This window comes from Pholcus phalangioides, unplaced genomic scaffold, assembly GCF_987345545.1.
Source record: "Pholcus phalangioides strain wild (caught in Gottingen) unplaced genomic scaffold, Ppha-v1.0 ptg000021l_1, whole genome shotgun sequence".
Lineage (NCBI taxonomy): Eukaryota > Metazoa > Arthropoda > Arachnida > Araneae > Pholcidae > Pholcus > Pholcus phalangioides.
The window spans coordinates 4,548,193-4,692,371 of record NW_028301614.1 but is presented as its reverse complement, the minus strand read 5'-3'; the positions used below and the strand labels follow the sequence as shown (position 1 = coordinate 4,692,371).

The window sequence follows — 144,179 nt, the reverse complement described above, 5'->3', positions numbered from 1 at the left end:
CTTATTGTAGATGAGGAGAGCTATACACAGGCTGTTCCAAATTGTTTGCACAGCAGCTATTTCCGCAACAGTTGACTTGAAAAACACACTTTTTCCATCACATGTCATTTGTCACGTACAGAAGTAGCGTGGTTGGTCATTCCAGGTCGTCAGGATAAGAGTGAGATATCTTAACCACTAGACTACACAGAACGTGTGTGAACTGGGTTTGCACACTGGGTATACGGATGACATTCAAAAATTAAAACCTTAAAATTCGTTCAAGCGACGTACTTAAAAAAAATAAACTAACTTTGATCTTTGAAACTAACTTGCTTCGGAAAGACATTTGCAAAAAAAAAAAAATTCATATTTTTAAATGCAATTTAAGGAGGTATTAAATACAAAAAATTACTATATGTTATGGCAACTTATATTACAGTGTTGGCAAATTTTTATTAGAAAGTTGTCATTTTTTAGGGACTGTACAAGAATAGAATGAACTCAACCATTTTATTTTTTTTATCAATAAATGGCTATTACTTTTTTTTTAGAATAATTTTGACAATTAAGAGTGTTTTCGCAATTTTGAATCGAATTTACGTTTATTCCACACTAATAGGTTACATATATGTGCTTGACGGAACGAAAGGGACAATAAAGAAAATTGGATCTGAATGATGATTCGTGCACCCAAGAAGCGACACATGTCGGGGAAAACTTGCGTCATTTCGTAAAGACTCTACATTTCTCAAACCATCATTTATGAAAACATTTCAAAGATGTACAGAGTATGGCATATAGTATTAAATTTAAAAATAATATATTGTCTTTAATCATCATTTCCTCTAAAAGTCATCTTTGCACTGACCATAATTCTTCCAGGAAAATATGAAGAATTTGGATTTTCCATAATACGAGATAGTGCCAAATGTGAAAAGGAAAGAAAAATTGGGCTGTGTGTCATAGACACGGCCGCAAGTTTTGACGTGAATACGTTCTTTGTGTTTTCAATAGCGTGGTAGGTACTGACATAATGAAATTGGTATCATCGAATTTGATTTTTGCAATAGTTACGAATGTCGTTTATTTGCGTTGAGGAACTATCAAATATAGCATAAAACAGTTTCGTTACGAATATGGGCTGCGGGTCTGGTGCCAATAACATAAAAGGTATGAAAACTAAAATATCATTGGGTTTGTTTCAAAAATCCCTATCAGACGACACCACTGTTATTTATTTGCATCATGATCCTCTCGACGTATGAAACGCAAAACCAATCCATTACTAAAGCGCGCTACGAGCCTGGTGCCCAGACATGAAGAGGTATTTATTTATATATTTAAAACAGAGTGGTATCATCAGATTTGTCATAATGAAATCTACCCGCAACGATAAAAAATTCTCTGATACACTGTTAGTCCTGATACTTACTGAGATATGAGCGTTTAAAGCATTTCGTTAGGCAACTTTTTGGGAATGCATCCAGTATCGTCAGATGATTTATAAAAGTCGTATTTACGGCAAAAGTTCCTTATCGTCAGCAAAATTCCCAATTATCGCCGAAACCAAGTAAAAATAACCTGCGAAGAAAAAACATTTTTACAAATTTTTTTTATAGAATTTGTTCAGAGCAACTGAAAACCTGGAGTGGATAAGCATCAGGTTGACCATATTTCATCGACAGAAATACGGGAAATAGAAGTCCCAAGTCCCAAATACAAGGTAATTCCAACTCTCGTAAAAACAAACGTGGCTCAAGACTTGAATTGCGTAATCGTCTCCCAGGCTTCTTTGATCAAAGCAATAGCATCATGGGATTTTTTTGGGTTTGTTTTTGGTTCTGCGTACCATTTTCTAACCGTTTCGTGAGCCAAAGTGCCACAAAGTGCTGTATAAGACTAAGAAATGTACTTCTCAATCATCGCTCGAGGGTTTCCACTGAATTGGTTTCCAACTAATACCTATTATACTTTAAAACATGCACAAACAGCATTATAATGTTGAAACAATAACTGTCTAAAAGTTATGACAGGTGCCACAGAAAATATAAATTCTGCCAAAAACTGTTTTATTACATGACAGTTCTTGTAAAAACTGTTTTTATATGCCTATATTCCCAAGATATGGCTCTGCCATTCATAGAACAGTAATATTTAAAACCATCGAGTCCATATAAATTGCATCAATGAAAACGCCCCTCATTCCACTAGGAACCTTGATATGCATGCTGTTTGGCCAATTTACGTCGCTTTTACCTGCACTGTGTTATAAAGGGGAGTTTTCATTTAGGTTTTGCATACTAGACATTTGATTTTTTTGATATCACACTAGCCACAGTTCGACGTGTACAAAGCAAGTTTTATTCTTTCTGGATTATACCAGAAAATTTTTTTCCCGCAAAAACTGAATATATTCGTCTTTTTCTGATGGAGGAAAAAGATTTTTCGCGCAACCTTTTTAGTCTATAATTCACGGGCCCATTTATGAAACTTTTACTAGCAGTCACAATCATGACCAGGCATCGAAGTTTCTTTGAGGAAAAAGTATTTCGCCTTTTCAATGTGTGTGTGTGTGCGTGCAATAAATGGTTTTTTTTTTGCCATCTTCGCACTTTCAGAAAAATAAAATTGATCTTACAGTGCACGACTGATCGAAACAATTTTGGATGTTACGCAAACATCAGAAAAATACGAAATTTGTATTTTCAATTAATTAAGAAATTTAATTTCTTTCTTCAACGTCAGAAAAAAAAAACCACGCATGTTTTTATACTTTTTTCAGGTTTTGACCTTTACTATAACTTCAAAAACTTTTTTCTAAAAGAATGTGCAGCACTCATCGAAATTAATTTTAGTGGAAAATGTTTAGTTCCATTTGTAGTTGTCACTCTAAAATATTCATTCACCTACAAGCACAAATTCTCAACATATAGCGGTTTTTTGATTGTGTCCTTAAATCATTTTACACCATCTTAAAGTCAACGGCACAGAGGCAACGGCTGTTTGCGACACCTTGTATAACTTAATGACACAAAAAAACGTTATGGTTTCCTTGAATAAAATACATTTATTTTTACACAAATATGGACAAATAATAGCAATAAATTACAAGCTTCAGCATCTTGGTTTCACTTAACATCGTAAATATTCGGTACCTCACTCTCGAGATAAAATTTTCATAAACTTGATGCAAAATACGCGTAACGTTTTTTTTTTTTTTGCGTACAATCCTTTCCAAAACTTATATGTGCAGCATTATGTATCATTTTCTGAGCAGTAGATATTATGGAAAAAAAACATTCCTTTCTTTTCTTGGTTTCCAATCCACAATAGCACTTGATGAATCCAAAATAAAATTTAGTTGAATTTTCAGAATCTTGAGTGAAATGTGTTCGCTAGTAATTCAGCGACAACTTGCTGCTGTCGTCGTAGTTCAATAGCAACGGAATATTGCAATAAGCCTGGAGACAATCTGGGTTCTTAACGTTGTTTACTTCTGGGACGGTATTTGAGCTGATGATCTGTTTGACGAGTCGTTCCATTTTCTTGCCGTTCAGATTGTACTGGAAAATATAATTTAAATTAAAATGTCATTTTTTTATTTCTGATATTTAATCCTTTAAGCGGCAATGGCGAGATATCTCGTCTCCATAAAAGCATCTTATTTTATCATTGACAAGTAGATATTATGTAGAGTCAATTTCTCAATGGAAAATTTTTCCCCTATACCCCTTAGTTTGCACCTGCAGAAAATCGGAAGAAAACCTGCTTCATTAAAAAAGATATGACACTTTGAGTGGGATTTCTAATTGCCGCTTAAAGGTTTAAAAAATATTAGTTTACACAGTTTTTTGTTAACTTGATGAGGAAAATAACTTTAGAAATACAGTAGTTGAGTACATTAATTCCAAATTGTGACCATCCTTACAACTAATGTCTAAAATTCCAAAAAAATGTGATTGCTAGGTAGGAGCCATGTGTCTCGGCTTCTTATCAATAATTTATTATGCTTATATTGATCTGTATTTTCTGTATTTATGAATAAAATTAGAATATGAAAAAATTTGAATTTGAGAGCCATTGTTCCAACAATCTCATTATTATTTAGCCTCGAACAATATACAGAACAATAACAGCCTGTTAATTTACAGTTAGAACCGCTCCCGTGTGAGCTTTTAAACATAATTTTTCTTCATTTATTTCATTAGAACTCACGGGTTAAAAACAACTTGGTTTCGTAAAATCACAACAACTTTCGTAAAATCACAACGTTAATGCAGTACTTCGTGTTGGTGCAGGGTGAATTTTGACTGATCTGACAAAAGAAAATATATGCTAGACGAGCCCAAGTGGAGCTTAAACACTGTAGCAACTCTGTACTATCCTGAACCATTTTCTAGTTATGGTGGATAGAACGAAAACGTATAAAATCTGAAAGATTTAAATTTGTGAAGTTCCTGAAAGACATATGCAAACTGAATATATTTAAAAAGATCAGAAAAAAATCTTATAATGTGACACTATTTCTGTCAGAATAACTGGATTTAATGGTGAGCTACTAGTGCTAAAACATTGGCGAAGTGTAAAATCGAATAGTCGACGAAATCTATAACCGCCAATTCAGCCCAAATACTCTTCTTTCTAGCTACAATGGCCAAATTTACCAAAAACTTTTCCACTGCACCGTTTTCGGAAGAGGCTACAATAAACCATATCAGTGATCTTGTTCAGGAGAAATTTAGCCTTTTCTTTGCAATACATCGCTGAATTCGGCGTTCATCGAAGTGACATTCGGAATTTGGCGATTACAGATTTTGGCAACCGTTTGATTTTGCAGAAAAAATCCCATGAGGTGACACCACCTCTATTAAGATACCTGGACTCACTATCGAGCCACTAGCGTTAATAGATTGCCGAAGTGCAAAAATGCTCCAACTTAAGTTATTAAAATTGATTTTATTCCGCAAGAGGCTTTTGTTGACGGCCCGCCAAGCCGTCGATGTTTGGCACGATTTGATCTCGCTTGGCGAGAAAAACACACTTCCGCTGGCAGTCACCGCGGAATGAAATGTTATTAAAATTGATTTTATTCAACAGAAGAGGCTTTCCTATAACTTATAAGAACCCTCTGTTTTCATGGTCACGCCTGTTTTACGAAATATTTTTATGTCCCGCTTGTGGTCGCAAAGAGGGGTTTTGCTGTATTTACTAATTTTTGAGAGCTTACCGGAATATCAGTGATAGGCAGGATAACTTCGGGAACATGTAAAACAGTCAATTCCTGGTTGATATGCTCGTGTATTTTGTTCACGAGCTGTTGGTTGAAATTTCCATCCCTGGCTTTGACGAACAGCACGGCTCTCATGTCTCCCTTGTTGTTGACCTGCTGGACGCATATGCTGTCCGATATCTCTTCAATTGTGTGGACTGAAAAGAAAACGATTGCGTATATTTAATTTCCATCGAAGTATATTTTACGCGATGTTTTTGAGAATCCCTCGTATCAAAATTCTCATAAACACAAAAAATTTGGTGAGAAGTACGAATACAGCGGTGAGCGTGAAATAATACAAGAGTAATAACATCCAGCTTCAAAATTCCCATCAACCGGATCTTAATTGTTACAATTTCATGTAAAGAGCAGAACATTTTACTGGCTAATAACAAAATATTTCTTCAATGATTACGAGAATATTATTTCAAGGACATCACTGGCTCAGCCTGGAAAGAAATCAAAATTTTAACAAAAAATAGAATCTACACATCGATGCAATTCAATTGACCCCGGATACAGTACACGTCGCTGGTATAATTACCGGTTAATAAAATCAAATCAACCGCTATGAAATTGAATGTGTTGAAACGGGTAAAAGTGCATTAATTGCTTTCATCATTAGATTAGGGTGCTCCTCCAAGCCAAAAAGCAGCCACCGACGCCTCACTCTTAGTGAACGTACCTACTTACCTTTGAGTGTGGAATCGGCGCAAAGATCAATAAATTCACTTCGTTTACAAGCAGTGTGTGTGTGTGAAATCTATTTCTTCCGCACTTTCTGCGAAATCTCAAATTGTGAGACAACCCAGTGAAATTCTCAGTGGAAAAATATGGAAAGTACATGTCTGTTGCAATCTTGATAGGTGTTGACAAATGAGTTTTTATCAGGTTATTCGAAGGTGTGTGTGTGTGGTGTCACTCTCTGTTATTACTTCGTAGATTCCGGCAGCTGGCTGATGCGAAGATAAAACTAAGAAAGAAAATTGGCCTTGCGGGGATTGGATTGGATTTTGGGTTTAATGGTGCAAGGGCCAATAAGGCCAAAATGCGCCAAAACAAGATAAACTTATTCTTGTTTAGTTCAGAAAATAAAACTATGCATGATACGTAGAAAATGCATAAATTGTAAACTATAATTTGTCAAATAAGCCAATGGCTTTGATGAATTTAAAAATGTAAGATGCATCGCAATGGTCAGATAAAATGTCACGAAGTGAGAGATGACTCTGACCAAAAGCGGTCGTAAAATGATGACGATGATGTGAACAAATAAAAGCATGAGCAATGGTAAATGGACTTTGACAATGAGGGCACTGCGGTTGACTCTCTCGTAGTAAAAGATATGATTGTGTGATGCGACTGTGTCCTATGCTTAACCGGGCAAGCAGAACTTCCTCCTTTCGGTTAGTTCTACTACTACTTCACCAAACGCCAGGACCAGTTGGGCAAGAGTGTGGGTGAACATAACGATAGATCTATTGCAGTAAAACTATTGTTTGGGGCATGGAAATGAGTGAAACTGCCATCATTCATGATGGCGAGGTCCATGTCGTCTAACAACCGTTCAACCATTTCCCCACGAGGTGTGTTGCTGTTAGAACCCCATATCATGTTATGAGCATTGAAGTCTCCAAGAAGAAAAAATGGTGGTGGTAATTGATCGATCAGATCTTCTAGATCTCTCTGTAAGATGGTGTCATTTGGCTGCAAATAAATGGAACAGATGGTAACTCTTAGGCCTGTAGAGATTTCCACCGCGATGGCTTGCAGGTTCGTGCGCAACGTTAGAACGCGCGACGACACGTGATGTGGAACCAGCAGAGCAACACCGGGGCAAGCTCTACTCCCGTCATCGTAATCAATACGGGAATGTCGCCTGATGTTCCATGTCTCCGAGGACTTCGTAAAAGTTTCCTGGAGTGCCACGCAAACAGGATGATATCGATTGATCAAATCCTTGAGATCTTCGTAATTGGATCTAAGACCACGAATGTTCCATTGAATTATGTTGGCCATAAATTAAGTAGTAGTAGACGGTTCAAGGTCTTTAAATTTATTCCGGTCTAGTTTCCGGCGAGTGCCACCGGATTCTGATGGATTATCAAGATCCATGTCACCAATTGACTTGTACCGTCATGAACCGGTATCACTAATAATTGTCATCAATTAGTGATACATTTTTGAGGGTGGGATGTTTTATTGCTCTCTGTATCGCTTTTCTTGAATATCCTATCTTTAATTGTTTCTTTTTAGTTTTATTTCCAGAATTGATCTTGGGTTTACTACCAGTAGATATTTTGAATGTGTTTGCTGTTGCCTTTCCTGCCTCTTCTTCGGAGGTAGTGGACTCCCTCCGAAATCCAGCGGAGCAACAGCAGCCACAACTATTGCACTGTTGGTTAGATGATGTTTGAGTTGATGTGTCAGCTATTGGTTCAGTCTGAGTTGTAACGGTTACTTTGGTGACATTGTTAGTCTTATTAGCTGACGATGGATTTGTTACCATATTAGAGTATGATCTATTACCTGTTGGAGCTTGGTTACAGGTTATACGACGGCGTGCTTCGATATATGAGATATTATTAAGGACCTTGATCTTCTGGACCACTTTTTCCTCATTCCATTCGGACACTTTCTGTCAAATGCAGGGTGGTCGCCACAGCAATTGACGCACTTGAGTGGTGAATTAGTGCAGCTGTCTCAAATGTGGTCCTTTTCACCACACTTTGCGCAGGTGGGTTGACTATGGCACGCCGTTCGTGAGTAACCGTATTTTTGGCAGTTGAAGCATCGAACAGGGTTAGGAATGTTATGGATTTTGAGGTTATAATAACCAATTTTGATATCTTTCGGTAACGTTGGTGATGAGAATGTGGGGATTATATTACGTGTTAGAGCTGGATTGCCATCTTTGCGGCTCATAATATGTTTGGCAGATGTTACGCCTTGAGACGCCAGCTCTTGTGTTAGTTCTTCTTCATTCATGTTAATCAAGTTAGTATCCGAAATGACACCACGTGAATAATTCAGCGTGGGATGAATTTTCACTGTTATTCCAATGTCTCCGAGAGATGTGAGCTTTTGAATGAGTTCGGCTTGTTTAGGTGTGTTAGTTTCAATCAGCAGGTCTCCTGAACGAAGAGCCTTCACTGATTTTAAGGTACCTACTGTGCCATAGAGAGCTTTGTCCATTAGAAATGGTGATACTTTGGCCAGTTGTTTCTCGGTATCCGAAGAGTGCAGAAAGAAAAATGAAACAGTTGATGAATTTGTAGCAGCAGTGACAGTGACATGTGTTTGGTTTGAAGCAGTTCTTTGACGTTTTGGTGCATTTTGATTTTTTCCCATTTTAAATGGGTACTGTTCCACTCTCACCCACCATGCCCACTATGGAGCCCTACGAGAGGACGCGCACACATAACCAATGAAGGTTAGTAGCAACGCCAGATTAGTTGAGAGCTATACACCACCAAAGCAGGCGAGCAGACGCGTTCAAGATCCAAGATCGTCGTGAAGCAGCACCAACAAACCTCAACGACGTCCGTCAGGCCCGGCCCCTCTACTTGCCCAGTAGTGTAACCCCTTCAGCCACCGAGGCGACCAGAGCCGATTGACCTGGACGGGGCTAATCCAAACCTCCCGTTTCGGCTGAATCCGAGGCCAAAGCTAGCGCATCAGGCTAACCAGGATCCCCATCTCCAGCCTTACAGGTTTCCACGCACGGCAAACACGCAGGTAGACAGCATCCCAGATAGGGCGCTAGAAGCAATGCCCCATCTGGGAGGACCCCTCTCCGCCTGAGCGGGGCCCACAATGAGGGGTTGGACACAAAAGACAAAAACATGTACAGGACAAAATGAGACACAAGACATGTACTGCAAGATGTGTAGAAATAAACATGTAATTTGGGCTATTGAAGGTGAAGTATATGAGCACAAATAAGCGAAGACTATGACGTGTGATAGATTTGGCGTTACCCAGAGTGCACCACGAGGAGGCCTATCACGTTACACCCCCCCTTGCGGGGAATCGAACCCACGTCCACTCACTTACCGGGTGAGTACCCTAGACCATTAAACTTGGTAGAAAGCCAACGAATCCCCTCTTCCCTTAAAGATCGTGTGCGCTGAGCAGTGCCGTACATGGACAGCCAGACCTAACTCAGGCCAAAGCTTACGTTGCTGACACTGCCACCATATGGCGACTTATCCGATAAGTCTGTCACGCATGAGAGTAATTCGACTTAATTTATTTTCGACTTAATTTAGTAATTCGACTTAATTTATTTTAGAAATTTAAGTGGATAACCATATTATCTCACGGCACCCCTTAGCTAATATCACTGCACCCTATGGTGTCGGGCACACCGGTTGGGAAACACTGGTATAGAGTACATTGCACATTACAATTCATTTGTATAGAGTATATTGCACTTTACAATTCATTTGCACTAGCTATAATACCCGGCGTTACCCGGGTTTTCTTCAATAAGGCTTTTTTGGATCACGTGATATCTCCCCCTTTCTTTGAGGGACATGCAAACCGTGTCCAAGTTCACCAATATGGCGACTTCCTGCGCGACTCATCCTCACCCTCCCCCCGAACTTAACTTCAAGTTACCTATCTCTGCCTGTTTCTGCTTCAAAAAATGCTTAATTAAAGCTGTGGAATTTTTTCGATGTACTTTTTACGGGCCCATAATTAATTTTAAAATATCCTAACCCACATGAATTTACGCAGTTGAATATTAAAAGAAAATACATGCATGGATATCCAACTCAAAAGTAGGTCCGGCTAATCACTTCATATTTGATCTCCTGAGCTTCGTATATCTCTAAGCGAACTCAATGTTTCAAAAATCGACAATTCAATACAATTTTTAAAATTATTGATGTAGTGGAAACCCCCCTACTAAATTTTCGCATTTCCACAGTAAAATCGGCAATTTTAACACGGATTTTAATGGAGATCATCCTTTTCCTGACCCTCAAAGTGATGCTGATGATGATTATGGCATGTATTAAAAAAGTCTCATTACTGGGAGGATTGAAAAAGTGACAAACCATTACAAAGGCAAACTATTATACATACAGTAACAGGATTAGAGAAGTGACATACCATTGTGAAGGCATATACACGTCTGAAACGCATTCATAGGGAATCACGGTAACCAAAGTAAACGTTCGGAAAGTGATTGTTGAGGCCCAAAAACCATTGTTGGCCGACAGTTTTTTTGCCCATTTGGGGCATTTGCCCAGTTCTGGCGAAATTTTAAAGTAGCCTATCGTTCAAGTCGGGTCCCATTTGGTATATATGCGCAATTTGGTGACGATCGATCTAAAATTGTCGATTTATATAGAGAGCATACACACACACACACAGAAAATCAATTTTATATAGATAGATATTGTTCTTTACAATTCATTTGTATAGAGAGTATATTACTTTATATCGAAGTTTTGGAATATATATTTTTAATTTTATGTTTTTTGATTCACCGGTTATAAAACTCAGCAGCTTAACTAAATCAAAATCTTCAGGATAAAAGTAATTTTAGAAAGCGGCGGGGGGGGGGGGGGCAGAGGCACTCTTTCCCTTACCAAGTTCGAAGCACAGATATACTTTCTCACACTAACTAATTTCTATTATTAATGTGATTCAATTATAGCATCTTAAGCGTTTCACTTATGTGTTTCCGTTATTGTATGTTTCAAACAACTAAAGACAGTATAATAATGCCCCCTTTTTTTGTTAGATGTTTGGTACTTACTCGCCCAGTAGATAACTTCAGAGTTGAATCTTTTACAGAACTGTTTAATGACTTCATCACTAAAAATTAGAAATGGTAAAATTCAAACATCGTTCTTGTTAAAATGAATGAAAGCATATTTTCAAACACTAACAAAAAAACTAATCCGTACATGCACTATCGTGAACATCCCTCAGAAAAATTCCTAAAAAATTTTGATTACATAGAGCAGAGGTTCTCAACCTTTTTTGACTCGCGGAGCCCTTTTTAGTAAAAAGATTATACGGCGGAGCCACACACGCACACACGTGTGTGTGTTAGGCCCATTTCTGAATTATTCATCAAAGTTACTGATTTATTTTTACCATTTAAAAATATTTATAATTATTATTATTTTTAATTTACTATTTTTTTATTTTCGTCAATCGGCCGCGGAGCCCCTGGAGAGTGCAAAAGGACCCCCAAGGGCTCTGTGGAGCACCAGTTTAGAACCGCTGACTTAGAGGAACGTCGTGTGTGTGTGTATATACGTGGCTGGAACGCATTTATATGTTGTCAACACTATGCTTCCTTCGAGTAATACTGGTGCTGCCAGCAAAAGTCGGATTTGCTGGATCTGATGACAAGGAGGGGAGGGGGGGGGTGTTTAAGGTTGCTTATAAGTCATCAACCACCCCTTTTTGAAGATATGAAATATCCTAAGCTGCTGACAGGGGAAGAGGGGGGGTCAGTGTTTTGCTGAATTTTGCTGACAAGGGGGGGGGGGGGGTCAGAAATGGCTGAAAATCTGCTTACGTAATATTTGAATGGCCCTAAACATGCGTCGCTGTCTATAGACGTCGTTTGTGTTTTACTTCCATGTGTGTAATTTTCAGTTTTTTCTATTTTGATTCTACATTTTCTTTATTTTGCTAATTATTCGCCCACATTTTTTTTGCACGGATCGGCCGCGGAGACCCCCCGCGGAGCACCGGTTGAGAACCACTGACATAGAGGAACGTCGTGTGTGTGGGTATATACGTGGCTGGAACGCATTTATACATATGTTGTCAACGTTATGCTTCCTTCGTGTAATACTGGTGCTGCCAGCTTTCTTCCGTACTTTGTGAAAATATTTAAGTGAAAATAACGAATGCCCGTATTTTCATGTTATGCAAGCATCGCGTTGAAGATCCGCGTTCTCTCTGCGGGAAGAATTTTTCAAATAGAAGAACAGTTCACATTTACTCCTGGAAAGAAGTTGGAAAACAGCAAAAAAACCAACTTCAACCGACCACCACTTTGCTGCCAATGGACAGAAAACTGCGGATTTGTTTCAAATAAAGAATTTTCCAACTTTTAACCTGCTAAATACATACATTTTATCATTACAGTATCGACATGCCAGCTGTATATATATTATTTTTCTTAGTAGATATTCAGGGCTTGCATTCTTATAATAAAATAAATATTTTTATGCACTCTAATTCGCTCAATTTCAAAAACCCTCATTAACGTAAAGTGTTTCTCTCACATACCATTGTAAAATAATTATGGAAGTAAATACCTTCTGCCAATGATAATGATTCCTTTGGAACAGCTGTCGTATGGTCCGCCACTTGGCGATTATTTGGCGCCACACATGTCTGATGGCCCGACGAAGAGTCGCCAAGGCCGTCAGACACTACGGACGCCGAAAAAAAAGCGTGCAAAACATAATAGAAACCACCAAGCATAAAAATATAAAAAAATATCAGTTAAAAAAAAATTACACCTGGCCCATTTTTTTAATAATAAAAAGATCGGGGCATAAGGAATTCCGGGCATAAATATTCCATGCATTAAAACTAAAACCCGGACCCTTTTTTTTAAATAAACGGATCCGGGCATGTTGAATAAATAAATAAATATTCTATGCATTAAAACTAAAACCCGGACCCTTTTTTTTAAATAAACGGATCCGGGCATGAAAAATTCTGTAGGTTCATTTTAAATAATAAACCGATAAAACAGAAGGCATGGCAATGGATGAATAACTAATAAATACAACGAAATAATAAAATGGTATGATACAACCTGAGCAGTAGATAATCCAAATAACTAGAGCTACAGAAGGGAGGAATAATAATGAGAGAGAGACGCGCTGGAAATGGAACAACGGCTGCTTAGAATTTTTGAAAAAACGCGGTGAACAAAAGAAAAAAATCCTGTTTGTTGAAGCTAGCGCCATCTAGTATCACCCAACGAAACCGGAAAAGTGTTAAAAAATACAGCAACCCAGAGAAGCATTATGACGGTCTTGGCGACTTATCGCGAGAGAAAAGTCGCCAAAGTCGTGGCGGACCATACTGCATCTGTTCCATATTGTTACGAACTTTCGATGATAGATGGCGCGATTTGTTCGATAGAAATATCTATTCAGCAATATCGATGATACCGGTTTCGGTTATGAGCGAGAACGTCCGATTGGCGGAGACTGGCAGGACGTGTAGAGAAAAATCTAGAAAGTCCCGCCCCTCCATACGGTAGCGCCGCCGACTAGGAAATGTGAAATAGAATTGTGTGGAATGTTCTTTTTCTCGAAGTTTCTATCCGGGTTATAAATACCGTGGCGCTCACAAGATGGCAGACTCAGAGAGACTGAGAGAGGTTCAGAGAGGTACAAGGAGATTCAGTCAGTTGTGTTTAAACTTTGCGAGAAAGTTGTTAGCTCTCTGATTAGCCTGTAAATACGTGCAAATTGCTGTTCTGTAAATAAATCTGTGTTTGTCCATCGAACCGCTTCTTGTTTTGCAACCTCGAAGTCTTGTGGAAAATTATCCGGAACAATATTGATATATGGCATGCAGTGTCAATGTCAGGGTATCCCATATCGGGGGGTTTAAAAATTTAAGGAATTGGCAAATTTGAAAACCCGCAAATTTTACCACCAATTTATAATAGTCAGCATGAACTATTATATGAAGACCAAGCAAAAGCAAACGAATTTGCAAGAACTTTCGAAAATCAATTTTCCCCAATAACAATACACCACAGGGGCTCGTAAATGACGTGAATGAGGAAGTGCAAAGATATTTCAACGATATTCCAGTACATAATTCCAGTATCTTATATCACACAAACGTCAAGGAGCTAGAGGAAATAATCAAAAAAATTAAACCCAAGAAGGCAGCAGGATTTGATGGCTTAACTTCAGAGGCAATAAAAATGCTTACCCCAAACATGATCATCTCAATTGTTAACTTTTTCAATGGACTTCTTGATAAAGTTTACTTTCCAGATTACTGGAAGACTGCAATTATAAAGGTTATACCGAAGCAAGGTAAACCAAAAGAGTACTGCAATTCATACAGACCCATCGCTCTTCTTCCACATCTGTCTAAATTATTCGAAAGGGTATTTGCAGCAAGATTGATTAAATTTATAGAAGATCACAATCTAGCCAGAGCCGAGCAGTTTGGTTTTAAAAGAGGTCACGGCACAACAAATCAACTCGTGAGGGTTGTGGAGTGTCTTCAAGAAGCTAAAAACTACAAAGACTATGCAGTAGGAGCTTTTTTAGATTATAACAAGGCATTCGATTGCATTTGGCACGAGAAGCTCTTACTGAAGATGATCAACAGAGGTTATCCCTCGATAATCATCAAATTTTTGCGATCATACTTACTTTCATTGACATTTCAGGTCAAAATAGGAGAAGCATGTTCTTCCAAAAAGTGCATTAAGGCGGGAATCAATCAAGGATCAAACTTAGAACCTATATTACACAATATTTTTATGAATGATTATCCGCAGGTGCCTAAAGGAATTTTATCTTTATATGCTAACGATGTCCTCATGATATGCACAGACAGGATAGCTTCTAAGGCTCTTAGCAACCTCCAGGAGCTGATGGAAGAAGTGGAATACTAGAATTTAGTAAATAGGGCCAAATTAAATGTTTCAAAGTGTGTTTTTATGTGGCTGACAAACAAAGAGATTCCACAAAATTCTTACTTGTTTATTGAACATCAATGCTATTGACCCAAGCATAGTGACTAAGTACTTAGGAGTATACATAGACACTCGCCTAAATTTCAAATATCATGTCGAGCATGCAATGGAAAATCTCCTCCGTTTTTGCTACCCAAAGTCACATGTATCACTAAAGAACAAGAAAATTATGTATGAACAAATTATCAGACCTGTTCTTACATATGGTGCACCGGCTTGGGCTTTCGCTCAGAAAAGCAATATTTACAACCTCCAGAAACATCAAAATTATATTCTCAGGAGATTCACAGGTGCTCCAAAATACTTCAGACTAACCGACCTGCACGCTGATCTTCAAATTCCATCCATCTACAAATATATAAAGAAACTGGCCAAAAAGTACTTTGAGAAGCAAGAGGCTTCAGAAGTGGATATTATCAGCTCAGCATCCAACTACCCAGCTGAACAGAAATTATCACAGCTAAGACCAAAGAATATCTTGGTTACAAATTTTAGAAAGGAATTTTAATTGTCGTAGAACAAGCAATAATGGTTAATCATACTGAAGTTATGATTAAAAAGACCTTGTATTTTATTAATAATGTACCACCGCATACTATAGATAAATATTACTATAAATAAATTTCATCAAATTTTTGTAAAATGATGGAAATGTTAATCACTACCGGTCAATTCCATTTTTAACATTGGTGTAGTGAGATTAGTTCATGTAAATACAGTCATGTAATATATCAGTTCATGTAAACGAAATTAAATTTTAATTGAAAGGTATATGATAAGAACGTAATGTGAATTATATAACCATTTGTATGTGACCTAATCAGCATAGATTTTTTAATCTAATATAATTGTCAAATGTTCAAGAGTTACATAATATGATTCTGAGGAGTGTATTGAGGTTCTATAAATTATGATGACCATTTGTAACCTTATACTCTATTTTTCTATTTTATAATTATATATTTTTTAAATATATTTGTCAAATGTTTAGAAATCATATTGAATGGTTTTGGTGACATTGTTGGAGTTTTTCATTTATAAACACATATCATTTTTTTGTCTAAATGGAAATATATTGCAAAATATGCTGTAAACTTATGTTGTGTTAATCACTTTGTGAAACTGATTTGTTTAATATTGTAGATATTGGGAATGTTTGCAATCGATGAGATTTATTTTTGAAAGTAAGTGTAATCTGATGGGGTAGAAGATGTTTTTACCCCTGAAAACTGTTAACAGTATATTGATATTGTTTTGTATTAGTGAGATATTTTATATATAAAGGATTATATAATTAAAAAAAAAATGTACTAGTGGTTGTTTTTAAGCAACCATTTTGCCATTGACTGATCAATATCTCTACCTAAGTAGAGAAACCAAGACGAAGAAGACGAGAGCTTAGTGCTCGGTACTTCACATCAACTAGCAACGGCAACGGTACAGCTCATTTCTAAACTTTCCTGTGACTGGTGATCACATAACACGTGTTCAAGTATTTTGCAATAGAAAAGTATTGCACTATTGTTCCATATATTTCCCACTTCGACAAATTTTGGCCAGTTTTTCCCTCGACTATGGGAAATTTCCCACGAGTTACCATCACTGAACTGACTAAACGTCCAATAGCCGTAATACAATACAATGACATGGTACCGCAATCTGTCCGACAATAAGGGAACGTCATACATGACAATCGCAATGGGCAATTTACTAAGGAGTGAGTTGTGTCAGAAGTGTGAATGTGCATATGCGTGCGCAGAATTTTGTCGTGGGGGGGAAGGGGTTAGCTTTTTTTCCCTTCTGGGGGGGTTTTACGTGTTCCCCCGCAAAATAACACTATAATCTTGGCTTGGGCCCCCCCCCCACCTACGTACGCCAGTGTGAATGTGTATACCTAACAGTCTGACCCCCTATATAATGTTGTGTATGATTTTTTAGTGCTACCGTCTATATTTCAGAAATGAAGTGTAATGATTGAATATTTGTACCATTGTGGGCCATTTGCCCTTTCGAGAAATTTTAACGGGAAGATCAGCTCGCATTCGCACCTCGGAGTTGGGAATCACAAAAAACCAACTTTAGCTTAACTGTGACGGCACGAAAGCTTTACGAACGTTTCAGACGCAGAAGAGATTGAAGAAAGGTTCGAGTTTAATCATTTCCGCCGCACTGATTTCCCAGGCCCTTTATCGACAAAAATTGGAACTTATCTCTTTTCTTCACCCAAAAAAAATTGCCCCTTCGTGAGAATAACTTTTTGGCAAACCTTAGTCAAATATAGCGAATCCTTCAATTTTTGTGAATTTTTTCCAAAATTTCATGAAAAACAGTCATTAACGTATATATTAATGTATCTCTCTCTCTCTCTCTCTCTACTGTATTTATTATCTGCATACCCCATCAAACGCTCCATTTACCTGGATATTTGGAGAGATAGAGGTCATGTAAATTGCGGTTTTTGCTGTCGTTCCATACACCGACGGGAAATGACGGCGTTGGGGTGGTTATAACCATTTCATCTCGTTGTCCAACAACAGATTTACCTAAAATTTGTCAGAAGACTATCTTGGTATTTTTGTAAATAACACTCATCAACGCATGAAATTTATCAAATACAATTTTAAACAGTGATTATTACATTGATATTTCTCTACTCAGCAATAGTCAGAATTATTTGATTCTTAAAGTTATTCCTTACCATTTTCGTCAAAGCATTTCATGTCGACTCCAAGTGCTGGAATTTGGATCTCGGCGCTGTATACGGGAGTGTTGTAGTCGAATCCGGAAAACACGCCAATGACCTCCGTGGCTCCTAAAGATTATATGAAGCGATAAAAAAATTTCATTAGAAACAAAACAATCTTATTCGAATACACAACCGATACTTCAATGGGAGCACAATCTATCTATCTATATATATAAAATTGATTTTCTGTGTGTCTGTGTGTGTGTGTGTGTGTGTGTGTGTATGTTCTCTATACAAATCTACAATTTTAGATCGATCGTCGCCAAATTTTGCATATATACCAAATGGGACCCGACTTGAACGATAGGCTACTTTAAAATTTCGTCAGACCAGGGCAAATGCCCCAAATGGGCAAAAAACTGTCCGGCAACAATGGTTTTTGGGCCTCAACAATCACTTTCCGAACGTTTACTTTGGTTACCGTGGTTCCCTAGCGATGAGTTTCAGACGTGTTTATGTCTTTACAATGGTTTGTCACCTCTTTAATGCTGCCAGTTATGTATAATAGTTTATGCCTTTGTAATGGTTTGCCACATTTTCAATACTCTCAGTAATGAGGCTTTTTGAATACACGTCATAATCATCACCATCATCGCTTTGAGGGTCAGGAAAAGGGTGATCCTCATAGAAATCACTATTAAAATTGCCGATTTAACTGCATAAATACGGAAATTTAGTGTGGGGGGGGGGGGTTCCCTGCCACATCAATAATTTTGAAAATTAAATTGAATTCTCGATTTTTGAAATATGGAATTCACTTGGAGATACGAAGCCCAGAAAATTAAAAATATGAAGTAATTAGCCGGATCTACTTTTGAGTTGGATATCCATGTAATAACATTGATTTCAACTTTTTATTTATATCTTCTCAAGCATGAAAATTAAGTTCTCCGTATTGTCTTTTGATATTTATTTGCATAAATTCATATAGTTTAGGATGTTTTTAAAATTAGTTATGGGCCCCGTAAAGTGCATCGAAAAAATTCCACAGCTTTAATTAAGCATTTTTGGAAGCTGAAACAGGCAGAGATGGATAACTTGAAGTTCAGGGGGAGGGAATCGAAATACCTAGCGCCCCTTAAAAAAAGGGGGGGGGAACTATTCATTTCTACGTTTCTTTAAATTTAGATTTATTTCTTTCATGAGTCGCGCAGGACGTCGCCATATTGGTTAACTTAGACACGGTTTGCATGTCCCTCAAAGAAAGAGGGAGATATCGCATGATCCAAAAAGCCTCATTGAAGAAAACCCGAGCAGCGCCGGGTATTGTAGCTAGTCTATATATATAAAATTGATTTTCTGTGTGTGTGTATGTTCTCTATACAAATCTACAATTTTAGATCAATCGTCGCCAAATTGTTCATATATACCAAGTGGGACCCGACTTGAACGATAGGCTACTTTAAAATTTTGTCAGAGCAGGGCAAATGCCCCAAACGGGCAAAAAACTGTCGGGCAACAATGGTTTTTTGCGCCTCAACAATCACTTTCCGAACGTTTACTTTGGTTACCGTGGTTCCCTAGCAATGCGTTTCAGACGTGTGTAACTGTGTATGCCTTTACAACGGTTTGTCACGTCTTTAATTCTATTAGTATATGCATATGTATAATAGTTTATGCCTTTATAATGGTTTTATACATTTTCAATCCTGCCAGTAACGAGGCTTTTTCAATAGACGTCATAATCATCATCAGCATCGCTTTGAGGGTGAAGAAAAGGGTGATCCTCATAGAAATCAGTGTTAAAATTGCGGATTTTACTGTAGAAATGCTGAAATATTGTGGAGTTTTCTGTCACATCAATAATTTTAAAAATTGTATTGAATTCTAGATTTCTGAAATACTGAGTTCGATTAGAGATATACCCGGGAGATTAAATATTAAGTAATTAGCTGGACCTACTTTTGAGTTGGACATTTATGCAATAACATTGATTTCAACTTTTTATTTATATCTTCTCAAGCATGAATATTAATGTCTCCGTATTGTCTTTTGATATTCAACTGCATAAATTCATAGTTTATGTTGTTTTAAAATCAATTATGGGTCCGTAAAGTACATCGAAGAAATTCCACAGCTTTAAGCATTTTTGGAAGCAGAAACAGGCAGAAATAGATAACGAAGTTTGGGAGGGGGATCGAAATACCTAGTGCCCCTTAAAAAAAAAAAAATTCATTTCTACGTTTCTTTAAATCTAGATTTGTTTATTTCATGAAGTCGCGCAGTAAGTCGCCATATTGGTTAACTTAGACACGGTTTGCATGCCCCTCAAAGAAAAAGGGAGATATCACGTGATCCAAAAAGCCTCTTTGAAGAAAACCCGGGCAGCGCCGGGTATTATAGCTAGTCTATCTATCTATCTATATATATATATAAAATTGATTTTCTGTATGTCTGTGTGTGTGTGTGTGTGTGTGTATGTTCTCTATACAAATCTACAATTTTAGATCGATCGTCGCCAAATTTTGCATATATACCAAATGGGACCCGACTTGAACGATAGGCTACTTTAAAATTTCGTCAGACCAATGCAAATGCCCCAAATGGGCAAAAAACTGTCCGGCAACAATGGTTTTTTTGGCCTCAACAATCACTTTCCGAACATTTACTTTGGTTACCGTGGTTCCGTAGCAATGCGTTTCAGACGTGTATATGCCTTTACAACGGTTTGTCACTTCTTTAATCCTGTTAGTATATGTATAATAGTTTATGCCTTTATAATGGTTTGCCACATTTTCAATATACTCTCAGTAATGAGGCTTTTTGAATAGACGTCATAATCATCACCAGCATCGCTTTGAGAGTCAGGAAAAGGGTGATCCTCATAGAAATCAGTGTTAAAATTGTCGATTTTACTGTAGAAATGCGGAAATTAGTGGGATTTTCCACCCCATCAATAATTTTAAAAATTGTATTGAATTCTCGATTTTTGAAATATTCAGTTCGCTTTGAGATATACGAAGCCCAGGAGATTAAATATGAAGTAATTAGCCAAACCTGTACTTTTGAGTTGGATATTCGAGCAATATCATTGATTTCATTTATATCTTCTCAAGTATGAAAATTAATGTGTCCATATTGTCTCTTTTGATATTTATTTGCATAAATTCATGTGGGTTAGGATATTTTAAAATTAGTTATGAGCCCGTGAAAAGTGCATCGAAAAAATTCCACAGCTTTAACTAAGGATTTTTGGAAGCTGGAACAGACAGATGGATAACTTGAACTTCAGGGGGGGGGGATCGAAATACCTAGCGCCCCTTAAAAAAAGAAAAATATACATTCATTTCTACGTTTCTGTGTAAATCTATATTTGTTTATTTCATGAATCGCGCAGGTCGCCATATTGGTTAACTTGGACACGGTTTGTATGTCCCTCAAGAAAAAGAGAGGGAGATATCACGTGATCCAAAAAAGCCTCATTGAAGAAAACCCGGGCAGCGCCGGGTATTATAGCTAGTCTATATACACTGCTGGCCACCTAAATTGCAACACCAAGAAAGACAAAAGATATCGCAACAATATTTATTTTGTAGATAACATGTTGACCAAGCATCAAATGATTAAATTTATAGACTTCTGTGAAGTGTGGTTCCTGCCAAAATCAGTAGCCAGAGTAGCCGCCATTGTTAGAGATCACCGCTGCCACACGCCTCGGCATTGATTCAAAGAGACTTTGCATGTGTTCTTGGGGTACAGCAGACCAAGCAGCTTCCACGCGTTGCCAAAGTTGATCTGGTGTGGCAGCTGGGGATGTAATCTGGGTCAATCGTTGAGCAACCATGTACCACATGTTTTCTATCGGCGAAAGATCCGGAGAGCGAGCTGGCCAGGGAAGCAATTCAATCTGGCGATTGACGAAGAACCTTTGGACAATGCGTGTCACGTGTGGCGCATTATCCTGTTGAAATATGGCTGTGGGCAAGCCCTGAAGGTAAGGAAGGACAACTGGCTCCAACACCTCGGAGATGTAGCGCTGGCTTTTTAAAGTACCGGCAATGCGTACTAGAGGAGTGCGAGAGTGATATCCAATACCGCCCCATACCATAATACCCGGTGCAGGACCAGTGTGGCGGTGCATAACGCAGCTGTTCAGCATCCTCTCTCCACGGTGTCTCCAGACTCGAATCCGACCATCGTGGTGTTGCAGACAGAAGCGTGACTCGTCAGTAAAGACAATTTCATTCCATTGTGCCGTCCACATCCTTCTTTCATCGCACCATTGGCGGCGGAGACGTCTGTGGTTCTGCGTCAAGGGTAGACGAAGCAATGGACGTCTTGCGGACAGACCACTCTGCTGTAAACGGCGTCGAATGGTACGCGCAGACACTGGATTATGCGGTACAGACTGAATGTGCTGTGCTATGGTTCGTGATGTGGCTGAGCGATCCGTCACTGCCATACGCACAATACGCCTGTCATCACGTGAAGTGGTGCACTGAGGTGGATGCGATCGAACACGTCGGTTCGTCGTACCCTCCTGCATCCAACGATCACATATCCGCATTACAGTAGTTTGCTTTCGTCCAACACGACTACCGATTTCCCTGAAAGATAATCCACAATCTCGGTAGGCCACTATCCTTCCTCTGTCGAACTCGGATACTTGATCAAAAGATGATCGCTGTTTTCTACGAGGCATAATTGATCGTTTTTTTTTTGAAAAAACCACAAGAAAAACACAATTGCCGTACTTCAAATCGTCGAAATCTCCAAGCCTTAAATAGCGTTTTGAAGTGGCGCCACAGGCGCGCGTGATGTGCGTCTGCGCTGAAATTCTAATCATTTGCATATCTCATCTCCGCTAATGCATGTTGTAAATTTCATATGATTTGCATGCTTCCTTCAGGGTGTTGCATTTACGGTGGCCAGCAGTGTATATAAAATTGATTTTCTGTCTGTCTCTGTGTGTGTGTTCTCTATACAAATCTACAATTTTAGATCGATCGTCACCGAATTTTGCATATATACCAAGTGGGACCCAACTTGAACGATAGGCTACTTTAAAATTTCGTCAGACCAGGGCAAATGCCCCAAATGGGCAAAAAACTGTCCAGCAACAATGGTTTTTTGGGCCTCAACGATCACTTTCCGAACGTTTACATTGGTTATCGTGGTTCCCTAGCAATGCGTTTCAGACGTGTTCATGCCTTTACAATGGCTTGCCACTTCTTCAACGTTGTCAATATATGTATAATATTTATGCCTTTATAGCGGTTTGCCACATTTTCAATTCTCCCAGTAATGAGGTTTTTGAATGACGTCATAATCATTATCAGCATCGCTTTGAGGGTCAGGAAAAGGGTGATCCTCATAGAAATCAGTGTTAAAATTGCTGATTTTACTGTGGAAATGCGGAAATTTAGTGGGGTTATCCGCCACATCAATAATTAAAAAAAATACATTGATTCTCAATTTTTGAAATATTGAGTTCGCTTAGAGATACGAAGCCCAGAAAATTAAATACGAAGTGATTAGACGGACCTACTTTTGAGTTGGATATTCATGCAATAACATTGATTTTAACTTTTCATTTATATCTTCTCAAGCATGAAAATTAATGTTTCAATATTCAACTGCATAAATTCATATAGTTTATAGGTTGTTTTAAAATTAATTATGGGCATAAAGTGCATCGAAGAAATTCCACAGCTTTAACTAAGCATTTTTGGAAGCTGAAACAGGCAGATGGATAACTTGAAGTTCAAAAAGGGAGGGGGGAATCGAAGTAACTACCTAGCGCCCTTTAAAAAAGAAAAAAAATTTTCACTTCTACGTTTCTTTAAATCTAGATTTGTTTATTTCATGAGTTGCCATATTGGTTAACTTGGACACAGTTTGTATGTCTCTCAAAGAAAGAGGGAAATATCACGAGATCCAAAAAGCCTCATTGAAGAAAACCCGGGCAACGCCGGGTAATATAGCTAGTAACATATAGAAGTATTTTCTTCCGAAATTTCAAATTTACAAAAAAATATGAAATTTTTGCATTAAAAAAATTAAATTTTTGATTGTGGGAAGGAGCACGAGCCCCCCCCCCCCATGCTCCCCACCCCGTGTACGTCTCTGATCCCACCAATATGCGTTAGAATTCAGAGGTACAGAGCTGATGACGAAATTTTGCTGACAAGGGGGGGGGGGGGGTCAAAGATGGATAAAAATTTTCTTACGTAATACTTGAACGACCCCTTACTACTTCACTAAACACCAACTCTGGCCATATCGCTATATTGCAATTTACTGCCATTAGTGAGATGGGCTGGGAGCGAAGGCGCTGTCTATCGGTGGTCGCCTCGAGTTTGTTAGAGAGACGACCCCTTACTGTCACCGCTTGAGTCTTCCATTTAAAGTTTTTATTTAAAAAAAACGATTCCTAGATAGTTTATTTCATCGGATTCCTTAATTTCAGTACAGCGACAATTATTACGTGAGCAATGACCTACATGATATTGTATTGTTATTGGTTCTATATTTCTGTTATTATATAATTGAAAATGCTTAAATTTAGTTTTATTTAAATTAAGGGGCAATTTATTATATTTTAGCCATTGTGAAATTATTGTCATATCATTTTCAGCTTTATATTTAAGGTTTAGGTTATCATTATCGGAAATGAAGAGCACTGTGTCATCTGCATAACTAATAATATTTCCATGCATTTGTAGGTGTTGTATATCATTTACGTAAATCAAAAGAGTACCGATCCCTGTGGGACACCGCTTACTATTTGCTTAAAAGATCCTATTTCATTTTTAATTTTAATTGCTTGTTTTCTGTTCGTTAAGTAGCTTTTAAACCAGTCGTGTATTTTTCCTCTTATACCAGCCTTATAAATTTTGTCCAGAAGTATTTTATGGTCAACGCTGTCAAATGCTTTATGTAAATCCAAAAAACACAGCAAGGGTTTTTTTATTGTTATTGACATTCTTGTAAATGTGTGCAGTGAGTTTTAGAACTGCCATTTCTGTGTTTTTATTTTCAAGAAATCCAAATTGGTTTTTTGCAAAGTAAGAGTTAGAGTTGAGGAAATTCATAATTTTCATTTTCATAACCCGTTCTATGACTTCAGACATAATTGGAAGTATCGATATTGGGCGATAATTATTATAATTATTAATATTTCCAGTTTTGTGAAGAGGTCTAACAATGGCATATTTAAGTTTTTCAATAAAAGTACCTTCAGTAATTGAAGTATTGATTATATGTGTTATGAACCGCAGGTGATGTTTACAAACTATATTTAACATTCTAGCATTAATGCCATCGTATCAAATTGCTTTGTTATTATTTAATTTCATAATTATAAATTTAACATATTTTTCTTCTACTGGAGTAAAAACCATAGAATTAATTTGGTTACGAGACATTTGTATTGGGCAATGATCGCTATCAATCAGTATTTGTCTCATGTGATTCATTTCTGACTACATTAATAAAATAGTCATTCATTTTTTCTACCACAATACCAAGATCTTCATCAGTGGGTATTTTTATTATTTTCTCATTTTTATTTATTAGGTTGTTAATGATTTTCCATTGCTTTTTTGTATCATTTCCACAAGCATTAAATTTATTGTAAAAATATTCCTCTTTGGTACACCTAATCGTTTTTTCAGGAATTTTTTTCAAAATTTTTGTATTCTAACCTGGCTTCTTGATTATGTGCGTTTGTTTCGCTTGAATTTTTTATATAATTTCTCTTTAATATCAATCATTTCTTTTAGTTCAACCGTTATCCATTCATTTTTCTTTCCATTTTTTTTATTTTTAATACTTTTCATGAAGAAACAACGGTGTTTGTAGATGATATCAATAAATATTTCGTACAATATATTCACATTTTTCTCCGAGAAAACATTTTCAATCACTTTATAATTTTTTATGCAGGTCGCAAAGTTTAAATAATCGACCCTATCAATGTTGTCCTGCTCAAGAGTTTCAGATTTTGTAATTTTTTGTTTTTTCGGCATTATAACCCTTTAAAAGTAATGGCCAGTGATCAGTTATATGATTTTGGCTATTGCAGTTTCATACTGCCAGTTTAATTTTGCATTTCTTATATATATATGATGGATGCACGATGTTGATCGGGTAGGCGTATCAGTACAAGACAAAAATTCATTTTTCGCCCTCGTGATTGTTAATTCCTCCGTTTCATAGTTTATTTTTAAGATATCAATATTGAATCTCCCATACAAATTATATTTTGATATTTTATATTGCTTTTAATGGATTCAAATTCGATTACGAATTGCATTGGTTGGAAATCATGTGCTCTATAAATCATTATTATACATCACTCGAGATTAGAATCATATGAACAAGTTATTTCTGCTGTAGTCATATGCAAATCCGTTTTTTGTACAGCATGATCATTTCTTATGTATGCTATTATTCCTCCGGATTTATTCCTGGTTCTTGTCTCACAAATAATATAATATCCGGGTATTTGTTTTCAGAGGAAGGTTAGCGAAAGTTTTCAAAGACCGGTTGGAATCAGTAGGGGAGGTAAGTCAATGGGTAGAATTTAGTACGAAGTTGTCTCTGTTTTGCACGACGTCATATCCTTTGTTCGAAAAAAGCGTGTTTGTACATCGCACCCTCTATGGTTCACGGATAGCGTGCGGAACCTTTATCTTGAACAGAAAAGAGCATTCAGAGAGTATAAAAGTGGACGAGGTTGCCTATCATTGTTTACTCAGGAAAGAAGACTCTTGAAGAAAGCTATAAGGGATAGTAAAAAGGAAGTTTAATCTAGGTTAGCAGATAACGTTGGCTCTGACCCAAAATCATTTTTTCGATATGTCAATAATAGATGTAAGGGGACAGTTGGCCCACTCTCGATAGGAGGCTCTAGGTTAGAGAACAATGTTGGCATGTGTAATGCTTTCAATGACTTTTTCGCGTCGGTTTTTAATGGAGATAATGATATTCGATATACGGATGTTGCATGGGGTAATAAAACCCTCAACGATATTCAAGTAGAAGACGTGGAGGTCCTAAATCTTCTAAGAAATGTATGTGCAAGCAAAGCACCAGGACCAGATGATATCTATCCCAGGGTTCTCAGGGAATGTGCTAATGAATTGTTGGGTCCAGTCGCACAGATATACAGGAGTAGTGTTGCTAAGGGTATCGTCCCAAGGGATTGGAAACTTGCTAATGTTGTTCCAATATTTAAGAAGGGTAGTAAAGAAGCGGTGTCAAATTATCGTCCAGTGAGTTTGACGAGCTCCTTCTCGAAAATTTTGGAAATTATCATCAAAAGGCAGTTTGTGAAGTGGATAGACGAGAATAATGTATTGTCGGATAATCAGCATGGGTTCGGGAAGGGGAAGTCATGTGCAACTAACCTCCTTTGCTTCTATGATCACGTGACTAAGGCTTTGGGTAAGAGCAAAAATGTAGACGTTGTTTACCTTGATTTCCAGAAGGCATTCGATCGGGTCCAACATGGTAAACTCTTGAAGCGTTTACACGAGATTGGAATTGGGGGCAACTTGCTGAATTGGGTAGAATCGTGGCTAAGAGATAGGTCGCAACGTGTTATGGTGAACGGGGAATTCTCTGGTTGGACAGACGTCACAAGTGCAGTTACTCAAGGAAGTGTCCTTGGTCCCATACTTTTTTCACTTTTTATCGATAAACTCGATCAGGGTATCGATGGGATTACTAGCAAATTCGCAGATGATGTGAAGCTAATGGGGAAATCGGGAATAAAAGCGATAGGGAGTCGCTCCAGACCAGTCTAAACAGGATTGCAGCATGGGCAAATGAATGGAGCATGACGTTTAGCGTTGATAAGTGCATGGTCGCTCATTTTGGTTCGAACAACCCATGGTTCTCTTACGAGTTGAATGGTGTCACTATCCCGGATGCAACTAGGGTCACCGATTTGGGAGTTCTCATTGACGAGCGGCTTAGGTTTACTCAACATTGTTTAGCGGTGGTCAAAAAAGCGAATAGAATGCTTGGTCTCATTTTCAAAAAAGTCTCTTCGCGTTCTCCTAACGTCATTCTTCCGCTTTTTCGAGGCTTAGTTCGTCCTGGACTGGAGTATGCTGTAAGATTTTGGAGACCATACCTACTGAGGGACATAGACTTGGTTGAAGGGATGCAGAGAAGAGCTACGCTTGTCCTTATTGGTACACAGGGCTTGAGTTATGAAGAGAGACTTCATTTTTCGAATATGTTTGCATTGGATGAACGCAGGTATCGAGGAGATATGATCGAAGTGTTCAAAATTTTCAATGGGATGGATAGGATGGACCATGAACTTTTAGTACACCGCCAATCGACTGCTTTTACAAGGGGACACCAGTATCGATTGGTGAGGGACAATGCAAGGCTATGGTGTCGCAGGAAATTTTTCTCTAATAGGGTTGTGAATAAATGGAATAGCTTACCCCCGGAGGTAGTAAATTGTAACACAATTGACACATTCAAAAAGAAATACGATAAACATGTTGGGGTAAATCGAGAAGCTATCCATACTTAGAATAAGACAGCCATAAGTATTCTTTATGGGCGTTGTATAATATTTTATCATGTGTATATATTGTTTATAATTTTTGTTAATTGTATTTTTCATTGGGTTGCTGTATTTTTGAAATATATGACATCCATATTTTTATGGGCATCTTTTTCTCAGCCACATCGTTGGGCATTTTGCCTGTTGTGGCGTTGTTTTTGTATTTGTATTTTGTATTTGAATTTAAACGACTAATTAATTAATTAAATATGATTTTAATTATCATCAGGATCATTGTGATTAAGGAAATTACAAGCTTTCTAATTTATGAAAATCAGAAAATTCGCACTTTCACTAATTTTCACGAATTTGAATGACTAATTAGTTAATAAATATTAATTTATTTATCATCAGGATCGTTGTGATTAATAAATGAAAAGCTTTCAAATTTATGCAAATAAGGAAATTCGCAATTTTTCTAATTTTCATGAATTTGAACGACTAATTAGTTAATTAATTATGATTTCGATTTTAATTATCATCAGTGTCGTTGTGATTAATAAATCACAAGTTACCAAATTTATGAAAATCATAAAATTCGCAATTTCACTAATTTTCATGAATTTAATCGACTAATTAGTTAATTAATTATGATTTTAATTATCATCAGGATCGCTTTGATTAAGAAATCACAAGCTTTCAAATTTATGAAAATCAGAAAATTCGCAATTTTACTAATTTTCACGAATTTAAACGACTAATTAGTTATGATTTTAATTATTATCAGGATTGTTGTGATTAATGAATCACAACCATTCAAATTTTCTGAAAATCAGGAAATCCGCATTTTTATTAGTTTTCTACTGAATAATTAGTTGATTAATTATGATTTTGAATAGCATCGGGATCGTAGTGATTAATAAATCCCAAACTTTCAGATTTATAAAAATTATAGGAATCGAATTTTTACTAATTTTCATGAATTTGAATGACTAATTAGTTAATTCATTATGATTTTAATTAGCATCTGGAACGTTGGGATTAAAAAATGACATGCTTTCGAATTCATGAAAATTAGTAAAAATTCGCATTTTTACTTATTCCCATTAAAGTTGCTATAAATGTCAGTTCCTCTCCCTCAAAGATGGTGGTCAAAGTGAATTGGTCTTGAAAGTGAGTTGGTGGTCAAAGTGATGGACAGTGCTTTATGGACACTGCGTAAATATTTTTTTGTACATATTTTTGAATTTATATTTTATGGTGTCCGTTTTTCTTGTATATATATATATATATATATATATATATTTCCTTTCGGGTTAGATTTTTTGTCACGTACTAACTACAGTATATAAATTGTGCAAAATATTCAATGGTTTATGCGTATATTATTTTTCCATGAATAAAGTTTTTAATTTCTCTTCATTCATTTTTTGTCATTTTTTTCATATTTCGTTCTGTCATTCTTTGAGTTGACTTGTTATAAGTCCAAAATGTATACGTTTACAAGCGTTTTTCGGGCTTTTACCAACTCGACTTGGTAAAACCTAAGATTATTTTACCACTAATATCATTTTACCACATGATACAGAAACCAAATACAGTAGCAAGCATTAATTAAAATATGATTAATATTAAAATTTATTTTTTTTACGTTTTTTTCGATTATTATTATTTTGATTTCAATTTTTTATTTTAATTTTTCAATTTTCAATTTTTTTTAATTGATTTTTTTTATTTTGATTTTTCATTTTTTTCCTTTCAATTTTTCAATTTCTTGCAAAAGTTCAAAAATGAGAAAAAAAAATTATATATACATATATATATATATATAGTAAATTATAATAAATTTTTCCAAATAAAAATTTTCCAACTCACTTTTGCTTCTGATAGATGAACTGTTATGTCCCGAAAATTCATTCGATGGGAAACCATTGACAGCATCTCCATTCATGATGACTATGTGGTATATGAAAAAATGAAATAAATATTTCAAAAATTAATTTAAATAAATTAATTTAACAACTTTTTTTTTCCCCACAGTAGTGATCAAAACCTACGGTAAAGTGACCAGCAGTGTTCTGATTGCTTCGAAAATGTGGTGGTGGTTGTGTCTTACAATTTCTCTCGTAACACATCTTGGGCCTCTTATTTACTTTTGGGAGTAATAGTTTACGTCTCACGGTCAATAAGGTTACTTTGGTGGCGATCAAGGGCGTAGCCAGGGGGGGGGGGGGACTTGGGGGTCTGGTCCCCCCCCCCCCGAAATGTGAGAAAATGACCGAAAAAAGGGAAAAAGATGGCCAAATCCATTGTTCTGTCACTTTGGTCCCCCCCCCCCCCGAACGAAATTTCTGGCTACGCCCCTGGTGGCGATACTTCAGTTGTGTTGGCGACCTCGATACATAATAGGTAAGGATCATCGAGCTTCTATTACTCGAGGAAGTATGACGTCAGCGGTCTCCCCTAACATCTTGGTGGAAAGATCACGTGACTCGGTGCAGACAAACGCTACCCCCATAGAGATCCATGTTAAAATTGCCGATTTTAGCATAGAACTACAGAAATTTAGTAGGTTTTCCGCCACATCAATAATTTTTTAAAATTGAATTGAATTTTTGATTTTTGAAATATTGAGTTCGCTTAGAAATACGAGAAGCCCAGAAAATAAAATATGAAATAATGACCCAGACCCCCACTTTTGAGTTGGATATCCATGCCATAACATTAACTTCAGCTTTTTATTTACCGTATATACACGTATATAAGATGACTTTCCCCCCCCCCACTTCAGGACCACCAAAATCGCAATAAATTGAAAACCCGTGTATAAGCCGACCCCAAAAAATCCGTGCATTTTAGAGAAAAATTCTTATATTTTTCCATGCAAAATGAATAGGTTGCATAAATTTACAATAGAAAATGATTCAACCTTTTTAATCCGTTTCTTCCAAGCTCTAAGCTCATCGTAATCCATCAGAACATCATAGGGGGTGCGGCATCTCCGTTTTTATCTTCATCTGGGCTGTCATCGCCATTGTCACTTTCAAAGAGGATATCTTCAGTTCCGTCCATCCCATTGCTGATGCAACATTTCTTAAACGATCGGCGGAAACAGAATTCCACGCCTCGTGTACCCTTTGGCACACAAGGCCAATGTCAGGTTTCTTCAAGGCACCACTTTTTGTAGTTTGTCATCGGAACTCATTCATTCGTTCCTCAAATAGTCTTTGAGAGCATTGTTGATGTTCACATCTAAAAGTTGTACAATCAACGTCAGCCCACCTGCTATCAAAGCCAATGATGTTTTCGATTTCTTTGCCTCGCCAATGATGTTTTCGATTTCTTTGCCTCGCCTATGACATTATCGGTTCTGTGGAGTTCGAACATATCCCATAGCAATAATGCCGGTTTCTCGAACACCGCTACAAAAATGTCTACTGATTGCGGGGGTCGATATTTTCTCATCAAAAACTGACCCGAGTATAAGCCTACTTGGGGAACGAATTTTTCCACAAAAAAACTCGGCTTATACACGAGTATATACGGTATATCTTCTCCAGCACGAAAATGAGAATTAATGTCTCCGTGTTGTCTTATATTATTCAATTGCATCAATTCATATAGTTTAAGATGTTTTAAAATTAATTATGATCCCAAATATAAATTACATTGAAGAAATTCCGCAGCTTTAATCAAGAATTTTTTGAAGCAAAAACAGGTAGATCGACTCATTTCTGTTTCTTTAATTTAGATTTGTTACTTTCATGATTGATATGTGGCATTCCTTTCGTGAGCGCAATTAAAGATAATTCCAGAATTAATGAAAGAGATACTTTCAGCATTGACGAAATTGATAATTTCAACATTAATGAGTGATAATTTGGAATTAATGAAAGATGATTCCAGAATAAATGAAAGAAAAATTCAAGTTTAATGAAACAGATAATTTCAGTTCCAAAATATGTGAAAGGGATAATTTCAGCATTAATGAAAGCGTTAATTCCAAAATTAATGAAAGAGATGATTCCAGAATTAAGTAACAGATAATTTAAAAATTAATGTAAGAAAAAATTCTAGAATTAATGAAAGAAAGAATTTCAGCATTGATGAAATAAATAATTTCAGCATTGATGAGATAAGTGATAATTCCAAAATTTATGAAAGAGATAATTCCAGAATTAATGATATAATTTCAGAATCAATGAAAGAAATAATTTCAGAATCAATGAAAGAAATAATTTCAGAATCGATGAAAGAAATAATTTCAGAATCAATGAAAGAAATAATTTCAGAATCAATGAAAGAAATAATTTCACCATTAATGAAAAAGTGATAATTCCAAAATTAATGACAGGTAATTCCAAAATTAATGAGAGATAATTCCAAAATTAATGAAGTATATGATTTCAGAATCAATGAAGTATATAATTTCAGAATCAATGAAGTATATAATTTCAGAATCAATGAAAGAAATATTTTCAGAATCAATGAAGTATATAATTTCAGAATCAATGAAAGAAATATTTTCAGAATCAAGGAAAGAAATATTTTCAGAATCAAGGAAAGAAATAATTCCAGCATTAGTAAAAGAAATAATTCCAGCATTAGTAAAAGAAATAATTCCAGCATTAGTAAAAGAAATAATTCCAGCATTAGTAAAAGAAATAATTCCAGCATTAGTAAAAGAAATAATTCTAGTATTAGTAAAAGAAATAATTCCAGCATTAGTAAAAGATAATTTCAGCATTAATGAAAGAAATAATTCCAGCATTGACGAAATAAGTGATAATTCCAAAATTTATGAGAGAGATAATTCCAAAATTTATGAAAGAGATAATTCCAGAATTAATGATGTAATTTCGGAATCAATGAAAGAAACAATTTCAGCATTAATGAAAAAGTGATAATTCCAAAATTAATGAGAGATAATTCCAAAATTAATGAAGTATATAATTTCAGAATCAATGAAGTATATAATTTCAGAATCAATGAAGTATATAATTTCAGAATCAATGAAGTATATAATTTCAGAATCAATGAAAGAAATATTTTCAGAATCAAGGAAAGAAATAATTCCAGCATTAGTAAAAGAAATAATTCCAGCATTAGTAAAAGAAATAATTCTAGTATTAGTAAAAGAAATAATTCCAGCATTAGTAAAAGATAATTTCAGCATTAATGAAAGAAACAATTTCAGCATTGACGAAATAAGTGATAATTCCAAAATTTATGAGAGAGATAATTCCAAAATTTATGAAAGAGATAATTCCAGAATTAATGATGTAATTTCAGAATCAATGAAAGAAACAATTTCACCATTAATGAAAAAGTGATAATTCCAAAATTAATGAGAGATAATTCCAAAATTAATGAGCGATAATTTCAGAATCAATGAAAGATATAATTTCCGAATCAATGAAAGATATAATTTCAGAATCAATGAAAGATATAATTTCAGGATCAATGAAAGATATAATTTCAGGATCAATGAAAGATATAATTTCAGTATAAATGAAAGAAATAATTCCAGCATTAGGAAAAGAAATAACTTCAGCATTAATGAAAGAAATAATTCCAGCATTGATGAAATAAGTGATAATTCCAAAATTTATGAAAGAGGTAATTCCAGAATTAATGATGTAATTTCAGAATCAATGAAAGAAACAATTTCACCATTAATGAAAAAGTGATAATTCCAAAATTAATGAGAGATAATTTCAGAATCAATGAAAGATATAATTTCAGAATCAATGAAAGATATAATTTCAGAATCAATGAAAGATATAATTTCAGGATCAATGAAAGATATAATTTCAGGATCAATGAAAGAAATAATTTCAGAATCAATGAAAGAAATAATTCCAGCATTAGGAAAAGAAATAATTTCAGCATTAATGAAAGAAACATCCAGAATTGATGAAAGCAATTGCTCCAGCAGTAATGAAGAAATAATGATTAATAAAGGAAATAATTCCAGAATAAATGAAGGAAAATTCCAGAATTAATGAAAGAAAATCCAGAATTAACGAAGGAAAATTGGAGAATTTATGAAAGAAATTTTTCAGTATTAACGAAAAAAATTATTCCAGTGTTAGTGAAAAAATATATAAACAATTTAATGGTTTTTTTTCATCTTTAGATGAGTTCTCTATCCTTTTTAATAATCTTTAAAACGCAATATTTCGAGACCGAACTGTGCATTCCTATGGGCAAACGAACTTTGTTTTCACCGAGTCACGTGGTTTCCTTGCATTAGATGTAGCTGCCGTCGCGGCGGCTGGATGCTCCCTCCAGTAATATAAGCTCGATGGTAGAGGATACGTAAATTTCGTATTTACGAAATAACCACAGTAGAGGCAATTCGAATGTTCGACGCCACCGCGGCCGAGCAACCCTAGCGCAGCTGTAATGAGAAGAGATTTCTTCAGAGTCTATGACGTCACCTAGAGGGGTTGCATGATCAAACTAGATATGTAAATTTCTACTAGGGGTTGTTCTTAAATGATCGTTTCTACTTTTTTCAACGACTTCGCGGGATCACCAAACACTTAGGGATCTTTTTTAAATTATCTTTTTTCCTAACAATGTTTTTTTTTCTTATGTGTAATACAAGTTCCAAACCCTACTCTATCCAGCAGTCCCCCCCGTACCTCTATTGTTCCCCCTTTAGTACCTCACCCACCTTCACCCCTCCCGCCCCCAAACTAAATACTTTTAAATTAGGTACCATCAACGTTAGAAGTTTAAATAATAAAATCCCCTCCTTCGAATCTATTTTGCTTGCTCACAATCCCTTTTTCGGAGTCACAGAATCTTCGTTAAATAACTCCGTGTCCAATTCCGAATTTCTTTCCCCTAATTACAGTGCTTTCCGTAAAGATAGAAACTCTCGTGGCGGAGGTGTCGCCCTGGTTTTCAACAATTCTATTCCTCTCACTGAAATACCCTTGCACACTGACCTCGAAATGGTTGCAGCTGAATGGCGTCACCCAAACCGTTTTCCCCTAGCCATTTTTTCCCTCTATATACCTCCATCCCCGGATCTACATCTTTTTGACCAACTTGAAATTATTCTTGAAAAATTCTCCCTTACACATTCCCTAATTTCCACTGGAGATTGAAACCTTCCAGGCATTGACTGGATAAATATCTATTCCAACTCCGGCAATCACCGAATTAATAATAAAGTTCTTGACATATTCCTCAAATTTAATCTTGTCCAATCTATCTTAGAACCAACCCGAATTACAACTCACTCCAGTTCAATTCTGGATACCATTGCCACTTCCAATCGGATTCCAGTTCTTGACACCTCTATCTTCGAGGGTTACTCGGACCATAAAATCCCCTTCATTGATTTTTCCCTTCAACAGTCCATTCCCTCCTACAAACTTAATACCAAACCAAATTTTAATAAGGCCAACTACCCCCTCATGCGAAATATTCTTCGTTCCCACTTTCAAATCGGCAGTCCTCAAATGCCTAGCTACAGTCCCCAGTAAGAAAGTCTCTTCTAAGTACATTTTTAACCCATGGATCAATAGAGATATAATTCCTTTAAAGAGAAAAATTCGTCGTACAGCTCTCAAATACAAAGAAAACAAATCCCACTCACTTAAATACTCAATTGATACCCACACTCAAAACCTTAAAGGCCTCATTTCTTTTATGAATCTCTATTTCTATCTATAAATATCTTTCTCACTCTTTACCAAATTACCTCAAAACCAATCCCTCTAAGTTTTGGAACTTCCTCTGTCCCAAATTAACTGGCACCCCATCCCTTAAAACCTCAACTAAAGACGTCTTTTCTCCTGCGGATATCGCCACTGAATTCAATTTAGCCTTCTGCTCAGTTTTCTCATTGGATCCCACCCCCCTACAATATTCATTCGCCGACTCTATTTACAACTCTCTAACCCTATCTTTATCTCTAGGGAGGGCATCATTAAATTACTGAAGAAACTCAAACCTCGCTCTTTGAGTCCGGATGGAATCCCTAACTATATTCTCAAATTCTGTGCTGAAGAAATCGCTGACTATCTTTTGATCATTTTCACACAATGTCTCTCTAAATTCCTCCATTCTGCCCTCTGACTGGAAAACAAACAAAATCATTCCAATCCATACATCTGGGCCTCTTACCGATCCCCTCAATTTCAGACCCATCTTGACTCCATAAAATTTTTCTTCCCTAATCAGCATGGCTTTAGACGTTCTCTCTCCACCTCTTCCCAATTGGTCCTTTTCATCCATGACCTCTCGGGAGCCATCGATAAAAACTTACAAATTGACGTCATTTTCTTAGATTTCTCAAAAGCATATGACAAAGTCCCCCACGATAAATTACTTTTTAAACTTTCCACCTTCGGCTTAAACGTTCAACTACTTATATTGGATAGAAGCCTTCTTAAAATATCGCAAACAATTTTTCCATTTCAAAGACCACAACTCTCCATTGGTCACCGTAAATTCTGGAACCCCACAAGGATCAGTAATTTCCCCAATTCTATTTTTAATATACATTAACGACCTCCCTGAAACCATCAACTGTATCACGAGACTTTTTGCTGATGATTGCGTAATCTACCGCACCATGATTCACGAGTAGAACCAAGAACTTCTCCAACACAATCTCAATTCCATCTCCCAATGTTGCTCCACATGGCAAATGCCTCTTAACATCTCTAAAACGGTTCTCATGAGCATTTCACGTAAGACCTCACCTTTCGAATTTTCATACTCCTTCAATAACTCGTCCATATCCCAGGTTTCTCATGACAAATATCTCGGTGTTATCATTTCAGCAGACTTGCACTGGAATAAACACATCGATTATATCTATCAAAAATGCCTCAATAAACTCTTTTTCCTTCGTCGCAATCTAAAACACTCTACTCGTGATGTTCGACTTCTCTGTTATCAAACCTATATTTTTCCAGTCCTCTCCTATGCCTCCGAAATTTGGGACCCCCTACACTGCTAGCAATATCGAGAAGCTGGAATCAATACAAAATAAATCCGCCCGTTTTATCTATGACAGTTGGTCCTCCTATGTTTCTGTCCTCTAAATACTCACCGCCTTCTTTCTCGATTGACCATGCTTTTTATATTTCTCCATGGCCTTTTTAATTTTGATACCACCGGTATTATTTCCAAGCCAACATATCGATTACATCGATAGCAGACTTGATCATCCACTTAAAACAACCCTATCTCCGCTTCCACCGACTGCATTAAATTTAGCTTTTTCCATATACCATTTCTAACTGGAACTCTCTCCCTTCTACTGTCGTTGATTCACCCACTCCATTTATATTTTCGAAAAATTTAAAACTTTTTTTCTGTTGCCATCAACCGCATTCTCATGTTTAGGCCTCGGCCAACATTATTGTATAAATAAATAAATAATTATCCTAAATATTTCTTTTCGCATTTACGAGCTGAAAAAAACACACATGCACATAACTCAAAGAATGACAGAAACTTTGATAAAGACAAGCTAAAAACTTATAAATTTTCCTAAATTTGTCACTTTTCCCGGCGATTATGAATAGTACCTAAGTTTCGGTGGAAATTTAATCAGTACTAACAAAATTATCACTTTTATCGATGATTATTCATAATATCCAATCATCACATCGTTGTTGAACATGATAAATCGTTCTACATGATTTTCTGCACATGATAATTCATACATGTACTGTATCATTATGTCGGGTTACGATCGTAAAATTTGTTATCATTATATCGTGGTACGACTATATTTATAATACATACTAGACTCATTTCGAATATTTCCATATTTATCATATTCACCAATTACATTAGGGTATTATGCATAATCACAGATACAGGCGATGAATTTGTTTATCAAATTTATCAACGACACTTGGTTATTATGCATAGTCGCAGGTAAAATTTATGATTTTTTCTGCATTCATCAAATTTACCAACGACTCTTTGGTGTTACGCAGTAAAAGCGATATGAATTATGTAAACTTACCAAGACGATTGGTGAGTATGTATATTAACCGGTTATTATGTATATCGCGTTTACCGTAACATACGTAAACTCTACCGACCACAGAACACGGGCCGTTCCCATTGTACTTACGTCGTTTTAAAAAGTCCCGGAATGACCAATGTTTTATGCGGTATCTCGGTTTCACACTAAAGCCGGGATTAACTATAAAAGTTTGATAAAGTTTATTTTATAAAACTTGAAAAATGCCACTAATAAGCGCATAGATTATATTGGAGTGAATGTAACTAATAGGATTATTGGTTATTTTTCCTCGGTTTTATAAAAGGCGTTTTATCGAACTTTTATAGTGTAATCGCGGCCTAAGCTGCAACATGTCCGGGAATGGCGGTATGCCACTTTGGATCTATGCCAGAAACGATGATGACTTGGTGCAAATAAAAAAAACCCCTGTCGGTACTCCGTTGAACAACCTACAGAGAATAATTTGCTTCCTTGAGAATAATCTACACCAGCTTGCTGCACAATAACCGATCAGCCCCACGTGTTGCGCAACGCAGTGGCATATAGCGAATTTAGGAGGAAAAACTATTTTTGAAATAGCTAATTCAAATATTTTTAAAATTATTTTTGACGTGAGAAATGTAGATTTACACATGTGCTGAGAAGTATAAATATATTATAATAACATCCATACACAGTAATAGTATAGTACATAAAGTAGAGGCAATTCGAATGTTCAACTACACAGCAGCTGAGCAACCCTAGCGCAGCAGTAATGATAAGAGATTTCTTCATGACTTCGTCTATGACGTCAACCTAGAGGGATTGCGTTATCAAACTAGATATTTGAATTTCTACTAGGGGTTGTTCTTAAATTATCGTTTCTACTTTTTCAACCACCTCGTTAGAGATCTTTCCCAAATTACCGTTTGTAATTTTTTTTCATTCGCCCTAACATGTGACGTAACAATCCCATGAAGAGGTCATTCCTAAATTACTCTTCCCTTACATAGTTTTCAACGCCATCTTTTTTTCCAAGCTGATGACGAAAATTAAAGTTTCCAACGCTAAGGGAGGGATCTTTCTTTCTAACAGTCTTTTTTTCCTTTATGTGTAATATCCTAAATATTTCTTTTCTCAATTACGAACTGAAAAAAAACACACATACGCATAACTCAAAGAATGACAGGAAGATGATAAAGACAAACTAAAAATTTTATTCATGGAAAAATAATATACATATAAACCATTGAATATTTTGTACAATTTATTTATATTTACTTATACAAATACAAATACAACGCCACAACAGGCAAAATGCCCAACGAGGTGGCTGAGAAAAAGATGCCCATAAAAATATGGTTGTCATATGTTTCAAAAATACAGCAACCCAATTAAAAATGCAATTAACACAAATTACAAACAATATATACACATGATAAAATATTATACAATGCCCATAAAGAATACTTATGGTTGACTTATTCTAAGAATGGATAGCTTCTCGATTTACCCCAACATGTTTATCGTATTTCTTTTTAAACGTGTCAATTGTGTTACAATTTACTACCTCCGGGGGTAAGCTATTCCATTTATTAACAACCCTATTGGAGAAAAATTCCCTGCGACACCATAACCTTGCATTGTCCCTCACCAATCGATACTGGTGTCCCCTTGTAAAAGCAGTCGATTGGCGGTGTACTAAAAGTTCATGGTCCATCCTATCCATCCCATTGAAAATTTTGAACACTTCGATCATATCTCCTCGACACCTGCGTTCATCCAATGTAAACATATTCAAAAAATGAAGTCTTTCTTCATAACTCAAGCCCTGTGTGCCAATAAGGACACGCGTAGCTCTTCTCTGCACCCCTTCAACCAAGTCTATGTCCCTCTGTAGGTATGGTCTCCAAAACCTTACAGCATACTCCATTCCAGGACGAACTAAGCCTCGAAAAAGCGGAAGAATGACTTTAGGAGAACGCGAAGAGACCTTTTTGAAAATGAGACCAAGCATTCTATTCGCTTTTTTGACCACCGCTGAACAATGTTCAGAAAACCTAAGCCGCTCGTCGATGAGAATTCCCAAATTGGTAACCCTATATGCATCCGGGATAGTGGCACCATTCAACTCGTAAGAGAACCGTGGGTTGTTCGAACCAAAATGAGCGACCATGCACTTATCTACGCTAAACGTCATGCTCCATTCATTTGCCCATGCTGCAATCTTGTTTAAGTTGGTCTGGAGCAACTCCCTATCGCTTTCATTTCCGATTACCCCCATTAGCTTCACATCATCTGCGAATTTGCTAGTAATTCCATCGATACCCTGATCGAGTTTGTCGATAAAAAGTGAAAAAAGTATGGGGCCAAGGACACTTCCCGGAGGAACTCCACTTGTGACGTCTGTCCAACCAGAGAATTCCCCGTTCACCATAACTCGTTGCGACCTATCTCTTAACCACGATTCTATCCAATTCAGCAAGTTGCCCCCTATTCCAATCTCGTGTAAACGCTTCAAGAGTTTGCCATGTTGGACCCGATCGAATGCCTTCTGGAAATCAAGGTAAACAACGTCGACATTTTTGCTCTTACCCAAAGCCTTAGTCACGTAATCATAGAAGCAAAGGAGGTTAGTTACACATGACTTCCCCTTCCTGAACCCATGCTGATTATCCGACAATACATTATTCTCGTCTATCCACTTCACAAACTGCCTTTTGATGATAATTTCCAAAATTTTCGAGAGGGAGCTCGTCAAACTCACTGGACGATAATTAGACACCACTTCTCTACTACCTTTCTTAAATATCGGAACAACGTTAGCCAGTTTCCAATCTCTCGGGACGATACCCTTAGCAACACTACTCCTGTATATCTGTGCGACTGGCCCCAACAATTCATTAGCACCTTCCCTGAGAACTCTGGGATAGATATCATCTGGTCCTGGTGCTTTGCTTGCACATACATTTCTTAGAAGATTTAGGACCTCCACGTCTTCCACTTGAATATCGTTGAGCGTTTTATTACCCCATGCAACACCCGTATATCGAATATCATTATCTCCATTAAAAACTGACGCGAAAAAGTCATTGAAAGCACTACACATGCCTACATTGCTCTCTACTTTTGAGCCTCCTATCGAGAGGGGGCCAACTGTCCCCTTACATCCATTATTGACGTATCGAAAAAATGCTTTTGGGTCAGAGCCAATGTTATCTGCCAACCTAGATTCAACTTGCTTTTTACTATCCCTTATCGCTTTCTTCAACAGTCTTCTTTTATCAGTAAACAATGATAGGTCACCTCGTCCACTTTTATACTCTCTGAATGCTCTTTTCTTTTCAAGATAAAGGTTCCGCACGCTATCCGTGAACCATAGAGGGTGTGATGTACAAACACGCTTTTTTCGAACAAAGGGTATGACGTCGTGCAAAACAGAGGACAGCTTCGTACTAAATTCTTCCCATTGACTTACCACCCCTTCTGATTCCAACCGGTCTTTGAAAACTTCCGCTAACCTTCTTCGCAAAACATCAAAGTTAGTTCTCCGAAAACAAGGAACCAGTCTTTTGTTATCAACCTTACCCGAGGAAAAGTTACAGTGAAATCTGACGATACGATGATCACTGGAAGAAAACTCTTCCCCCACCGAAACATGTTCAACTAGATCCTCAGAACTAGTAAGAACTAAATCCAAAATAGCAGTACCCCTAGTGGCTTCTGATACATGCTGATACAAAAAATTTTCGAGCACCAACTTAAGAAAGTCTCTTTCATACTGATTTCCAGATGAAAGGTTCTCCCAATCAATACCCGGGTAATTGAAATCCCCTAGTATGAGAACCCTCTTTCGCTTACACATGTAGGAAATTTCATCATGCATTTTGGCAATGTAGTTTTGATCCCTATTCGGTGGATTGTAACAAACCCCAACAATAAGCTTATGACGTCTTTTGTTCTCAAGTTCAACCCATATGGTTTCAATATCACTTCTCTGCACGTTACACTCTCTAGCCTTCAAACATGATTTCACGTATATCAACACTCCACCCCCTTTCCTATCAGATCTATTTCTCAAAAAAGTATCGTATCCGGAGATGTGTAAGAAAGATTCATCCCCATCGTTTGCCCAAGATTCTGTAATGGCTATAAGATCCAAGTCCTCCACAACTATCATAGTTTCTAAAAAATCTTTCTTGTTACCCAAGCTCCTGGCATTTATTAACACACATTTTAATTTGCCCGGTGGTTTGTTGTCAATCGAGAAGCCATCCAAGTCAGAGGTGGGTAATTCCCCGTCAGTACTGTTGTGATTATCATTAACTAACCCGCATTCCCGACTACGTGGTCTGGGAGTAAAAAACCTGACCTAAGACTATCGTAAACCTCCCAGACCCCTCTCTTATTTAGATGGATCCCATCCGAACGAAGCCACCTATCGGTAAATGCAGGAAGCTCCAAGAACGTGACCCCAAGTGAGGAGCAAATGTCCTTCAGGCCTATATTGAATTGGTGGATCCTACTCCTATATCCCCTACTACCCCTTGGCAGCACTGGAATCACTGCCACATCTGAACCCCCCTCCCTAGCGGATAATAGTAAATCCCGGTATTCTGACAGAGACTCACTAATATTCGCTCCTACCTGATTTGTTCCCACCCACAGAATCACCCGCTAGGGCAACTTTCGGCGATGAAAAACGTCTCGAACGTTGCCAATCTTCCCCCCAGGAAGACAACAGCGCTCGAAACCCCGAAAATCCCTACACACTCGGTTCCCAAGTTCCCTAACCATAGAATCGCCGATGATTAAACCCCTATCACTATCCCCCTCTACCTCATCCACGACCACCCATTCGCCCTCTAAAATGTCGTTGTTCGTGGAGATTGCTTCTTCATCAACAGGTGGCTCGACGACCAGAGGCTCCGTTATAACCGGGCCCTCTAGCACCCTAACTTTTTCCCGTAAAGCTTCGACCTCGAGTTCCAGCCTTTTTCTATCCAAGCACCCTTTACAATTGAAACTATCAGCTACTATACCCCTAGACCAGGGAAACCTCCCGTCGCAAGCTCTACACAACACTAGTCGAGGTCGAGGCATACTAACACTATTGCTAAAGCTAGATAATAATAATAATACTTAACAATAGGAAAATGAGAAACGTTAACTGGAAATTAAAATAATGTAAAATACATTACTATGCAAAATATACGTAAGAGACTATACGAAAAAATTACGTAAAGTAGAATGCTCAGCACTAAATCACGAAGAATAAAATAAATATGTATATAAAGAATACAACACCCTCTAAAAAAAGTATTAAGCTACGAAGTACAATTTATACTTATTAGAATTAGCTAACTATCTCAAAACACTAACACTACAACAATAGGCCCAAATGGAAGGAAAACAAAGTTATTGAGAGTACCCGGGAAAAAGTATACACTGTTTGCTAACACTAACGTCCAAAAACCTACGAACTTATATCAAAGAAGCGAGCGAACCTGGCGAAAAAACAACGAAAATGAAATGCGAACGAGAAAAATAAATATAAGTCGATCGAAAATACACAACGAAAATTTAAAATAAATGAGAGCAATATAAATAATACAAATACTTAGTACGTGACAAAAAATCTAACCCCAAAGGAAAAAGAAAAAAAATTTATATGTATAAAACTAACACCATAAACCAAATTCAAAAATATATACAAAAAAATATTTGCACAGTGTCCATAGAGCACTGCCCATCACTTTGACCGCCGAATCACTTTGACTACTAATTCACTTTAACCACCCATTCACTTTCATCGCCATCTTTGAGGGAGACGAACACCTTTTCATTTAAGAGGAGTGTAAACAAATATATAAAGTATATTTATAATATATATAAAAATTTATTAATATATAAAAATATTTAGTGTAAACAATATATAAAGGACTAAGAAAAAAAATAAATCACCGGAATTTTAAAGGTGTATAAAGGGGCCGTTCAAGTATTACGTAAGCAAATTTTCAGAAATTTTTGACCCCCCCTCCCTTGTCAGCAAAATTTCGTCATCAGCTCTGCCCCTCTGAATCCTAACGCATGTTGGTGGGATTAGAGACGTATACAGGAGGAGGACATGGAGGGGGGGGAGGCTCGTGCGCCCCCGCCCGACGATCAAAAATTTATTTTGTTAATGCAAAAAAAAATATATTTTTTAATTGAAATTTTGGAAGAAAATACCTTTATGCGTTATTACAATCAATTTCTAATAATTCCAATGTTATTTGATGGCCATGAACTCAAAACTCATTGCGACCTACCCTCTAAGTTATATATTAAGTCGCATAAACGACCTTGCCCACGGACCAAATATGGCCCTGGGGGTTCTCTGATGCGGCCTGCCCTCCTCAAACCTAATTTTGTAAAAATGAACTAAGCTGCACATTTTTACATATCGCTTAAGTGTCTCGTGGTACAATTCCAGAGTATTTAAACAGTCTGTGGCACATTTTCAGATCATTTAAATGACGCGGGACACAGTTCCAGAACACTCGAGCGATCCGCGACACATTTTAGAGCCCTTAGTGGCCCCCAGTGCGGTTCTACATCACTCAAGTTACACGCGGCACATTCTCAGATCATTTAAGTGATCCGCGGCATATAAATAAGGATCACTTGAGTGATGCGTGGCACAATTCCAGAGCACTTAAGCGGCCGGGACACAATTCCAGAGCACTTAAGCGGTCCGGACACATTTCCAGATCACTTGGATCCGCAAAACATTTAGAGATCATTAAAGTGGCACTGTAGGGCACTTATCAAGAAGGGGGAATGTTACTTCAAGCGCCCGCAAATTATCGAAATGTTTTTCTCGTTTTTGGGGCACCGAGTAAGAGGCCATTATGAATATTTAATATTTTCATAAAGGGTGGTTGATGACGCAAGCATTATCCAAACCCCCCTTCCCTCCTTGTCATCAAAAGTCATCAAATCGGAACCCCCCCCCACCCCCAATCGATGCTGACGTAATACTTGAATGGCCCCAAATATGTTAAAACTAATAAATGGATATACTATAATACAAATAAAATCTCACCGGGAATGTAAAAATAAATAGCTATGAGGGAAAAGAATGTGTATGATGTACACTGCTCAAAACAATTAGGGGAGCAAGCAAAAAAGTGAAGAAAACCGTGCGAGACAGCCACGTATTGGCATACAATGGATAGTACACGCGTATCAATGCGCAATACAGAAAAAAGACGTAAAAAAATTTGGAATTAAGCTTTAATTCTTTGAAAATATGGAAAAAACATGAAAAGATGATTTAGGGCAACAATTTGGTTACATGTAAACGATAAAAAAAAGTACTGTTTAGACATGATGCGTGAGTTTTAATAGGGCGTGTGGTCTCCTCGAACAGCTAAGACTGCTGCACACCTGTTTGCCATGGATGCGATGAGGTTATCGATCAGACTTTGGGGAATACTGTTCCATTCCTCAAGAAGTGCAATCTGCAAGTCTCGGACAGTAACAGGCGGCCTTGGTCGCGCAGAAACATGCTCGATTGGATTCAGGTCAGGAGAGCACGCTGGCCATTCCATACGCAGTATTGTTTCAGCTTCAAGCATGTTCTCCACCAGACGAGCTCTATGTGGTCGGGCATTATCCTCCTGGAAAACAAAGGAATCTCCAATGGCTCCAGCTTAAGGGATGACATGAGGTCGCCGTATCTCGTCTGCATACCTTCGGGCCGTCAAAGTGCCATTCCGAATGATATGCAGGTCCGTACGTCCGCCTATGCTGATTCCACCCCATACCATCCAACCAGCTCGTCTGTATTGTGACTTTTCACGAACGAATGCGGGGTTATTTCGAGTGCCCCTGTCCCTCCATACCAGAACACGTCGGGTGTCACACTCCAGACTGAATCGAGACTCGTCCGTAAACAGCACTTGGCTCCAATCATGTTGCTCCCAATCTCGATGTTCAGCAGCCCATCTTCTTCGGGCCGCACGGTGGCGTGGAGTCAACGGAATGCAGACCATTGGCCTACGTGCATAGAGCACTCCCTCATGAAGCCGATTACGTACTGTTTGGCTGGACACCCTTCGTCCTGTTGCCAAGAGCAACCATCTTTGCAGCTGCGTAGCATTCTTTGTTCTGTTTCGACAGGCTGTTAACCGTATATACCGGTCATCAGTTGCTGTAATGGCGCGTGGCCGACCTTGCCCTGGTTGACGTCTAACATTTCCTGTTTCTTGGAATCGATTCCACAGCCTTGACACAACACTTCTGGCGATTCCAACAGCGTCCGCGACACTACGTTGTGTTTGCCCGGATTCCAGTCTGCCTATAACACGCGATGCCATGGATTCCGGTAAATCACGTTGTTGAGACATCCTCAAGTCACCTTGTGTCAAAAAAAAATACTGCGCAATCGAATTTCACAGTTACGGCAGTAAAACAGACGTTTCTGCAACATCCCGATTTCTGGCCTTATCTCCTTTTTCTGGTTTTTGATGTCATGAACTTTCATTTGCATATGAAGTTTTCTTCTTCCGTTTCCTGCTAGGCTTTAAATTAAGGATGATTCATTTTATGTTACTTATCGGTATACATCTTTGCGTAATTTTGTTAAAACCATGTGCTTCCCTAATTGTTTTGAGCAGTGTATAAACAGCTATGAAAAAATAAATATATAAAAATCACAAGGATGACGAAAATTAAAGTTTCCAACGTCATTAAATTATCGTTTGGCATGTCACATTTTCTATGAGAGGGGGTCGTTCTTAAATTATCATTTTGTCTAACTTACTTTTTTTCAAACAGGTTTGATGAGGGCTTAAATTATTTTTTTGAAATAAAAAATTATCGTGTTTAGCAAAAATACGATACCAAGGGACCTTTCCTAAATTAAATTTTTTTTACGTCACATTTTCAGAGGTTGTTATTCTCAAAGGGATCGTCATCAGATTATCGTTTGGAATTTTCTTTTCTATCCCAAGTGATGAGATTCTTTTCAAGGAGGGGTCATTCCTAAATCATTGTTAGGAAAAATTTTTTTATCCCCATGTTTTCAAATCTGATGTGATGCGATTTTCCACAAGCTCGTTCATAAATCAGCTAGTAAAAATGCATGTAACAAGTTCTTACGGAACAATTTACTTGAATATATCACCACTTTATTTTCGTATACGTCCTTACAAAATTATCGTTTTCACTAATACCGTGACGTCACAACACTGCGTGATGGGATTGTTTCAAAGAGGGGTTGTATCGTTCGGAAAATTTTTTGTGAAATTTGTCACAACTCTGACGTCACATCGCTCCCTAAGATTCTACCTTTTTTGTTAATTTCATGCCCATGGCGTCAGGTCGTTTATTCTAAAAGACTTCCTTTTTTTCACAGGGGATCGTTCTTGAATTATCGTTTACACATTATTAAATTATCGTTTAGAAAACTTTTCATGCTGACATGTTCTTTTACATTCTTTAATTTATCTTGAAATATGAGTTCTTTTTATACAAATACAAATACAACGTCACTATTGAGTAACTATTGAGTATAGTATGAGTCACTATTGAGTCACTATTGATAACTAACGTTATCTAATTGAGAGAATTTTCCGAGCTGTAAAATAAAAGAGCTACCACAAATCAAGAGTTTTCATTTTTATTCTCTCTCAATTTTTAAATAATTCTCTTCAATGAAGCATTTCAAATTTTCATAATTAATCAAGCAATTTTTCGCGACGTTATCATTTCCCACTAGAATTTTAGCGATGTCATGAAAGGCAATCAAAGTGAAACCATGATCGTAACAGATGTAATATGTTATCATGCAACTGTAGGCATTCGTGCCCAGCTGATAACACATAGCGCATATACATGACACAACTAAATATTTTTTTTCCTACGAAATCATAACTTTCTTTTCAACTTCCGACTATAGCATCGGTAATGTAGAACTCGTGTTCATCACTTTAGCTTGTTTTTTTTTTTTCTTTTACGCTAATATCTATTATTTTTTTCCCAATGACATCCACTCTAATGTTCTGGTTACAATAACAGTTTTTGTTGGAAAAACTATAAGTTGTGAAAGAAGGAGAGGGAAAGCTTTAATGCAGTTCTTCCATCTACTCTAAACCGAGATATCACACTTAGTACGAGAAGAAGTTAAAGAGAAGTCGAATTAGCATCGAACAGTCAACCATCAGGCAGACTTTATAGCTTTCATACAAAATAGTAATTTTTTTCGCATGCATTTGTTAATCTTAAAGAAACTCCACGACGTTTTAGTGATCTCACACTTACACTTATTCATAAAACAATAAAGAGAAATCATTTTACGTTTCTTGTTCCGAAATTTTACAACAATCTGCCATCTGACATTCTTGACTGCACTTCAATATTTGTATTAAAAAAACGTCTCAAACAATATTTGCTCTCTATAAATGATATTGAAAGCTATTTTTAATATGCAATATATTTTTTCCCTATTGAGCTCTCGCAAGAAAGGAAAACACAACCCCATCACTCAAAAATTTCTGAATCGCACCTTCCGTTGTTGTTGTCATTATTTATTTTATTCATTTATAATTTATATTAATAAAACAAATCACTAATTTTAATTTAAATCAATGTAATATTTTGTGTCTGCGTATATGTATGTTATATTCATTAGATGATCTCTCAGTCTTGCGTTTTTTCATTGTTTTGCTCGTTACTTATTTATTTGTTTATTTTAGTTTATTATTAATATTAACAATTCGTGTTTGAAAATTAACTCAATAATAATTGCGTTCACCAGTATGGATCGACAACGATCCCTTGGATGGATTTTCTTTGTTTTGCCAATGTAAGTTTTATGATGTGATGAATAAAATTGAATTGAATTGATTCCCGTTTATTCATCCAATCTCGTACACGTTGCTGAGTCCAAAAAAATGAAACATTTGAAAAAAAAAAAACGTCAAGTTTAAAAATAGATAAATTTGAAGAATAATTTTGCTTTTTTGAGTTTTGCTACAAAAAATTTCCATTTTAATGATGAGGATTATATAGACAACCAAAGAAAAGATCTTTTATTTATTTATTTTTGTTCCTCTATATGTATGATCACAAAACAGTTTGTGAAACTATGACAGTGAAATTGAATAAATCATGCCGATCAAAACACGTGTCACCCTTCGATACTATGTTTAAAATGTTGATACTAACAGGAAAACAAAATATTTTTAGCGTTGATTTTATTTTTATATTGAGCATAAAATAGTTTAAACCAAATTATTGAAGAAATTTATATTTATCACAATTGACTACGTCCGCGCGAGCGCGAGACACTTTTAAAAATAGAGCAGTTTATAACTTAGAATTGATGTTTGTAGTTAAAATTGAATTATTTTTATTCCACAAGTCTCTCTCCCGTGGTCTCATTAAGATACATCGAAAATTTAGCTGTGTTTTGGTTAGCACGGTAAGTAGCCACCTGCAATCATGAAGTCCTTGATGACAGAAAGTGCGTCAATGAAATAATAAATAGTTACGCAACGCGCAGGAGAACGAAACACGGGTGACTGCGTCAGTTTAGATCCCCGAAAGCTTGAACGCGATAAGTTAAGTTCATTTAGTATCACCCATAAATTTAATACACGTTATAATTGAATTAGTGGAATCAAATCCTGGGGTGCTGTGGGTGCTCAGCATCCCCGATAATTTGTGGTATGGGACCAAGCACCCTCAGAATTGATAAGAAATCAAAATTTTCTACCTAAAGCTCAAGGCGAGCTCACCCATAGATTCGAAACACTTCCGACGTCACTGAATTGCATCCGGTTAATACAAAATACTTAACGGTAAACCCAAAGATGCGGTCACCCTCTTACCATGACCAAATAATAGAATTACTTTTTCTTTTAAACTCTTCAATAAAACTTTTTTTTCTACGGTCGCTCTTCTTTTTACGGACGATTTTTTTTTTGTCTGTTCTGCCGGTCCTCGGAAAAAACGGGGCTTTCATTAAATTCGGTTCTATGGTAGCCAGAAATTTTTTTTATGACTCGCAATAGTCACGATCACGTGACTACACCTGTAGTAGTTATTTTGGTACCAAGATTTGTCATTTTTTAGGGGAGAGAAACCAGCCCCCCAACAACTACGTCTTTGACTCGATCATCAGTGTCCGAAATCAGTTTGCGAAATTATCACCATCAATTTTTAAATTTAGCGTAAAATTGAATGTGACGACGTGCTTTTCGAATTGGACTCGGAAAATGTAGTGTAAAATTCTAGAATTGTACTTTTTGAATCGAAATTTTCTTAATTTTTTCATTTTACTTCTTCACTTAAATTTGCAATTTTCTTTTCTGACTGCAGGAGCGGTCGTAGCGAGAGAATACGGACTACCATGTGTTGTTGGTTCGCAAGGAACGACTAAGATATTCAAATCAGGTACGCATCAACCTTCCTATAAGAACTGTAACTTATTCACGCGTAAATTTTTGTTGGGAAAATATTCACTGATATTCTATAACCAGACGTGTATTTACTTTGTGGGGTTTTCAGGCTCAGAAGACAAGTTCAAAGGAGCGGTGAGTTTGAGGAGGGGGGGGTCAAGAAAATTAACAGGATGAGCGAAGAGAGGCAAGATTTTTATAGCTCACAGGCAAAAAAAAAAAACTCTAATCCGCCTCTGCCTAAAGAGCGAAGGATAAAAATGAGGAAGTGATCAAAAGAGTGACTTAAAGTGTTTGCAAGAACGTGAGCGATCTAGCGCGCGTGTAAGTACGTGAGTGACCAGAGCGTTTGGAAGCATGGGAATGACCAAAAGAGGGACCCAAAAAGTTTGCAAGCACGTGAGTGACCAAAAGAGTAAGAGACTATACCTAGACAGCAGGAGACTAGGTCAGTGAGTGACCAAAAGAATTGCCTAGAGAACAAGGGACCAGGCCAGTGAGTGACCAAAAAAATTGCCTAGAGAACAAGGGACCAGGCCAGTGAGCGACCAAAATAATGACTAAGAGCGTGTGCAAGAATTTGAATGATTAAAAGAGTGACCTAAAGAGCAAGGCATCAAGTCAGTGCACGACTAAGTAAGTGTGCAAGCATGTGAGTCGGACTAAATGAGCCACTTAGAGGCAGAGGCGTATTTACAGGGTTGGGGGACTAAACGGGAATGCCTAGGGTGGCAAATGCGAGGAATGAGTAGTACAGAAAATTAGACTATAATGGAAGAGGGGGCGGAAATATTTGTAGGGCCCGCAGGTGGCGAAACCTTAAATCCGCCTCTGTCTAACTTGAACGGGAAGATAGAGACAATCACAATGAACTACTTTCCTACAACATATCAATTCGGTGGCATTCCACATGACCGGAAATGCCACTTATATAAGATAATAATGAGTTATATAAGATAGGTTTGGTTTATTTCTGGTGGTATCGTATCTTCCCCTAAATCTCTAAATGTTTTTAGGTGGAGTTTTTAGCTATTACGTGTAATGCTTATTGTAAGTGCTTATTGGAGAGCTATACACACAGGTGACATTCCAAATTGTTTGCATAGCAGATATTCCCGCAACAGTTGACTTGAAAACACACTTTTTCCATTATATGAAGCTTTCAAATGACATTCAAATTAAAACCTCAAAATTCGTTCAAGCGGTCGTTACATGAAAAAAAACTAACTTTGATCTTTGAAACTAATTAGATCCTGCTTCGAACAGGCATTTGCAAAAAATTCAAATGCAACATTTATCGAGGTATTAAATATTAAAAATTGCTATATGTTATGTTAACTTATATCACAGTTTTGGTAAATTATCATTAAAAGTTGCCGTTTTTTAGGGACTGTATATGAATAGAATAAACTCAACCATTTTATTTTTTTTATCAATAAATAGCTATTACATTTTTTGATAATAATTTTGACATAGTTTTTGCGATTTTGAATCGAATTTACGTTTTGCAATTTGTGAACCACATTCTTAGTCGTTGGTAATAAATGCTGAAAATTTCAATCCAAATATCTCCGATAGTATTGCATTCAAAATATGCAATTTTTTAATGACTTTTTAATGAATTTTTTTAATACGACACCCTTGGAAAATTTAAGACATTCTGAGCAACTGCACGCCATTTGAAAATCATTTATAACCGCAAGTATTTTACTGAAATCAACGATTGTAGATTCACTGTGCAAACAATTTGGGGTAGCCTGTGGAATCCTTCAGCACTGAAAAATATTTTTTTAATTTTATTCCACACCAATAGGTAACATAGTTGTTCTTGACGGAACGAAAGGGACAATAAAGAAAATTGGATCTGAATGATGATTCGTGCACTCAAGAAGCGACACATGTCGGGGAAAACTTGCGTCATTTCGTAAAGACTCTACATTTCTCAAACCATCATTTATGAAAACATTTCAAAGATGTACAGAGTATGGCATATAGTATTAAATTTAAAAATAATATATTGTCTTTAATCATCATTTTCTCTAAAAGTCATCTTTGCACTGACCATAATTCTTCCAGGAAAATATGAAAAATTTGAATTTTCCATAATACGAGATAGTGCCAAATGTGAAAAGGAAAGAAAAATTGGGCTGTGTGTCATAGACACGGCCGCAAGTTTTGACGTGAATACGTTCTTTGTGTTTTGAATCGAGAGGTAGGTACTGTGATAATGAAATTGGTATCATCGAATTTGAATTTTTGGAATAGTTACCAATTTCGTCTATTTGCGTTGAGGAACTACCAAAATATAGCATAAAATAGTTTCGTTACGAATATGGGCAGCGGGTCTGGTGCCAATAGCAGAAAAGGCATGAAAACTAGAACATCATTGGATTTGTTTCAGAAATCCCTATTAGTAGACACCATTGGTTTTTATTCGCATCGTGATCCTCTCGAGATAGAACGCAAAACAAATCCGTAACTAAAACGCGTTGCAAGCCTGTCGCCCTGACCTGAGAGAGAGAAAAGTGGTATTTATTTATTTATTTTTATTCAAAACAGAGTGGTATCATTGGATTTGTCTTAACGGAATCTACCCGCAAAGATAAAAAAATTCACTGATACACTGGTAACCCTGATACTACCTAGATATGAGCGTTTAAAGCATTTCGTTATGCAAGTTTTTGGAAATGCATTCAGTATCGCCAGATGATTTAATAGACGTATTAACGGCAGAAGTTCCTTATCGTCAGCAAAATTCCCAATTATCGCCGAAACCATGTAAAAATAACCTGCGAAGTTTTTACGTCCTTACAAAAATTTTTTATAGAATTTTTTCAGAGCAACTGAAAACCTGGAGTAGATAAGCATCAAAATGACCATATTTCATCGACAGAAATACGGGAAATACAAGTCCCAAATACAAGATAATGCCAACTCTCGTAAAAACAAACGTGACTCAAAACTCGAATTGTGTAATCGTCTCCAGGCTTCTTTGATCAAAGCAAAAGCAAATAAAATTGATCTTATGGTGCATGACTCATCGAAATAGTTTTGGCTGTTACGGCAAGATGAGAGAAATACGAAATTTGTATTTTTAATTAATTATAAGAAATTTAATTTCTTTCTTCAACGTCAGAAAAAAAAAAACATGCATGTCCTTATACTTTTTTCAAGTTTTAACCTTTACTATAACTTCAAAAACTTTTTTCTAAAAGAATGTGCAGCACTCATCGAAATTAATTTTAGTGAAAAATGTTTAATTCCACTTGTAGTTGTCACTCTAAAATATTCATTCACGCACAAGCACACATTTTCAAGATATAGCGGTTTTTTGATTGTGCCCTTAAATTTTTTTGCACCGTCTTGAAGTTAACGGCTACAGAGTCAACGACTGTTTAAAAATTTGTGACACGATGTATAACTTAATGACACAAAAAAACATGACGGTTTCGTTGAATAAAATACATTTATTTTTACACAAAATATGGACAAATAATAGCAATAAATTACGAGCTTCGGCATCTTGGTTTCCCTTAACATTGTAAATATTCGATACCTCACTCTCGAGATAAAGTATTCATAAAATTGATGCAAAATGCGCGTAACAACTTATTTCTTCTGCTTACAATCCTTTCCAAAACTTATATGTGCAGCATTATGTATCATTTTCTGAGCAGTAGATATTATAGAAAAAAAAACATTCGTTTCGTTTCTTGGTTTCCAATCCACAATAGCACTTGATGAATCCCAAAATAAAATTTAGTGGAATTTTCAGAATTTTGAGTAAAATGCATTCGCTAGTAATTTACCGAGAACTTGCTGCTGTCGTAGTTCAATAGCAACGGAATATTGCAATAAGCCTGAAGACAATCTGGGTTCTTAACGTTGTTTACTTCTGGAATGGTATTTGAGCTGATGATCTGTTTGACGAGTCGTTCCATTTTCTTGCCGTTCAGATTGTACTGGAAAATATAATTTAAATTAAAATGTCATTTTTATTTCTGATATTTAATCCATTAATCGGCAATGACGAGAGATCTCGTCTCCATAAAAGCATCTTATTTTAGCATTAACACATGCCCAGATATTTTGTAAAGTTGATTTCTCAATGGAAAACTTTTTCCGTATAACTCCTTAGTTTGTACATGCTGCAAATCGGGAGAAAGCCTACTGCATTGAAGGAGATATGGCATTTTAAAGGAGGGGGGGGGGGTTTAGTAATTTCTAATTGCCGCTTGAAGGTTTCAAAAATATTACTTTACACAATTTTTTGTTTACTTGATGAGGAAAATAACTTAATAAATACAGTAGTTGAGTACATTAATTTCAAATTATGACCAAGAGAGCCATTGTTCCAACAATCTCATTGTTATTTAGCCTCGAACGATATACAGACCATATTCTGATGAACCTGTGAATATACGGTAGAACTGCTCTCATGTGTGAGGTTTATAAATTTCATTTATTTCATTGTGAAATAGAACTCATGGGTTAAAAACAACTTAGAACTCGTTTTCGTAAAATAACAACGTTAATGCAGTACTTCGTGTTTGTTCAAGGAGGAATTTCGACTGATCTGCCAAAAAAAAGTGGACGCTAGACGAGTCCAAGTGAAGCATAAACACTGTAGCAACTCTGTCCTATCCTAACCTTTTTCTAGTTATGGTGGATAGAAGTAAACCTATCGAATCTGAAAAGATTTAAATTTGTGAAGTTCCTGAATGACTTATATGCAAACTATAAATATATTTAAAAAGATAAAAAAAAATCTTATGTGACACCATTTCTGTAAGAATAACTGGATTCATTGGTGAGCTACCAGTGCTAAAAGATTGGCAAACTGTAAAATCGAATAGTCGACAAAATCTGTAACCCCCAATTCAGCACACACTCTTCTTTCTAGATGCAATCGGCCAAATTTACCATAAACTTTTCCAAAGGCACCAGCTTTCGGAAGAGGCTACAATAAACCATATCAGTGATGTTGTTCAGGAAAAATGTATCCTTTTGTTTGCAATACATCGCTTAAATCGGTGTTCATGGAAGTGACATTCGAAATTGGTGATTACAGTTTTTGGCAACCGTTTGATTTTGCAGAAAAAATCCCATAAAAGCGGGCTTTCCTAGGAGCAGGTTACCTGCATCGTGTGCAGCGTGAAAACGCTGATTGGTTAAAAAAACGTGAATTTCACGTTTTTAACTCTAACTTATGTTATTAAAATTGATTTTATTTCAAGAGGCTTTCCTGTAACTTATATAAGAACCATCTTTTTTCATGGTCAACCCTGTTTTACGAAATATTTTTATGTCCCGCTAAGACAGGGCCGTGATTTCAACTTTTTCCGGGGGGGGGGGACAAAACACATGTACTCAATGTATCTATATATATATACCATTTACCATTTGTAGTGTATTTTCAAATACCCTCCCTCCCAAATGACGGGCCTGCGCTAAGAGGGGGTTTTTGCTGTATTTACTAATTTTTGAGAGCTTACCGGAATATCAGTGATAGGCAGGATAACTTCGGGAACATGTAAAAAAGTCAATTCCTGGATGATATGCTCGTGTATTTTGTTCACGAGCTGCTGGTTGAAATTTTCGTCTCTGGCTTTGACGAACAGCACGGCTCTCATGTCTCCCTTGTTGTTGGCCTGCTGGACGCATATGCTGTCTGATATCTCTTCAATTGCGTGGACTGAAAATAAAAGGATTGCGTATATTTAATTTCCAGCGAAATATATTTTACGTTATGTTTTTTAGAATTTCTCGTATCGAAATTCTTATAAACAAAAAATTTGATGAGAAGTACGAATACAGCGGTGAGCGTGAAAATAATACAAGAGTAATGACATCCAGCTTCAAAATTCCCATGAACCGGATCTGAATCGTTCCAATTTCACGAAGCAGAACATTTACTGGCTAATAACAAAATATTTCTTCATTGATTTCGAGAATATTACTTCGAGGCCAACACTGGCTTAGCCTGGCAAGAAATCAAAAAAAAAAAAAAAAAAAATAGAATCCACACACCGATGCAATTCAATTGACACCGAATACAGTACACGCCGCTAGTAAAATTACCGGTTAATAAAATGAAATCAGTCACTTTATAATCATTCTTTATAATTCTTTATAATCTTTCCCAGACCAATCCAATTGAATCGTTAAAACGAAATCGAATCAAGAGAGAGAAGACCACACAATCATATAATATAATTTCCTTTTAATAAAATCAAGCCACTGCTTCAAAAGAAGCTGGCATAGGTTTGGTCTGCCTGCGCCATTTTCTATGAGAAAAGTTATTTTTATGTCAAATTTTAAGCAAAATTCATAGAGTGACTCTGCAAAACAGACTAATCCAAGTATTTCGAGAAAATCTAAGCATAATTTGTTTGGGAACATTCGTATAAAAACCAACTTTAACATATTTGTATAATGACACTTAGATATCTCCGTAAAATTGGGAAGCGGGGTGTGTCCGGTCCTTCAATGTTCAAAGTATAAGAACTATAGACATTACATGTCGTAGTTTAATTAATTAATAACAGATTACTTTTTTATTAATAAAAAATACCAATTCATTTGCATAGAGTATATTGTACTTTACAATTGATTTGTATAATAAAAAATAACGCCGCCTGGCAGTCAAGTGGTTCGGAAGCTAGCCTCTCACTCACTGTACAGGTCTGGGTTCGGGCATGGATGTTTACTAACGCTAACAAATTCCCTGGATGGATCATGCTGATCCCTTGGGAACATGTGATGATGACTTTATTTATTCAAAAAATATATATATAGAATGTATATTACATTATCGAAGTTTTGGAACATATATTTTTCTTTTTTTAGGTATTTTGATTCGCCGGTTATAAAAATCAGCATCTTAACAAAATAAAAATAGATCAGGATAAAAGGGATTGTAGAAAGCGGGGGGGGGGTAGAGGCACTCTTTCCCTTACCAAGTCCAAACGGGCCCCCCCCCCGACCAGACTTTCACGGGGCCCCTTTATGATGAATTTATATCGTGAAAAACAAAAAAATTATTAAAATCAAATCACCCCGGGCCCCAGGGCTGGAGCCTTGTCAGCCCACCCCTTGTGGGGGCCATGTACCTCACACTAACTAATTTCTATTATTAATGTGATTCAAATGTAGCTTCTTAAGCGTTTCAATTATGTGTTTTCGTTATTGCATATTTCAAATAACTAAAGACAGTATAATAATGCCCTTTTTTTTGTTAGATGTTTGGTACTTACTCGCCCAGTAGATAACTTCAGAGTTGAATCTTTCACCGAACTGTTTAATGACTTCATCACTAAAAATTACAAATGGTAAAATTGAAACATCGTTCTTGTTAAAATCAATGAAAGTATACATTTTCAAACACAACAAAACTAATCCGTACATGCTCTATCGTGAAAATTCCTCATGGGAATTTCTAATAAATTTTGATTACATAGAGCAGCGATTCACAACGGGCTCCGCGGCCGCTCGAGGAAAAAAAAAACAGTATAATTTGAAGAAAATAATTATTAATATTTTTGAATAATAAATAAAAATAAATCAGTAACTTTGATATAAATAAATAAAAATAGGACTACGGGGCTCCGCCATAGAAATTATATACCAGAAAGGGCTCCGTGGGTCAAAAAAAGGTTGAGAACTACTCACAAAGAGGAACGTTGTGTGTGTGTGTGTGTGTGTGTGTACGGGGCTGGAACGCATTTATGTTGTCAACACTATGCTTCCTTCGTGTTATACTGGTACTGCCAGCTTTCTTTGTGAAATATTTAAGTGAAAATAGCGAATACCTGTATTTTCATGTTATGCAAGTATCGCGTTGAAGATCCGCATGCTCTCTGCGGGAAGACTTTTTCAAATAGTAGAATGGCTTACATCCGCTCCTCGAAAGAAGTTGAAAAACCGCAAAAGAAAACAACTTCAACCGACCACCACTCTGCCACCAATGGACAGAAAATTGCAAATTTGTTTCAAATAAAGAATTTTTAAACTTTTAAACTGCTAAATACATACATTTTATCACTATAGTATCGACATGTCAGCTGTATATATATTTTTTTTTTCTTGGTAGATACTCAGGGCTTGCATTCTTATAATAAAATAAATATTTTTATGCACTCTAATTGGCTCAATTTCAAAAACCCTCATTAACGTAAAGCGTTTCTCACATATCATTATAAAATAATTATTGAAGTAAATACCTTCTGCCAATGATAATGATTCCTTTCGTCACGGGATCGATATAAATCTCGTCGTTCTGTGTCCAAACACCTATGGATAAATTGCCGATTTAACAATGATTAGTATAATTACCGAATTTATCTTAATTAAAACTTCCTATGGTTAAATGATGGTTTTGAATTCTGGGTTTCAAAATCTGATGCGAAACTTACTTTAATATTGATATATAGCACGCAATTAGTCTCAATACACAGGGTATCCCATATTGGAGTAGTTAAAATATTTAAGGAATCGGGAAATTTGAATTCGAAAAAGTTACTCTAATATCAAAGAGGGGAAATTTTTTGGTGCGAAAAAAGATTAGTTCCAATTTTTGTCGATAGAAGGCATTGCACGAGATCAAGTCACTGGAAATATGCAAAACAGAGATTTATTAAATGTAGGGCGTGATATTTACAGCTTATTTCTACACTTTCTGTGACTGGTGCTCACATAAGGTTTCATTGTGATGTTGACATTGGTGGATAAATCACTGCTGGTGAAGTTGTTTCATGTCGAATCGCCGACTTTCTTGTCTTTATTCCAAACCGAGCTCAACTCCTGTCTGTAGCAATGGGCAATTCACTAAGGAGTGAGTTGTGTCGGAAGTGTTAATGTGTATACCTAACGGTCTGACTGCGTATACAGTGTTGTGTATGATTTTTTAGTACAATGATTTGTACTATTGTGGGCCATTTGTAATCTCTAGACTTTTTTATGGGAAGATCGGCTCGCATTCCCACCTCGGAGTTTGAAACCACAGAAAACCAACATTAGCCGATCCGCACTGTGATGACACGAAAGCTTTACGAACGTTTCAGACGCAGAAGAGATTGAAGAATGGTTCAAGTTTAATCACTTCTGCCGCATTAATTTCCCAGGCCCTTTAACGACAAAAATTGGAACTAATATTTTTTCTTCACCTTAAAAACAAAAAAATCGCTCCTTCGGGCGAATAACTTTTTCGCAAACCTTAAGGGGCCATTCAAGTATTACGTAAGCAGATTTTTAGCTATTTTTGACCCCCCCCCCTTGTCAGCAAAATTTCGTCAGCACTGCTTTCCTCATCCACTACCACATATTTGGCTCAGAGGTGACGCGGGGGGAGAGAGATAAGACGATTAAATATTTATGTTGATGCAAAAAAAAGTTATCTAGAAAAATTAAAGTATCGGGAAAAAAAATTACCATAAAAATGCTATTTTTATCAATTTCTGCTAATTTCAATGCTATTTGAAGGCTAAAACTCAAAATTTATCTTCAAGAAATTCCTTGTCTCAGGGGTTTATTCTTAAGCCAGGGGTCTTCAATCTTCAACCTTTAGGGTATCGCAGGCCAAGTTGAAACTTCCCACGAAGCTCACTCTGGTCACCAACTCGTGCTGTATAATTGTAAGTTAAAAACCAGATTCACAAAGGTCGCTCTTGTAATTTTCAGTGGCATCTGGTTATACAGAGACCATCTCGGGGCCCCAAGTTAAATGGGCAAAATTAATTAAAGACTTATGAATGATTATATTGTTTCTTTTATTCTTTATCAATGCTTATTAGTTCTGAAATCATATCATTCACCAATTCTGAAAATGCTTTTGATTCATTACTTCTTTTAACTATTCTGAAACTTCTTTAAATGATTTTAAAATAATTTATTCAACTGACTTTTGACTGATTTTGGCTGATCTCCCCCTAGTTGTTGCCTTGAGTACTGGTGATTTCGAAAACATCCCACAATTCTGAATAACACGGCGTCTCTCAGAGGCGTAATTGCTTAATCAATTTTTTGTCTTTCAACGTTTTTAGCTATCTTCTAAAAACAGTGAACAGGCCACCCCAAAAATCCCGTGGCCCGCAGGCCATGCGTTGAAGACCCCTGTCCTTAGCCATTTGTGCCCCCTCCAAAGGTCGATCCTGCGTACGTCTCTGATTGAGATTTATCTTCGGGAACATGCATAGTGAGTCTGATACTGCTGGAGTGTATGCAACGGAGTATCATTTCTCACATGATTACCGACTGAGCGCACCATATTTTTAGCTTGTGTTTTCAGGTTTGAGCATCAATTAACGGAGTGGTATTTAGATTAATATGTAATCGTTGTAAGGGGGTGTGAAGTACCGCGCATTGAGCTCTCATTTTCTTTTTCATGGTTTCTCTAAATTCTAGAGAATTAAATCGGGGCTCTCCTCTTTAGGTTAACAATATAAAATTTGTGTACAAGACGGCGAGAACTAAAGAAGAAAATCAATATTTAAAAAACGGCTCTTAGAAGAGTATTTTTATTTTATTTTTTCCGGTTTCTACTATCTTCTTAATCAATATAAATTTGATTACCAACCTCCAGCAGTGTTCGCAGTTGTACACATGTGCGTTTGCTTAATCAATTTAATTACTTATTGATGTATCTATTTGATGTATCTTTTCTAACATTTGACGTACATGCTCATAAAATAACGTTGTAGGAATCAAAAGATTATACGGATTTATAAAGCATTATTCTCATTGCTAACAATCAGTGCTTTACAATACCCCGTTTAGGATTAAATGTATTCATATGAACATTCTCACGATATTTTCAAAACCATTTGATGTACTTTCTAAACATCTGGCTACTACGTTAAATAAAAAATATTGTTATATGTTACCAAAGTGATTATGTATGTGTTTAACAAAGCATTAGCATCACAGCTACACAATTCAAGGTTCTCAAATCTCAGTTAGAGGTGATTAAATGTATTTACACATGGGGTATACTTACATTCTTATAAGATCCTATAATACTATACAAAAACAAATACAACGCCACAACAGACAAAATGCCCAACGAGGTGGCTGATAAAAAGATGCCCATAAAGATATGGATGTCATATATTTCAAAAATACAGCAACCCAATTAAAAATTCAAATCACAAATATTATAAACAATATATACACATGATAAAATATTATACAATGCCCGTAAAGAATAATTATGGTTGTCTTATTCTAAGAATGGATAGCTTCTCGATTTACCCCAACATGTTTATCGTATTTCTTTTTAAACGTGTCAATTGTGTTACAATTTACTACCGCCGGGGGTAAGCTATTCCATTTATTAACAACCCTATTAGAGAAAAATTCCCTGCGACACCATAACCTTGCATTGTCCCTCACCAATCGATACTGGTGTCCCCTTGTAAAAGCAGTCGATTGGCGGTGTACTAAAAGTTCATGGTCCATCCTATCCATCCCATTGGAAATTTTGAACACTTCGATCTTATCTCCTCGACACCTGCGTTCATCCAATGTAAACATATTCAAAAAATAAAGTCTCTCTTCCTAACTCAAGCCCTGTGTGCCAATAAGGACACGCGTGGCTCTTCTCTGCACCCCCTCAACCAAGTCTATGTCCCTCTGTAGGTATGGTCTCCAAAACCTTACAGCATACTCCAGTCCAGCACGAACTAAGCCTCGAAAAAGCGGAAGAATGACTTTAGGACAACGCGAAGAGACCTTTCTGAAAATGAGACCAAGCATTCTATTCGCTTTTTTGACCACCGCTGAACAATGTTCAGAAAACTTAAGTCGCTCGTCAATGAGAATTCCCAAGTCGGTGACCCTAGTTGCATCCGGGATAGTGACACCATTCAACTCGTAAGAGAACCGTGGGTTGTTCGAACCAAAATGAGCGACCATGCACTTATCTACGCTAAACGTCATGCTCCATTCATTTGCCCATGCTGCAATCCTGTTTAAGTTGGTCTGGAGCAACTCCCTATCGCTTTCATTCCCAATTACCCCCATTAGCTTCACATCATCTGCGAATTTGCTAGTAATCCCATCGATACCCTGATCGAGTTTGTCGATAAAAAGTGCAAAAAGTATGGGGCCAAGGACACTTCCCTGAGGAACTCCACTTGTGACGTCTGTCCAACCAGAGAATTCCCCGTTCACCATAACGCGTTGCGACCTATCTCTTAACCACGATTCTATCCAATTCAGCAAGTTTCCCCCTATTCCAATCTCGTGTAAACGCTTCAAGAGTTTGCCATGTTGGACCCGATCGAATGAAAAAAGTGTAATTTTCTGGAGGTGGGTGGGTTTGAACTCATTTACCCTTAATTTTTCCTATCTCTAACTCCGCATCTTACCAACCCACCACTACAGCACTAATAAAAGAATAACATCGACAATAATTTGTTGTTACACGAAACTAAATCATGAAGCTTATTTACAATAAAATTTCGGATTTACAATTATAGTATACAGGGTGCATAGTTAACAGCACGCATGGGGCATTTTACTGGTGAACCGTTGATCCTAGAGGCATATTTCCAATTAGAAAAAGTATCGAAATAACTAGTAGAATTGAGAAATGCCATTCATGTGCCATGGGTTTATATAGTTATTAATAAGGGTTCGGATTTTTATGACCTACAGATGAGGGGGGAAAGAAAAAATCCGAGCCTAGTTATTGAAATAAAAAATAATAATTTTTTATCGGTCACCCTGTGCCGAAAAATTCAATAGGTGTACCCGTATTTAACGCTGTTTGTTCCCAACTTTCACCCGTTTTCCGAATGTTTTATTTATATATATATATATATATATCTTATTTTATTCATATATATATATATATATATATATATATATATATATATATATATATATATATATATATATATATATATATATATATATATATATATATATATATATATATATATATATATATATATATATATATATATATCAATTCGATCATTATATCAGTCAGATATGGGCTAGCAAAAAAATGAAATAAATAAAATACAGAAAGATTCTCAATTTTCTTCACTCCAAGACACTATAACCCATGAATCAAAGTCCTCGATGACTTTGGATCTTTGTTCGGATGTCTGATTGCTACACTCTCCTGGGACCTCAACATCTTCCTCTTCAAGCCACTCAACATCTTCATCTCCGCTTATTAGAGATTGAAATATGTACATCAGCTCATTAGCACGACGAGCAGTCACTCTCACAGGTTTAAATCTTGAATCTTTGACAGAAGCATGATAAAGACCGCACTTTTTGCATGTCCTGTTTGAAATTTTTGGCTTCACCGACGGACAAAAATAATCGTAGGGTGTTTAAGCAAACCCTTTGAACTTTTCAATCTAGGTTAAAGGCTAGACGCAATGTAAGACTAAGATATTCTCCCTCATCATCTATACTTCAGTCGTCAGCTGTTTGTTTTAGTTTTAGTGGTGGCGGGAGAAATCGGTTGTTCAATAACCTAAACAAGCCGCTTCTTGGTCGATCACAACACTCCCTGTTTTCCTATTTCACAATTTGCAGTAAGTACTGACTTTCTCGCACATGCTCTGAGTACCATTTGATGTCTGGCAAATCAGGAAAGTCAGGTTCACCAGGCTCAACATATTTCGCATGCACAGGATGACTGTCAATCACCAATGCACTCCACACTTCTGCTAGTACCTTGCCAGCAAACTCGAAATTAGTTTTCTCCAATTCCTCATTGATGGTTTCACCATGGTCATCTAAATGCGATCCAAAATTACCATGAGGCAAAATTAGACCGGCAAGATCACGGCTTAGTGGAGCCATCCTGCGCTCTACTCTATTGAATGTACTTCTTCCGGGGGAGCATTGGTAGCAATGATAACCTTCAGGTACCTGGGATTTTCATCTGGTCTGCCGTCAACCGCGATAACCAATACATTCTTGATACACCCGCGGTCAGTTTTTGCAAGTGACTGGAATTCTTCAAGGCCAAGGATCGTTTCCAAGTCCTGAGCATGGGTATTTGCTGATGACATGCTATGTTTCCCACTTCTGATAGCGATGAATGTCCGTCCCGAATATCCAACAGCCTGAGGATTTCGAAGCATAATGGGTTCGATTTTGATCCCAGCGTAAACTGAGAGAATCAGTTTATGCCGTTCGGCAATGGCCCAGTCATGGTCAGGCAATTAAACTCTGTACTCCAGGTGCATCAGCAGCGGTGTTTGTTTGTTTGCTGCTGTCAATCCGATAGGAACCCGAAATCTTGCTAGAGAAAAAGTACTTCATGTGGTCCAAGTACAGACGCTAGGCTCTCTAGATATCGAATTGATGCAGTGGCAAAATGGCTGTCGATATGGTTCCGGTGTTGCTCAGTCTGTGCTCGAGTGAGCTTCACGGGAACCATGCCCACGGCCTCCTAAGCTGTTACATTTCCTCGGTAGCAAATGAAGATGGGCCCCACTGTGACTGATGTTAAATCCGGGCGCGGTAGCGCGGTCGATAAGATGCTCGCCTAAAGTACCAAAGGATGTTTAGAGGTGTCGCGAGTTCGATACCCAGTTCGTCCTTGTCAGAAAACTTTCCTGACACAGGGGTACAACAAAAAACGGCGACTTGACCGCAGCAAAAATTGCTACCGCAGGGAGTCCCCCATCGAGGGGTTAGCACACCAACCTCTCGATGAGTATGAGAAGCAAGCCTGCCGTTCGGAATCGGCAATAAATTGTTGGTCCCGGTCTAATTAGCCCTCGTGTGCAGATAATGACCGTGGTGCGACAAAAATGATCAAATGATGTTAAATCCGATTTTACGTAACTCTTGAGTGAGAACGTTAAGAGTTTTTACACTACGGATAGTGCCCGATCCCCTTCTATCGTCTGCTGTACTCCCAAACGTAGCTATATCGACAATGGTTTTTAATAATAATGGTTGATCACTTATGAGACTAGGTTGTCCAACTGAATCTCTGAGAGATAATTTATTTTTTATATCTTGATCGTAGTTACTATGAAAAGAAAACTGGAAGAAATTTGTATATCTCTATGTTTCTTTTGTGACAACGCATTTCGAATTTTTCTTTTTAATGCTTTTTTCTCCAATTCAATTTAGTTGCGAGTTTTGCGAATCTGTCTTTCAACTTCATTGTTTGGCATTGTATTCCTAACAGACTTAAATGCGTCGAGACTATTTTTCAGGTGGAAAATTTTCTTTTCTGAAGCCTTCTGTGAAGGCTTTAAATGTAACTGCTTTCCCTGCTTTTTGACATGTTCTGATTTGAGCTCCGCCTCCATTTCATTCACAGAATCTTCAGTCGCAATCGTAGCAGGCTGAATAGTTTCTTCATTGTTGGGAGCTTTAGGTATGGAGGATGCCTGAAAAAAAAAGTATAATAAGACTTTTGACGAGAATCTTTAATAAATATCTATTTTTCATATGAATAATTTACCTTTTACAGGCCGAATTCAGATTTAGAAATGAATAATGAAACAAGAAAAAATAATTCAGAACGAATAAAAAGTCTTCAATAGTTTTTGAGAAAATGGGCATTTTGGTCCATCTATTGAGGCGCACTGAATTAAAAAACGGTCGAGTGTCAACAGAGAGAGAGAGAGCTCGGTGTCTCCCTTAATTCCTCAGAAATATAAACGCACTGAATGGGGGCGCAAACAAGCTTTTGCTGGGCCGTCTTAAAACAAAGGGCACATCGGGAGACTTCCTGAGAGCCCTTGGCTCACGAAGGACCCTATGGTAATAATTAATTCAAATAAACATCAATTGTGGCAGTCTTGCACTAGAGACTCCGTCAGCCTACAATGTCCACGATGGAATTGCGCGAGAGATTGGGCCAGTGCCGGATTTTCCCCATAGGCTAGATGGGCTGAAGCCTTAGGTCCCGAGGTATGCAGAAGGCCTCAGAAATCTCAAACTGTTGTTTTTTTATTGTTGCTGTTGTTTTTTTGAGAAATTGCTCAAAGATAAAACTTTAACACATTGAAGTAGGAAGTTTAGAAATTTGAAAAACAATGGCAATTAGTCGTTGATACGGGACAGCTGGAGTTGGACATATAACGGATCCCATTACCTTCAATACCCTAGGGCCCCCATCAAACCTAAATCCGGCCCTGGATTGGTTCTTTCGTCCATTCTTTCTCACGTACTTTTTTTTAGCTTTTCGGATTAACAGGGTTCCAGTGTACATTTAAAAAACAAATCCCCTCCAAAATAGGTGATTCTGGAAAAAACATAAATTTTCTGCATATGTGCTCGATATCATGAGATTTTTGTTTTCTAAATTGAGTTCAGAATCTCCCAACTTCAATAAATTAACAACTTATTTCACGAAATTCAAATATTGTATTTGCATCCAATATGTTAAGGTCATTTTGGAAACATTAGCCGTCGAATGACTTGGTAATTACGCTCATTTCGAAAGTTTAAATTTTATAATATTTTTTATATTTATTATATTTATTATATTTATTATATAATATATATATATTTATTATATTTTTTATATTTATTTTATAATTAATTTGCTCTCATGAAATTTTTTTTTATCTTCTGCTAATCCTTTCTCTTTTGCTTTAATAACATAGGTTAGTTACAACATAAATGTATCATAAAAATACGTAGGAAAATGTGTATCATTGTTTATACACCTTATACATGATGAGCAGAACAAGTTGGAATATGCAAATGTATGGAATCTGATCACGCGACGACGGTTTTTTCTGCCCTAGCCACCTTCAACAACGGAAGATCCGTGGATGCGTATCGAAATCAGCATGGAATGACAAGAGTCTGACAGTTGTCAAATCTCTGTTTGATTCGATGCTCGCCGAGTAAGTCGATATGCTCGTGGTGGTGTGATAAAATACTGATTTCGGGGTTTTCAGCATTAGTCAGATGTCTGTCATTTTAATCCTTTATATTTTATGTACTTTGTCATTCATCACAAATTTCTTTCACATAATGTGTGTTAAGTGGACGTCTTCGACCATAAGTCTTTTTAATAAAAAGAGAAAAATTTAAGATTTTTTCATGTACAGTGGATCTTGCTTAATACGTTGTTATTGTCGGGACATCACAACGTAATAAGTGGGAAAAATTCTCCTACAGAAATTTTTATATGTTGGAAAAAAATCGGGATACTAGTAAAAATATTTATTAAACGGAAAAAATATCTCTTAAGTGGGATCCAGTATCTCCTATGCGATCATCAAAAAGACACCTAAAATAATCACAACGATTTGGTACTGCATATCATGCAATAGAAATGCATTTTTTTGCGATTAATAATTAGCACAAAACTTACCTTTGTGAAAAAGCTCAAAAGACTTGATTTCTTTTTAGTTGCTGCTTGCAATTCTTCCTCGATTCTCTTGGACACAATCTTCTCAAGCTCCTTGTCAGACTTGGCTTCATTCTTGTAACCACGCCAAACTTCATTTACATTTTTGTTTATGTTTTGTAAACTTTCATTATTATGCGACTTCTTGAAACTTTCGAACAGTTTCTGATATAACTTCTGTCTGTCTACAGTAGATGACATCGTGATTGATTTTATGCTATGAAAATGGAAAAGTTCAGTGCAATTGCTTAATAGAAACTATAATAGCTCACCCTCTCAACAAAATGAGTTGTTCTTGCGTGGTACAATCGGCAAAAACTTCGTGAGGAGGTTTTTGTGAGTAGTGTGAAGAGCTAAACCTAGTGGCCTTTCTATTTGGCTTCCGATCCGATGATGGAATTATTGCGGATGTGTCTGGTTTTGACTAGCCAATGATTATTTATTTATTTATTCAATATTGGTTGGCCGAGGCCTATACAAGGGAATGCGGTGATGAAGTTAGACAGAGATGATTGATGTCACAAAGAAAATCGGAAATTGTTTCACAATCAATAATGTTTGGGGGGGGGGAGGTTGTTCCAGTCGGTTATTGTTCAAGGAAAGAGACTAAATTTGAAACAATCTGTGGATGCAAAGATGGGTTTCAATTTTTGTGAATGATTAATTCTTTTTGAAAAGTATGAAGCCGGAGTTAGAAGGTTCGAGGTGTCGATATGAAAATGACCGTGGAGAATTTTAAAAAGGAAGGATAACCGAGAGATATATCTACGGGTAAAAAGCGGTTGCATATTGAGTTGGCGCTTGAGCTCAGTGACGGAGGCAGAGGATGACCAACAGTTAAGAATAAAGCGGGCGGATTTATTTTGAATAGATTCTAATTACAATTAGAATAGTTACAATTTTTCCCGAGCGTAACACTCATTTGCTTTTGTACAGAACTCCAGCAAATCACTCAAGGCATGAGACGCACTGAGTGGACAAAAAAAGTTCAGCCGATAACCCCCTTCCCATCCCTAAAAGTAAGAAAGGATGGAAGGGGCGGTGGTCAAGAACGTATTTATAAGAAAAAATGAAAGTTCAGTTACCCACAACTTAGCCAGAGGTCTTCTCGTTAACTCATTTTAGCATTCCTAGTAGAGAGATTTTTCATAAAGGGTGTTTGATGACGTAATCATTGTGAAAACCACCTTTCCCCCCCCCCTTGTCATCACAAGTTAGCAAATCCGAAACCCCCCCCCCGATGCTGACGTAATACTTGAATGGCCCCTAATCAAGTATACTGATTCCTTCAATTTTTGAGAATTTTTTCCAGTTTCATGAAAAACGGTCATTATATTAACGTATCTTTCTTGTGTGCTGTATTTATCTGCATACCTCATCAAACATTCCATTTACCTGGATATCTGGAGAGATAGAGGTCATGTAAATTACGATTTTTGCTGTCGTTCCATACACCGACGGGAAATGACGGCGTTGGGGTGGGTATAACCATTTCACCTCGTTTTCCAACAACAGATTTACCTAGAAATCGTCAAAGTCTATCTTACTATTTTTGTAAATAACTCTCATCCACGCATGAAAACTATGAAATGCCATTTTAAACAGTGATTATTAAATCGATATATTTCTCTACTTAGCAATTTTCAGAATTATTCGCTTCTTAAAATTATATTTTACCATTTTCGTCAAAGCATTTGATGTCGACTCCAAGTGCTGGAGTTTGGATCTCGGCGCTGTATACGGGAGTGTTGTAGTCGAATCCGGAAAACACGCCAATGACCTCCGTGGCTCCTAAAGATTATATGAAGCGATAAAAAAATTTCACTAGAAACAAAACAATCTTATTCGAATACACAACCGATACTTCAATGGAAGCACAATCTGGATATAGTTTTGCAGCAATTTAATTTTCCATTATTGCAGGAAGTTTCTCTCTCAATTGTGTTATGTACCATTTCTCCTCATACCAGAAATTCAATCACAGTGCATGCCGCTTTAACGTGATCACAATCAAGTATGCAAAAAAAAAAAAAAAAAAACAACCACTCGACGCGGGAAAAAAAAATAACGAATCGAAGTCGTGATAACTATAAAGGAATTCTTTCCAATGTTATGCTATTTTTCCGTTCCGTACTTAGCAAAAGTGATAAAAATACCCAAAAGAAAACATTACCATTGACTATACTAAGCGGCGTCAACTGTATTGCTTTAATGACAATCAGAACTCCACTTGTCTGTACTCACCGTACAAGCAACCGACAAAGAGGTCCTTCTTCACTCTATTGAAAAAATAATCGATGTTCTGTATTTTGACGGGGCTTCCACCAATCGATACGATTTTCAAGTGGTCCAAGTTACAATTTGGTCCTGAAAATTGTAAGTTTTGAATCAGCATATTCACATTCAAAAATTTGAAATTTGAGTGTATTTCTTTGTTTGTTGGGATTTTGATAGGGAGAATCATCACCTGGTACTATGTTGTCCTTGTCTATTTTATCAACGATACTCGTCACGAAGAAAACGTAGGACACTTTGTACTTCGATATGATGTCCCACATGTAAGTCGGTGAAAGGTAGCAGGGCAATCCATCATACAATAACACTTTCGAACCCAAAGCGAAGGAAGCCACGTAGAGGTTCCACAAGTTCCATCCACACTGTACAGATAAGTCGGGAAAGAATTCAAACGTCATTAATATCCTAGGAAAAGAAGTCAATAAAAGCAGCAAAACAAAGATATTTTCTTGAATTGGCTATTTCTAGTCACTCACAGTATATGTTTCATATTTGTTATACTCACGGGATGAATGGACAAGATAACATCGTCTCGAGAGAAATCACAGTGCAGTCCGAAGTCTCTCAACACTGGCAGGAACGTCTTCGCGAAAAAAAATGAAGGAATAAAAATACATAAAAAGAAATGAATAAAAATAAATATCAAAATAGCAATAAAGATGAATAAATATTAAAATATTAATAAAGATAAATAAATATAAAAATAAATGAAGATCAACACAAAGGATAGATAAAAATACATGAATTTAGATCAACAAAAGTAAATAAATTAAGATAAATAAATGAAAATAAAGATAAATGAGTATAAAAATCAAAAAGAAATCTCAATTCCAATAATAAATATCAAAACTCTAAAAAACACGCATGATATCCATCTAGATAATACAACTTTTTCAAAAAAAAGTTAATATCCGAATATTATTTATTTCTGTTTAAGAACAATCCAAAATCAAATAAATTAGATATCTAGATATAAACTGAAGAGCCAAAAAAACTGGCCCAGGCATGCGTATGCGAATAAAAAGATATGAAGTCAATCAGAGTACGGCGCTGCGGTCGGCAACGCCTATATAACAACAAGTGTCTGGCATAGTTGTTAGATCGGTTACTGCTGATACAATGGCAGGTTATCGAGATTTAAGTGAGTTTGAACGTGGTGTTATAGTCGGCGCACGAGAGATGGGACATAGCATCTCCGAGGTAGCGATGAAATTTGGATTTTCACGTACGACCATTTCACGAGTGTACCGTGAATATCGGGAATCCGGTAAAAAATTAAATCTACGACATCGCTGCGGCCGGAAAAAGATCATGCAAGAACGGGACCGACGACGACTGATGAGAATCATTAAACGTGACAGACGTGCAACCCTTCCGCAAATTGCTGCAGATTTCAATGCTGGGCCATCAACAAGTGTCAGCGTGCGAACCATTCAACGAAACATCATCGATATGGGCTTTCGGAGCCGAAGGCCCACTCGTGTACCCTTGATGACTGCACGACACAAAGCTTTACGCCTCGCCTGGGCCCGACAACACCGACATTGGACTGTTGAGGACTGGAAGCACGTTGCCTGGTCTGACGAGTCTCCGTTCCAATTGCTTCGAGCTGATGGACGTGTACGGGTATGGGGACAACCTCATGAATCCATGGACCCTACATGTCAACAGGGGACTGTTCAAGGTGGTGGAGGCTCTGTGATGGTACGGGGCGTGTGCAGTTGGCGTGATATGGGACCCCTGATTCGTCTAGATACTACTCCGACAGGTGACAGGTACGTAAGCATCCTGTCTGATCACCTGCACCCATTCATATCCATTGTGCATTCCGACGGACTTGGACAATTTCAGCAAGACAATGCGACACTCCACACGTCCAGAATTGCTACAAAGTGGCTCCAAGAACACTCTTCTAACTTTAGACACTTCCGCTGGCCACCAAAATCCCCAGACATGAACATTATTGAACATATCTGGGATGCCTTGCAACGTGCTGTTCAGAAGAGATCTCCACCCCCTCTTACTCCTACGGATTTGTGGACAGCCCTGCAGGATTCATGGTGTCAATTACCTCCAGCACTACTTCAGACATTACTCGAGTACATGCCACGTCGTGTTGAGGCACTTCAGCGTGCTCGCGGGGGCCCTACACGATATTAGACAGGTGTACCAGTTTTGTTGGCTCTTCAGTGTATATATATATGTAGGAAATTACTTATTTGGCATAAAAGTTTTATTTTTCGTAAGAAATTTTTCAAGTGTTTAATGCTATAGCTAAATTTTGTAGAATTGAACCGTCAAATAATAACGCAGCTCTTTTGATAATGAAGATTTGGAAAAAATATTATTTTTTAATTAAAATATTATTAGTAAGACTCGAGCACTTGTGTTTTTGTTTAACGATTTTAAGAAAAATTCGGAGAGGAAACGGTGACATTTCGGCTATGAGTGTGCAAATTTTGCAGAATAATCTAATGTTTATGATACACAATTTGCATTACATAAAAAACAACCATATTTCAACGTGAGCATATCATGACCCCGATGTAATGAATTCTCATTTAACAAATTCCGCGATCGTAGCCCGATATTACATATCGTTTTATCAAATTGTCATCACGTATATTTTTTTATACGTCATGGCGCAATTCCAGAGTATTTTAGTGGCCCGTGAGACATTTTCAGATCACTCAAGTAGGCCGGCGGCTCGTTCACGGATCACTTAAGCGACCCGTGACACATCTACAGATCACTTGAATAACCCACAGAACAGTTCCAAAACACTTAAGTTGTGTGTGGCACATTTAAAGATCTCTTATGTGGAATGTGGCACAGTTTTGGAGCACTTAAGCGGCCCGCGCAGTACAGTTCTGAATCACTCAAGTTACCCGAGGGACATTCCCAGATTATTTAAGTGATCAACGGCATAGTTACAAATCATTTAAGTGACGTGCGGTACAGTTTCACAGCACTTTAAGCGGCCCGCTACACATTTCTAGAACACTTGAAGGATCAGCAGAACAGTTAGAGATCGCTGAAGTGGTTCTATAGAGGACTTATCAATAGGAAGAGTGTTAGTTCAGGTGCCCACAAACTTGCGGAAGGTTCTCGTTTTCGTCACACCCAGTATAAGATGCCATTAAGAATATCTCATATTTTTATCTGATATTTTGAGAGGGGGCTCCCCACATCGATTCTGAGGCAATTCTTGAATAACCCTTTATGCAAATACAAATACAACGCCACAACAGGCAAAATGCCCAACGAGCACTTGTCAAATTTACCAACAAAATTCAGGTAAGAATCGTGAATCACTGGTTATTACCAAGAGTTACATTTCAACAAACATACCTTTTGTAATTATTCATAACAACCGATTTTGTTTAATTATGTATAATAACCGATTTATTCACCTATCGTAACTTATGTAATTGGAAATTAATCGTGAATTATTATTCCCAGAGAACTGACGGTCTTAAATCAGTTTTAAAACGCACACGTAGTTTCAAATATAATAACATTTTTTGCATACACTTATAATATATTCAAACTCGTACATACTCCTGCTGAGTGAATCAATCCTTTCGGTAATCCAGTCGTTCCAGAAGTGAAATTGATGAATACTGGATGATCAAACGGCAGCTGCTCAAACTCTATATCCGGAACGTTGCCATCAGCATCCCGTCCGGATTCCAGGAACGTATCCAAGAAACAGCTGAAATGTAAATAAAGGCATTTCATTAGACTCGAAACATAGGAATCGATTCTCATATCTTTGAAAATGAATTCTGGTTATTAATAATTTACCTCCGCTCGATGAAGCTGATGTCTTTTTTCTTGGAATCGCTCTTTGTGGGGACAATTATCACTTTCTCCAACGAGTCGCTGCCTGAAACACAAGATCTCCTATCATAAATAACGCATTGCATATTCAAATTCCATTTCGATGAAAGACGTTCTGTAAAAAAACGTTTCCCGTTTTTTTTTACATAATTTCCTATAGTGCTTGTCATAAAACTGAAAAGTATCTGAAAATTGAATCTGAGTATTCAATCAATATATTTTTATACATAAAGAAAGCACAAAGAGAGGGTAAAAAATCATTAAGAAGCCAACTTGGCAATCACAAAATTGTATAATAACCCTTTCAGATTCGAGCATTCATTTTTTGGAATATCCCAAAATGTTTTTTTTTGTTTTTTTTTTGCATTTTTGATACTCAAAAAATGTATCAGAAACAAATGTCAGCAAACCTTTATTTTCTCAATTTTTTTAATTTTTTTCTGTGAAGAAATAATTTACTTCGTTCAATTTTTTTTCAGTCAAGATGATGCAAGGTATATTCATCTTCACATACAAATTTTTTCCAGAATTTTATTGAGAAATTTTATGTAACAAATCACACCATTTCCCCCGCAGGTACTTTCTCTCTCTTGGAGAAGTCATCTTAAAAACCTCTTGAAAGTTCAACTTAAAGTGCCACCCTCTGATGGAAAAAGCTCCCAAAGTTCATATTCACCATATTTCTAAATCAAAACTTAATCCTTTGAGATAGGTGAAGGTTGTTTTTTTTTAATTTTTTAAAATTAATTTTTGAAATTAAGTAAATTTTATATGTTGGGGATCATCCAAAGATGTTAATAGATAAGTAAAATTGATTTAAATTCAGGACAGACTTGAAAAAGTAGAGTAAAGGTGCCACACATGGACGATATTTAGTCTCATGAATTAATGACCTGCAGTAATTAAAAATTAATCTGATTATTCTTTTTTTTGAAGGTAAATCAATGGGTTTAAAATTTAATATAGTCAGGTCCCCAAACTGGTAACCCATAAAGCATATGAGGATGAAAAATTAGCAATAAAAGCCTAAGGAAAAACGATGAGCTGATATACGGTTTGAACTAATAAAATCCGAAAGGCCGGGATTGATAAAATGATAAAATGATAAAATAATGCCGGGTTTGATAAAAGCTCTTTTATAAACTTGAAAAATCCAACCAATAAGCATATCGGTTCCATGCCAGAGAAGACAACTGATAAATCTGATTATTTTTACAAGCATGACGTCACTCTCCGCTACCATACGAAGGTTTTAACAATTGGCTGTTGCGAAGATATATTTTGGAAAGAGAGAAAATTCAACTGCTCCTGCGGGGAATCGAACCCACGTCCTTTCACTTTCCGGGTGAACGCCCTAGACCACTAGATTACAGAAGCACCGAATCTCTCAATCTTTCCTTGGAGCTCGTGTACACTGAAAGGGACCGTACATGGACGGCCGGACAAGACTCAGGCCAAGCTCGCAACTGCTGACGCTGTCACCAGATGGCGATTTATACAGGGATGACGTCACTCTCCACTACCATACGAAGCGATGATGATTTTTGTAAAACTTTTATAGTGTATAATCCCGGTCTAAATTAGATATCGAAGTATAGAATAAATATGGTATATATGTGATTTCCATCAATTATTTATTGTGTTTTGTTGACCAGTTTGCAAGGGAAAAATTAATGAATTCGGTTTTAGTGATATTTAGTTTAAGACAGCAGAAAACCGGAAAATTAAAATGAATTGAGTTTTGAGCCTGCTGAACAGAGATCATTGAATATAAGGACAAGAAGGAGTCCGAGAATCGATCCCTCAGGAACGCCTTTATTAATCCTCTTTAGATTACTGACTTTATCTCCTCATTTTATAATTTTCTGCCAATTATTTAGGTAAGCTTTTAAAAGATTGTGAGGAGTCCCTCTCACTCCGTAAAAGCTTTTAATTGTCCGAAGAAGTATTTTATGAAAGGGATTATTTTATTCATCAAGATACTTACCGTCAAACCGAAAGATACCCAGGCCACATCGCCATATGGCAATATCGGCTCATTGTCCACACGGACTGGATACCTCTGGCAATTTATTCATAAAAAAGCATACATTACAAAATATACATTACAATCATAACAACTATAAAATCATAATCTAAGTGTAAAATCATAATCTAAGTGTATAATCATAATCTAAGTGTATAATCATAATCTAAGTATAAAATCAATTGCGAGATCACAAATCTACGTATACAATCGGAAATCAAACATATACTTACCGCTAACGATATCAGGAATGTTTTGCAAAAGCGAGCTCTCGATTCCGTTGCGTTTCATTCTGTCCACCGTGATGAGAAATTTCGGGCTCATTATGCTGACGATCATGGATGCCGCCTGTAACATAGATAATGCTATTCATTCATTTTGTCAAATACGAAACACTTTGGGGCTGAATCAGCTCTTGTCAGAACCGAAAAGAAAAAACACCTCACATATCTTCTACAATATAAAATCACAAACTCGAAAAGGACCCGTTTCTACGCAACGGAAATTAGTGACGATTTTATGTGTGTTACGGAAGTCGGTGATGTTTTTTGAGTGACGGAAATAAGTTACGTTTTTGTGTTACGGAAGTCGGTTACGATTTTGGGTCAAGTATTCATTTAACTCCTGAACACATCGGGAACTGCTTGACCAGTAGGGACCAAGTTTTGTACATGTACCCAGAGACATGTATACGAGGGTGGGTCGAAAAAAATGAATTTTTTTATTTTCAAATCGCTATAGTGCAGAAACGTTGCCTTCTTTAATAAGAAAAACGATGTACAAATTTTTAAAATCGGTTAATATTTTCCGGTCGCGCATCGTACTTGAAGTTTATAGAAATTGACAAAATTGAAAATTTTTCTTCAATTTTTTAATATTACTTAAAATTCCACGATCCACACGGTATGATTCGGTATGCTTAATTTATGGTTCAATAACATAAAATATGTTAAAACATTGTTAATATTTCAAACTTTACCTGTTGCGCAATGTGTTCAAAAAATGGGAATTGCCTAAATTTTTGCGAGTTTCATTGTGCAGCTCTTCGCCCGTTTTGTTCTGACAAAACGACCCAGAACTCACCATGAGAAGGTCGCTGCACGTCGAGTTCCACCCACACCCTGCCCAACCAACCATCCAAAGTAGGGGTGTGTGTGTAATTTACATTAAGTTTTAAAACCAGTTACACCAAAATTGACTAGGATTCAGTGGTTCAGTGTTACTTCTATTGATTCTGTTCTAAGTGCACACATTTATATTCTGACTTTTGTGAGAAATCAGACATAACTGATCTTGATAACAGCGTAGATCTAATGTATCCATCTCTAGCTTCATGTCCACATACTTCAGTTGAGGCCCCGGTAACAAGTTTGACACATCTCTCGACTACATGAGAGTGACAGGGATACTTTTTTGATGTATCGGATGGGGTTAGTGTCGGAATTGATGAGTGATATAATATCATCATCACATACTTCTCGTAATATTGGGGGAGGATACAACAGGCAAGTATTCCAGTGAATAATTTCAGTATAATCGGTAGCTTCAAAATTTATCTTAGGTGGCACGAAGTATCTGATAGTTTTTCCTTTAGAGGAGGATTGTCTTGCTTTCAAAATTTTCCTATATCCAAGCTCTCGAATGTGTTGTCTGTCATCAACGATCATAGCCAACATTATATTTTCAGGGTGTGCAAAGAATGGCTTGCGTTCAATTACTGTATTAACAACTTAAAGTAGATTGTCAGATAAATACCGTGATGTTTGAATTGCTAGAAAAACAGGTTTAGGGCCGTCAGTAAAATATCTGTTCTTTTTAATGTGGAACCACTTCAGGCGTGCCTGATTTCTAGATGAAAGTAACTATTTTTTTTTGTTTCAAGTTCTCAGAAGGATTAGACAAATTTATATACAACCTAATCACTCTATTTTCCGCAGTTAGCCATCTAGAATGTGATAGAGGACGAGGATCTCGGATTGACAAATCCTCTAGACAATGCCCCGACTTTATTGCTTTCGATATATCTAACAAATATTGCTGGTCTTTGCTCAGCATCTTTCTGTCTGCTTCTGGAATAAAACAATCTACAGATTCGTACTCCACCATAGGGAGCTTTTCACACTCATTAAGCTGTTGTCCAATGGGCCCAGAAAAGAAATTTAGCCCTGTGGTTGCACCGTCTATGTGCTGGAAAGTATGACGGAAAGGAAGTTCGTTGAAGTGCAGTAGACACACGCTCCACTGTAATGGTCTTGCCACGTGCAGTTCTAGATGACGGATAACGTCATCCTTCCAGCCGGTGTTAGTAACGGTACCGTCACACCCGACCACTTGTAGCTTTTCAAGCGATATTTCAAGTTCAGACAGATGAGAAATAATGCTTCGAGTTATTATGTAAGTTGAAGTACTCGAGGAAGGAGAAACATGTCCAATGTATGTCGATCCAGGTTCCTGAATCAGAGAATAATGGTCTTTCTGTTCCTGCGGAAATGCTTGGCGTTTACTTTTTCGACAAATAAAGTATCATCTTTTCTGCCGTCAAAGTAAAGGCCAGAAATTTATTCATTATGTGTGGATTTAAACTTCAAATCCGTCCTGACACGACTCTTTTCTCTTCTGATTTTACATTTGTCAACCACATGGGAAAAATCTGTGTCGACATCAGTCCGATGTCTTGCAGTACACTTGAAGCTATGGCAGCAGTTGCGCTCAGTTTAACTCTCATCTGCCAATGGGATTTCGTTGACGATGTACACTGCTCAAAACAATTAGGGGAGCACATGGTTTTAACAAAATTACGCAAAGATGTATACCGATAAGTAACATAAAATGAATCATCCATAATTTAAAGCCTAGCAGGAAACGGAAGAAGGAAACTTCATATGCAAATCAAAGTTCATGACGTCAAAAACCAGAAAAAGGAGATAAGGGCAGAAATCGGGATGTTGCAGAAACGTCTGTTTTACTGCCGTAACTGTGAAATTCGATTGCGCAGTATTTTTTTTTTGAGACAAGGTGACTTGAGGACGTCTCAACAACGTGAATCCATGGCATGGCGTGTTATAGGCAGACTGGAATCCGGGCAAACACAACGTAGTGTCGCGGACGCTGTTGGAGTCACCAGAAGTGTTGTTGCAAGGCTGTGGAATCGATTCCAAGAAACAGGAAATGTTAGACGTTGACCAGGGCAAGGTCGGCCACGCGCCACTACAGCAACTGATGACCGGTATGTACGGTTAACAGCCCGTCGAAACAGAACATAGAATGCTAAACAGCTGCAAAGACGGTTGCTCTTGGCAACAGGATGAAGGTGTCCAGCCAAACAGTACGTAATCGGCTTCATGAGGGAGGGCTCTATGCACGTAGGCCAATGGTCTGCATTCCGTTGACCCCACGCCACCGTGCGGCCCGAAGAAGATGGGCTGCTGAACATCGAGATTGGGAGCAACATGATTGGAGCCAAGTGCTGTTTACAGACGAGTCCCGATTCAGTCTGGAGTGTGACACCCGACGTGTTCTGGTATGGAGGGACAGGGGCACTCGAAATAAACCCGCATTCGTTCGTTAAAGGTCACAATACAGACGAGCTGGTTGGATGGTATGGGGTGGAATCAGCATAGGCGGACGTACGGACCTGCATATCATTCGGAATGGCACTTTGACGACCCGAAGGTATGCAGACGAGATACTGCGACCTCATGTCATCCCTTACGCTGGAGCCATTGGAGATTCCTTTGTTTTCCAGGAAGATAATGCCCGACCGCATAGAGCTCGTCTGGTGGAGAACATGCTTGAAGCTGAAACAATACAGCGTATGGAATGGCCAGCGTGCTCTCCTGACCTGAATCCAATCGAGCATGTCCCAAACATGCTCGGACGACGCATTGCTGCGCGACCAAGGCCGCCTGTTACTGTCCGAGACTTGCAGATTGTACTTCTTGAGGAGTGGAACAGTATTCCCCAAAGTCTGATCGATAACCTCATCGCATCCATGGCAAACAGGTGTGCAGCAGTCTTAGTTGTTCAAGGAGACCACACGCCCTATTAAAACTCATGCATCATGTCTAAACAGTACTTTTTTTATCGTTTACATGTAACCAAATTGTTGCCCTAAATCATCTTTTCATGTTTTTTCCATATTTTCAAAGAATTAAAGCTTAATTCTAAATTTTTTTACGTCTTTTTTCTGTATTGCGCATTGATACGCGTGTACTATCCATTGTATGCCAATACGTGGCTGTCTCGCACGGTTTTCTTCACTTTTTTGCTTGCTCCCCTAATTGTTTTGAGCAGTGTAGTTTGTTCAAATTCACCATCCTCGTCATCCGAAACATCAGAAGGATAGTGCTCTTCAGGTTCTATATAGTCTTCAGCTTCAACAAAAAATTTGGATTCACCTTGTACTCGCTGAATCTCACGAGTCTTTCGCTTGACACTTTCATTTAACTTGTTTGTCACTTTCAAGTCCAAAGATCCAATTTCTCAAACCGTATTCCCTTTGAAGAAAAATAAGTCTCAACTCAAGGGAAGGAATCTTTTTTGCTTTTTCGCATGAGCAGTTGGTTGAAATTGCACATTCACACGCATCCGGTGTTTTCTTGCATGTGCAGCCTACAGCTCTACAGCAATAGCACATTTACAAGCAGCGACATCAAAAAGTGAAGCAGCTCTCAGTTTAAACTCGTCAATCTTCTGCTTAAATGAAGTTTTCTCTTTATCACGATTGTACGACTTTCTGATCTTCTGATCTTTGTGTTTGTCTAAAATAGCCACGACAGTAGTGGAAAAAATTAAACGTTTGTACGACAAAGCATCTATCCCTACAGTGTCCGAATACAGAACAGTTCAGCTAATTAATGCTTACTTAGTTGAACTGTTCTGTAATTAATGCTTACTTAGTTGAACTGTTCTGTAATTAATGCTTACTTAGTTGAACTGTTCTGTAATTAATGCTTACTTAGTTGAACTGTTCTGTAATTAATGCTTACTTAGTTGAACTGTTCTGTAATTAATGCTTACTTAGTTGAACTGTTCTGTAATTAATGCTTACTTAGTTGAACTGTTCTATATTCGGACACTGTAGGGATAGATGCTTTGTCGTGCAAACGTTCAATTTTTTCTACTACTGTCTTGGCTATTTTAGAAAAACTTACGCTCTTATTTGTCTCACTAGATAACTTGAATCTCTCTTCAAAACAGCATCGGAGAACACATTCATGTGTTGGTAGTTTGCTCTGAAGAGAAAATCTCTCTGGTGACCGAATATAGGGCATTCAAATGCCTGTCTAGTAATTACTTTCTTTGACACATCCATCATTACATGAGGTTGTGAGTGTTTTCCATAAACATTACAGTAAACACTAAAAAGAGCTGACTTACCAAGAATAAAGAACAGCAACAAATTTATAAAGTACACGCAGTAACTAATACAAAAATAGTAAACACACGCACCGTTAACAATATACAGCACCAAAGCCAGTGGCTGACTGACCACTGCTGAGTCACGACAGGAAATGGCGGGAACGAGCGAACTGCGCAATGAAACTTGCAAAAATTTGGTCAACATTCCTATTTTTTGAACACATTGGCGCAACCGGTAAACTTTGAAATATTAACGACGTTTTAATTTATTTTATGTTAATGATCCATAAATTAAGCATAACAAACTTTTGCGTGTCGATCGTGGAATTTTAAGTAATGTTAAAAAATTGAAGAAAAATGTTCAATTTTTTGACAATTTCTATAAACTTCAAGTACAATGCGCGACCGGAAGATATGAACCAATTTTAAAAATTTTTACGACGTTTTTCTTTTCATTAAAGGACGCAACTTTTCCGCACTTTAGCGATTTGAAAATAAAAAATGCATTTTTTTTTCTACCCACCATATTTTTCGACCATCACCAGTTTTCCCAACGCACAGGGTCTTGATACCCAGGGAGGGGCATTGCAGATATCTTCATGTGGAAATTGATAGGTTTCATTTCGAGTCGAGGATGAATTTCATTATTTTTTGCTTTTCGTTGCTAATTGTGCTGCATTGTTTATAATGGTGCATTGCATATTGTAGTGCATTGCGTGCGTGCTGTATTGCTCATTGTAATGCTGCATTGCTCATTGTAACGCTGCGTTTATTGCGTATTGTGGTGTATTGCGTACTATAGTGCTTTGCTTATTGCGATGCATCGCATGATGTGCCGTATTGCGAATTGTGGTGTATTGGGTACTATGTTGCATTGTTTATTGTTGTGCACTATATTACTGATTACACACATTACTGATTTTGTGATGCTTTACATGCTGTATTGCACTGAGTGCTTATTATAATGCAGCGCTTATGGCTTGTTATGGCATGCATTATAGTGCATCGCATGTTGCATTTCTCATTGCAATGCAGTCTTATTGCGTATTGGGGAGCACTGCGTATTGGGTTGTATTGCTTATTGTTGTGCACTGCAAATAGTTGTGCATCGCTGATTATAGTGCATTGCCTATCGTATTTCAGTGGTTATGACATTATAGTAGTAGTAGTGGTGGTTATGGCGTATTGTGGAGCTTATTGTGATATATTGTGCTTTGTTGCTTATTGTGGTGTTTGTTGTTCTGCATTACGTGTTTGTTGTTCTGCATTACGTGTTTGTTGTTCTGCATTACGTGTTTGTTGTTCTGCATTACGTGTTTGTTGTTCTGCATTACGTGTTTGTTGTTCTGCATTTCGTGTTTGTTGTTCTGCATTACGTGTTTGTTGTTCTGCATTACGTGTTGTAGTGCATCACGTGCTGTATTGCTCATTATAATGCAGTGCTTATTGCTCATTGTGGTGCATTGCGTATTGTTATGCATCACGTAATGTAGTACATTGTGTGCCATATTGTTTATTATAATGCCGTGCCAACTGCTTATTGTGCTGTATATCTTATTGTGGTGCACTGAAATATGGTGGATAGCGTATTGTTGTGCATCATGTATTGCATCATGTGCATTGCATGTTTTATTGCTTATTATAATGCAGTGCTTATTCCGTATTGTGGTGCATTGCGTATTGTGTCGCATTGCTTATTATAATGCAGTGCTTATTCCGTATTGTGGTGCATTGCGTATTGTGTCGCATTGCTTATTATAATGCAGTGCTTATTCCGTATTGTGGTGCATTGCGTATTGTGTCGCATTGCTTATTGTAATGCATTGCGTATTGTAGTGCATTGCGTATTGTAGTGCATTGCGTATTGTAGTGCATCGCGTGCTGTATTGCTTAAACTAATGAAGTGGTTATAGCTATTGGGCTGTATTGCTTATTGTGGTGCACTGAACCGCATTGCGTAATGTGGTAAATTGGTTATTGTTATGCTTCGCTGATTGCAGTGCATTGCCGATTGTGCTGGTTGCGTACTGTTGTGCATAAAGCGCTGTAGTGCTTATTGCGTATTGTGGTGCATTGCGTATTGTGGTGCATTGCGTATAATTGTGCTTTGCTTGACGCGATACATCGCGTATTGCTTATTGTGATGCTGCACTGCAAATAGTGGTGTATTACTGATTGTAATGCACTGGGTATTGTAGTGCATCGCGTGCTGTATTGCTTATTTTATTGAGTGCTTATTACATATTGAGGGTGTATTATTTATTGCGGCGTACGACAAATAGTGGTGCATTCCATATTGTAGTGCACGGCGTGCTGTATTGCTTATTGCAACGCAGTGCTTATTATGCTTATTGCGTATTGTGGTGAATTGCGTTATTATTGTGCTTTGCTTAATGCGATACATTGCGTATTACTGTGCTTTGCTTAATGCGAAACATTGCGTATTGCTGTGCTTTGCTTAATGCGATACATTGCGTACTGTTGTGCATTGCATATTGTGCTGTATTGCTTATTGTAATGCAGTGCTTACGGTATATTGTGGTGCATTGTATATTATAGTACTTTGCCTATTGCGATGCATCACGTATCGTGCTGTATTGCGTATTGTGGTGTATTCCTTATCATGGTGCACTACTTATTTTGCTGTATTACGATGGTGGTGCATTATACACAACAGGCAAAATGCCCAACGAGGTGGTTGAGAAGAAAAGATGCCCATAACAAATGTGGATGTCATATATCTAAAAAATACAGCAACCCAATTAAAAATTCAGTTAAAATCAATATATATACATGATAAAATATTATATACAATGCCCATAAAGAATACTTATGGTCGTCTAATTCTAAGTATGAATAGCTTCTCGATTTACCTCATTGCATATACTGTTGCACTGTTTATTGTGCTGCATTGCGTTTTGTGCTGTATTTCTCACTTGGTGCACTGCATATAGCGGTGGAATGAGTATCGTGCTTTATTACCGATGGTGGTGCTTTGAGTGTTGTGATATACCGCATATAGTAGTGCATTCCTTATTGTGATGTATTACCTATCATGGTGTATTTGTATATATTTTCTTGTTTTCTCATCTATTTTCGATATTTCATTCTTTATTTTGGATGTCTTGTCTCTTTCTCATATTGAATTCTCAATGTGTGCTTCCGTTGCGTATATATATATTCTTGTATTTTATGTTTGTTGATGATTTTATTTTTAACGTGTAAATTCGATGAATTATTATTATTATTTGCTTTTCTATTAATTCTCATTACTTGTATTTTTCGTATCTTTATGTCCATGTGTTTCCCATCTCTGTATTGGGCTCAGCCTGTTGAGATGTGTAAATAAATAAATCAGGATGGATGCATCGAATATTATGCTGTATTTATGATGGTAGTGCATTACTTATCGAAATCCGAGTGGGAATTGGCATAGGGAATCCAGAGTGGGACTGGACTGGCAATTGAATGACTATTTTACAGGCATTCGCAGTGCCTGGGGAATATTTTTCTTTGTAATTAACGAAGATTTGACGAGTAGTTAGGTCCATTGGAGGAGTTGGGGGGTGGACGCCGAAGGCGTCTGGGAGGGGGGGGTCTTTGTCCCCCTGGTACAAGTATAAAATTGGTAATAAAGAGAACAAAAAGAAATCTACACGTACAGTACCGGCCGTTAATAAAATCACCAGTTAACTACATAAGCCGCTTTATGAAATCGAATCGCTAAAACGAAATCAAATCAATAACAATCACATTATAATATTTACGATAAAAACACCTTTTTAAAACGTCGCACCAGCACAAGATAGGTTTGTAGTACGTTCTAGCCCACCTTTTCCTTGATTTTTGAATTCAAATATTTCAGCGAATATTGCCGTTGAAAGAAGAGAATTTTTGGGCTCAGAAGAGACAAGGCATGAACTTTCTTTTTGGAAGTTCTTTTAGAGGTGTGACGTCCATCGAATCCTACCCCTTGGGCTTATGTGGACTGTCCCGGCAGGTGCAGTCGAAACATCTGCCGGTTGGAAACACCTGCTCTTGTAGAGGTAGTACGCCGTCGTCTAACCAGAGATAAGGAGAGAGAGAGAGAGAGAGAGACGAACCGAGATAGAGAATGGATGTGCGGCCAACGTGGTCGGAACTAAAGCATTTAACTAAAATGTAGAATATACATATATTATTATTACTTAAAATTAAAAATTATTTAACCAACAATAATGATTTGTTACATCATTGGTGAAAATTAGTTCACCACTACGCTACACAGGACATGAAACCGTATACCCATTGTATTTCCAGTCTCAAAACTCGTACAGGGTGATTTCTGAACACATTTTGAATATTTTCTTTAAATTGGAACCATACATCTACGATGAACGGTTGACAAGATGAAGGCCGAATTGTGATTTACGGGACACCCTGTATAGCGAAAGTTAGCCCCTTGAGCTGATGAAAAAAGTCCGGAGAAAGTCAATAATGAAAAATGATTTATTTTCAGGCAATCAATAGTTTTAGATTGCTTTGTATGGATGGATCACTGGCGTAGAAAGTTGAGCGCTGACACTCAAATTGAAGTGATGATTATCCACAAATAGCTCAAAAGCTATCGCGAGCTTCCGAATTGTTTAACCGGCCTCTGTATTGGTTTCGAGAACGATAGAGCTCCTCGAGTCGTGTAGCGAGCGATGCAATTTCTTTTTTAAGCTCGTGCAACTTTGAAGAAGGCAGAGGAGAGAGACACCTGAGAAACGACAGCATTGAAGCTCGAAGCTTCTAATATACGATCAGCTATCTGAGCTAAAGAATCAAGAGGATCCCGGCAAATCGACAAAATTTGTTGAACACTGACGGGTAATCTTTGATGCCACAACGTGCTCAAAACATCACCACCGATTGTGTTATTGGACAAGTTTCACATCTCGCAAAGTAGTTGGTACGGTTTTTTGTCGCATAGCTCGCACTCATGAAAAATATATTTCAAGCGAGCAGTTTCAGAATAAGAAAATCGAGAAAGAATGCGTTTCTTTAGAGCCTCATATAAATCTTGTGTGGGAGGATTATGTACTAAATCATTCACGTAAGACAAGATTTTTGTGTTGAGCACGGAAATCACAGAATGAAACTTCGTCTTATCCGCGGTAATGCCTGCCGTGATAAACTGAGATTCCACTTGGAGGAACCATAAATCAACGTCGGCTTCCCAAAATGGAGGCGCACTGAATCACGAAAGTGAAATTAAATCCAAGTTAGGGCCGAGAGATATTAATGATCCGTAGAACGCACGAGCCCGAACTAGAACAGTTGCTTCAGAAGGTTATATCCAGTTGTCCAGAGGTATCCGTAATAGAAAGGGTATTTTTGTAGTCACTATTATATGGATGCATCACTTGCGTAGAAAGTTGAGTGCTTACACTTAAGTTAAAGTGGTGATTTATCCATAGATAGCTCAAATTTGACTCCACAATAATTGTTTGATTCCAGATAGCGACTGCATGTAAAGTTTATTAATTTGACGAAACACATGGTATGTTACACATGTAAAAAGAAATGAGAATGCACGGACACATAGAAATAGCATCTTGACTCTGCAAGAAACGAAAGCCTTCTCTTTCAAAACAGCGGAAGAGAGGTAAAGAAAAGACAAGCTCATGAAAACCATGTGTTGGCAGATTTATGATAATGGAATGCCAACACCTACGCACGGTGGACGAGATGAAGACCGAATTAGGATTTACAGGACACCATGTATAGTGAAAGTTAGCATTTGAAATTGATGAAAAATAACAAGTCCGGAGAAAGTCAATAATGAAAAGTGATTTTATTTCTCACGCAATCAATAGTTTTAGATTGCATTGCATAAATCTGATCATTTTCTTCCAATGTAGTGTGTTGTGATAGAGCCGCATTTTAACTTTTTCCAGGGAGGGGGCAAAGCACATGTACTAAATGTATGTATGTATACATTTGTATATATATAAACAATTTTTAGTGTATTTTCAAAATCCGGGGGGGAGCAACGCCCTTCCCCCCCCCAAAATGACAGGTTCGTGTTGTGATCAATTTCATGGTGTTTGTGAATAGTTTTTCGATTGACAAAATCAATAGAAACAACAATTAATATACTTTGCAGTACTAAACATGGAATGTGCCTCACCTTAGATCCATAGAAAGGCAGTGGTCCTCCCCAAATGGCACCCAAGCTCGTAGCTGCCAACATTGCAAAAACTGCTTCTTTCCTATTCGACATGTAACCTGGAATGTTTAGATCCAATAATGTTAATCGATCAAAATAAGCACAATAACATTAACACCCCCCCCCCCACACACACATGAGATTATTGCATATATTTTGTAAGATAAAAACATCAATTTTTCCAATAGAGGATAAGATATATAATTTTGAGGCAAGATTAAGCAGTATTCCACACATGACCATATGAAACCTTGTTTCAATGCGATAACTGACTACTTGTCTAAAAAAAGCGAAATATCCGGAAGTGATAAGTGCATATTACTGACTGGAATATAGCCCGACACTAAAAGCTTAGGTTCAGTTCATCAGCCTTAGGAAAACCAAAGGGGTCACATGCCCTGAAATGAGTTTATAAACTCTCCATAACTTGCGTGTGACCTCTTAAAGCTAAAACGATGTTCTAGTTTTACAACTGAATGTCCTTTTTATTCAATTTCTGAGACGGTTTTAGAATATATCATCAGATTTCATTGTCTTCGGCAAAAACTATTCTGCAAAAAATTGGTCTAAAGTAGAGGGTGCATAACCTCAGGCCCGCCAAGGTGTTCTATCCGGCCCGCGAAAGGCGTTCCGGTAGAAAAGTATTAATACACACACAACACGACAAATGCATAGGCTGGCCATATTTCCTCTATAAAAAAAATAAGGGAAAACCATGTGCATACGGGATATCACCATTAAGTATAGTTTTTAATTTATAGCCAAAAAAATTTTCGAAGGCAAGCAAAATTGCCCTTCTTTCGTTGTATTCTTTATATACATATATATTTTCTTCTTCGTGATTTATTGTTGAACATTTTATTTTACTTAATTTTGTCGTACAATATTTTACGTATATTTTGCATTTTAGTGGATTTTACGTATATTAATGGATGCATATTAATGGATTTTACGTTATTTTAATTTCCTGTGAACGTTTCTCATTTCCTATTTATTAAGTATTTTTATCTAGTTTTAGCAATAGTGTTAGTATGCCTCGACCTCGACTAGTGTTGTGTAGAGTTTGCGACAGGTGGTTTCCCTGATCTAGGGGTATAGTAGCTGATAGTTTCAATTGTAAAGGCTGTTTGGATTGAGCAAGGTTGGAACTCGAGGTCGAAGCGTTACGGAAAAAACTTAGGGTTCTAGAGGGTCCTGTTATAACGGAGCCACTTGTCGTCGAGCCACCTGTTGATGAAGAAGCAATCTCCACGAACAACGACAGTTTAGAGGGCGAATGGGTGGTTGTGGATGAGGTAGAGGGGGATAGCGATAGGGGTTTAATCATCGTCGATGTCGATTCTATGGTTAGGGAACTTGGGAACAGAGTGTGTAGGGATTTTCGGGGTTTCGAGCGCTGTTGTCTTCCTGGGGGGGGGGGGATTAGTAACGTTCGAGACGTTTTTCAAAAGTTGCCCTTGCGGTTGATTCTGTGGGTGGAAACGAATCAGGTAGGAGCGAATATTAGTGAGTCTCTGTCAGAATACCAGCATATACTTTTATCCACTTTTATTACATACTTTTATTAGGGAGGTGGGTTCAGATGTGGCAGTGATTCCAGTGCTGCCAAGGGGTGGTAGGGGGTATAGGAGTAGGATACACCAATTCAATTTAGGCCTGAAGGACATTTGCTCCTCTCTGGGGGTCACGTTCTTAGAGCTTCCAGCATTTACCGACAGGTGGCTTTTTTGGGATGGGATCCATCTAAATAGGAGGGGGGGGGGGTCTGGGAGGTTTACGATAGACTTAGGTCAGGTTTGTTACTCCCAGACAACGTATTCGGAAATGCGGTTTAGTTAATGATAATCACAATAGTACTGACGGGGAATTCCCCATCTCTGACTTGGATGGCTTCTCGATTGACACTATATCACCGGGCAAATTAAAATGTGTGCTAATTAATGCCAGGTGCTTGGGTAGTACGATTTTTTAGAAACTATGATAGTTGTGGAGGGCGTGGATCTTATAGCCATTACAGAATCTTTGGTAAAAGGTGGGGATGAATCTTTCTTACACATTTTAGGATGATACGATACTTTTTGGAGAAACAGATATGTTAGGTGATAGGAAAGGGGGAGGGTGTAGTGTTGATATACGTGAAATCATGTTTGAATGCTAGAGAGTGTAACGTCCAGAGAAGTGATATTGAAACTACATGGGTTGAGCTTGAAAACAAAAGACGTCATAAACTCATTGTTGGGGTTCGTTACAATCCGCCGAATATTGATCCAAAATACATCGCCAAACTTCATGATGAAATTTCCTACGTGTGTATGCGTAAGAGGGTTGTAATACTTGGGTATTTCAATTATCCGGGTATATTTTGGGAGAATCTTTCAGCTAGAGATCAATATCATAGGGACTTTCTTAACTTGGTGGTTGATAATTTTTTCATCAGCATGTATCAGAAGCCACTAGGGGTACTGCTATTTTGGATTTGGTTCTTACTAGTTCTGAGAATCTTGTTGAACGTTTTGTTGGGGGACGAGTTTTCTTCCAGTGATTATCGTGTCGTCAGTTTTGACTGTACCCTTTCTTTGGGTGAGGTTGATAACAAAAGACTGGTTCCTTGTTTTCGGAAAACTAACTTTGATGTTTTGAGAGGAAGGTTAGCGGAAGACCGGTTCGAATGAGTAGGAGTGGTAAGTCATTCGGAAGAATTTAGTACGAAGCTGTGCTCTGATTTGCACGGCGTCATACTCTTTGTCCGAAAAAAGCGTGTTTGTACATCGCACCCTGTATGGTTCACGGATAGAGTGCGTAACCTTTATCTTGAAAAAAATAGCATTCAGTAAGTAATAAAAGTGGACGACGTGACATAACATTGTTTACTGATAAAAGATCGCTGAAGAAAGTGATAAGGGATAGTAAAAAGGAAGTTGAATCTAGGTTGGCAGATAACATTGACTCTGACCAAAATCATCTTTGGATACGTCAATAATGAATGTAAGGGGCAGTTGGCCCCTCTCGATAGGAGGGTCTAGGTTAGAGAGCAATGTAGGCATGTGTAGTGCTTTCAATGACTTTCGCTTCAGTTTTTAATGACGATAATGATATTCAATATACGGTGGGGGGTGTTGCATGGGGTAATAAAATCTTCAACAATATTCAAGTGGAAGACGTGGAGGTCCGGAATCTTCTACAAAATGTATGTGCAAGCAAATCACCAGGACCAGATGATATCTATCCTAGGGTCCTCAGGGAATGTGCTAATGAATTGTTGGGGCCAGTCGCACAGACATACAGGAGTAATGTTGCTGAGGGTATCGTCCCAAGGGATTGGAAACTTGCTAATGTTGTTCTGATATTTAAGAAGGGTAGTAGAGAAGTTGTGTCCAATTATCGTCCAGTGAGTTTGACGAGCTCCCTCTCGAAAATTTTTGAAATTATCATCAAAAGGCATCAAAAGGTCTGTGAAGTGGATAGACGAGAATAATGTATTGTCGGATAATCAGCATGGGTTCAGGAAGAGAAAGTCATGTGGGACTAATCTCCTTTGCTTCTATGATCATGTGACGAAGGGTTTGGGTAAGGGCAAAAATGTAGATGTTGTTTACCTTGATTTCCAGAAGGCATTCGATCGGGTCCAACATGGTAAACTCTTGAAGCGTTTACACGAGATTGGAATTGGGGGCAACTCTTGCTGAATTGGATAGAATCGTGGTTAAGAAATAGGTCGCAACGAGTTGTGGGGAACGGGGAATTCTCTAATTGGACAGGCGTCAGAAGTGGAGTCCCCCAAGGAAGTGTCCTTGCACCCCCCCCCCCATACTTTTTTCACTTTTTATCGATAAACTAATCAGGGTATTGATGAGATTGTTAGATGACATGAAGTTAATAGGGGTAATCGGGAATCAAATCGATAGTGAGTTGCTCCAGACCAATTTAAACAGGATTGCAGCATGGGCAAATGAATGGAGCATGACGTTTAGCGTTGACAAGTGCATGGTCGCTCATTTTGGTTTGAACAACCTACGGTTCTCTTACGAGTTGAATGGTGTCACTATCCCGGATTCAACTAGGGTCACCGATTTGGGAATTCTCATTGACGAGCGGCTTAGGTTTCCTGAACATTGTTCAGCGGTGGTCAAAAAAGCAAATATAGAATGCTTGGTCTCATTTTCAAAAAAAGTCTCTTCGCGTTCTCCTAACGTCATTCTTCCGCTTTTTCGAGGCTTAGTTCGTCCTGGACTGGAGTATGCTGTAAGGTTTTGGAGACCATACCTACAGAGGGACATAGACTTGATTGAAGGGCAAGTCCTTATTGGCACACGGGGCTTGAGTTATGAGGAGAGACTTCATGTTTTGAATATGTTTACATTGGATGAACGGAGGTGTCGGGGAGATATGATCGAAGTGTTCAAAATTTTCAAAGGGATTGATCGGATGGACCATGAATTATTAGTACATCGTCAATCGACTTCTTTTACAAGGGGACATCAGTATCGATTGGTAAGAAACAATGCGAGGTTATGGAGTCTCAGGGAATTTTTCTCTAATAGGGTTGTTAATAAATGGAATAGCTTACCCCCGGAGGTAGTAAATTGTTAGACAATGTACACGCTTAAAAAGAAATATGATGAACATGTTGGGGTAAATCGAGAAGTTATCCATACTTAGAATAAGACAACCATAAGTATTCTTATGGACATTGTATAATATTTCATCATATATATATATTGTTTGTAATTGCATTTTTAATTGGGTTGCTGTATTTTTGAAACATATAACATGCATATTTGGCATGGGCATCTTTTTCTCAGCCACCTTGTTGGGCGTTTTGCGTATTGTGGCGTTGTATTTGTATTTAACCAATCCCTGTCAATCGCTAATCCTTTAAACTGGGATTGTAGTTCAAATTCTGTGGGTGAATACTGCCAAAAGTGTTTCACATTTTATAGGCTCCTACTCAGCTCTTCGGTATACGTTTGAATTGTATAATGGCACCTCTAGTTAGGATCGTTCCCTTTGCTTGTTAGTAATTCAAATTAATAGCTAAAAATATTTTCTAAAAATGCTGCTTCTGCTTGGGAGCAAATGCAGGGTGTCCCATATATTTGGACGAATTTCAAAAAAAAAAAATTAATAGTCGTACAACAAATTGGCGTACCAGATTGTGTACAATATTTCCTAACTAGGGCTAGGATTTTTTATATGGCCTAAAAACAGGCAGAATATAACTCCATAAAAAATGCATTTATACCCTTAAAAACAAAACGTGCCGTAAAAACCTAAAAATATCACAAAATAGCCTCACCATACGTGCTCGAGGAAATTACGGGAAATCATCAATCACTATCCAAAATGATGCCAAAAGCACACATACAGTACAAAATCGCTTGTCAAAGACTACGTTTTTCTTTTCTGTACAAATCAAAAACAAGGTAGTTAAATTTATCACCGATTGGAAAAAATCCTCAATGTGCAGCAATACATAAACAGAAGGAGGACCGGCAAAGAATAGAATATGACGAATAATTTGCGGTCCGGCAAAAAATAAATAGAAAAATGATTTGAGGATCAGCAAAGAATAAATAGATGAGTGAAACAATTGGCGGAACGGCAAAAAATATAAACACAGAAGAAATAATTTGTGGACCGGCAAAGAATAAAATAAGGCAAATAATTAAAGAACCGGCTAAATGTACATAGGTAGCAAAAATAATTTAACGACTTGCAAAAAATTGATAAATAAGAAAAATAATTTACGGACCGGCAAAAAATATTAGATAAGAGAAATAGTTTGCGTACCGGCAAAATTAGATAACAGAAATGACTTGGCGGTTGCGGCAAAGAATTAACAGATAACAGATATCTACTCTATAATATAAAATCACAAACTCGAAAAGGGCCTGTTTCTAAGCAACCGAAATTAGTGACGATTTTATGTTACGCAAATGGGTGACGGAAATCTGTTACGTTTTTGTGTTACGGAAGTCGGTTACGATTTTGGGTCGAGTTTTCATTTATCTCATGAGGACATCGGGAACCGCTTAACCTGTAGGGATCAAGTTTTGTGCATGTACCCAGAGGTATGTATACATCACCAGTGCTCCCAACACACAGGGTCCGGATACCCAGGGCGGGGCATTGGACAGATCTCTTTATGGGAAAATTGACAGGTTTCATTTTGAGACGAGGATGAATACTTGCTTCTTATTATGCTGTATTGCTTAACGTGGTGCCCTGATATAGTGGTGCATTGGTTTTTTGTTGTGTCCTTAGTAAAAGGCTGCTCTACTTATTACGCTGCATTGCTTATTGCACCGAATCGTGGATGGTGTCGCATTGCCTATTATGCTGTATTGCTTATTGTGGTGCATTGCGTATTATGCTGTATTGCGTATTGTGGTGCATTGCGTATTGGGCTGTATTGCTTATTATGGCGCATTGCGTATTGGGCTGTATTGCTCATTGTGGCGCATAGCGTATTGGGCTGTATTGCTTATTGTGGTGCATTGCGTATTGGGCTGTATTGCTTATTATGGCGCATTGCGTATTGGGCTGTATTGCTCATTGTGGCGCATAGCGTATTGGGCTGTATTGCTTATTGTGGTGCATTGCGTATTGGGCTGTATTGCTTATTGGGCTGTACTGCAAATAGTTGTGCATCGCTGATTATAGTGTATCGCTTGCTTATTGTGTTACAGCGGTTATAGCGTATTGTGGTGCTTATTGCGATGTATATTGCTTTATTGCGTATTGAGCTGTATTGCTTATTATGGTGTGTATTGCGCATTGTTATGCATTACGTGTTGTATTAAGTGATTTAAGATTAATTAAGATGCATTACGTGTTGTAATGCATCGCGTACTGTATTGCCTACTATAATGCAGTACGTATTGTGGTGTATTGCGTTTTGTGCTACATTGCGTGTTGTACGTACATCGTGTGCCGTATTGCTTATTATAATGTCGTGCCTACAGCTTATTGTGGTGCATTGCGATATAGTGAATGTGGTGCATTGCGTATTGTTATGCATCAATGCAGTATGCGCATTGTATGGTACATTACGTATTGTATTGCACCGCTGATTGTGTTGCATTGCGTATTGTGGTGCACCGCTGATTGTGGTGCATTGGGTATTGTATGTATTACGTAGTAAATCGTGTTCCGTATTGCTTATTCTAATGCCGTGTCTACTGCTTATTCTAATGCCGTGTCTACTGCTTATTCTAATGCAGTGTCTACTGTTTATTGTGCTGTAGGCCTCATTGTAGTGCACTGCAATATGGTGCATTGCTGATTGTGGTGCATTGCGTATTGTTCATTATGCATCACGTATTGTAGTGCATTGCATGCTGTATTGCTTATTATATTGCAGTGCTTATTCCGTATTGTGGTACATTGCGTATTGTGCTGTATTGCTTATTGTGGTGCACTGTATTGCATATTGTGCTGTATTGTTTATTGTAATGCAGTGGGAATTGCTATTGTTCTGTATTGCTTATTGTGGTGCACTGTATTGCGTATTGTGCTGTATTGTTTATTGTAATGCAGTGGGTATTGCTATTGTACTGTATTACTTATTGTGGTGCGCTGCCAATACAATGCTGATTTTAGTGCATCGCATGCTGTATTGCTTATTATAATGCAGTCCGATGCAGTCTGTATTGCGTATTGTGGTAAATTGCTTATTGCGATGTTTCGCTGATTGCAGTGCATTGCTGATTTTGCTGGTTGTTGATTTGTACTGTTATTCATAACGTACTGTAGTGCATAACGTGCTTTATTGCTTATTGTAATGCAGTTCTTATTGCGTATTGAGGTGCATTGCGTATTATTCTGCTTTGCTTGATGCGATACATCGCGTTTGCGTATTGTGGTGGCTGCAAATTATACTGTATTGCTTATTGTGGTGCACTGCAAATGGTGGTGCATTACTGATTGTAATGCATTGCGTATTGTAGTGCATCGCGTGCTGTATTGCTTTTTTTATGAGTGCTTATTGCATATTAGGGTGTATTGCTTATTGCGGCGTACTGCAAATAGTGGTGCATTCCATATTGTAGTGCATCGCGTGCTGTATTGCTTATTGCAACGGAGTGCTTATTGCGTATTGTGGTGCATTGCGTATTATTGTGTTTTGTTCAATGCAATACATTGCGTACTGTGGTGCATTGCATATAGTATTGTATTGCTTATTGTAATGCAGTGCTTACGGTGTATTGTGGTACATATTATGGTACTTTAGCTATTGCGATGCATCGCGTATTGCGCTGTATAGCGTATTGTGGTGCATTCCTTATCATGATAAACTACTTATCTACTTATTTTGCAGTATTGCTGATGTTGGTGCATTGCCGATGGTGGTACATTGAGTTTTGTGCTGTATTGTGGTGCACTGCATATAGTGGTGGATTGAGCATTGTGCTTTATTGCCGATAGTGGTGCTTTGCGTGTTGTGATACACCATATATAGTGAATCACTATTTAATTTCCTGTATTACTGATATGGTGGTGCATTACTTATTGTGCTGTATTGCTGATATGGTGGTGCATTGCATACATTGGTTTATCACGTATGTATTGCGGTGCATCGAGTATTCTGTTGTATTTATGATGGCAGTGCATTGCTTATCGAAATCAGAATGGGAAACTGGCAATGAATAACTATTTCGCAGGCATTTGCAGTGTCTGAGGAATATTTTGCTTTATAATTAAAGAAGATGTGACGAGATGTTAGCGGCATTGGAGGAGTTGGTGGGGGGGGGGGGGTGCCGTAAGCGCCAAGGGGGGCTTTACCCCCCTATTATATGTATAATTTGAGGAAACAGAACAGAATTTAATTTATTTCGTCGTTTCCCAGCCCAATGAGACTGTCTGACGACTTACAAATAGCCTTTCCGAGGCGTTGTGAAGGAGAAAAACTAGTTTGTACATGTATGTCTATCCCAGGGTTCTCAGGGAAGGTGCTAATGAATTGTTGGGGCCAGTCGCACAGATATACAGGAGTAGTGTTGCTGAGGGTATCGTCCCGAGAGATTGGAAACTGGCTAACGTTGTTCCGATATTTAAGAAGGGTAGTAGAGAAGTGGTGTCTAATTATCGTCCAGTGAGTTTGACGAGCTCCCTCTCGAAAATTTTGGAAATTATCATCAAAAGGCAGTTTGTGAAGTGGATAGACGAGAATAATGTATTGTCGGATAATCAGCATGGGTTCAGGAAGGGGAAGTCATGTGTAACTAACCTCCTTTGCTTCTATGATTACGTGACTAAGGCTTTGGGTAAGAGCAAAAATGTCGACGTTGTTTACCTTGATTTCCAGAAGGCATTCGATCGGGTCCAACATGGCAAACTCTTGAAGCGTTTACACGAGATTGGAATAGGGGGCAACTTGCTGAATTGGATAGAATCGTGGTTAAGAGATAGGTCGCAACGAGTTATGGTGAACGGGGAATTCTCTGGTTGGACAGACGTCACAAGTGGAGTTCCTCAGGGAAGTGTCCTTGGCCCCATACTTTTTTCACTTTTTATCGACAAACTCGATCAGGGTATCGATGGAATTACTAGCAAATTCGCAGATGATGTGAAGCTAATGGGGGTAATCGGAAATGAAAGCGATAGGGAGTTGCTCCAGACCAACTTAAACAAGATTGCAGCATGGGCAAATGAATGGAGCATGACGTTTAGCGTAGATAAGTGCATGGTCTCTCATTTTGGTTCGAACAACCCACGGTTATCTTACGAGTTGAACGGTGTCACTATCCCGGATGCAACTAGAGTCACCGATTTGGGAATTCTCATTGACGAGCGACTTAAGTTTTCTGAACATTGTTCAGCGGTTGTCAAAAAAGCGAATAGAATGCTTGGTCTCATTTTCAAAAAGGTCTCTTCGCGTTCTCCTAAAGTCATTCTTCCGCTTTTTCGAGGCTTAGTTCGTCCTGGACTGGAGTATGCTGTAAGGTTTTGGAGACCATACCTACAGAGGGACATAGACTTGGTTGAAGGGGTGCAGAGAAGAGCTACGCGTGTCCTTATTGGCACACAGGGCTTGAGTTATGAAGAAAGACTTCATTTTTTGAATATGTTTACATTGGATGAACGCAGGTGTCGAGGAGATATGATCGAAGTGTTCAAAATTTTCAATGGGATGGATAGGATGGACCATGAACTTTTAGTACACCGCCAATCGACTGCTTTTACAAGGGGACACCAGTATCGATTGGTGAGGGACAATGCAAGGTTATGGTGTCGCAGGGAATTTTTCTCCAATAGGGTTGTTAATAAATGGAATAGCTTACCCCCGGAGGTAGTAAATTGTAACACAATTGACACGTTTAAAAAGAAATACGATAAACATGTTGGGGTAAATCGAGAAGCTATCCATTCTTAGAATAAGACAACCATAAGTATTCTTTATGGGCATTGTATAATATTTTATCATGTGTATATATTGTTTGTAATTTGTGTTAATTGCATTTTTAATTGGGTTGCTGTATTTTTGAAACATATGACAACCATATTTTTATGGGCATCTTTTTATCAGCCACCTCGTTGGGCATTTTGCCTGTTGTGGCGTTGTATTTGTATTTGTATTTGTATTTGTATATGTGTAAAGCATGAGTGAAGTGTTTGTGTAAACGAAAATCCAGTCCAACAGCATGTCCAAAGTGCAAATGCTCTAAGAGGTCACAATAAGGGGGAAAAAGTAATATATTCAATATTTTAAAAAAATCGATGATAGACAAAAACCATGCAACACATATAAGATATAGAAATAACACATGCGGATACAAGAATGAGTACGATATATCGGTGGAGCTTCAAATCTTATTCGGAGAATAAATTTATGGAAAAAAATAGCTTACAAGCGACTCGGTCTCCCATCTCTAGACCATGCTTTTTGAAAGCAGCAGCGTAAAGCTTGACTTCCTCGTACATTTGCGCATACGTCACTTCTTCTTCACCGCCATCTTCATCTTCAGTGATTGGAGATGAAATTTTTGTGCGAGAAAGAAAAAAGAATTGGGAAAAAGTTCAATGAATATATTCCGAGCCATAAATAATAAATGAATGAACGCCAGAACTTTGCCACTGGACTTATCCCGTTGTCGTGATCTCTTCCAGATCAGCTTCGTGGCAGAGACTGGAACGCTTTATTTTGAGTGAAACAAAACAAAAAATAAAAAACATACATAATTTTTACAACATATTTTCCCCGCGTACTGTCGCAATTAACAAATTTTTTGGTGATGACAGACGATATAGGGTTGTTAGGTGGAGAAAAGTTTCGGGGTTTCGTTAGAGAAGGATGAATGTGCGTACATTAGAATGCAGGATTATTTTAGAAGGGGAGAATTAGAGGGAGCTCATGCCATCTAATCTGTTATCGTACTCTTGTCATATTGTATACATAGGATAGAACAAACAAAAGAAACGAGAATCTTATTGTGCACGGTCTTTATAATTGTCAGTTCCACTTTGAAATGGCCATAAAAGGAAAACTATTGGACAAAATGTTATCAAACTTGGTAATAGTTTACAAGAGGTCAATGCAATGGAATTTTCGGCAAAAAAAAAAAAAAATTCTGTTCAATTCAAACGTCGTGGCAGACGTATTGTTTTCCGTTCCGCTGAGCAACCGAGATTGAAGATTTGGTACTCAATCCAAGTGGGTAACTCGGTCAGCGTGATGCTTTTATCCTCTGAAGACCACACCCATAGTGTGCAAAAATGCATTAGAAATTTCTTAGTATTTCCTGGTATTTTCGTCTTGTTCATTGACGATTTTTTTGAGTAAGCATTATATTTATTTTTGTCATTTGTACGCATCTAAAAATCATGCAATGCATATTTCATATAGTTGTGTGTGTCCACAAAAAATACTACAAAGCATGCGAAACTTTTTTGACACTTGTTTTTTTTTTCTTATTAACCCCTACAAAAAAAAGAGGGGGAATAAAAAGCAAAATTTTATTTTTAAATCCTCCCCCCCCCCCTCTTCACAGAAATTGTTTTCGTGGGCTTTTTTCCATATTTCTCTTTTTTTCCGTTTTAGTTTCTTGATTCTATTCATTATGTAACTAACATGTTCACTAAAATTAACTCTGTGTTCTCACTATTATTCATTATAAACGTGCAATGCATAAAGAGGGTCTCTAGAACCCTTGGCTGATTTTTTTTTTTCTGTCTTACCTTGTATTTCTGTAAGAAATTAAGACAATAAAGTGAGTTGAATTAAAAACGGAAATATGTAATTTGTTATGAAATAATACTTTTAAGAAAATTATTAACCTGCCCACATGATAGCTACGCGATCATCTCTATGGCGAAGCAGGTTCTCCGCATAGTTGAATTCCGCTCCTGGAAACCACTCCACATCTGTCAAACCCCTACCGAGATTAATGACCTAAACAAATACATATTTTAATTACATTGTATAAATTATGAACATGCATTAATATCAACTCCACACATGAAATTGTGAATTTTTTTTTCAAGAAAGTTTATAATTTTCTTAAAAATGCTGCATACAGTTTTTTACCTTTTGAATTGCTGAAGTGTTTTAAATGATACATCGCTAAATCTTATTTTATGATTTTTTTCACGGTAAACTTCATAAAATTGAGTTTAAAAATAGGTTGAGTTCTCGAAAAGGATAAAATTCAATAACCTCATATCATATTGTTTTGCGGAGTCATGTTATAACTGAATAGACGATATGGAAGTGTTTTCCGAACGAAAGTTAATTAATATTTTGATTAATATGAAAATTAGTTTCGTTTTCAGAAAGCCTATTTTTAAGTATACACCAGTGTTTTTCTCGAAAAGTGTCCGAAAGTGTGAGACATCATGGAGAAAACTTCATAAAGCAGTTAGCGTGTCATCGGAAATAGCACTGAATTTGAGATTTACTTTTAGATAGTCTTAATAATAAGAGAAAAAGAATGTATGACAGTTTGAACGGCCTCGATGTTACGTAATGTTATCGTGAGTAGCTTACAAAACAAGTAACGCGTGTTTCTCCCATTTTTCATCCGACTATTTACTGGGTTACATTCGAGCGAATGCAACAAATACGCTTGTTGGTTTCAATTTTCAAGGTTTTTTTGAGCCTGTTCTGCTTTCATGAGCCTGAAACCATTCAAATGCAGTCCACTATTTATTACGCCAACATTATTGGTCCTAGCGATTCGGAGACGATCCAGTGAAGAAATGGATACCAAGTTAATACGGCAGAGAGGTTCACTTAAAGCAAAGGTGACGGCAGTAGAAAAGTTCATCAGCGAGTTTCAACGCTCCAGTGATTCTATTGTCGCTATAAAGGTGAAGTTGATGTCAGTCGCTGCAACCAGAGAACTGTTGAAGAAGTTGCGAATTAGGCCCTCCTCACACGGAGAAACTAAAGTCCGGCAACTGATAAGAGAAACCGTTTCCAGAAAACCAGCGCGCATATTTCAATAGACGCCCTCACACGAGGAAATTGGCGTATTGGCGACGAAATATCAAACGCGACTCAATCACTTGGCGAGTGGCATGCTAGTCGCCGCCAACTTTAGTTGAAGAAACCAAGAAACCGCCTCTAGCATTCCTTCATATTTTCGTCATTCGAGTAAATTGAAAATCAATCCAGAGTATATGTAATAAATTATCAGTTGAAAGGATATGAAATTTTGACAAATTTCAGCTCACAGGTAAATACGATTTCTTTATTTAAATTGATACTATTTTGAAATTATAATAAAATCAGGGGCGTCGGAATTGTTTCGAAACTGTGGGTGCTCGTCTTTAGTTTTATATTGGAAATTTTCATTTCTGAATCAATTCTAGGGGTGCTCGGATCCATGCCACAAATTACCGTGGGTGCTTGAGCACCTCCGGCTGTGACGCTACTGAATGAAACGGGTCTGTGGTAAACACATGGGCACACCCTCCCCCGGGGGAATTTCAAAAGAAAATGGGGCATCACGAAAATTAGATCTGGTAAAAAATTTCAGGAGTAACCAAGTGGATTTGCCAAGTAGGGCCTCGGAAAAAAAATACATGGCTCGGGGACCCAAGATGCTCTTAAAAGACGGCCCTGGGGGTAAGCACCTCCAGAAATTTTCAAAATACCGTCTACTTTCAAAACATGTACCAAAACAGGCACGTGTCGTATAGAAATGGTCACTGATTTTCCCCCTTACTTGAAATGTCTGTAATTTAGGTCACGTACCCGCACATCTGTGTGTGGGAGTATTTGGGGAAAAGCATTGCCTTAAACGTAAACAATTCATGTTGTTTGTGTGTAGTTTTGCCTACAGTTTATTTTTTGCTTCTCGGAACCGTAGCTTTCGCCGTTTCATCTAATGAAACTACTCAAAATCCTACGTGACAATACTTTAACTAATAAACAATAACTTATATAATAACTAATCCAACATATACGTACTGAGAGAGGCATACTTATTGAAAGAAAAGACATTTTATTGCGAATTTTTTTTTCCATTGAAATCATTCAAAGCAAATGAAATTATACTAAAAAATTATATTATTTTTCCATTTTATTTTCATTTCAAAATGATATCATTTTGAATAGAAATTGCGTATTTACCTGTGAGCTGAAATTCTGTTGTAATTTCACTGTTATAATAAACTATTTCACTTATTTCTTTGTAACGATTTTTATTTAAATATAAATAAATAAATAAATTTCGATTTTTCCTATCCCGGTTAACAAGATAGTACCGGAAAATAAGAAGAACTATAGACTGTGCTGTTTTTACTCAATTTCCCGGGCTTTGAATATTTTTTTAGTAGCGCCGTGTGAGGGAGAACGGGCAACTCGACTCGTTCAAATCAACTCAACTCTCAAGTTGAGGCAACTCGGGTTCGATTTTAGTTCACCCGTGTGTGGAGGGCCTTACTCTCTACGATCTCCCAGCGGATGTGAACGTCGAGGATTTCGACGGTGAACTTTATGCCATTGAAGAACGATTAGACGATATCCAGATAAAATTGACAGCTCTTCAGAATACTTGCCAAGAGAAATCATCGAATGAGCCGTCACAGCCGAAAGAATCTGGGAAATTTAAACTTCCGGAGATCCCGCTTCCGCTCTTCACCGGCAAATACGAAGACTGAAATCTATTCATGCTACAGTTCATTGAACTTATAGAAGCAAATATACATTTAACCAGCGTGCAGAAACTCCATTATTTACGCGCGTCATTGAAGGGTGATGCCAAGAGTGTCGAGTCTGCGGACGATAGCTACGAGTCCTTGTTCAAAACAGTAGAAGAGCGATTCGAAAACAAAAGATTAGTAGTCGACTCCAGAGCCGCAACTAGATCCTTCGTCACCCGGGGCAAGTGCGCATTTTGGCGCCCCCTTGTAAAGTTGAAGGAGAGGTTTGAGAATAAAATTTGCGCCCCTCTGGTTCAGCACCTGGGGCACGAGACCCGCCTGCTCCCCCTAGTTGCGGCCCTGGTCGACTCTTATGCCCAAGCCATCATCAACTGTAAGACCATTCAACAAGAATCGGCAAAGGAGCTTCGACACCTTCTAGACAGCGTGAAACAAAATCTCAGAGCGCTCAAGGTCCTATGGTTTGAGAGAAACGACTTGGCCGATGTCCTGCTCACCAGTGTGCTGCTGAAGAAAATGGATGTGCATACAAGACACCAGTTCGAATCAACACTATCCACGACGGATATAGTGAAACTTCCTGAATTTCTTCAGTTTCTGACAGAGTTACTCCGAACCCGCCATCCAATATCTGTGGTGTTGACTTCTGTGGTCCTTTCCACGTTAAGATCTCTAATCAGAGGAAGGGAGCTGCGAAGAAAATTTATGTTGCTATCTTCATCTGCTTTGTGACTAAAGCTGCTCACATAGAGATGGTTGGAGATCTGACTTCTGAATCTTTCATCGCATGATTGAAGTGGTTTTTCGCAAGAAGAGGTAAGAGTTAGGTAATCTTTTCTGATAATGCAACCAATTTCGTAGGTGCTCAAAGGGAGTTGAAAAATCTCAGTCAGTCGGTTGCAAGACCTGACGAATCTGTGGCTGATTTTCTGTCGTCGGAATCTGTGAACTGGAAGTTCATTCCTCCTGGCTCTCCAAACTTTGGAGGTTTGTGGGAGGCAGGTGTGAGGGCATTCAAATACCACTTCAAGAGGTCAGTTGGTAGAGCAAATCTGACACTGGAAGAATTCCTGACAGTGTCAGCCCAGATTGAGGGAATGCTCAACTCTAGACCTATATAACCGATACCATCTGATCCTGCTGATCTGGAGGCTCTAACACCGGGTCATTTTCTGGTCGGTTGTCCCATCAGAATTATTCCAGACCTGATTGATGTGGATGAAAATCGTCTGAATCGTTGGCAACGCATAACCAAGTTCGTGCAGAGCATCTGGAAGAGATGGCATAGGGACTACTTGAACACACTGCAGCAGCGAAACAAGTGTTGCTTCGATAAAGACAATGTGTAACAAGGTGGTGTTGTTTTTCTTAAGGAAGATCACTGCGCTCCCCCCCCCCCTTGTAGTTGGCGACTGGGTCGCATTTAAGATGTGATCAAGGGGTCTGATCAAAAGGTGCGAGTGGTGTTGGTCAAGACAAAGAATGGTGTCATAAAGAGAAGCGTCTCTAAAATTTGTCCCCTTCCAGTCCAAGAGCAATATCCATGATGTAAAAAAAATGCTTCTTTTGTTTGTTCAATGTTCAGGATGCAATGATGTGAAAATTTTAATGTGTATAATTGATATGTACCTATACTATCCATTCCATTTATGTATTCCGCCATTACACTATAAAATTTTTTTGAAAACTCTTTTTTAAAATTTGACAAGTGTATCAATAATGTAACCGGGTGTATTTTCTAGAATGAATCCGATAAGCTCATTTGTTGAATTTTTTCAGGTTTAAAAATAATTTTTATAAAACTTTTGTTGTGTAATTCTGACCTTGCACGCCTTCTAGTGCACAAAACGACTGTGGTGGTTAAACATTGTCAAGTCCAATAATTAATCCGATTCAAATTCTAGTCTTTGGCTACATAAGAAAGACGTTTTCAATCTCTGGCTTGTCGAAACACCTTCGGGTGATCGGGTGTTCGATGCTGGTGTCTGATTTTATATTGATAAAATTTCTTGTTTTATTTTGAATTTTTTTTTTTTTTAGTCTTTATTGAAGTCAAGGAGTCTTGAGCTTTTTTTTTTAAACCGATCACAACTCAGTTCTATCGCCATGGTCAATTTACAACCTAGTGAGTTGTGCGGGCCATGTTAGTGTGTGTATACCTAATGTATACCTAACAGACTGAGTGCGTATCTAATGTTGTGTATGGCTTTTCGGTGCTGCCATCTATATTTCAGAAGTGAAGTGTAATGACTAAGTATTTGTAGGCCTGTTGCTCCCTGTGGCGGGACTTTTTCACGGGGAAATCAGCTCGCATTTTCGCCTCGAAGTTGGCAACCACAGAAAACCAACTACCACTGTGGCGAGGTTTGAACTCTTGTCCCCGCGATGCGAGTCCGTCACTACGACCACTCGACCACCACAGCGGCTGGACTCGGTATATGGATCCCGATTAAAACTTGATTCGCCGAGTATTCTGAGACGGGTCGTACAAATCCACTTACAGCCAAGGATTCTTGAGCCATGGCTGACAAACTAGATTTGATTCGCAGGGGCTTCCTAGATGAGCAGTACAAACCCATTTACAGTCCTGTTAGAAATTAATAAATATTCCCCATGGGTCGAGAAGCTGATCTTGGTGTGGATTTTTGGTCATGGCTGGAAAAGGTTAAGAACCTCTGCTCTAATGGTCGATTGCACTTATTGTAGCAAATCTGTCAGAAAAATACGATATTTGCTTTTGGTGAAGTGCCACTCTCTAAAAACACCCTCTATCGCCTTTGCTATTGAGATTCGATCAGACATTCTACGATCAAAAATTCTTGTTTAAGATTCTTATATCACTTAAAGTTTGTCCCATGAATTTAGAATCACCCTGTATAGCGTTAAATATTCTAAGGTAAGTAAGATAATTATTTACCTTATCGTAACTTTTTGAGTTCACAACGCCGAAGTAATGCCATATTTCTTCCCAGAACTTTGTGTAGTTCTTTATTGACCATTTCTGGAGGTCCCAGTAGCTGTCTGGAATTATAATACAGAGATGTGAGGGAAAGTTTACATTTTTTGATAGCAAGGGCTTACTGGATGATGCACTGGGTACGTATGTACTAATATCGATGGAAAAATAAGAATTTTATTCTAAATTCTTTTATCGATAAAAAATAAAAATATTGTTTTAATTTGTCAAATTTATACATATTTCTTGTACTAATATTGTTCAAAAATAAACTAACTTGAAAATTCTTCTTTTTCATAAAATAGCGTCTGTCAATGCATTTTATCAAAAATTTTGAATTTTTAAAACTATTCAAAGTTTATGCAAGATCCCTCGAAAGACTGGTTAATTTTTCTTTTTGGAGATGATGATTGCAAGGAAGAAAATTCATCTTTGTTCCCCATGGGGACTCGTACCCCGGCCTCTCGTTTACCGGACGAGTGCTCTACAAACTAAGCTACGCAAGCAGACAGAACAACATTCTCTTGGAGCTTATATATATGTTGAAAGGCTCCGTACATGGACGGCGGCAGCAATCAACCAATAGCTCGTGAATGACATGTACGGCCAATGTCATACACGAGCTATTAGTTGGCTGCTGCCGCCGTCCATGTACGGAGTCTTTCAACATAAATATATATATACGTTCGAAGGGAGAGATATTCCATGTGTTTCCATAGCTCAGTTGATAGAGCACTCGTCCGGCAAAGGAAAGACCGGGATTCGAGTTCCCATGGGGGCAGAAATGAATTTCCTTCCTTGTAATCATCATCTCAAAAAAAAATTAACCAGTTTTTCGGGGAATCTTGTATTAACAAGTAGAGAGGACATTTCTACATACATTCAAAATTTTTCAATAGATCATTAATGCGATTTTTCCAGATAATGAGGCTTTTCGAATAGACGTCATAATCATCATCGCATCACTCTGAGGGACAAACACTAGATGATCCCTATAGAGATCATTGTTAAAGTTGCCGATTTTAGCGTGGAAATGCGGAAATTTTGTGGGGTTTTCTGCCACATCAATAATTTTAAAAATGTAATTGAATTTTTGTTTTTCCAAATATTGAGTTCACTTAGAGGTATGAAGCCCAGAAAATTAAATATAAAATAATGAGCCAGACCCACTTTTGAGGTGGATGTCCATGCAATATTAATCAAGCATTTTTTGAAGCAAAACAGGCAGATCGATAACTTCAAGTTAAAAATAGATTTCGAAATATCTACCTCCCACTGAAAAGAAAAAAAAAAAGATTCATTTTTTTTTTCTGTTTCTTTAATTTAGATTTGTTTCTTTCATGAGTCTCGCACAGGCAGTCGCCATATTGGTTACCTTGTATGTCCCTCAAGGAAAAAGGGAAACATCACGTGATCTAAAAAGCCTCATTATTCTATTTTTTGTTAGTATTCTTCTGATTTTCCGAAAGTTCTTTCTCATAAATACTTGAATGGTATTATAGCTATTGATGCTATAATTTCTTGCATATACAAAATAACGATTCGATATTCTAAAAATTATTTTAGGGACTGTTTATTGACTCTCTATGCTGTAGTGCATATTTGAATACGCATAGCAAATACATGGACAAAAAACCAATAAACCAACTTTTTTTTCTCAATTTTTTCTAGTATTTGGAAGGTAATTTTTTGTTGCAATTGCTTTACAAAATACCGATATGTAAGTACAATATTCTTATCTTATTTAGAAAGAGTTGATTTCTTGTCGGTGTCATTTTTGAGTGCCGGTGGAATTTTTTCGTGTTCAGAGAGCTATAAAATCACCCCAAAAATTCAGGGATTGGAAATAAAATTCGAGGTAGCAACTATTTTATTGCTGAGCAAGATTTCGTCAATTTATGGATAATAGAGTAAAATATAGGAACTGTATATTTTACGCTTACTGTCTATTGTAATAAATTAATTAAAAAATTCACTCTAATTAGTCTGATTGCAGTGTTGATGCATTGTTTCAACTAAAAACATGCTAACAGTGCCAAATTACATCATTTTTCGGGAAAAAAAATTTCCAATACATCTTCACAGGAGTGAACCATAAAAAGTTAAATTGATTTATGGAATAATTCATTTCGTTTATGATCAGTGTGATTTCGGGTTGTTTTTTTTCACTGTTTAAAAAAGTACACCAAGATGTATAAATTAAGAAACAGTGAAAACATCTGAAGAAATATCATTTAACACGTACAACACATTTGCTGGAAATAAGGGGAAAAAAGTTGTATTGCAAAAAAGTTTATTTTTATAAATCTAACGATAATAATGCAAAATAAATTTATAATGAATGCATGAATTGTTGTGAATGTTGCTAACTAAAAAAGTGACTGACAGATGGCAGCACGAGCTTTATCTCCAAGGGAAAATATTTGTGTATTACAAGATATGCAGTCGATGTAAGGATAGCACTGGCACCCGTTGGGGTGTTATACATCCGTCCATGTTTTCGTGTTGATTAAATGTTGTAATTACCAGTTCAAAGTGATTATTTTACATTGGTGACGAGTCGGGATGTTTTTCTTCATGTTGTTTTTTTTTTTTTTTTGCTCTCTCTCTTCCAGTGACTTTTGCCGAACTGCTCTTCTGATGATGAGTTTCGGCAACGTGACTAGTTTCGATCCCGCGCTGGAGTCATAGACTCAATATACAGAACGTTTACAGCAATTTTTCATAGCAAAAAATGTCAAAAACGATCATCATTAACGCGCGATATTCCTGAGAATCGTCGGTGCGTCGACGTACGGACTGTTGCGGAACTTAATTTCTCCGGATTCGCCGACATTAAAGACATTGTATGAACTGATTCAAGCATTGAATTAGCACTTCGATCTAGTGCCGTCCGAGATCGCCAAAAGTTTCACGTTCAACAGTAGCGTGAGACGAGCGGGTGAGTCGGTTTCTATTTCATTGCCGAATTACGATGTCCAGCAGAATTTCGCAATTTTGGTATAACGTTGGACGTCATGCTCCGCGACCGTATCGTTTGCGGCATACATGAGTCTATACCATAGTTTCCCAACCTTTTTTGTCCCAACGCCCCCTTCTTCAGAAATTTTTTTCTCCCATCGTCCCCCAACGCAATCTAACCCATAGGATCCTATGGAAAAATATCCGTAGCTTCTACCGCCCCTCTGGAACATTCCATCGCCCACGTTGGGAATCACTGGTCTATACAGTGGAGGTCACTGAGCTATAAGTAAACTGGAGTGAAGACTCCCTATACAATAACACAGACGTGCGCGAGCCGACGCGGAGGAATACAGAAGTGGGCGTGACGGAGCGAAATAGGCAAAACATTGCTTATTTCAGCATGTAAACAATTGGGGAAATTTCCATCTTCAGTATGTTTTTCAGTTTTCATATTATTTCATTAGTATAGTTGTCCATCTGCGCATACACAAATGCTGATATCGTGTTCTGCCTATAATTGCACCAACCGATGGGGAAAATAGAAGAAAGATGGAAATAAACTTCGGTTTCATAGGTGAGTGCACGTGGTTTTATATTAGAAGATGCATTTTCATTTTAATACTACTAATTGTAAAAATTAAACGCATGTAGTTTTCATTTCATATTCAATTTCTGTTTGATAAGCCTAATTCAAAATAAATTAATTTCACGTGAATTTTAAACCTCATAAATACTTTTTTAAATCGTGTAGAAATTGCTTATTACTATTTGGGTTAGAATTTGTACGACAGAAAAACTGACGAAGTATGTTTCATTAAAAATTGCATTTCATAATCCCTTGTAAATTAAAGAAACAAAAGACCTAAACTTTTCTATTTCTGGGGAAAATAATGTGAGAATGAGGAGTGTTAAAATGCGATTAATATTATTTACATCATCAGTTTTTGCTTAAATATGAAAAGCGAAAGATATGAAGAATCATAAATGTATCATAATCATCAGTGTTATAATTATGTTTATAATATCTAATTATTTTATCAATGTATTATGATTATCAAACAATTATCATTGTTAAGCTACTATTACAAACAATGATTAATTGCTTCTATTGCTTTCTTGAAGCCTGGTAATGAATATACTTTTTTTTAAAATAAAGGTTTCCTCTTCTAAACCCAGAAGTTCTTAAACAATTCGTGGAAGCTATGAAAAGAAAGTCTTGGCATCCTACTAAAGCATCTGTTTTTTTGTGCAATCTACAAGTCCTCAACGCTATTTGAAAGATGATGCTGTTCCTACTATACTCGATTTTCCACATCACCCACATCCTTTGCAGAAGGATGCCGAGGATCACTTATTAAACACCCTCCACCGGTAAGATATTAAGTTAGTACTTTTTCCTTGTATAAGTGGTTTTCAAATTTTAAGTACAATCGGCCCCACTTAAATAGTTATCAACAGCTCTAGCACATAATATTTGATTAACCAGTGTATTCAATTATGTAGCGAACAATCAAATTGCTGTTGTGCACCGTAGTACACAGCTGTTATATTGAAAAATATGTATATAATAATTATATATTACATATAGTTATAAATATATATATAATTTCAGGGCCGTCATTTCAACTTTTCCGGGGGGGGGAGGCAAAGAATATGTACTCAATGTTTGTATGTATATATATATATATATATTTGTTTACATATATACCATTTTTAGTGTAGTTTCAAAACACAGGGACCCCCCCCCCCCCAAATGACAACCCTGTATAATTTTCAAAATATTTGTCGACTTTTTTTTTCCCCTAGAAATTAGAAACAACTTTTTTGCAAACTGTAATGGAAAATTACAGTAAAACTTCCCAACAACGGCCACCAACAGGATCATCCAAAATAAATTAAGCCTTCTTTCCAGGGCATTTTTATGTTCAGTGCGATAGCTGAAGGCATTCTTGTGAAAAGAAGATTGACACATCCCTCCCAAAAATTTTATCCCCTAGACTTTTCTATTCGTTCGCTATTTGCGAGGTTCATTTTTCGTATTGAACCATCCCTTGAAGTAGGGAGTGCCACATAAACAATGCTTTTCTAGTAATCGGACAGCTTGTATTCCTTGTTGTGATAAGTGTTGATAGCATGGCTTTTGTTGTCCCCTCTAATCTGTAAGTTTTTCCTCCCTCTCCACTGCCTTCAACACCCATCTAGCATTTACCCAGAAAAAGAAAGCGTACACACATAATCTTTTTTTTTGTAGAATTTTGGGGGTCTGCCTTGAAAATCAACATGAAAATTATTTTTCTCATTACGCTATGCATATTTTTTCAACTTTGTGTCCAAAGTTATCTTTTGGAAATAGTTCATCGGAAGTTACTTGTAATGTTAAGTCTGAGACTCCTTTGGTTTCAACAAAATATGGCAGTAGTTCGTAGGTGACTATTAGAAGAGGTTTTACTGTATACGAAATTAATATTTTAATTAGAATTTTTTTTTTCCAGATTTCTGAAAGGTTGAAAACTGCTGTTCAACCTCATCATGACAACATGGCGAACACTGATGATTTAGATGGCAAAAATGAGCTTGAAGCAGCTACTACAGGCACTACCAGAACTGTCTACAGTCGCTTTGTCAAGGGAGGATTGCATTAATTTTCCAGATCAGTTCTGAAGTGCGGAAGTCAGGTAGTCCTACCAAAGCTGAACTGAGGCGCAAAATAAAACTGCTCCAGCAAAGATTGAATTGAATAAGATGATACGAACCTGTGCCAGTGGAATGTTAAAGCGAGTAAATCGCTATAAGAAATAGTTTAGTTCTGCAGCTGTCCAAAGAGGACGATATCGGTTATCGATATTAGAGGGCGAGTGTTTATGGTTTTGCTACAGAGATTTTTTATTGTCTTGTAAGATTTGATTTTTGTGACATGTGTTTTTCCATGTCAATGCCCCAATAATGAATACACAATACCCTGCTTTCTTCATGTTGGCACCTCTGGTCTCCCTTGAGCTTCAACTGCATAATTGTGAAAATGCCAATTTAATGCAAAGTTCTTTTGGATAGTTCCAAGTTCATTTAAATTCTTATGCATCACCTGTGAAATAAAAATATCTTTTATTGAAGTTTTGGGCCCCCACCACCTGGTCATCCTCCTTAATGTGTTGATTACTGCTGAGATATAATGTATATGTAATATTACAAAGTCTTAATTAGAGGAAAAAGTGTTATTTTCTGGCAGCCACTTGCATTGTGAAAAAACATGATGAAAATAAATCTAATGAAAATGTAAAGAATTTCTTATATGCTGTGAATAGTTGCATATGCTGGAGAGAAAAAAACCTCTTCAAATATAAGAGTTTGTATAAAATACTGGACAAAGGTTTGCATTGTAAATTATTTCATAGCAAACATATGTGTTCTTGTGAATTGTGATTTTAGTATTCAAAATTATGCTCTGTGGACCGGTTTGTAAATTGTTTATTGAATAACTCGTATGTGCACATTGTTGTATATATAATTTTTTTTAAAAATATATAAAAACTATTTTTCTCTAATTTTTATTTCATTTCTTGCATTGAAAGTTCTTTTTCAGCAGTTAGTTCGCGAAAATATTCACTGCTACGAATTTTCGAAGTGGAAGCCTTTACCAAAATGCAAAACATAATTCTAGAAATGTATGTTGTTTTTTTTATAAAAAAAAAACAGTTCCTCTTAAGTTTTGGAAAAAAAGGTATTTTTCTGGTACGAAAGTGAGTATATATTCATTTTTATAAAAAAAAACAATTTAAGATAAAGAATGCATAATTATTGGATGAAAAGTGAAAAAAAAACGGAATGTACAGGTCTCGTATTTAGAATTTCCCCCATTGCATTAACATGTGCAGGAAATTTTTTGCCTCTCTCGCTCCAAAAGGGTGTGATGCGATCGCGTAGGCGACGTCTCGCACAGTCCTCACTCCACTTTCCTTATAGCTCAGTGGTGGAGGTTGCTGTCCGAGGTTAATTTAACGCTCGCTCGAGCAACTGATATATCAGTTTCGATGGAAGCTGTGGAGAGATGCGGTGAACTTGCGTAAACCAAAAATGGAAACTTCACAAAATTCAGGTGCGAAGGCCTCCCACGAATAAACCGGTCAGTGGGTCCGAGGTTTCGTCATCGACTTGTATGTGTATAGAAACTAACGAGCGAAACATTCAGAGTATCGGCATCGAAACGCGTTTCGCCGGAGAGCAAAAACCATGACATTTGCCTAACGTCTGCCGGTTCAAAAGTTTAACTTGCTTCAGTTGCAAGAAAATCGGGCATCTCGTACGGGTATGTCGATCAAAACCGAAAAATAATACCCCAGAAGTTAAGTTGCAAGCGGAGTCATCGAGAGAGGGACTGTGTTCCCTTATTGAGGTCATCATAAATTACAGAGTTTGCTTCATCTCGATCCTGTATGACAAGCTCCACCACCGTTCGCATCCACCGAAGCATCGTTTTCATTAATTCCTGTGACAGTGTACCGTAAGTACAAGAACGTTTTTCCGAAGCTAGGAAAAAATCATTTCAATCAAAAGCAGAGTCATTTACAGAACATTTAATCAAGATGTTGGAGGTCATGCAAGTGAAGGTGTCCGTGGATTAATCGAACATTGAGAAGCTACCTCTACTAGTGGTACAGGACGGTTCAGTAAGCCTTGCAGGTCGAAATTCGATTAGGTCTATCGTCTTTTCTTGCACAGTCAGCTGGAAGTAAGTGAACCAAGTTAAGTCAATACCTAGCACACACACACACACATTGGAAATGTTGCAGCGGAAAAACAGTTTTCTCCTGAACTGAGTCATATCAAGGGAGTGAAATTTCACCTGAAGGCACGTTCTGATGTTTCTCCTAAGTTTTTCAAACCGAGACCGCTTGCCATACGCATTAAAAGAAAACGTGGAAAAAGAACTGGATCGTTTGGTTCAAATCGGTATCATAGAACCAGTGAAGTCAGCAGAGTGGGCTGCTCCAGTCGTTACGGTGTTGAAAACGGATGGTTCGATCCGTGATTTCAAAATCACAGTAAATACAGCCACAGACTTGGAACAGTATCCTTTGCCAAATATTGAAGATTTATTCGGTGAATTGTCGGGAGCTAAAAGTTTCTCAAAATTGGATTTACAAGATGCTTATTGCCAGCTGGAGTTGGAAGAGGAATCCAGAAAACTAGTTCTAATCAATACTCATAAAGCCCTCTTTCGCTACAATAGGTTGTCATTTGGAGTTGCTTCGGCACCTGCAATTTTTCAGCGTGAAATAGAGAAAATACTTCAAAACCAAGCTGGAGCATCTGTTTACCTGGATGATCTTTCGGTGACGGCACTACAAGGGCAGAACATTTGTTGCATCTAGATCAAGTTCTGACCAGATTGAAAGACACTGGAGCAAAGTTACATCCAGCAAAGTGTCAGTTTCTCCAATCATCTGTGGAGTATTTAGGCCATCGTGTGGAAAAATAAGGCTTGCATCCAGTTGCATCTAAGATGGAGGCAAAAAGCTCCGTCTCCTGAAGATGTGAATGAGCTTAGATCCGTCCTTGGATTGATCACCTACTATTCAAAGTTCTTGACAAACATGGCAACTAAGTTAGCACCTCTCCACAAGCTCTTTCAGACACAGCATTCATGGAAGTGCACCAGCCTGGAGGAGAAGGCTTTCCAAAGTGCTAAAGGTGTGTTACAAAGTTCATCGCTTTCTTGTGCACTTCGGTGAGAATAAACTAGTTATCTTAGCATATGATGCTAGTCCTTATGGACTGGGTGCTGTGTTGTCTAATCAGACAAAAGAAGGAGAAAGGCCTATTGCTTTTGCTTCTAGATCCTTGTCTAAGGCTGAAAAGAACTATAGTCAAATTGAGCGAGAAACTTTGGCTCTAGTCTTTGGAGTGATGCGCTTCAGAAAGTATTTGTTGGGTCGGCAATTCACACTGGTGACAGATCATCGACCCTTGCTCAGTTTGTTGTCAGAAACAAAGCCATTTCCTGCTGAGGCAGTTGCACGTATCAAACGCACTTATTTTGTCGGCGTACTCATATGAAATACAGTACAGAAAAGGTTCACAACTTGGTCATGCAGATGCATTCAGCCGTCTACCTATGGATATCAAGGGTAATGAAGAACCTGTGCCAACGGATGTGGTGTTACTATTGAGACAGTTTGATGACAGTGCGTTAACTTCTCACCGAATTGCTGCTGCTATCGATGAAAATCCTTTTCTGGTGGAAGTCAAGAAATACATCCAGCATGGCTGGGCAAAGGCTGTGAGGGGAGAGTTACATCCATTTTCGCTAAGTCGACATGAACTCTCCGTAGACCGGTGTGTGATATTACGTGGAACTAGAGTTTTTATACCTCTGCACTTCAGGCGATTCATCTTCGATGAACTTCATGGTAGCCACCAAGGAATATTCCATTTTTATCATCATTTTAATTTTCCTGAATAATCAATCAACAAGTTGTAACTTTTTTTTGCCGTCTCGCACCCCCAAAAAAAGCTCTCTCACACATCATCGGTTGGGAATCACTGACACATGCTTGTGAAATTGTTCTGTATACTCAATCCCCAAGTATGTTCTTATGAAAATATTTGTACATAACAAGTTTTGAGGGGACAAGTCGTTCAAAATAATGTCATATATGGACTGAAATTTAAGTTAATACTCACTAAATTTGACTCCATGCTTCTCCTCAACAATCTTTGTAAACTCTTCCATTCTCGTATCATTCACGGTCTTGTCCCATATGACTTTAGTTCCAGACGTGATTATGTCCACCAAACTCTTTGTGTGCCCAGAGGCTGATAAAAAACATTGCAATTTTTTAGTCTCTCATTAGGCGTAAATTTGAAGCAAACTCATATCCAAAAAATCTATTTATTTATTTTTTCAATGAAATCGTTAGTAAATTCACCAGTACTACTCTACAACAGCGAGTAACTCCCTCTATATATAAGGAGTATTTCACTATATTTTTCTTTATTTCTGTTACTGATGAAGAAACTTCATATAATTCCGGAACGCGTATAGCCGTGGTTCCTTTTTGCAATTTTGGGTGTATTATATGTAGAGTATTCACTGCAGTAATTATTTTTTAAATTTAATTTTTTTAATTTTTATTTTTTAATTTTTATTTTTTAATTTTTATTTTTTAATTTTTATTTTTTAATTTTTATTTTTTAATTTTTATTTTTTAATTTTTATTTTTTAATTTTTATTTTTTAATTTTTATTTTTTAATTTTTTTAATTTTTATTTCTCAATTTTTTTTATTTTCAATTTCAGTTTCTTGCAAAAATTCAAAATCAGAAAAAAAAATTCAGCCAACGAATCAAGAGACCCGTACTGGTTGACAAATTGCAAATTTATAATGAACGGACGCAAAAACAAAAATATATAATTGGGAACAAAATAACAAACAAATGAAAAAAAATGACATTTTTGCGAGAAAATAAAATAAAAATTAAAGTAGTGATTAATATAAAGAAGAAATCAAATTTATATATAATACTTTCACTTATTATTTCTTATTAGCATTTTTGGCGACAAGAAGGAATGCATTTCGATGAAATGCATATTGCGTGACATTCAGACTGGTACCAATAATGAAAATCACAATAATAATGCAATGTGTGAGCTTGATAATCTAACTGAATTTTAATTTAAAAAATAAATTTTTCCAAATAAAAATTTTCCAACTTACTTTTGCTTCTGATAGCTGAGCTGTAATGTCCCGAAAATCCTTTCGGTAGCAAATCATTGTCAGCAACTCCATTCATGATGACTATGTGATGTATGAAAAAATGAAATATATATTTCAGAAAATAATTTTAATAAATTAATTTAACAACTTTTTTTCCTCACGGTGGACAAAACCTACGGTAAAGTGACCAGCAGTGTTCTGATTGTTTTGAAAATGTGGTTGTCTTACAATATTGCGGTTGAATTTCTCCCGTAAAGCATCTTGGGCCTCTTATTTACTTTTAAATCATGAATTGGCTCCACCCGTTTTTTTCTGAGTTTCCTGAACTTATTCGCTCAAAAAGGAAAAATAAGAGGAAAGACATAGGAAGCACCAGTTTACATTTCACTATCAGTAAGGTTACTTTGGCGGCGATACTTCAGCTTGTGTTGGTGACCTCGATACATAATGGGTTGTGATACGTAAATTTCGTATTTACGAAATAACCACGGTTCTTTAAATGTGCAATGCATGTATGCATGTATGCATTGTACAAAAAACCGTCAAAGTAACCTTACTTTGGCGGTGTGGCGGTCGCCAATAACGTGTACCGATCGCCAATGCAGACTGGGCAGAGGGAAGATAGAGAGAGCTAGAACACACACGCAGTTATGCTCTCCTAGTTGTCAATGTCACGGTGTAAATATTTCTATACTTTAAGCGGAATAAATTTAATATGATGAAATAATCTGTTGTGTCATAAAGGTGTGTACAATGTCTAAGGGCCCTTTCACACGGAGCGGATGCGGATGCGGGTCCGGAAGAAGTTTTAACAATTGGAATATACTGCGCCTTTCAGACGAGCCGAAAAATCTCCGCACCTAGGAAATGTTCATGCGGGTCCGGACGTCGTCCGCATGTGTCAAAACCTAAGTGCGGGCTCCGCATCCGCACATACAAGTTTTGACAATAGGTTTATTCGGAGCTATTCAGACGATGCGGATGCGGAGCGAATTCGTCCGCATCTATGGGTACTTTTTGAAGGTGATTTTTCACGGATTTTTTTTTAATTATTTGCCATAATGATAAAATGACCATCATAAAACACCATATGATGGTCCCTGCTCATTAATATAATGTACCTACATACGTCTATCCCTTTGTTTCGTTCTGAGATTGAGATATAGCAACTTTAACTGCCTTTTGTCCATACTTTACAATTTTATACAATAAAACCTGCCAACAACGGCCACTGACGGAACAAAAATTATAAGCCGTTCTGTTCATTATAAATATTTAATTGACTACATACTTTAATAACTTTCAAATTTAATTTAAAAATTTTAATTTTTTTCTTTTTAAATTTTTAAAATTATTTAAAAATATCTGAAATATTATTTTAAATATTTGTTATTTTTTTAAATTTTTAATCTGTTAATTTTTTTAAACTTTAAAAAAAATACTTTTATTAAACAACGTTATCAATGTACGGTGTTCACTCAGGGCCGGATTAAGTCGTTTGAAGACCCTAGCACTTGAATATTTTTGGTGGTTCCCCCGATACCTACAAGTTTATTTTACTCGATATTCAGTCTATAAACTTAAAAAATGAAATTTTATATTTCAGAAGTGACTAATCTAAGGATGGGATTTCACTATAAAAGGTTTATGAAAGTTATTTTATAAAACTTGAAAAAAGCAACTAATAAATTTATTAGTTGCTTTTTTTTAAATAATTGTTATAAAATTTTTATAGTGTAATCCGGCCGGGATTATACTATAAAGTTTTATAAAAGAACTTTTATGAAAGTTGAAAAATTCAACCAATAGGCGCATCGGTTGCATTCCAGAAAATGCAACCGGTGCACACACACACACACACGCACACACATTTTGCATTCAAAAAATTCAACCAATAAGATAATATTGGTTGAATTTTTCACGTTTTATCAAAGAGCTTTTACAAAACTTTTATAGTGTAATCCCGGCCTAAGGCTGGTATTACACTATAAAACTTGAAAAATGTAATCAATAAACACATCTGTTACATTCGAGCGAACTTAACTGATCGGCCTATCGGTTGCATTTTTCAAGTTTTATAAACTAACTTTTATAAAACTTTTATACTGTAATCCCGGCGTAAGACAGAATTGTGATGTGAATATTTCTAAGCACAGACATTTTGAACGTCCCCACCCCTCCCCTTTTTTCCTACTTGCAAATTCTTTGATATCTCCTGAATTTTTTTTTTAGGAACATATTAGTTTTTGATGTTTTTGGATTGGATTTTTCGAACATTGGATGTTTTTGGAATTTTTCTTTCATATTTTTCCGGAAAGACGGATTTGTTTTCAAAATCTTTTGAAAATATTTGAAGACATTTTCTCCCATCGACTACTTGTGAGGATCGGAATGAAGACATCTTTATTCCCATATTCTATGTGGCTCTAGACTAAACCACCAAAGAATACCTCTAGGCTGCATATGGGCACTGAATCAGGGGTGAAGGAGAAAAACAGTTACAAAAATTGCGAAAAAATAGTTTTTATGCACGAATTTCAACCTAAAGATGCGGGCGAAACACCCGCATCTTCAGTGCTCGTGTGAAAGGGTATGCGGACCCGCTTCCGCATCCGCATCCGCTCCGTGTGAAAGGGGCCTAATTAGACACACAAACATCAAACAACAGAATTGGTGACCAGTTGATGAAACACACAACATTTTTCGTCGGCAACGCCTATGCATATAATACGACATAGCTGCTTCCACAGGCCAGATGGGTAAGTCTCATTTCCCTTAAAAGGCCCCTTGTAGTTTCCAACCACCCACGAAATTTATTGCCTTGTTTTTCTCCCTTTTCTTTTTTTTTCATTATTATTCCGTTCGCCCCTCTCTATCATTTGTGCGTAGTATTCCTCTCTCCCCTTTTCCCCGACCATCAGTATGGCAGACGAAGAGCCGGAAGGAACCATCGCTACAGTTGCGATGAAAATTCCCCCTTTTTGGTCAAATAATCCACGATTATATTTTGCTCAAATTGAAGCAAATTTCTCGAATTACGAATGAAAGAACAAAATTCAATTATGTTGTGGCAGCTTTGGATTCTCAAACTCTGACACATATTTCAGATTTGGTTTTCCAACCTTCAACGGAGAATCCATTCACCGTTCTTAAGGATAGGTTAATTGGCGAATTCGATTTAACAGAAAATCAGAAAATAAAAACTCTTTTGCAGGATATTGAGTTGGGGGACTCCAAACCCTCATATCTTCTCAGAAGAATGAAAGAACTAGGGGGGGATAAAGTGACTGAAGATTTCATCAAAAACATTTGGCTGAGTCGCCTCCCTCCTAACATTCAGACAATCCTAGCTGTCAGTTCAGATACTTTGCCTCAGTTAGCCGTGATGGCAGATAAAATTATAGAGGTTACTGCCACAAGCCAGACAGCAATCTGCGCAACTGAATCCAGTCACATTTCACGTCTCGAGCAACAAATAGCTAACCTGGCAGAAAAGCTCGAGTGTCTTAGCCGTAGCCGCAGCCACTCAAGAGGTGGATATTATCGTAGACGACGATCTATCTCTTGGCAGCGAAAACGCGACAGTGAGAATAAGAAAGACGACGGAATTTGTTTTTATCATAGAAAATTTCAGGCAAAAGCACAAAAATGCACAAAACCGTGCACGTTTGAGGGAAACTAATTAAGCCTTCGGTCGACGCGGCGGACATCGCAAGGCCTAACAATAGTAGCCGCCTTTTTATTTTCGATCGCGCATCCAATTTGAAATTTTTAATTGATAGCGGATCGGATATTTGCGTCATACCTCCATCTCCTTCCGAGAAACGAAAAGCTCTTTCCTATCAATTAGTAGCAGCAAACAACACGAAAATTCAAACGTATGGTACAAAATTGTTGAATATAAATTTTGATCTCAGACGTTCATTCAAGTGGCTGTTCACCGTCGCAGATGTCAACAGACCCATCATCGGTGCCGATTTTCTTCGCCATTTTGGCTTAGTAGTTGATATCAAAAATCGGAAATTGATAGACCCATTGACTAATATTTCAAAACAGGGAAAAATTCTTTCTTGTTCAAACTATGATATTAAAACCATTTCTCAGGAGACCGAATTTCATGCTATTTTGGAAGAATTTCCCGAAATAACGAAACCAAATTATAGGCTCGCTGATGTCAAACATGACACTCTGCATTTCATTCCCACAAATGGTCCTCCCGTTTTTGCGAAAGCTAGACGGATGCATCCACAACAGCTCCAAGCTGCTAAGGAAGAATTTAATTACATGCTTGAACAGGGCATCTGTCGTCCTTCAAAAAGCAATTGGGCTAGTCCCTTACATATGGTCCCCAAAGGTACTACCGATTGGCGACCAACAGGGGATTACAGAGCTCTCAATCGAATTACTCAGGTGGATAGGTACCCAATTACTCATATTGAAGATTTTTCCCAAAATCTTTATGGTAAAAACATTTTCTCAAAACTGGATATAATTAGAGCCTATCATCATATACCAGTTAATCCAGATGATGTAAAGAAAACTGCCATAATAACACCTTTCGGTCTTTTTGAATTCCCATACCTTCCCTTTGGTCTGTGTGGAGCAGCACAGTCTTTTCAGCGCTTTATACATGAAATGCTCAGAGGGCTGGACTTCTGCTTCGCCTATATCGACGACTTGTTGATCGCCAGTGCAAACATAGAGGAGCACAAAGAACACCTACGTCTTGTGTTCGACAGGCTCCAAAAATATGGACTTGCTGTCAATGTGGCCAAATGCAAATTCGGCCAGTCAGAAATTCCGTTCCTGGGATACGAAGTATCATCTGAGGGTATCAAGCCACTAAATGAAAAAGTGTCTGAAATCCTCAACTACAAGCAACCGCAAACGGTCAAAGAGTTGCGGCAGTTCCTGGGAATCGTCAATTTTTATCGACGTTTCGTGCCTAAAGCAGCCCATATTCAAGCACCGCTACACGAACTGTTGAAGGGAGCCGGAAATAAGAAAGATAAAGTGCCAATAACTTGGTCCACATCACTAGCTGCAGCTTTCCAACAATGCAAGCAAACTCTCGCCGATGTGTGTCTACTTGCACATCCGAATCCTGATGCAACACTAGCACTCATGGTCGATGCGTCCGACTTCGCCATCGGGGCAGCTTTGCATCAAACTACTTCTAAGGGTTTGCAACCATTAGCCTTCTTCTCAAAGAAACTTTCACCAGCGCAGCGTAATTATTCAGCCTACGATCGAGAACTATTGGCAATATATGAATCCATCAAGCACTTTCGGCACATGCTAGAGACACGTCCATTCACCATATATACAGATCATAAGCCATTGGAATTCGCTTTCTCCAAGAAACAAGACTCGGGATCACCTCGACAACAAAGGCAGCTAGACTACATTGGACAATTCAGTACAGATATTAGACACATTAAGGGCAGTGCAAACATACCAGCTGACTGCATGTCAAGAATATCTGCAATCCAGTGTCCATCCACCATCAATTACAACCAGATGGCCGCAGATCAACTAGAGGACGATGATTTAACTCAAACACTATCATCATCATCCACATCCTTACAGCTAAAGAAACTGTCTCTGCCTAACACCACAGCTACTCTCTTCTGTGACACTTCTACAGGGACGATTCGACCTTTCGTTCCTCATCCACATCGTCGAGCAGTGTTCGATGCGGTCCATGGTCTCTCACATCCAGGCATCAAACAAACAGTTCAGTTAATTAAGCAACGATTTGTTTGGCCTGGCCTTCAGAGCGACTGTCGCCTATGGGCACAAACCTGTGTCCAGTGCCAAAAATCTAAAGTTCATCGACATGTATCCAGTCCATTGGCAGGCTTTGAATTGCCAGATGAACGTTTCCAACACATTCACATAGACATAGTAGGACCTTTGCCACCTTCCAATGGTTTCCCATACCTACTGACGATCATCGATCGATTCACAAGATGGCCTGAGGTCATCCCCATAAAAGACATCCAAGCAGAAACAGTGGCTAGAGAACTGTTTGCGAACTGGATAGCTCGTTTTGGTTGTCCGGCTCGGATCACTACGGATCGTGGTCGGCAGTTCGAGTCGCCACTATTCAAAAGTTTGGCTCACCTGTTGGGCTGCCAACATCTTACCACGCCGTATCATCCTCAATCAAATGGCATGATTGAGTCGTTCCATAGGCCATTGAAAACAGCAATGAAGTGCCTAGATTCACGAAATTGGATGAACATCCTTCCAACGGTACTTCTAGGACTGCGCACTTCAATCAAGTTGGACTTACAATCTTCACCAGCAGAGCTTACCTACGGAACGGCTCTAAAACTGCCGGGAGAATTTTTTAGCGTCACAAATGCACCATCTATTGCCAGTGAGGATTTCATCTCTCAACTGAGGTCAACAATGGCTGCACTGCGTCCTCAACCTCCCGTGCATCATGGTCATAAATCTATTTTCGTGCCACAACAGTTGGACAAATGCACACATGTGTTCGTACAACAACCAAAGACCAACTCTCTCAGCCAGCCATATAAAGGACCATATCCTGTGCTGGAGAGATCAGAAAAAGTTTTCAAAGTTCTGATCAACAACGTAAAAAAAGCCATATCCATCGACCGAATCAAACCAGCATATTTGTTGCAGGACATTGGCGATGCACCTCCCACGACAGTACCAACAACTACTAGGTCTGGTCGAAAATCGAAACCACCAGTAAGGTTCGCACAGTGATGAAGCACTGTACTGGGAGGGGAGTGATGTGGCGGTCGCCAATAACGTGTACCGATCGCCAATGCAGACTGGGCAGAGGGAAGATAGAGAGAGCTAGAACACACACGCAGTTATGCTCTCCTAGTTGTCAATGTCACGGTGTAAATATTTCTATACTTTAAGCGGAATAAATTTAATATGATGAAATAATCTGTTGTGTCATAAAGGTGTGTACAATGTCTAAGACACACAAACATCAAACAACAGAAGCGGCAATAAAAGATGCATAAATGTTCTTTCTGTACAATGCGAAATTCACGAAATAAATGCGATAAATGCGAAATTTGCCAATTTTGACTATATATATTGCTGCTTTTCTGAATAAATATGAAGACGATTCTTCCAGCATAAGTTTGTTAAAAATAAGTTTTGACAATGAAATTCCAACTCCTAAAATACGGGTTCAGTTGACTTTCGTTTCCGAGTTCTGTAGGAAAATTATACTAATCCACAATTTGAAAGGATCAAACTTACCATTCACAGAATGTTTTGTAGAGTAAGTTAAAAAGTGAAAAAAGTATGGGGCCAAGGAAACTTCCTTGAGGAACTCCACTTGTGACGCCTGTCCAACCAGAGAATTCCCCGTTCACCATAACTCGTTGCGACCTGTCTCTTAACCACGATTCTATCTAATTCAGCAAGTTGCCCCCAATTCCAATCTCGTGTAAATGCTTCAAGAATTTACCATGTTGGACCCGATCGAATGCCTTCTGGAAATCAAGGTAAACAACATCTACATTTTTGCTCTTACCCAAAGCTTTAGTCACGTGATCATAGAAGCGAAGGAGGTAAGTTACGCATTGCTTACATTAGTTACATATTCACTTACATTACGAATGCGAGTGGATGTAATCTTATATATAAATGTGAAAGTATGTATGTATGTATGTATGTATGTATGTATGTATGCTCTTTATACAAATCTACAGTTTTAGACCGATAGTCGCCAGATTTTGCATATATACCAAACAGGTCCGGGATTGAACCGTAGGCTACTTTAAAAGTTCGTCAGAGCTGGGCAAATGCCCGAAATGGGCAAAAAACTGTCGGGCAACAATGGTTTTGGGGCCTCAACAATCACTTTCGGAACGTTTACTTTGGTTACCGTGGTTCCCAACAATGCGTTTCAGACGGGAATATGTGCCTTTACAATGATTTGTCACACCTTTAATTCTGTTATTATAACAGTTTATTCCTTTATAACGGTTTGTCACATTTCCAATTTAATTGCAGAAAACCCGGGAAGCGCCGGGTATTTCTGCTATCCTATCTACAGGTTGTCCTGTAATCCTGTAAGTGATAATGCGGCCTTTATCTCATCAACCGCCCATCGTATAGGTATAGTTTCAATTTAAATATGCGTAAAAGGCGTTTGAATAATATTCGCTGCACAAGCTGGACGTATGACGTCGCTAACAACAGAGGACAACAACTACGACGACAAAACTGGGAATAAAAATGTTCAACGCCAGCTGATGAACTCAATGCTTGCCTCAAATCATCAACACTCTGGCACGAAGTTAAAAAATTATCATTATCCACCAACATGCGAGTTCTCTTACTTGATGCAGAAATTTTTTTGAGTAAGAAATAATTAATAAACTATACATATATAAATTTTTTACGGGGCGGGCAACGTCGCCGGGTATCAGCTAGTCTTATATATAAATGTGAAAGTATGTATGTATGTATGTATGTATGCTCTTTATACAAATCTACAGTTTTAGACCGATCGTCGCCAGATTTTGCATATATACCAAACAGGTCCGGGATTGAACCGTAGGCTACTTTAAAAGTTCGTCAGAGCTGGGCAAATGCCCGAAATGGGCAAAAAACTGTCGGGCAACAATGGTTTTGGGGGCCTCAACAATCACTTTCGGAACGTTTACTTTGGTTACCGTGGTTCCCAACAATGCGTTTCAGACGGGAATATATGCCTTTACAATGGTTTGTCACATCTTTAACGCTGCCATCATTACAGTTTATTCCTTTATAATGGTTTGGCTCTTTTCCAATACTCCCAGTAATTGAAGAAAACCCTGGAAGCGCCAGATATTTTTGCTTGCATGTATACAGGGTGTCCTGTAAGTGCTAATGTGGCCTTTATCTCATCAACCACCCATCGTTGAGGTATAGTTTCAATTTAAAAAGTGCTTAAAAGGAGTTTGAATAATATTCGCTGCAGAAGCTGGACATCTGACGTCACTAACAACGGAGAACAACAACTACGACGATAAAACAGGGAATAAAAATGTTCAACGCCAGCTGATGAACTCAATGCTTGCCTCAAATCATCAGCACTCTACTTCACCAAACACCAACTCTGGCCATATCGCTACATTGCAATTTACTGCCATTAGTGAGATGGGTTGGAAGTGAAGGTACTGTCTATCGGTGGTCGCCTCGAGTTTGTTAGGACATCAACACTCTGGCACGAAGCTAAAAAATTATCATTATCCACCAACATGCGAGTTCAACTGCAAAATGACTCAGCACTGCTATCATTTTCACATCAGCTGATCAAACTTGGCAATGGAAGAATTCCTGTAGACCCAAGCACTGGACTGATAACGTTCCCAAATGGATTTTGCCAGTTATTATATATATAAACTCAGTTCAAGAACTTGCAGACAAAGTCTTCCCAAACATTCAACAAAATCACCGAAACCATGAGTGGCTTTGTGAGAGTGCGATTCCGGAACCGAAAAATGAGTGTGAACAAGATCAACGGAAAAATCCTAAAAATTATTCCGGGAGACTCCACATCTTACAAATCGGTTGACACTGTCACAGACACAGCGCAGACAGTTCTGTATCCTGCAGAATTTCTGAACTCTTTGGATATTCCGGCTGTGCCACCACACAATTTGACCCTCAAAGTCGGAGCACCTGTAATGCTTTTAAGAAATTTGGAGACACCGATACTCTGCTATGGCAACAGACTCTGCGTGAAGAAATTGCACAATTGCATCTTTGAAGCAACGATTCTAACTGGATGTTACAAAGAAAAAGAAGTCTTCATTCCACGTATCCCAATCATCACCGAAGAAATGCCATTCACTTTCAAGCGATTACAGTTCCCGATTCGCTTAGCTTTTGCCATGACAATCAACAAAGCGCAAGGCCAGTCGTTAGCAGTGGCAGGTATCAACCTACTTGAGCCCTGTTTTTCACACGGACACCTTTTCGTCACCTGTTCGCGTGTGGTAATAGAAAAAATTTGTACATCTACACACCAGATGGAAAAAGAAAAAATATTGTGCATTCACAAGCGATTGCCTGAAGATTTTAATTAAAATATTTAAAAATGTGAAAGTAATTTTCTCTTACTTGATGCAGAAATTTTTTTGATTAAGCTATACATATATAAATTTTTATTTTTCATATATAAATTTTAATAAGCTATACATATATAAATTTTTTACGGGGCGGGCAACGTCGCCGGGTATCAGCTAGATCCTTGCCGAATATCATCCGAGTGCGATTCTGGCACCGAAAAATGAGTGTGTACAAGATCAACGGAAAAATCCTAAAAATTATTCCGGGAGACTCCACATCTTACAAATCGGTTGACACTGTCACAGACACAGCGCAGACAGTTCTGTATCCTGCAGAATTTCTGAACTCTTTGGATATTCCGGGTGTGCCACCACACAATATGACCCTCAAAGTCGGATCACCTATAATGCTTTTAAGAAATTTGGAGAAACCGATACTCTGCTATGGCAACAGACTCTGCGTGAAGAAATTGCACAATTGCATCATTGAAGCAACGATTCTAACTGGATGTTACAAAGAAAAAGAAGTCTTCATTCCACGTATCCCAATCATCACCGAAGAAATGCTATTCACTTTCAAGCGATTACAGTTCCCGATTCGTTTAGCTTTTGCCATGACAATCAACAAAGTGCAAGGCCAGTTGTTAGCAGTGGCAGGTATCAACTTACTTGAGCCCTGTTTTTCACACCATTTCGTCACCTGTTCGCGTGTTGGTAATAGCAAAAATTTGTACATCTACACACCAGATGGAAAAAGAAAAAATATTGTGTATCCACAAGCGATTGCCTGAAGATTTTAATTAAAATATTTAAATATAAAAGTAATTTTCTCTTACTTGATGCAGAAATTTTTTTGATTAAGAAGTAATTAATAAGCTATACATATATAAATTTTTTACGGGGCGGGCAACGTCGCCGGGTATCAGCTAGTTCCTAAATAAATGCGAAACTTGACATTGTTTTTGCTTGACTAACTCTTTCATTTTAGATAAAGCTTGTATTGTTGCTATTTTCGTAAACTTTTCTTGAAATAAAATCCCACTTTTTCTTCAACTTCAATTTTTTTGCTATCACGGTTCGCCGTCGCGCACTCATTTAAAGACTAAAAGGCTTCTGATCAAAGGCTTCAAAGACCAAAAAACACAAGTAAACTAACTGTACCAATTAAGAGATTGTATTTTTTCTGCCCGAAATATACTGAGAAATTGAATTTCTGGATGTTATGCCGAAACTAATATTCGGAAAGAAAAGCGATCTAACAATGTACCATATTGTACAAATCCTTCTTCCAGCCAATCAAGTTTATATGAGGCTGGATGACTTTTTTTTTTGCCGAAATCTTCGTTTTACCCTATTTTTGAATGGTATTGCATCAATCGATCAAAATGTTTTGGCGGGCCACAAAAAAATCGATGGCGGGCCACGGATTGAAGATCCCCTACACCATTTGATTTCATCTGATTGCACATTTTTTTTCCCGGAAAGGTCTTTAAAACGTTAACTTTGATTGTAACGACACCATATTTACAAAATTTTGCGGCATTTTTCTGTTTTTACAACAGTCTTAACTAATTCCTTGACGATTTACCATATTGACAATGCGAGCTGGGAATTATAGTCACCAGTAAATTTAGTGAATTCGTAAAATTTATCAAGCTCGCCAAAATGATCGGTGATCATGCATATTCACTGGGCTTATCACATTCAGCGTAACATATATATTTATAGTAAAAATGTTACGGTAATGTGATAATTCCAGTTATTATGCATATAATCACCGGTAATTACTCATAATTACCGACCATTTTGTTGAGTTTGATAAACTTTGTGAATTTATCATATTTTCTGGGGATTATGCGTAACTCCTAGCTCGTGAATATGATAAATTGTCAGTTAATTGCTTAAATTTATGTTTATAAACGTTGGTGAATGTGTAGAAAATAAACATTACACTGCTGATGATAATATTTTTACGTTATACTCATTACACTTATTTTCATTTAATTTAATTTTTATGACAAAATATGTGTAACACACCCATAATGTACGGATGAAACTGATAAGTGATTGAATTTGTGATATTTTCGCATGATTTCTTGCATATTTATCATAATTACCAACTTCATTCGGGAATTATGAATAATCACCGGCAAAAATTATATATATAAATGCAGGAAAATGTATTAAACTCATCGAGGGGTTTTGTGCAGTGATTGTACATAATAACCAGTGATTATGCCAGATTATAGATTTATAACACTTGCCGCAGGGCTGTAGCTTGCTTTCTCGGGGGACCCCCGTATCAGCCATTTTCTTGGGAGCCCCTTAAAGGGGAAATAATTATGCAAAATAATTGTGCAGTATTTGTTAGATTCCCCATTCGGCTCAGGGCAGTCGTCCGGCTGTCCCATTTTAGTTACGAACCTGATTGATCGTTACATTTACATAAGTTAAGGTAGATGTGATAAATCCGGTTACTATGTATAATCGCCGAGCATTTTTTGGTAAGTTTGATAAATTTTCCTAAATTTGTCACTTTTACCGGCGATTATGAATAATACCCAAGTGTCGGTGGAAATTTAATAAGTGCTAACAAAGTTATCACTTTTATCGACGATTATTCATAACATCCAATCATGACATCGTTGGTAACCATGATGAATCGTTCTACATGATTTTCTGCAGATGATAATTCATACGTGTACTCTATCATGAGTATACGTGTCGGGTTACGATTGTAAAATTTGTTATCATTATATCATGGTCCGACTATATTTATCACACGAACTAGACTCATTGCGAATATTTTCCGTATTTATCATATTCACCAATTACACTAGGGTATTATGCATAATCACAGATACAGGCGATGAATGTGTTTATCGAATTTCCAACGACGCCGTCCTTGTCAGAAAACTTTCCTGACACAGGGGTACAACAAAAAAACGGCGACTTGACCGCAGCAAAAAATTACTACCGCAGGGAGTCCCCCCCATCGAGGGGTTAGCGCACCAACCCCTCGACGAGTATAAAAAACAAGCCTGCCGTTCGGAATCGGCAATAAATTGTAGGTCCCGGTCTAATTAGCCCTCGTGTGCAGAAAATGACCGTGGTGCGACAAAAATGATCAAATGATCAAACCAACGACGCTTGTGGGTATTATGCATAATCTCCAGTAAAAGCGATAATTGTTTTAGTATTTATCAAATTTACCATCGACGCTTGGTAATTATGCGTAGTTGCTGGTAAAAGTAATCATTTTTTCTGCATTTATGAAATTTACCAACGACTCTTTGTTATTACGCCTAATCTGCAGTAAAAGCGATATAAATTAAATAAACTTTCCAAGACGATTGGTAAGTATGTATATTAACCGGTTATGACATATATAAACTCTACCTACCACAGAACACGGGTTGTTCCCACTGTACTTACGTCGTTTGAAGAAGTCGCGGAATGACCAATGTTTTATGCATTATCTCGGTTTCACACTAAGCTACAACATGTCCGGGGACGGCGGTATGCCACTTTGGATCTGTGCCAAAAACGATGATGACTTGGTACAAATAAAAAAAAAGTTTCGACAGTCACAGTTGATTAAACAACTTGCAGATACTAATTTGCTACCTTGAGAATAATCTATACCAGCTTGCTATACAATAACAGATCAGCCCTACGTGTTGCGGCGCTCAGTGGCATGTAGCGAATTTTGGGAGGAGAACTATATATTTTAAACAGCTAAAAAAAATTCCCTTTCTCTCAAATTTTTTTGAAATTATTTTTGACGTCAGAAATGTAGATTCCCACTTGCTGAGAAGTGTAAATAAATTATAATAACATCCAGTAATTTTAAAATCATTTTAAAACTATTATTTGATGCTCTCGATTTTTTCGTAATTCTCTGTATTTTTTAGACCAAAACGGTCAAAATATCACCCAAATAAATGTACAAAAGTGTCTGTTTTTTGACTATTTTTCTAGGGGCTTTTTTGCAGTATGTCATACAGTCGAATCCCGTTATAACGAACGCCGAGAGACCGGAGGAATCACTCCGTTGAAACGAAATTTCGTTTTAAAGGAATTCTATGTTACCTAGCATTGGTCCTATGTAAACTTATTTGGGGGATTACAAAAGTGTTCCTTAAAACGGGATTCGACTGTATCCGGATTATTTTCTTGGTTAAGGGCATTCTTTTGGTTTATTATATCCACAGTGTATTTTTAAGCAGGGTATGTCATAACAGAGGTAAAAATATATAGAATATGAATGAGCCATTGAGTTCCCACAACGCACCCCAGACCTATGGATACGTTAGATGTCACCTGGACAATGAACTAGCTTTGAAGTTTAAAAAATAAAACAACCTGTGTTTTATATTTACCATCTCATTACCATCTGGTGGAATACGGTAACCCGCATCTATTTGAATTGTAATCGCATTTATTTTCATGTATACTATCTCATGTATATATTCTCATTTATTCCTTTTCACAAACTTATAAGACAACACTTATTTTCATTTTGTGGACATTTGTGGATTGTGGTCAAAGTTGTAAATTGTAATTATTATAATTTTGTTATTTTTGGAAATTACACTCAGTTTTTGATAATTATTATACTAACGGCATTAGTCTTGATTCTTGCTTGTATAGTTATGAATGCATACGTAAAGTATTACAAGGTCTGCAATTTAGTAACAACCCATATAAGAGGGTTGACTACTGAGGGATGTTCTCAGACAGTGCAACCATGAAAAGTGTATAATTATTGTACTGTTTAAAATGAATGAATGAACGATATTTAAAAAAAAAAATTACTCTCATGCTCTGTAAACATAAATCTCTGATTAGCATCTCTCAATTATGTCACATAATCCGTGGAGGGGTTTTGGGTAACACAACACCAGCTACTCTTTTCACCCTCTTAATGACAAATGTTCCTTCAGAATATAGTAAATATTTCTCGTGATGAGTGCTCTGAATTCAAAGATCTGTAAATAACCCTCTTGGATTGACATTAAAATCTATTTCTCTCTACACATACACTCACTACACCACTGACACGCAAGCACAATTTGTATTTTCCTTCATATGCCAATCCCAGGCAGTTTGTAGGTCGGAAGACAGCCTGTAAAGGCTAGGAACCGACGAAAACGTTCAATTCTGGTCCGGTATGAATGGGACCAAATTCTAAGGATTACACTACCTATGTTATATCCACGGTTTATGCTATATGCGGGTTATGTTATAAGTGTACTGCACAGTATTTGCAACATTTTGGAATTTCGAAAAAAGATATAAAAAACATTTGAAAAATAAGGTCAAATTAGGGGGAAAGTAGAGGTATTACAGTCGAATCCCGTTTTAACGAATACTGTTACAGCGAAAATCTCATATGGACGAACACTTTTCTAATCCCCCACACAACTTTACATAGAAACAATGCAAAAACCTGGAATTCCTTTAAAACGAAATTTCGTTATTGCGAAGAAATTTCTCAGGTCTCTTGAAGTTCGTTATAACGGGATTCGACTGCACTACATTGTCAGATTTCAATATCAAGAACTTTAACACTTTCCAGTAATATGTCCGGTTTTTTTTTAATGTGAAATTTCTGAATTTAAAACTTTTTTTTTGCGAAATTTACGTATCTCCAAATTTAATTAATATTAAATAATATAATTTAAGTCTTTTTGAAATTAATGAAATAAAAAAATCAAATTTGAGGAATCGAAAAACCGCCTGAAACCACGCGAGAAAATGAAACATTAGAGAGAACAAAAACATCGCTCAGCTTCGCCAAATTTGAATTTTGCCAAGTACTCATTACGTCACAATGATGATTGTCCAATTTGGCCAATTTTCTTTGCCGATTTTCCTTGAAAATGTTTTGGGTCCCGATGTGCTGCCGTCAATAGGTAGAAACAAGTGTCGGAAAGGTAATTCGTTCATATGCAGTAGACAGATAATCCACCGCACAACGGCTTATATATATATATATATATGTTACGGTAAAAGCCCGAAGAGTGGTAAAACCTAGGTTTCACCGGTAAATCCTAGGTTTTTCCAAGTCGAGTTAGTAAAAGCCCGAAATACGCTTGAAAATGTATGCATTTCGGGCTTTTACCAAGCAGTTCGGTAATTTTTTTCATAAAAATTAGTAAAAATGCGAATTTTCTAATTTTCATAAATTTTAAGGATTGTTATTTATTAATCACAACGATCCTGATGCTAATTAAGATCATAATTAATTAAGTAATTAGTCACTCAAATTCGTAAAAATTAGTAAAAATGAAATTTCTATGATTTTTATGAAGTTTAAAGCCTGTTATTTATTAATCACAACGATCCTGATGCTAATTAAGATACTAATTAATTAACCAATTAGTCACTCAAATTCGTAAAAATTAGTAGAAATTAAACTTCTATGATTTTCATAAATTTTAAAGCCTGTTATTTATTAATCACAACAATCCTGATGTTAATTAAGATCATAATTAATTAACTAATTAGTCACTCAAATTCATTAAAATTAGTAAAAATGTGAGTTTTATAATTTTCATAAATTTTTAAAGCTTGTTATTCATTAATCACAACGATCTTGATGCTAATTAAGATCATAATTAATTAACTGATTATTGACTAAAATTCGTAAAAATTAGTAAAAATGCGAATTATCCAATTTTCATAAATTTTGAAGCTTGTTATTTATTAATCACAACGATCCTGATGTTAATTAAGATCATAATTAATTAATTAATTAATCATTCAAGTTAGCAAAAATTAGTAAAAATGCGAATTTTAAAATTTTCAAAAATTTGAAAGCTTGTCATTTATTAATCATATGATCTTAATGTTAATTAAAATCATAATTAGCTAATTAGTCATTCAAATTTGTGAAAATTAGTAAAATTGCGAATTTTCTAATTTTTATAAATTTCAAACTTCGTCATTCATTAATCATTACGATCCCGATGCTGATTAAAATCATAATTAATTAACTAATTATTCATTCAAGTTCATGAATTTTTCTAATTTCCCGCACGCCATCGAGTGCACATGTCCCGGATATTTTAATGGTAATTGGCAGTAAATTGTAATTACAGCTCATGTCGGGTTTTCTTCACCTCGGCAACAACCAAAACCAATCGGCAATTTTGGAAAAATATGTTATTATGCAGTTGTGATATTAATCGTAATAACTGTAATTTACAAAGTCTAAAAATCATTGATTATGATTGTCTTGGCAAATTCATTGAATTTAATTTATAGTAATTTTGCCAGGTAATGTTTTTCGAAATATAGCCAAAAATCTTATTCCTATTAATTATCTTAAATGAATTTCCAATCAAAGTTGGTTCAAAGAATTATTCTCTAAATCATTGTTATTGCTTAAGCAGCGTGGGTTCCAAGCACAGTGGGTAGGAGTTGTTCCATTTTATTTTCTGCAATTTTTGGAACTGAAATCCTGTGTGATCAAAATAGTCCTGCCAGATTCAATATCAAAACCACTTGTCTGAACTATCCTGTATGAATACCTTTTTACTCCTTTTTTACAAAAAAAAGGAATCGGACAGTGCCATCTACTCCACGGGAAGTTTTGCAACTCTTTGCTTTCTTCTAGATATTTTGAAAGGCCTCATATGAGTCATTATATTATTAGCATTGTCCCCCTCCCTGCGGCGGCTCGAGCTTATCCACCGCCCGGGATCGTCGTGAGATAGTTTAGTTTTATCCGAGGATCATGTTACTTTTTTCGCTATTCATACGAAGGATTCTTTCACAGCTGGCTGATACAAAGATATATGTATTTAGGAAAGAAAGGAAATTCATCTGCCCTTGCAGGAAATCAAACCCACGTCTTTTCAGTTTCCGGGTGAACGCCCTGGACCAGTAGACTACAAAGGCAATGACTATCTCAATCTTTCCTTGCAGCTCGTGTGAACGCGACCGTACATGGACAGCCATACTTCCATACTACTGTCAAAACTTTTGTAGCAGAGAGGCATCATTTTTGGATGAATTTCCGTCTGGTGGCAGTGTCAGAAATTGTTAGCTTTAACCTGAGTTAGATCTGGCTGTTCATGTACGGCCCCATTCAGCACACACAAGCTCTAAGCAAAGAGGATTCTTTGGCTTTGTGGTCTAGTACGCTCACCCGGCAAGTGATAGGACGTGGGTCCCCGCAAGCGAACTTTATTTTTCTTTCCTGGATTTATCATCCACCGCCGGTGGCGTCGGAGCCGGGGGTGCTGTGGGTGCTCGAGCACCCACGGTAATTTGTAGCACGGGTCTGAGCACCCCCAGAATTGATAGAGAAATCGTAATTTCCAATATAAAGCTCAAGACGAGCACCCACAGGTTCGAAACATTTCCGACGCCCCTGTCCACCGGTCACAACCCTCGCAGTAATAGCGGAGAGAGACATCATCTTCGGATATTATGAAAGCCTTTGCAAGTAGGAAAATAAACGCTCAGCTTGGTGATGTTTTTTAAATCTCCTCTTTCCCTCCTAGAATGTGCCAGTCTTAAATTGATGGACTTGAATTCTGTTTGGGACATTTTTGCAGCGGAACTGGGAGGTATGAGTAGGGCGACCTACTTGGGACCGTCCTGTATTTCCCGGGACATTCCCATATTTTCACGTAACTTTTGCTATGCCGACTTTTTCGTAAAAACGTTCCGGATTTTTCAATGAAGCCAACTTTAATATTTAGTATTCATTGAAATCAATGATTGAAATTACTGTATTTTAAACTCATAAGTTATGATAATAACGACTATAAATAAGAAAAATTGTCTCACATATTTGTCATCATTTTATCATAACTTTTTAGCATTCAGTAAAAGAGTTTGCAAAGATGTCACAGCTTTTATTTGGCAAACCACTCACGCTTGTCTACGGATTTGAAATAATACCAAACAAGCACAATACTTCTTTCGTTCTCAACTTCACATTCGCGCGAGTCAAATTTTTCCATAACGAACAATATAAAAAATAAAAACGGATCGCAGGTGGAATTCCCTCGATGAATACTCTTGAAAATTCTCTCTCCTTCATCAAGGGGTTTTTTCCAAGCTTTTCCATAAATTCTGTAACTATGTAAGATTTTTCGTCAGCGGGCCACAGGAAAAAGCTTCGAAGGTCACATGTGGCCAGTGGGCCATGTGTTGAACGCTCCTTGGCTAAAGCCTCCGAAGAACACATGAAAGAAAAAATGAACGAGTGGACAGCATAAGCGAGCGAAAACATTCTAAAAGTGACTGTTGGGGCACAGGAACTAATGTTGCCCTACGATTTTTTGCCCATTTCGGGTATTTGCCCAACTCTGACGAACTTTTAAAGTAGCCTACGGTTCAATCCCGGTCCTGTTTGGTATATGTGAAAAATTTGGCGACGATCGGCTTCCGGCACAGCTCACTAGGTAGTAAATTGTCCAATTGCCCATGGCGATATACCTGAGTCGTGCTCGGTTTAAAAAAGTATAAGTGAGCACGCACAAATATCTGTCTCAATATTTAAAAGGATCTGTCTCAATATTTAAAAGGATCTGTCTCAATATTTAAAAGGATCTGTCTCAATATTTAAAAGGATTTGCTTTACTCTCTACCAACTACACCATAGAAGTTTCACACCACACAAAGAAGATTAAGTTGTTTTCAAGGGAGTATGCATGTAGTACTTCAGAGATATTTCAGGAGGAGCTGATACAGATTACCGATCAAAACCAGCTGCAGCAGCATGCCACAAGACTGATGGAAGTAATAAAAATTAACTGCAAGACTATTTCAGATTGTAAAAACAACCCACTCACACCCTAAGGGTATCAAATGGAGGACGGAGGAGCTCAAAATCACAAAAAAGGCAAGTACGGGCCATCGAGAGAAAACTAGACCGTATGAAGAGGAATGGACAGTATATCCGTGGCACTATGGCCTCATTTCGAAGGGCTCGAGCACTTTTCAAGCGAGCAGTAATGCAAACCAAATCCCGCTCCTGGAATAGGCTCTGCACGCAAGCTACTGCGGCATATGTATGCCCTATAAGGCAGTATTTCGGTCCAGGTGAACGCAGATGCAACTTCCAGTGCAGTCCAGCTCCACACCAAAAGATATAGCAGAACAACATCCAGCAAGCCTTTTCCCAGCGGTGTGTACATCAATACCGATCCAAAACGACCATCTGGACAGCCCTCTTGCATAGCCACTATTTGAGGAACATGAGGTCTTAAGAATAATACCGGGTTATTCAGAAAAGATGGGAGAAACTTTAAGAGGTTCACAAAGATTTCTAGGCAAAAAAATTTACTCTCAGTTCTTTAAAAATTAAAAACTCAGTTCTTAAAGATACACTGCTCAAAACAATTAGGGGAGCACATGGTTTTAACAAAATTACGCAAAGATGTATACCGATAAGTAACATAAAATGAATCATCCATAATTTAAAGCCTAGCAGGAAACGGAAGAAGAAAACTTCATATGCAAATCAAAGTTCATGACGTCAAAAACCAGAAAAAGGAGATAAGGGCAGAAATCGGGATGTTGCAGAAACGTCTGTTTTACTGCCGTAACTGTGAAATTCGATTTCGCAGTATTTTTTTTTGAGACAAGGTGACTTGAGGATGTCTCAACAACGTGATTTACCGGAATCCATGGCATGGCGTGTTATAGGCAGACTGGAATCCAGGCAAACACAGCGTAGTGTCGCGGACGCTGTTGGAGTCGCCAGAAGTGTTGTTGCAAGGCTGTGGAATCGATTCCAAGAAACAGGAAATGTTAGATGTCGACCAGGAGGGCAAGGTCGGCCACGCGCCACTACAGCAACTAATGACCGGTATGTACGGTTAACAGCCCGTCGAAACAGAACATAGAATGCTACGCAGCTCCAAAGACGGTTGCTCTTGGCAACAGGACGAAGGGTGTCCAGCCAAACAGTACGTAATCGGCTTCATGAGAGAGGGCTCTATGCACGTAGGCCAATGGTCTGCATTCCGTTGACCCCACGCCACCGTGCGGCCCGAAGAAGATGGGCTGCTGAACATCGAGATTGGGAGCAACATGATGGAGCCAAGTGCTGTTTACAGACGAGTCCCTATTCAGTCTGGAGTGTGACACCCGACGTGTTCTGATATGGAGGGACAGGGACACTCGAAATAACCCCGCATTCGTTCGTGAAAGGTCACAATACAGACGAGCTGGTTGGATGGTATGGGGTGGAATCAGCATAGGCGGACGTACGGACCTGCATATCATTCGGAATGGCACTTTGACGGCCCGAAGGTATGCAGACGAGATACTGCGACCTCATGTCATCCCTTACGCTGGAGCAATTGGAGATTCCTTTGTTTTCCAGGATGATAATGCCCGACCGCATAGAGCTCGTCTGGTGGAGAGCATGCTTGAAGCTGAAACAATACAGCGTATGGAATGGCCAGCGTGCTCTCCTGAGCTGAATCCAACAAACATGCTCGGACGACGCATTGCTGCGCGACCAAGTCCGCCTGTTACTGTCCGAGACTTGCAGATTGCACTTCTTGAGGAGTGGAGCAGTATTCCCCAAATTCTGATCGATAACCTCATCGCATCCATGGCAAACAGGTGTGCAGCAGTCTTAGCTGTTCGAGGAGACCACACGCCCTATTAAAACTCATGCATCATGTCTAAACAGTACTTTTTTTTATCGTTTACATGTAACCTAAATCATCTTTTCATGTTTTTTCCATATTTTCAAAGAATTAAAGCTTAATTCCAAATTTTTTTACGTCTTTTTTCTGTATTGCGCGTTGATACGCCTGTACTATCCATTGTATGCCAATACGTGGCTGTCTCGCACGGTTTTCTTCACTTTTTTGCTTGCTCCCCTAATTGTTTTGAGCAGAGTAGAACGCACTTTAAAGATTTCGGTCACAATTCGGCAGCCTATGATTTAAGTACTTCGTCACATTACGCTGACTTCCAATTTGGGAAAGGTGCTCGGAAAACTTCTTATACAAAGATTCTCCTACTATGTTAAGCGGACGTCCTCCTTCATCCTCTTCAATTTGGTTTTCGTATGGGTCGCTCAACGAATGATGCCCTTCATCATCTAATGGAACAGATTGAGAATAGGGGGAAGGAACATTTACTCAGAACCGTTATCTCGCTCGACATTAAGATAGCTTTCAATTATGTGCGTCATGAGGCCATAGCTAATAACTTTAGAAATATCTCTATTCCTCTTCAGTTAAGAAAAATTTTGTAGGACATTTTCCCGGTACGCACCATAACTCTTTACGCAAGTACAGCACCAGCATCCAAAACGTAGGTTTAAGGTTGCCCCCAGGGCTCATGTAGTGGAACCGCTTTTTGGAATACTGTATTCGAGTCATTACTTCGACTCCAATGGGCCCCGAGGGTAACAGTACAAGCCTTTGCCGATGACTACCTTCTCTTGGTTTCTGCTAAGGAACCCACTGAATTTACAGCCGCGTTGGCAGAGGATCTCTGAATGGTTACAACAAAATGATCTGCAAGTGGAGCAATCCAAATCATAATTTCTCTGGAAAAGAAGAGGAAAAAGAGTCCCATTATAAAAATTAACGGGGAACGAAATAAGTTTGCCAAAAAAGGTCTCAAAATTTTAGGAATATGATTCGCAAACAAGCTAATTTTTTTAGCATGCGCACATTACTTACTTAAAAAAACGACCAATACGCTGGATCATTTCAGACGATTATTGGGTGCAGAGTGGGGATACCATCGTAATCTGAAGAATACACTCCACAGAATGTACTGAATCGACAGATTACCCTTGGGGCTCCCATTTGGTTTTCTTCTCCCCTCTGCTCGTCTCCTGGCAAATATTAAAGATGGCCGTGATTCAAAGACAAGTTCAAAGTTATAAAAATTCGCAATTTTACTAATTTTTACGAATTTGAATCACTAATTACTTAATTATGATTTCAATCAGCATCGGGATTGAATTCATAAATTTTAACAAGCTTTAAAATTTATGAAAATCATAGAAATTTCATTTTTACTAATTTTTACGAATTTGAGCGACTAATTAGTTAATTAATTATTATCTTAATTAGCATCAGGATCGTTGTGATTAATAAATAACAAGCTTTAAAATTTATGAAAATTAGAAAATTCGCAATTTTTACTAATTTTCACGAATTTTAGTGACTAATTAGTTAATTAATTATGATCTTAATTAGCATCAGGATCGTTGTGATTAATAAATAACGAGCTTTAAAATATATAAAAATTATAAAATTCGCATTTTTACTAATTTTTATGAAAGTTACAAAATGTCAGCTTTTACCGAACTTCTTGGTAAAAGCCCGAAATGCATACGTTTTCAAGCGTATTTCGGGCTTTTACCAACTCGACTTCGGGCTTTTACCGTAACATATATATTTTTTTTCAAGCAGACGTATGACACCTCCATATTTACCAACGTTCACATTAGTTCCACGTCACACCCAACTGCCACTAAAGACTCCATAGATATTTCTGATTCCACGAAGAAATCGAAGATTGCTTGTTCTATGCATTCAGATGTGCCAGAAGCTGGTGCTTCGACGATGGTTCTATTATCAATGGGATATATGTGCTCTTCAAGAATGCTCTGTCTATACATTTTCCCGTCCTTTTCTGATATAATTAAAGTTTCATCCTTCCGTCTGTCGAAGTATAAAGCAGTTATTTGTAGGACTCTTCGATGTTCTTACACTTGCAGGGGATGAAATGTCAAACAATAAATTTATGGCGAAACTCTTCTAATTGCTTCTTCGGTATTTTAGGGTGTGATTTTAAAAGATTTTTTGTATTTCATACATGATGCGCCTGCAACGTCGCTTTCACTCGTTTATGTTGGACGGAAGGAATGGAATCTCTTGACCATATTTCTTCAATTTTTGCCCCGACAATGTCTTCCAGTTCTTTATACGTGGGCTCTTTATTAGTTTCATTATCACGTTTTATTTTATGACGGTTTTACTCATACAACTTAATAATATCTTTGTAGGTTGGTAATATATTGCATTTAACGTCACTTGAATCACGAAATAACGGACATTTCCACTTTGAACGAGTACGATCCATAATGAAAATGGCACAAACGAGCGCAACACAACCTCGCCTTATTTCAGCCGGAGTTATACAGACGCATGCGTAGGGTCTTCCTAGACTCTCCCCCCTACCCCTCTCCTCATATCTACAACGTGACGAATTGCCTATGTTTGTAGAAAGTAACGTAATTGGTCGAAACCCTAACTGAAGCTTACCAAGAAAAAAACCAAAAATACCGAAAAAAATCAAAAATACCGAAAAAATCAAAAAATCGATATCAATCCGGAGGCAGTTACACTAATCAGAATGTAAAAAAAAATCGAAAGTGTTATTTTGAGACCATTTAGCACCTTTTTATCGCTGTGTGAAAATTAGCATTTTGCAAGAGGCACAGCGATAAAAAGGTGTTATTTTGAGATTATTTAGCACCTTTTTATTGCTGTGCCCCTTGAAAAATGCGAATTTTATTTTTTTGACCCCCCCAATGCACATATGCATTTACATATAATCCGGGTCTACTCATTAGGTTCAAATTCAACTACACTGCTCAAAACAAATAGGGGAGCAAGCAAAAAAGTGAAGAAAACCGTGCGAGACAGCCACGTATTGGCATACAATGGATAGTACAGGCGTATCAACGCGCAATACAGAAAAAAGACGTAAAAAAATTTGGAATTAAGCTTTAATTCTTTGAAAATATGGAAAAAACATGAAAAGATGATTTAGGGCAACAATTTGGCTACATGTAAACGATGAAAAAAAGTACTGTTTAGACATGATGCATGAGTTTTAATAGGGCGTGTGGTCTCCTCGAACAGCTAAGACTGCTGCACACCTGTTTGCCATGGATGCGATGAGGTTATCGATCAGACTTTGGGGAATACTGTTCCACTCCTCAACAAGTGCAATCTGCAAGTCTCGGACAGTAACAGGCGGCCTTGGTCGTGCAGCAATGCGTCATCCGAGCATGTTGGATTCAGGTCAGGACAGCACGCTGGCCATTCCATACGCTGTATTGTTTCAGCTTCAAGCATGCTCTCCACCAGACGAGCTCTATGCGGTCGGGCATTATCATCCTGGAAAACAAAGGAATCTCCAATGGCTCCAGCGTAAGGGATGACATGAGGTCGCAGTATCTCGTCTGCATACCTTCGGGCCGTCAAAGTGTCATTCCGAATGATATGCAGGTCCGTACGTCCGCCTATGCTGATTCCACCCCATACCATCCAACCAGCTCGTCTGTATTGTGACCTTTCACGAACGAATGCGGGGTTATTTCGAGTGCCCCTGTCCCTCCATATCAGAACACGTCGGGTGTCACACTCCAGACTGAATCGGGACTCGTCTGTAAACAGCACTTGGCTCCAATCATGTTGCTCCCAATCTCGATGTTCAGCAGCCCATCTTCTTCTGGCCACACGGTGGCGTGGGGTCAACAGAATGCAGACCATTGGCCTACGTGCATAGAGCCCTCCCTCATGAAGCCGATTACGTACTGTTTGGCTGGACACCCTTCGTCCTGTTCCCAAGAGCAACCGTCTTTGCAGCTGCGTAGCATTCTCTGTTCTGTTTCGACGGGCTGTTAACCATATATACCGGTCATTCTTCATACACACATGCACACGTAAATTCGTATATGTGGCCCCACACGTAAAAACAAACGCTACACAGTCATTAATTACTCGATTATTATTATTTACTAGCTATAATACCCGACAGACCAGTCACGACCCAGGCTCTGTCCCTCCCGGGATATAAGCATTTTACCCTTGCGGGTTGGAGCTAAAATACCCGGTGCTGCCCGGGTTTTCTTCAATGAGGCTTTTTGGATCACGTGATATCTCCCTCTTTCTTCGAGGGACATGCAAACCCTGTCTAAGTTAACCAATATGGCGACTTCATGAAATAAACAAATCTAGATTTACAAGATATATAGAAGACTGGATGTTGTGAAGATATTTATTATTTGAGATGTTACTTTTTTTAGGAAGGAAAAAACTCATCTCTGCCTCTACCGGGAGTCGAACCCGGGTCCCTCGATTGCCGGACGAGTGCTCTGACCACTAAGCTACAGAGGAGATAGAGATTTTCCTTCGCTAGAGCGTATATATGCTGAACGGATGAATGCTGAATCTAGATTTAAAGAAAAATAGAAAATTTTTTTTCCCCCTTTTTTAAGGGGCGCTAGGTATTTCGAGCGGAATTCCCCCCCCCCCCCGAATTTCAAGTTATCTATTTCTGCCTGTTTCTGCTTCCAAAAATACTTAATTAAAGCTGTGGAGTTTTTTTCGATGTACTTTTTACGGGCCCGTAATTTTAAAACATCCCAAACCATATGAATTTATGCAGTTGAATATTAAAAGACAATACGGAGACATCAATTTTCATGCTTGAGAAGATACAAATAAAAAGTTGAAATCAATGTTATTGCACGAATATCCAACTCAAAAGTAGGTCCGGCTAATTACTTCATATTTAATCTCCTGGGCTTCGTATACCTCTAAGCAAACTCAATATATTTCAAAAATCGAGAATTCAATACAATTTTTAAAATTATTGATGTGGCGGAAACCCCACTAAATTTCCGCATTTCTACAGTAAAATCGGCAATTTTAACACTGATTTCTATGGGGATCATCCTTTGCCTTACCCTCAAAGTGATGCTGATAATGGCGTCTATTCAAAAAGCTCTCATTACTGGGAGGACTGAAAAAAATGGCAAACCATTATAAAGGCACTAACTATTATACATACATTTGCAACATTAAAGAAGTGACAAACCATTGTAAAGGCATATACATGTCTGAAACGTACTGCTAGGAAACCACGGTAACCAAAGTAAACGTTCCAAAAGTGATTGTTGAGGCCCAAAAACCATTGTTGCCCAGCAGTTTTTTGCCCGTTTGGGGCATTTGCCCTGCTCTGACGAAATTTTAAAGTAGCCTATCGTTCAAGTCGGGTCCCATTTGGTCTATATGCAAAATTTGACGATGATCGATCTAAAATTGTAGATTTGTATAGAGAACATACATACACACACACACACAGGCAGAAAATCAATTTTATATATATGACATGAATGTCGCTCTCCACTTGTTAATACAAGATATATAGAAGACTGGGTGTTGTGAAGATATTTATTATTTGATATGTTAATTTTTTAAGGAAGGAAAAAAATCATCTCTGCCTCTACCGGGAGTCGAACCCGGGTCCCTCGGTTGCCGGACGAGTGCTCTGACCGCTAAGCTACAGTGGAGATAGAGATTTTCCTTCGTATAGAGATGTTAAAAAATTAACATCTCAAATAATAAATATCTTCACAACATCCAGTCTTCTATATATCTTGAATTTTATATATATAGATTATTATATGTTTCAGCGAGGCTGAAAATTGTTGTATTTTTTATATTTTGAAATGGACAAATTCCCACTTACGCACATAATTTCCCCCATCAATTGATGTAAACCCCACACCAAAACACACCACATAACCACTAATTAGCATCATCATTGTTATTATTATTATTTTGTTGTATGATATTCAAGGGGAGTAACGGAAAATATTATTTTTATCATTTTAACAAATCCTCACACGTCACACCTTAGTTTTCCCATATA

General features: G+C 37.6%; 2 protein-coding genes across 3 annotated transcripts; both read right to left on the bottom strand.

Moving 5' to 3' along the window:
• Positions 1 to 3,371: 3,371 nt before the first annotated feature.
• LOC149070525 (acetoacetyl-CoA synthetase-like) lies at positions 3,372 to 13,080 on the bottom strand. The gene is made up of 4 exons (XM_089249091.1): positions 13,062 to 13,080; positions 11,028 to 11,086; positions 5,210 to 5,409; positions 3,372 to 3,545 (listed from the first exon to the last, which is right to left on the bottom strand). The coding sequence occupies exons 3-4, from the start codon at positions 5,345 to 5,347 to the stop codon at positions 3,378 to 3,380; spliced, it is 306 nt and encodes a 101-aa protein (XP_089105217.1). The 5' UTR covers positions 5,348 to 5,409; positions 11,028 to 11,086; positions 13,062 to 13,080; the 3' UTR covers positions 3,372 to 3,377.
• A 41,045-nt stretch (positions 13,081 to 54,125) lies between these two features.
• LOC149070524 (acetoacetyl-CoA synthetase-like) lies at positions 54,126 to 130,130 on the bottom strand. Of its 2 annotated transcripts, none has more exons than XM_089249089.1 (19): positions 129,910 to 130,130; positions 116,446 to 116,526; positions 115,413 to 115,544; positions 105,729 to 105,832; positions 99,980 to 100,094; positions 98,554 to 98,664; positions 87,665 to 87,762; positions 76,383 to 76,497; positions 74,088 to 74,169; positions 73,842 to 73,995; positions 70,786 to 70,863; positions 70,453 to 70,642; positions 70,230 to 70,352; positions 69,663 to 69,776; positions 69,381 to 69,506; positions 58,855 to 58,924; positions 57,889 to 57,947; positions 56,128 to 56,327; positions 54,126 to 54,594 (listed from the first exon to the last, which is right to left on the bottom strand). In XM_089249089.1, exons 2-19 carry the CDS (start codon positions 116,519 to 116,521, stop codon positions 54,430 to 54,432), a joined length of 2,112 nt encoding a protein of 703 aa, XP_089105215.1. In that variant the 5' UTR covers positions 116,522 to 116,526; positions 129,910 to 130,130; the 3' UTR covers positions 54,126 to 54,429. The 2 variants fall into 2 exon arrangements, with proteins under 2 accessions (XP_089105215.1, XP_089105216.1); XM_089249090.1 differs by having other exon boundaries at positions 129,942 to 130,130.
• Positions 130,131 to 144,179: the final 14,049 nt, after the last annotated feature.

Excerpts from the sequence above, each read along its gene's own strand:
- LOC149070525 (XM_089249091.1), bottom strand. The coding sequence starts at position 5,347 with ATGAGAGCCGTGCTGTTCGTCAAAGCCAGGGATGGAAATTTCAACCAA. Across the intron at positions 3,546-5,209 it reads TGCCTATCACTGATATTCCG|TACAATCTGAACGGCAAGAA; the intron begins GTAAGCTCTCAA and ends TATATTTTCCAG.
- LOC149070524 (XM_089249089.1), bottom strand. The coding sequence starts at position 116,521 with ATGAATGGAGTTGCTGACAATGATTTGCTACCGAAAGGATTTTCGGGA. Across the intron at positions 58,925-69,380 it reads CTATCTCTCCAGATATCCAG|GTGTTTGGACACAGAACGAC; the intron begins GTAAATGGAATG and ends ATTTATCCATAG. Across the intron at positions 57,948-58,854 it reads ATCATTATCATTGGCAGAAG|TGATGAAGTCATTAAACAGT; the intron begins GTATTTACTTCA and ends TGTAATTTTTAG.